General features: G+C 39.6%; 1 protein-coding gene and 1 non-coding gene across 7 annotated transcripts; both read right to left on the bottom strand.

Moving 5' to 3' along the window:
• Positions 1-19,087: 19,087 nt before the first annotated feature.
• PLS3 (plastin 3) lies at positions 19,088-118,800 on the bottom strand. 6 transcript variants are annotated; one of them, XM_074391908.1, is made up of 18 exons: positions 118,692-118,794; positions 65,688-65,771; positions 62,272-62,352; positions 47,505-47,668; positions 39,486-39,615; positions 38,527-38,659; positions 35,171-35,252; positions 34,210-34,375; positions 30,907-31,049; positions 28,363-28,389; positions 27,995-28,090; positions 25,352-25,547; positions 24,600-24,678; positions 23,548-23,662; positions 23,201-23,334; positions 22,395-22,518; positions 22,051-22,175; positions 19,088-20,322 (listed from the first exon to the last, which is right to left on the bottom strand). In XM_074391908.1, the coding sequence occupies exons 3-18, from the start codon at positions 62,342-62,344 to the stop codon at positions 20,190-20,192; spliced, it is 1,920 nt and encodes a 639-aa protein (XP_074248009.1). In that variant the 5' UTR covers positions 62,345-62,352; positions 65,688-65,771; positions 118,692-118,794; the 3' UTR covers positions 19,088-20,189. The 6 variants fall into 6 exon arrangements, with proteins under 6 accessions (XP_074248009.1, XP_074248007.1, XP_074248006.1 ...); XM_074391906.1 differs by lacking the exon at positions 65,688-65,771 and adding an exon at positions 118,034-118,275; XM_074391905.1 differs by lacking the exon at positions 65,688-65,771 and having other exon boundaries at positions 118,692-118,800.
• A 12,129-nt stretch (positions 118,801-130,929) lies between these two features.
• Positions 130,930-131,057, bottom strand: LOC120361946 (small nucleolar RNA SNORA64/SNORA10 family). Its single transcript, XR_005577972.1, has one exon. It is a non-coding gene; the product is annotated as a small nucleolar RNA SNORA64/SNORA10 family (small nucleolar RNA).
• Positions 131,058-144,179: the final 13,122 nt, after the last annotated feature.

Raw genomic sequence — 144,179 nt, forward strand, 5'->3', positions numbered from 1 at the left:
CCCCGTCTCTACTAAAAATACAAAAAACTAGCTGGGCGTGGTGGCGCGTGCCTGTAATCCCAGCTACTTAGGAGGCTGAGGCAGGAGAATTGCCTGAGCCCAGGAGGTGGAGGTTGCGGTGAGCCGAGATCGCGCCATTGCACTCCAGCCTGGGTAACAAGCGCAAGAGCCGGGCGCGGTGGCTCAAGCCTGTAATCCCAGCACTTTGGGAGGCCGAGGCGGGTGGATCACAAGGTCAAGAGATCGAGACCATCTTGGTCAACAAGGTGAAACCCCGTCTCTACTAAAAATACAAAAAATTAGCTGGGCATGGTGGGGCGTGCCTGTAATCCCAGCTACTCAGGAGGCTGAGACAGGAGAATTGCCTGAACCCAGGAGGCGGAGGTTGCGGTGAGCCGAGATCGCGCCATTGCACTCCAGCCTGGGTAACAAGAGTGAAACTCCGTCTCGAAACAAACAAACAAACAAAACAAGAGCGAAACTCCGTCTCACAAACAAACAAACAAAAAGAAAATAAGCTAGTAACACTAACTATACAATTTGGCCGCTAGATGGCAGGGCCTTTTCACCATGAGTATGACGTGAAGCTGACTCTGAAAACCCCCAAGTAGTAACACCAGCCAGCCAAACAAAGCAAAAACACCAACCAGCCAGACAAAGCAAAAGGAATTTACCAAGTTTGGTGAAAGGTCCTCTTCATGTATAAATTTTCTCAAATTTATCCTTATTTCGATAATCATGTTAGCAAATACGATTGTCTAACTTGTTTCCTTTTTTTTTTTTGAGATGGGGTGTCACCATGTTGGCCAGGCTGGTCATGAACTAACTTGTTTCCATGGTGTTGTCTGTCCTTGTTGTATCTTCTCTCCACTCTTAACTCTTCTAAAGAAAACCACTCGAATTAGGAAAGAAATCTGAGACTTTTTATGGAAATACAGGGAAAATACAGAGACTCCACTTTTATGGGAAAATGTTTTTCAAAGGAAGTCTCTAGGTATCCTCAGCAAGCTTCCTGAACACGGGTTATTTCAAACAGGAGTAATCCAAACTTCATCTAGGGCAATTACTCACAGATTGACCTTTACAATAATTAATTTCATGCTAAGTGCTTCGAACTCCTTCCAGGAGTGAAGTGGGTATACTGCAAAATTATTTTCCTCTTTTGAGAAGACAAAGTCAGAAGAGAAAAAGTAGAGAGGAGGAGACTAGTTCTGGGCATGTAAGTAGGGGCGAAAATTCGAGTGTATTTTCTCATTGCTATCCACGCAAACAATTTGGAGATGAAGTCAGTTGTTTCCAGAGTCAAACAATAAATCCCTGCAGTGAAACAAGCGGAATTTGTTGTTCACTGAAGGAACCACGGAGCACCTCCAGAAAAGGTTGTGAAAAAGGATTTATTTTAGGATTTGGGTTTGTATTAGGCAGTTTTAGAGAGGATCTAAGGAATTAGTGCTATGCTCTGAATTGGATGCTATGAGGGAGTGTAATTCTATTATTGGGAATCCTAATAAGTTTATCTAGGATGAGGCAAGAATATGGAGTGAGGATAACATTATAATTTGTTAAAAAAAAAAAAAAAGCAGCTGGGCATGGTGGCTCACACCTGTAGTCCCAGCACTTTGGGAGGCCAAGGCTGGAGGACTGCTTGAGGCCAGGAGTTTGACACCAACCTGGGCAACAGAGCAAGATCCTGTCTCTACAAAAAATAAAAATAAAGCCAGGCACCATTGCTTGCCCCTGTAATTCCAGCACTTTGGGAGCCCAAGGTGGGTGGATCACCTGAGGTCAGGAGTTCGAGACCAGCCTGGTCAACATGGCGAAACCCCATTTCTACTAAAAATACAAAGATTAGCCAGACGTGGTGGCCCATGCCTATAGTCCCAGCTACTTGGGAGGCTGAGGCGGGAGAATCACTTGAATCCAGAAGGCAGAGGTCGCAGTGAGCCGAAATCTCGCCATTGCACTCCAGCTTGGGCAACAGAGCAAGACTCCATCTCAAAAATCCATAAATAAATAAAAATAAAATAGACAGGCACGCTGGCACACACCTTTAGTCCCAGTTACTCTGGAGGCTGAGGCAGAAGGATTTCTTCAGCCTGAGAAATTGAGAATTGAGGCTGCAGTGAGCTATTATCACGCCATTGCACTCCAGCCTGGGTAGCAGAGTGAGACTGTCTCAAAAAAAAAAAAAAAAAAAAAAAAAAAAAGCAATAGTCACTCATATTAGCCAGTCTAGGGGAATACTGGTCATTTCTGTAGCTGAGACAATGTTCATGTTTAATTTAGTTTGTGTTAAAACATTACAGTTTGGTCTTGTTTTTGCCTTGAATGATCACTGTCACAGAGTAAACTTGTGTGATGTTGCTGTTCTGTGAGATTTCTCATGTTCAACAGCAGATCACCATGGCCCAGCTGTTAGTGCAAGGACAGCAACACTAAGGCTGATGCCTTACTCTCTTTTCCTTTTGGCCAAGGGCAGATGCAGTCAACCTGCAGAAACTTCATCCCTGATATCCAGTTTTTCATCATAGCCAAGACTTTGCTTTAGAAACTGTTTGTAGAGGGCCGAGCACAGTGGTTCATGCCTGTAATCCCAGCACTTTGGGAGGCCGAGGCGGGCGGATCACCTGAGGTCGGGAGTTCAAGACCAGCCTAACCAACATGGAGAAACCCTGTCTCTACTAAAAAATACAGAATTAGCCGGGTGTGGTGGTACATGCCTGTAATCCCAGCTACTCAGGAGGCTGAGGCAGGAGAATCGCTTGAACCCGGGAGGCAGAGGTTTCAGTGAGCCAAGATTATGCCATTGCACTCCAGCCTGGGCAACAAGAGCAAAACTCCATCTCAAAAAATAATAGTAAACAACAACAACAACAACAAAAACTTAAAGAAAAAAAGAAACTATTTGCAGAGAATGTAATCTAAATTTGGAATATCGATAGTTTCTCCTGCAGCTTTTGTTGCAGGGTAAATTGTTGAATCCTCTGATTTGATAATGGTCACAGAATATCATTTAAAATCAATAGGGGATAAGAATGATGGCTGAGGCCTGTAATCCTAGAGCTTTGGGAGGCCAAGGCAGGAGGATCGCTTGAGTCCAGGAGTTCAAGATCACCCTGAGCAACACAGTGACATACCGTCTCTACAGAATAAAAAAATTAGCCAGGCATGGTGGTGTGTACCTGTAGTCCCAGCTTTTCAGGAAGCTGAGGTGGAAGGATTGCTTGATCTTGGGTGGCTGAGGCTGCAATGAGCTGTGATCGAACTATTGCATTCTGGCCTGGGCGACAGAGTGAGACCTAGTCTCAAAAATAAAAATAGGGCCAGGCGCGGTTGCTCACACCTGTAATCCTAGCACTTTGGGAGGCTGAGTCGGATGGATCACTTGAGGTCAGTAGGTCCAGACCAGCCTGGTTAACATGGTAAGACCCTGTCTGCACTAAAAATACAAAAGTTAGTAGGGCGTGGCGGCACACACTTGTAATCCCAGCTACTGAGAAGGCTGAGGCAGGAGAACCTCTTGAACCTGGGAGGTGGAGGTTGCAGTGAGTTGAGATCGTGCCTCTGTACTCCAGAGCAACACTCCATCTCAAAAAAAAAAAAAAAAAAAATAGCCAAAACAAAGCAAAAAAACTGATGGAGTTCAAGACACGACATCTCATCCCCAAATATGAGTGTAGACTACTAGATTATGCCACTACATATTATGCCTGTTGGGCATAAGGATTATTTTGAGAAACAAGAGACAAAGGAGAAACTCTGAAAGCAAGAGTAGAAGCTGGCCGGGCATGGTGACTGATGCCTGTAATCTCAGTACTTTGGGAGGCTGAGATCACCTGAGGTCAGGAGTTGGAGACCAGCCTGGTTAACATGGTGAAGCCCCATCTCTACCAAAAATACAAAAATTAGCCGGGCATGGTGGCGGGCACCTCTAATTACAGCTACTCAGGAGGCTGAGGCAGGATAATTGCTTGAACCTGGGAGGCGGAGGTTGTAGTGAGCCGAGATCGCACCATTGCACTGGTTGCCTGGGCAACAAGAGCAAAAACTGAAAAAGAAAAGTTAGCCCCCCTTTTTTAGCCCCAAACCTTAGAAGACAGAAGTTACCCTTTTGTAGGAGAAATGTACATGCATATAAGAAATCTCCATTTGTAAGGGTTCTCCCACTCTGCATCAGAATAAGAATGGTGACTCTAAATTACTGGAGACTCTCATCAATGGAGAAGGCATGGACTTAAATCTGCACTTTTATTTTATTTTATTTTTGCTTTCTCATGATTCTATTTGTTTTGTAGTATATAGATGTAGCTAGGGGTGTTTAGTATTGCATAAATTTCCCCTTGGCTACTTAGGACGTAATCAATGACTCTGTGATTGCCCATAACATTCCTGGCTGATGAGTTTAAACTAGTTTGTCTTTCAGAGTGAAGTTGTGTTTGTTATGACTTTTGTTAGGGTATGAGGCAAGTTTTGGACCATGTTTGCCAGTGGGATTATCTTTAATGTGGGAATTGCAATTTACAAAGTATCCATGAAAAGGGAGTCAGTTATGTCTTTTGGGAGTTTGTTTGTTTAATTGTAAATAAGCTTTTGTGTTCTGCATTTTGGAGGTTTCCGGGTAGAATTTTTCCAACGAAACCTGATCCACTAGGGGGATGATACTTTTAAAGATCTGAAACTGTCTCACTATTATTCTAAATACACAAGATAAATTAGGATGTAGCAGACCAATGTAAACCCAATATCTGTATAAAGTGTAGCACCCTAATTAGGAGCTACACTGTTTTGAAAGTATAAATATCATGTATGACAATAGGAGTAAGCCAGTTTTGTGTCCTTTGAGGTAGACAGATTTTTGAGTGGGGTTAAACAGCTCAGCAAAGCAGGATGACATGGTTCTGGAGAATAAACTGAATATTGTGGTCAGGATGGGGTAAATAATATTGTCTGCTTCTGATTGGCTAGGTCTTGCCGATAGTATTAAAATAATCTTAGCAGAGATATTCTCATAATGTGAGGTCAGAGTCCGTTAATACAAGGCCGAAGGTCAGGATTTACATATTGTTACATGTAAATTTTCAGGGACGCAAAAGAAGTAGCACTTGAATATAAATTTCCTCAGCAAGGCAATTTACCTCTGGAATGGTGCCACTCATAGATGGAACAATGGCTAGTACACACCTGGAAAGGAGAGGAGGGAAGGGGTACTTACTCTTGATAGAGGCTAGCTCCTACTGTTGTGTCATTCCCCTGTTGTCTAGCATTAGACAGCACAGTCTAGGCTAATTCCGATTGGCTATTTTATTTTATTTTTTGAGATGAAGTCTTGCTCTTGTCCCCAGGCTGGAGTGCAATGGTATGATCTTGGCTCACTACAACCTCCACCTCCTGGGTTCAAGTGATTTTCCTGTCCCAGCCTCCCCAGTAGCTGGGATTACAGGTGCCTGCCACCATGCCCAACTAATTTTTGTATTTTTAGTAGAGATGGGGTTGGTCAGGCTGGTCTCGAACTCCTGACCTCAGGTGATCCGCCTGCCTTGGCCTCCCAAAGTGCTGAAATTACAGGCATGAGCCACTGCGCTCGGCCCCGATAGGCTATTTTAAAGAGAGCAGAGGTGCGAACTGGAGTAGGTAGTTTGGTGGGAAGGACGGTTACAGGGACAGGTCAGAGCAGGTAACCAGGGGTCAAAGCAGGTGACCGGAGCAGGTGACCAGAGCGGGTAACTAGAATGAATCAGGATGGAGCAGGGGACCAGGGAAACAGATATGAACTACTGATTAGAACTGGTGGAAAAGGTTGTTTACTGAAACTACAAGGAAGTTAAACTTTAAAATGGAGAATTAAAAAATAAGAGAGCTGAGCATACTGACATACTGATTCTTTGAAGAGAAACTTGGAGTTCATTATATCTAACAATATGAGGGAAGTTTAAATGCCAGAAGGGGCCTATAAAAAGGAATCTGCCTTCTTAAGTGTTTAAAGGATTGCTAGTAAATTATTGTCAGCAGGATGTGGTGGAAGATGTTCTATCCAGCAATCAGTTCAATTCACAGCGGTATCTAGGGCCCGTGAACAACGTGAGGTGATAGAAGACAGCCATGGGGATTCAAAATAATAGGATGAAGATAAGTGGGGCTAATATTAATATTCTAGAGGGTGTCATAGTGTAATATTAGATAATATTAGTAGAAGAACAAAGGATAGAAAAGAATGTTGAAGAATCAGAAAATTAATCTTGTTCTGTCTTAGGTGGAACTTCTGAAGTCAGCAGCTAGTTTTCTTTTCTTTTCTTTTTTTTTTTTTTTTTTTTTTTTTTTTTTTATGAGAGGGAGTTTCGCTCTTGTTACCCAGGCTGGAGTGCAATGGCGCGATCTCGGCTCACCGCAACCTCCGCCTCCTGGGTTCAGGCAATTCTCCTGCCTCAGCCTCCTGAGTAGCTGGGATTACAGGCACGCGCCACCATGCCCAGCTAATTTTTTGAATTTTTGGTAGAGACGGGGTTTCACCATGTTGACCAGGATGGTCTCGATCTCTTGACCTCGTGATCCACCCGCCTCGGCCTCCCAAAGTGCTGGGATTACAGGCTTGAGCCACCGCGCCCGGCCTTTTTTTTTTTTTTTTTTTTTTTAATAGAGGTGGGGTTTCACGGTGTTAGCCAAGATGGTCTTGATCTCCTGATCTCATAATCCGCCCACCTTGGCCTCCCAAAGTGCTGGGATTACAGGCACGAACCACAAAAGTTGTCTACTTCTGCAGTCAGTGTTAAGATTCCTAAGAATCCTCAGTTTTAGGTCTTTGGAAGAAATGGATATCCATTAGTGTAGGAAAAGGTGATGTGTATCTTTTAAGTTAAAGGTTTTGTATACTCTTAAAAATCTAAACATCAACACCTTGGAGTTTCACTGATATAACAACTTAACAGTCTTTTTTTTTTTTTTTTTTTTTTTTGAGATGGAGTTTTGCCCTTTGCCAAGGCAGGAATGCAGTGACACAATCTCAGCTCACCGCAACCTCTGCCCCCCAGGTTCAAGTGATTCTCCTGCCTCAGCCTCCTGAGTAGCTGGGATTACAGGTGTACGCCACCACGCCCAGCTAATTTTTGTAGGTTTTTTTTGTTTTGTTTTTGTTTTTTTTTTTAAGATGGAGTCTCACACTGTCCCTCGGGCTGGAGTGCAGTGGCACAATCTCGGCTCACTGCAATCTCTGCCTCCAGGTTCAAGTGATTCTCCTGCCTCAGCCTTCCAAGCAGCTGGGATTACAGGTGCCTGCCACCACATCCAGCTAATATTTTGTATTTTTTTAGTAGAGACGGGGTTTCACTATGTTGACCAGGATGGTCTCAAACTCCTGACCTCGTGATCAGCCTGCCTTGGCCACCCAATGTGCTGGGATTACAGGCGCGAGCCACTATGTCCAGCCAATTTTTGTAGTTTTAATAGAGACAGGGTTTCATCACGTTGGCCAGGCTAGTCTAAAACTCCTGACCTCAGGTGATCCACCCACCTCAGCCTCCCAAAGTTCTAGGATTACAGGCATGAGCCACCATGCCCTGCCAAGAAGGCATGTTTTTTTAACCAAAATTCAGCAAAATTGTATTTCTGTTGTCTATTTCAGAAGACCAGATCTTCAGGTTGCAGATCTTGCAGAGGATGTTTAGGTACATACTTTGAAAATACACTTTGTTGGTCATAATGCTGGAGGTATTATATGAATCTCTTGGAATATTCAGCCACATTAGCCTATAATTCAGTAGTATCTGGGATTAGAAATGAAATTCCCAAATGCATGAGGCAGGCTTTTATTAACTTAAGGTGATAATCTGTGGATCTTTGAGAGCTTTGATCTCATTGTCATGAGGGCTAATAACAGTTCTTTGGGCCTGGGAAGTCCAAGGATTTTTTTTTTTTTTTTTTGAGATGTAGTCTCACACTGTCCCCCAGGCTATAGTGCACAGTGGTCTCAGCTCACTGCAATCTCTGCCTCCTGGGTTCAAGCAATTCTCCTCCTTCAGCCTCCCAAGTAGCTGGGACTACAGGTGTGTGTCACCACGCCCAGCTAATTTTTTTGTGTTTTTAGTAGAGATGGGGTTTCAGCAAGTTGGCCAGGATGGTCTCAATCTTCTGACCTCATGATCCACCCACCTCGGCCTCACAAAGTGCTGGGATTACAGGCATGAGCCACTGCACCCGGCTGGATTTTTGAAAGCTTTGATAATTTTGATTAGAGAATTCTATTAATTGTCTCTATTTTTTATGAATTTGAGTATGGCAAGGATAGAGGAATTTCTGAGTAAAATGTAATATGTTAAGGAATTTAAAAATAATGATACCAGGCTGTGCGCAGTGGCTTACACCTGTAATCCTAGCACTTTGGGAGGCCGAGGTGGGTGGATTGCCTGAGATCAGGAGTTCGACACCCTGTCTTTTAAAAATATATATATATATATAAATAAAAAATAATGATACCAACAAAATGTGCATCCCTGTTACTAGGGAGATACCTCAAGATTTCCCACATCAGGAGCACAAAAGCAAGCAATTGAAAAAATCACTACATTCAGCTCTATAGGAAGGAGAGGCCTCAACCAACTCTAAGAATAGACCATGATAACCAGAACACACTCACATCCCATTTGGAGAGGTTTAAAAAGGGCCTGGCCGGGCGCGGTGGCTCAAGCTTGTAATCCCAGCACTTTCGGAGGCCGAGGCGGGTGGATCACAAGGTCGAGAGATCGAGACCATCCTGGTCAACTTGGTGAAACCCCATCTCTACTAAAAATACAAAAAATTAGCTGGGCATGGTGGCGTGTGCCTGTAATCCCAGCTACTCAGGAGGCTGAGGCAGGAGAATTGCCTGAACCCAGGAGGCGGAGGTTGCGGTGAGCCGAGATCGCGCCATTGCACTCCAGCCTGAGTAACAAGAGCGAAACTCCGTCTCAAAAAAAAAAAAAAAAAAAAAAAAAAAGGGCCTGAAGGCTGTAGTTCCTGCCAATTTCCTACCCTAATAGTTTTGCAGGACTGTGCAACTGTAGGTAGGACATTTCCTTGGAAACATCTTCGACAGGATCTCTCAAGATTCCCCCACCATTGCTGGTTCAATATGGTAGCCAGTCTGTCTCTGCTATTATGAGTGAAACAATGAAGTATTTTGGCTGAAATGTTTTTATTATGGTTATCTTCTTGGATAATGGCAAAACATCTCCAAGTTTTCAAATTTACCATTTCAGTTTTAAGGGTTCTTAGAGAGGTCAGAAAATCTCTTTGTTTCTAAACCATTGTGATGTTATGAACTACCCTAAACTCATAAGTTTGCTATAAATATAAAATTTTTATTTTACATTTTGTCAGTTGATAAGTCTGGGCCAAGGCAATCAATTTAGCCATCTGTTTTGCAAATTATTAGTTGTTTTTTAGAGACAAGGTCTATCTTTGTCACCTAGACTGCAGTGCATTGGCAAAATCATGGCTCACTGCAGCCTCAAACTCTTAGACTCATGTGATCCTCTTGCCTTGGCCTCCCAAGTAGCTGGGACTACAGATGCTTGCCACCAAGTCTGGCTTGTAATTCTTTTATGCGATGGTCCTTCAGGTGTGGCCACTAGAGGAGATGCCAGAGAGGCTCAGGAATAAAACAGTGTATTTACTCACAGGCTATACAGACAGGAGGCCAGGTACACCATGAAGGGCCACATGGGAAAGACACCAGGGTGGTCTGGAGGCAGAAGACAGGAGCAAGGGGAAGAAAAGCCATGACATTTACTGGGACGTCTATACAATAGACAATGCAGGGCAGGATGAACAGTTTATGACTGGCTAGTTTGAATAACTTCCTTGGGCTTTGGGCTACATAAGGGTGGTCTCTAGTTGCTTGATACCTGGCCCTAGTGTTAGAGGTATCCTAACCCGAGTGACTCCATCTTGAATAAAAGCCAAATAAAGCCAAACCTGCTGGGGTGCTGGGTTACATTCCCAGGGGATTGGGAACTCTTGGTCTCAAGATGTTTATGGCTGAGGGGACAAGTTAATGATGCTAACTACAAAAAACCCAGAACTTTAGGAAATGTCTTGATGTCCTGATATCTTAAGAACAAAATGCACTCTTAGTTTAAGAATGCATTTCACTTTTAAAACATTTTTATTTATTCATTTATTTTTTTGATGGAGTCTCACTCTGCTGCTCAGGCTGGAGTGCAATGGCATGATCTTGGCTCACTGCAATCTCTGCCTCCCGGGTTCAAGCGATTCTCCTGCCTCAGCTTCTGTGCCTGCCATCACGCCCAGCTTATTTTTGTATTTTTAGTAGACAGGGTTTTGCCATGTTGGCCAGGTTGGTCTTAAACTCCTGACCTCAAGTGATCCACCTGCCTCAGCCTCCCAAAGAGTTGGGGTTACAGGAGTGAGCCACCACGCCCAGCCAATTTCACTTTAAAGACAATAGTATACCAATGAATTCTTGCTGAAATCAATAGTTACACAAGAGAATAACAATACTAGGCCAGGTGCAGTGGCTCATGCCTGTAATCCCAGCACTTTGGGAGGCCAAGGTAGGTGGATCATCATGAGGTCAGGAGTTCAAGACCAGCCTGGCCAACATGGTGAAACCGTGTCTTTACTAAAAATACAAAAACATTAGCCAGGCGTGGTGGCAGGCACCTGTAATCCCAGCTACTTGGGAAGCTGAGGCAGGAGAATCGCTTGAATCTAGGAGGTGGAGGTTGCAGTGAGCTGAGATTGCGCCACTGCACCCCAGACTGGGCAAGAGAGCAAGAATCTGACTCAAAAAAAAAAAAAAAAAGAAAAGAAAAGAAAAAAGAGAATACTACTACTACTATCCTGTCACAAGCTGATCACAAGCCTTTATAATAAAGCACATAGAGGTCATTAGTCTTAGCTCTATCATCCTATATCAGCAAGCGTTGTATTTGATTTGATGTGGGTTTGGTCCTCCTCTTGCTTTCTAAGGACACTCTACTCTGTAATAGAATAGTCTGTAATAAACTACCTTTTTTTTTTTTTTTTTTTGAGACGGAGTTTCGCTCTTGTTACTCAGGCTGGAGTGCAATGGCGCGATCTTGGCTCACTGCAACCTCCGCCCTCCTGGGTTCAAGCAATTCTCCTGCCTCAGCCTCCAAAGTAGCTGGAACTACAGGCGTATGCCACCACGCCCAGCTAATTTTTGTATTTTAAGTAGAGACGTGGTTTCACCATGGTGACCAGGATGGTCTCGATCTCTTGACCTCGTGATCCACCCGCCTTGGCCTCCCAAAGTGCTGGGATTACAGGCGTGAGCCACCGCACCTGGCCTTGTAATAAACTATCTTAACTTCACCATGCTCTCCCACTTGCCCTGAATTTTTTCTTATGTGAGATCCAAGAACCGGCTCCTTGGGATCTGGGGCAAGACACTTTTCCCATTAACAGTAGGATGATCAAGAAGAGGAATGTGGCCTCCTGGGGTATCTGGGCCAAACAGAGGAGGTAGGGCTCTGGATTGGTTATTGTGCATAAGAAAGATGCTCCTGGCTGGGCCTTTGTTATTTTTAAGACTTGGCTAGCCCCAGGAGGGGCAGTCTCCCCCTAGCCAGAAAGATTTTTTAAAATGTCAAAACATGATAATACGCAGAAAATTTAAAAATATTTACGATACACAATGTGAACTGATTTAGTTTCTATGAGAAGCTTATATTTTAAGTACAAAGTTAAGTCTGTGATAGGTTATCCTGTTTAGCAATTTTTAGTTTTACTTTTTATGTTTGAACCATTAATAAATATGATTAAATTAGGGTTCTTTAAGAAAGTCTCTAGATGAAGCTTCTCCAATCTGCGGCCCTTGGGCTGCATGCAGCCTGGAACGGCTTTGAATGCAGCCCAATAGAAACTCGTACACTTTCTTAAAACGTTATGAGATTTTTTTTTCGCTGTTTTTTAAAGCTCATCAGCTATCATTAGTGTTTGTTAGTGCATTTTATGTGTGGGCAAGACAATTCTTAATTCTTCTTCCAAGGTGGCCCAGGAAATCCAAAAGATTGGACACCCCTGATCTAGATCTGTCCAGGGCTCAGATACTCAGATAATCTCCCAAAAGAGGTAAGTAAGCATGGAGTTTTACTTTTTCAGGTAAAGGAAAGAATATTTAATTATTATTATTATTATTATTATTATTATTTTGAGATGGGGTCTGCCTCTGTTGCCCAGGCTGGAGTGCAGTGGTGCGATCTCAGCTCACTACAACCTCCACCTCCTGGGCTCAAGTGATTCTCATGTCTCAGCCTCCCAAGTAGCTGGGACCGGAGGTCCATGCCACCTCGCCCGACTAAGTTTTTTGCATTTTTCATAGAGATAGGGTTTTGCCATGTTGCCCAGGCCGGTCTCGAACTCCTGAGTCCAGTTCAGGACTTAGGAGTTCACTTTAGCCTCCCAAAGTGCTGGGATTACAGGCCTGAGCCACTGCACCTGGCCATATTTTCTTTATGTATGATTAACTTAGGAAGTTAAACTTTTTTTTTTTTTTTTTTTTTTTGAGACGGAGTTTCACTCTTGTTACCCAGGCTGGAGTGCAATGGCGTGATCTCAGCTCACCGCAACCTCCTCCTCCTGGGTTCAGGCAATTCTCCTGCCTCAGCCTCCTGAGTAGCTGGGATTACAGGCACACGCCACCATGCCCAGCTAGTTTTTTTGTATTTTTAGTAGAGACGGGGTTTCACCACGTTGACCAGGATGGTCTCGATCTGTTGACCTCATGATCCACCCGTCTCGGCCTCCCAAAGTGCTGGGATTACAGGCGTGAGCCACCACGCCCGGCGGAAGTTAAACTCTTTAGATTTGTAAAGTTTATTATTATCATCACCATTATTACTAAGTTTAGCAGAGAAAAGCTCTCATAACAGTTTTTACTTAATAGGTGGAGAAATTTACTCTTAGTTTCTTTTCTAAGATTGAGTAATAAATCTTTGTGTTACTTAGTCAGAGCTGCTATAACAAAGTGTCATAGAGTGGTGGCTTATAAACAACAGAAATTTATGTCTCAGAGTCCTAGAAGCTGAAAGTCTGAGATCAGGGTACTGGGTTGGTTGGAAGACAGGGTCTTGCTTGGGCTGAAGTGCAGTATCAAGATCATGGCTCACTGCAGCCTCTACCTCCCAAGCCCAAGCAAGCCTCCCACCTCAGCCTCTCAAGTAGCTGGGACTACGGGTGTGTGTTACCACGTCTGGCTAATTTTTTTTTTTTTTTTTTTTTTGTAAAGATAGGGTCTCCCTATGTTTCCAGGGCTGGTATCCAACTCTTGCACTCAAGGGATCCTCCTGCCTCGACTTCCCAAAGTGCTGGGAGTATATGCATGAGCCACTGTAACCAGCAGGTATGGTTGGTTATTGTCAGGGCTCTCTTCCAGGTTGCTGCTGACTTCTTGTGTCACATGGCAGAAAGAGGGAGAGAGTGCTCTCTGGGAGTCCCTTTGATAAGTACACTAATCCCATTCATGAGGTCTCCACCATCATGGCCTTACTGCCTTCCAATGGCCGCACCTCCTAATACCATCATGTTGGGGGTTCAGATTTCAACATATGAATTTTGGGGAGACATAAGCATTCAGTTTATTGTTATTACCTGATGAACATTTTAGGAACCCAAAACATGGTTTAGGTATAAAAGACATCTTAATAGATTTATAATTTTGAATTTAGATCCTGAATTCAGGAAAGGCAAAATCAAGGATCATTATTAAAGGAGAAAAGGTGTAAGTCATACATATCTAAAAACAAGAAATATTTACAGTCAATAATATAAAACCATACTAGATTATACTAAAGCTAAAGCTGTAATTCACCCCCCACCCCATAATAAAAGTAAAAGCAGTAGCAATCCCTCATATCAGCCAGAAGAGGGGGATATTTGTTAATTTCTGTGGCTTGGACGTCTTTTGTCTGTGTTCAGACATGATTATGCAGTGGTCCTGCTTTTTGTCTCACTTCATTACCATCACAGAGGGACCTTGCCGGATGTTGGTGCTCTTTGAAATTATTTATGCTCACAGGAAAACAACAAAGTCTAGCTGTGAGTGCCACGGCACCTTCTACATGTCTGGGGTTATTTTTCCCTTTCTCATCACTGTGATAGAAAAAATTGGTGATGCTGTTTTGGTGATATGTGTTAACACACATTTAAATGATAAGCTGTCAAGCCTTACAAGGAGCCCGTTTTGTGAATTCTAATGAACATATCATGGTTTGTTTTTTTGGGAGGCAGGGTGGGGTGAATATGTGCTGTGCTGCCGAAGTGTGAGCACTAACATATCATGGTGTTGAAATAGGATTTTAAACCAGAGAGCAAACCCGAGTCAAATCTGGACAATAAGAAAAAAACCTACAGAATTTTGTTTTAATCTCTCTGGGCCTTATTAACTCCAGTCAAACTTGTAATAAACTGAAGTTAAAGTATCGCTTTCACTTTGAGGACTTTGCTGACCACCATCTACCCACCCACGCATATTCTACCACTATCAAAGTGTACCCTTTCTGACTTTGTGCTCCCACCTGCCATCAGCTTCCATCGAAACACTTTACTTCATGGTGTTTGTGTCCCTGTAGAGTCCTGCACTACTCTAGAGCTCAAAGAAAAGAACATGTCTCTTTCATCTTATTCAGGCCTTAGACAAAAGCCTGGAACAAGTAAGTGCTCAATATTATTTAACTGTTAATAAAACATGTTTTAACAGAAGACTTGACAGAAAATATGACTTTGAAAACTTCATCCACATGAAGTATGCTCCTTTTCTTTTTTGTTCAGGCAGGGTCTTGCTCTGTCACTCAGGCTGGACTGCAGTGGCATGATCATAGGTCAGTGCAGTCTTGAACTCCTAGGCTCAAGTGATCCTCCCTCCTCAGCCTCTCAAATAGCTGGGACTACAGTTGTGCTCCACCATGCCTGACTAATTTAAAATTATTTTTTAGACATGGGGGTCTCACCGAGTTCTCCAGGTTGGTCTTGAACTCCTGGACTCAAGTAATCCTTCCACCTCGGCCTGCCAAAGTCCTGAGATCATAGGTGTGTGCCACCATGCCCAGTCTACATGAAGAATGTTCAATAAAGTGACAAGAGAAGAAGAAGACTGAAGGTACAAGGTCTTCACTTAGGGATATTTTGCAAAAAGAATGATATCTGATAAATTCTTCATGAGTCTCTGCAAGCCTCTATACCTAGTTTTTAATGGTTTATTATAATTTTTTTTTTTTTTTTGAGACGGAGTTTCGCTCTTGTTACCCAGGCTGGAGTGCAATGGCGCAATCTCGACTCACCGCAACCTTCACCTCCTGGGTTCAGGCAATTCTCCTGCCTCAGTATCCCGGGTAGCTGGGATTACAGGCACGTGCCACCATGCCCAGCTAATTTTTTGTATTTTTAGTAGAGACGGGGTTTCACCATGTTGACCGGGATGGTCTCGATCTCTTGACCTCGTGATCCACCTGCTTCGGCCTCCCAAAGTGCTGGGATTACAGGCTTGAGCCACCGCGCCCGGCCAGGAATATTCTTAATTCCAACCCCATTCCCACCTCCTCCTCCAAAAAGAAAAAAGAAAAGAAAGGGAATGGCTAGGCTATATTAATAACACATAAAGTAGACTACAGAGCAAAAAAAATTACTAGGGACTAGGAGTGACATTATGTAATCAGAAAAGGATCTATTAACCAAAAAGACATGGTGACCCTAAATGTGTAAGCACCAAACAACACAGTCTCAAAATACATAAAAACTGATCAGGCTGATGCAGGGCATGGTGACTCATGCCTATAATCCCAGCAACTTTGGGTGGCTGAGGCAAGGAGCTTGAGACCAACCTGTAATCCCAGCTAATCAGGAGGCTGAGGCAGGAGAATTGCTTGAACTCAGGAGACCGAGGTTGCAGTGAGCCAAGATCGTGACATTGCACTTCAGCCTCGGGGAAACAGCAAGACTGTGTCTCAACAAACAAACAACTGATCTGGCTAAAAGGAGAAATAGATAATTTTTTATGGGTAGTTTCTTGAGGTTAGTAGTTTTTTATGGTTGTCTTGGGCAGATGCTATAAGCAAAAAGAGCAAAGCACATTCAAAGAAAGTAGAAAAATAGAAATCATAAAGATAAAACCATACATCAATAAAATAGAAAACCAAAAAACAAAGAAACAAAAAGCTAGTTATTAAAAAAATAGCAATGGGGTCCGTTGGGGGGAAATGGGGGAGGGGCGGGGGGGTGGGGAGGTGGGAAGAGATAGCATGGGGAGAAATGACAGATACAGGTGAGGGGATGGAAGGCAGCAAACCACACTGCCAAGTGTGTACCTATGCAACAATCTTGCATGTTCATCACATGTACCCCAAAACCTAAAATGCAATTAAAAAAAAAATAGCAATGAATTTGATAAACCTCTAGCAAGACTGACGAAGATTAAAAAGAGAGAAGACATAAATCACCACTATGAGGAATCAAACTGAAAGTATCATTACATATCTTGCAGCTATTAAAAAGATAATTAAGGAAATAGTACAAAAACTTTATGTTCACAAATTCAACAACATGGAAGAAGTGAACAAATTCCTCTAAATTCAGAAACCACCGAAAACGTAATCAAGATGAAATAGACGCCGGGTGCGGTGGCTCAAGCCTGTAATCCCAGCACTTTGGGAGGCCGAGGCGGGTGGATCACGAGGTCGAGAGTTCGAGACCATACTGGTCGACATGGTGAAACCCCGTCTCTACTAAAAATACAAAAAATTAGCTGGGCATGGTGGCGTGTGCCTGTAAGCCCAGCTACTCAGAAGGCTGAGGCAGGAGAATTGCCTGAACCCAGGAGGCGGAGGTTGCGGTGAGCCGAGATTGCGCCATTGCACTCCAGCCTGGGTAACAAGAGCAAAACTCCGTCTCAAAAAAAAAAAAAAAAAAAAAAAAAAAAAGATGAAATAGACACTCTGAATAGCACCATAACCATTAAAGAAACTGAATGTGTAGTTAGGAAATACTCCGCCAAGTATCTCCAGGCTTGAACAGTTTTATTGGAGACTTCCACCAAATATTTAAATAAAAATTAACATCAATTCTGAGCTTAGATGCAAAAATCCTCAATAAAATATTAGCAAATAAAATTCAACAATGTATAAGAAGAATTATATACTGTGACCAAGTGGGATGTATTCAGGCATACAAGGTTTGTTCAACCTTTGAAAACTAATCAATGTAATCCATCATATAAAAAGGATAAAGAAAATCTATAAATGGACACAGAAAAAGCATTTGATAAAATCTACCCACCCACTCATGATAAAAATTAAAAAATCAATCTCTCAGCATATTAGGATAGAGGGCAATAACATCTTTTTTTTTTTTAAGAGATGGAGTCTTGTAGCCCAGCTTAGGGCACAGTGGTTCAATCATAGTTCACAGCAGCCTTGATCAACTGGGCTAAGTGATCCTCCTGCCTCAGCTTCCCAAGTATCTGGGACCACAGGCATGCACCACAATACTCAGCTAATTTTTTTTTCCAAGATGGAGTTTCACTCTTTTGCCCAGGCTGGAGTGCAATGGCATGATCTCAGCTCACTTCAACCTCCGCCCCCTGGGTTCAAGTGATTCTTCTCCCTAAGCCTCCTGAGTAGCTGGGATTACAGGCGTGCACCACCAAGCCCAGCTAATTTTTGTATTTTTAGTAGACATGGGGTTTCCCTGTGTTGGTCAGGCTGGTCTCGAACTCCTGACCTCAAGCAATTCTCCCACTTCAGCCTCCCAAAGTGCTGAGGTTACAGTTGTGTGGGGAAGAGATTAGGATTCACCATGTTGCCCAGGCTGTTCTTGAGCTCAGGCAATCTATCCACCTCAGCCTCCCAAATTGCTGGGTATATAGTTATGAGCCACCTCGCCTGGCAGAATTCTAAATGTATTGCTAATTTTGGTTCATGTTGCTATTTGTTGTAATTAGTTTTTGGAGGTAAAAAACCATGTCTCGGGCCCACTGCTTTATACGAACACTTAACTATCCAATGGTATACTCCTACAGGCTGTGGGCCCTGTATAGTGAACCACCCAAGAAATCAGCTCCTTTTTGGAAGAAAGGACCATATGGAATGTATCTTTCCTATCTTGTTAGGGCTTATAGAAAAGAACCTTTGTACTTTGACAGAGACGAACATGAATAAGTATGGCAGATTCAAGGCATAAGATGTAATTGTCCTTACTTTAAGATGTAATTGTCCTTACTTCATCAGTTACCCTAGCATATGTTTACAGATTTGTCTTTTTTAACTCATAAATTCGATTTTTATATTAAAAGAATCTATAATCTGAGATTGAATTTTTTTAGTCATCTATATTTTGATCTTTTTTATTTTATATATATATGCAAAAGTAGAGTTGTCAAATGTATCCTTTTTTAATTTTATGTCTTTGGGATTGGGGTGATATTTAAAAAGGTCTTTCCATCTCTCAGATTATAAATGCAAAATATTATATAGTATCACTATGTAACCAAATCCTCAATAGATTGTACTTTATATTACTCATTCAAACAAAGGCTTAAAAGGGCACTGTAAACCACTGATTGTTAACAAGGGATGATTTTGTCACCCAGGAGCATTTGGCTATGCCTGGAAACAATTTTGGTCAACACGACTGGGGATGTGCTACTGACATCTAGTGGGTAGAAGCCAGTAATACTGCTAAACCTTCTACAATGCACAGGGTAGCCCCTTCCCCTACCTCAACAAAGAATGGTCCAGCCAAAAATGTCAATATGGATGAGGTTGAGAAGATCTGCCACGAACCATTTCTCCTCTGTGACTGTTCAGATCCCCACTGTTTCAGGATCTGTATATCATAGAACATTGAAAAGAGAGTTGGGAAAGAAAGAAAAAAGCAGGAACTGGATAAAGAAATTTTGCTAAATTGGAGAAAATCCTTTTATTTTATTTGTACTGTCCTTAATTCAGTACCTCTAATTCAGCTCCCAAAACTCAAATTTAACAAACACCATTTTAGAGAATACATCAGAAAAACGAAAAGAAAAAGTCCTGACAAACACTGGCATACTTCCTAAGGGACAAAAGCATGAAGAAGAGACTAATTATCATGTAAATGCCTTTATTTGAACTACTACATTGCTATCAGATTACATCACTTTTCAGAGTTAGAGTAACATAATACCTTGGAAACTATAGCAAACAGCTTGACAAAGCAAGAGTACATTAAGTCCTACATATATACTTTTATTTTTAGTGACCACATTTCTTTGTTTTAGGTGTAAAATTTAAAAATATATTGTACACTTAGCATACTTGGCCTACCAAATCCTAAATTCTGAGCATACTCTCTCCTCAAAAGTATCATATTCAACAGCATTTTAAATTTAAAGAGAGAGTTTGATGATACAGGTTTTAAAACAAATAAGCATGTATTGAACCAAGTGACAAAATATTTCAATTGTTTACAGCTTAGGTATGAGAGGGAAAGATGCAAATTTAAGGTACATTTTTCTTCTAGCTATAATGTATGTTTTACTTACTTGGAGACCCCTTAAAAAAAGTAGCAAAATCAGCAGTTTTGTTTAATGTAATCAAAATATTCTTAAATGTACAAAAAAGGATCGTGTAGAAAGAATACTGTAAAAAGATACTGATCTTAAAAATAAAAGAATAAGAAAAGCTTCTTCTATTACATTCTGCACAGCCAGTTACTTCGGCAAATTTTCAGTACTACAAAGATAAGCAAAGGATACTCATATCCAAATACCCTCTGACCATAGTTCTCAAATAAGAACTAGCATACTGGATGGAAAGCAAAATTACTGTCTAATAATATTCATATCACATCATCTAAGTGAGTCCCAAGAGAGGGACATTCTAAAAGGGCAAAAGATAACAGAGCGAGAAATAACATACGGCAATGGGAAATGTCAAGGGCAGCATTCTAGGAGAGAGTAAAATGTTTTGGCTATGAGCACATTTCAGGCATGCCTGAAAAATCCAACTCTGACTATGGGAAAGAGAAATTGTTTTTATTAAAACCCTTTCCCCTGAGGGCTCTCATGCTGAGCTAGTCTTGTTAATCAAAATGAAAAGTTCTTTGAATGGCCAAGAGTTCCTTAAGCCATAAGCACTTCACCTGGAAATAGCTGACCTGTGAATCATGCACCTGGGAGCAAGGCTGCTTTATTCAGACTGGTTATTTTACACTCTCTTCATTCCCCTGCCCATCAAACATGCAAAAACAGTCATGACCATCTTGGGCTTTACTTCCACAAGGTCTTCAGGAAGAGCGTACACTCTGGCTCCGATTCTTCTAGCCATTGACACTGCATACCTATTTTAGGGAGAAACAAAAATCAGGATGAAATTCTTGTCAGTTAAGGACATCACATAAGACATCTATTTCTTCTTATATGATTATTATGCTGTGATGCAAAAATTCCATATTGATAGTTCCAATTAGAACAGTTTTGCTTTTTGTTTTCTTTTGATTTTGGTTTTGATTTCATTTTGAAGTTACAGTAGGTTTTTAAGCTCTACTATTTGGAGCCAATAATATTTATTCTTTTTCTCCAATGTGAGGAGATAATTAAGCTGGAAGCATCGACTTTATATACATAATTACCTAGGCTGTCTATGCAATCAATGTTGGCATTCACATTGCACATATAATAACATACACTCATGTCATCTTAGAGATATGAGGTGAAAAATCATGCAAGATGCAAAACCCAAGTTGTTAGGCAGATACAATGAATACTTCCAAATATTCACGAGAGGGGAGACAGTCTACATGTGGTACATGGAGAGGGTGGCTGGACCAAAAACTAGAAAAGGTGGACAAAGGAAGGGACAGAAGAACTAAGATGTCCAGGTAGGGAAATTTTCAGGAACACATCTCAACTAATCCCTGAAGCATTTCTAGGTGTGTTGGAACCAGGATCTTTAAAGATGATTAAACCATCGAGTTTCTAGAAAAAGAGGTTTCAAGAGTTCTTTATACATTGTAAATATTAGACTTTTATTAAATCTGCTAGAAATATTTTTAAAGGAAAAATAAATAATGTGCCTAACGCCAAAGTTTTTCAAGAATGCTTCTTAGCTGTTCTATAATGCAGGGCTGTGGCTGGATTTTCAGTGTCTAATTAGTAAAGTTTTCATGTGTCACCCATGAAGCCAGGTCACACTCTAGGTGTCTGGTGAAGAAGAAAAGAGGCTGGTGGAAAAGACCTAAATATTGTTGAAATGCAAGAAACTTTCAAGGCACAGTCTTCTGTGGAGGCCTAGCAAGCATTCTGTTAATATAAGAACTGAGGAAGATAAATTCAACAAATGTACTAAGAATGATCTATGTATAGTAAAAGAGACATAAGTGGATAATGTTTTTTTTTTTTTTTTTTGAGATGGAGTTTCGCTCTTGTTACCCAGGCTGGAGTGCAATGGCGCGATCTCGGCTCACCGCAACCTCTGCCTCCTGGGTTCAGGCAATTCTCCTGCCTCAGCCTCCTGAGTAGCTGGGATTACAGGCACATGCCACCATGCCCAGCTAATTTTTTGTATTTTTAGTAGAGTCGGGGTTTCACCATGTTGACCAGGATGGTCTCGATCTCTTGACCTCGTGATCCACCCGCTTCGGCCTCCCAAAGTGCTGGGATTACAGGCTTGAGCCACCGCGCCCGGCCGGATAATGTATTTTTTAAAAAAGAATGAGATAGACAGATGAACACCCTAAGCTCATTTTTCCCTTGTTGTAAAGTTTTACTTAATTTGCATTCAAATATATGCTACATTATTTCTGTAATTCACCGAAGCAATATTTGACTAAGCACCTAGTAGGCCAAGCATATGGCTAGGCTCTTATAATTTTTTAAAAAATTTAATCTTTATAAAATCTCAAAGGTAAGTATTATTGCCCCCAGTTTACTGCTGAGGAATCTGAGGCTCCAAGAGGTTTCCACCATGGTGACGCAACTCTTAAATGGCAGCACCTGAATTAGATTTCAGATCCATCTAGCTGCAAAGCTGTGTTTTTTTTTTCATACTACTATGCAGTCTCCCTTACTTGGCATTATTGTGCTTGTCATCTTCTGTTAGATTGCCACTCTTCACAAGGTCATAATTTATACAGCCTGGCTGGATAGCATCAATTAAATCCACAACTGCCAAACTGGAGCTGATCGTCTTGTCCTAGTGTGAAAGGAGAACAAATCTGAGAATTTTGATACATACAGATTAACATGTGCTTACTTAAATCAAGTGCCAAAAACAAAGCCCAGTGAATTCATAAAGAATCATGCCATTAGCCCAACAATAATTCTCACTCACAGAGAAACCAAAGGTGGCCTTCCCAAATGATAGATATTATCCAGAAAACATAATATTTAATAGTCATATATGGATTCTGACCTTAAAACTCTGAATGGAAGTTGATTTTCCAGCTTCACTCAACGTTCTGTTCACCCAGTTCACAATGATGTCGTCATTGGCTTTCTGACCATCTCCAAGATCTTCCAGGACATTGAGGGTATATCTAAGAGAAGCAGCAGCAGAAAATATCACAATCTACTTTATGAGAAAAAATGCAAACATCAGAAAGATGCTTTATCTTTCATTTTTTATATTCCTTTGATTTCAAAGACTAAAGAGTTCATGGAAAGAGATTCATACTATGTGAAAAAAATATTTTAAGCAGTAGTGGCTTGCTACTGATCTACCCTTTGTAGTGGTGAGAGGAGAGCAGACTGACAGTGCTTTAATGAGCAGGTTCAACAGCCTACTGCAGGCACATTTTGTACTATTCCAATAGTGGTAATGGCATAAAATAAACTGTGCTTTGGCTGGTATCCAGTCATAATGAATGCATTTCAGCATTATGGTGATCTTCATCAGCATTACAGAGAGATCTTCATTTTCAAATGAGCATGAGGATGTTCATAATTTTGTTCTGACAATTTTTTTATTCACTGACACGTTAAACGAGGCCAAAAATCTACATGTCAGCCTTCCTATTTTTTTAAAAAAAGGACTAGCTAGAGTTCTACTGCCTAACTTGGAAGGAAGCATCCAAATATATATTAAACTCATTGCGGAGTATAAATACAACAGATTTCAAAAGCGTAATCACTGACATGTTCACTTATTAAACATAGTAAGGACTAAATCACAGACCTGTATGACAGTAAAGCTTAAACAGCTAAAATTGTATACTATACCTTCTCATCAGCTGCCAGACTAAAGCTAAAGTCAGGGTTTGGTTCCCGTCATTCAGGTCTTGCCCTCCAATGCCAACCAGAGAAAATTTAGCAGGATGCTTCCCTAATTCAACAGCATAGTTGCAGTTTTCTAGCTGCAAAGGCACAAGAGTAAATGGTTAAAGATTTCCATTTGTTTAATCTGCATACGTGTGTGTATGTCTTGTAAAGGCTAGGTTATCAGTACACAAAAACAAAGACGACACAGTTTTTGTCCTCAAGAAGCTCCGAGTCAAGAGTTTTAGTAACAAAAGAAACAAATCGACAATAAAAATACTCTTAACATACACAGCAACTTAATTATCTACCTTTTTCATGTTGGCTCCCAGTTTCGGGTATGGAGGCTTATTAACCTTACTCCAGTCAACAGGAACTTTAATTCGTTCATATAACTGTAAGATTACCAGAGCATCCTGGAGGTCACTAATGATTTAAAAATAATGTAATCAGTGTTTTCAGGAAGCTGGGATTTGACTTTCCTTAGAAACAGTAACACTACATTGTCAAACAAGATATATAAAACAATAAATAATACTCAAGACTCATATTTTCTATCAATCTCTGCTGAAAACAGAGCTAAGACCATCCACTTCATTTATAAGTATTTATTGAGAGCTTACTGTGAACAAGGCATTGTTCTAGAGGCTGGGCCCACAGGACAAAAATCCCTGTCCTTACATTAGAGTCAGAGAGCTAGACAATAAACAAGTACATGGATAAACAAACAATACGATTTTGGGGGTGCATGTAAGTGCTATGAAGAAAAAAAGAACTAGGGTTAGGTGTTAGAGAGTAGCAGGTGGTAATCAAGAAATCTTTGAATCAGTGACTGGAACACAGTAAGGGTATGAGCCATTATATGTGAGCAAACAACGTTCCAGCTGGAGAGAACAGTGAGCCAAAGTCCCTGAGTGTTGCAAATGATCTACTTAAAGGGCTCCCCAGTCTCTTTTTCTTTCTTTACCTTTCCTTTTTTTCCCCTTAGAAATAGGATCTTGCTTTGTTGCGTAGGGTGGAGTACAGTGGCACAACCATAGCTCACTGAAGCCTCAAACTCCTGGGCTCAAGCAACACTCCCACCTCAGCCTCCAGAATGGCTGTTTCAAAATATAAACTATTTTCTCCATAGGGTACTATAAAGACATTTATACATTCTATCACTTACAGTTAATGATCATATAAAGAAATAATTTCAGCTTTTGTGTGTTTGGAAAATGATGATGGAAATCACCACTTAACATTTTCCAATATAAATAACTGCTGCAAATTAGTATCTAGAATGTCTTCAGAGCTGTCATTACTTGTGTAACATCCACTCATGACATTCATAACCATTTACAATAGCAGTAGGAAGGCTTACGCGTAGAGATGGTTTACATGGGGATTGACACCAAGAGAGTTCATCCAGTTACGGAAAGTTCTTTCTTCACGAGTTTCTCCTGTTAAGAATATTCACACACTTTACGGATTTATTAAACACTTTATGTATGTGCGTATAGTGCCAATCCACATATTAGATTATTTTATCTCTCTATTCAGATCTAGAAGCTTTCAATAATACAAGTTTCTAAGCATTCTCTTAAGTACATACATTCTCTCTAGAAACAGGCTTATTTTGAAAATTTGAACTTTATTTATTTATTTATTTTTGAGATGGAGTCTCGATCTGTCACCCAGGCTGGAGTACAGTGGTACAATCTCGGCTCACTGCAACCTCTGCCTCTGGGATTCAAGAGATTCTTCTGCCTCACCCTCCTGAGCAGCTGGGATTACAGGCTCACACCACCACGCCCAGCTAATTTTTAAATTTTTAGTAGAGATGGGGTTTCACCACGTTGGCCAGGGTGGTCTCAAACTGCTGACCTCAGGTGATCCACCCATCTTGGCCTCCCAAAGTGCTGGGATTACAGGTGTGAGCCACCACACCCGGCCTCAACTACCTTACTTTAAAAGTTCACTTGCATTGTCCTTTTCTGCTAGTTTTTACTCAGCGCCTGCATCTACTTGTTGCAGATATAAAAAAAGTATTCAGTCAAAATTTAAATATCATTGTGGTCTCTGTATTTCTACTCTATAGTCCCACACATTCGAATTTGAGATGTTTTTGGTTACCTTCTAATAGAGTCCAGTCAATATCCTGGTTCTCTGGCTTAGTTAGTGCAGGGTATTTGTTAAACAGATTAGCCACAAAAGCTAAGTTGAGTTTGGGGTTTCCACTGACAACATCAGCAGGGGTAACAAACTGTCTGCAACCTAATTTATCTGCTTGTTGAAGCATACTCTCAGCTCTCTTCAAATCATCTGTTTCCTGTTGAAACAAAACAAGATTTCGTCAAAGGCCATACTAAAAATATAGGAAATTTCCCCACAATCATAGTCTGGGTGTACAGTTCTACTTTCTTTTAGCCAACATATGGTACTTATTATAAAATTGTTTTGAATGCAGAAAAAAAAAAAAAAAAAGTTGGCTCTGTTGGAGGTGCAGTACCTTTAATATATCCTAGATGGCACCAGATCACATAGCAAACTACTGAGTACATTTAACTAAATCAGATTAAGAAGTTTATGTAAAAGGTTGGGGGAAACTCCCAGATTTTGTTTGAAAATCTGTAGAGAAAAACATACATTCATCCTCTTTACTTTCTCTGGTTTCACTTTTTCTTTTTTCCCTCTCAATAGGAAAACAGCTTCAATTCTTATAAGCCATCTCACGTTAAATATTCAGATATTTTCAGTGGAATTACGTTAAACAGTAGTTTTTTTCAAATGTACGTATCTACAATGAATATCTACCAATTATTAAACGTGAAAGGGTATTAACTCTAGTGCTACTTAAGTCTCATTTAGAAAACGGTGTTCACTTTCTGTAAATTGTGGGTGCACTGTCTTCAGCCTGGCTGATTTTATTTTATTTTGCTGGTTTACTAATTTCTGCTTTGGAGTTTCTCCTTTTCTCTACTGGCTGTCAGCTGAACTTCGCTGAGGCTTCTGGGTACTGTGCATTAGGTCAATGAGCTTCATGACAGAGTCGACGCCTTGCAATCCTGGAACCTTTGGGGCTGTGTTGCGCAGCAGAAGGAACTAGAAAGGAGGGCGTTGCTGGAGCGAACTGGAGAGAGAGACTAAGTTGTGCTGAGCTGTGGAAGATGGCTCCCCTGGCTGAGGGAGAAGACAGATACCTTCATTCAGTGCATGCTCAAATCCCAAGGGAAATGCTTGTGAACTGTTGCTTGAATTGAAGAGAAGCAGAGAATCTATTTCCACTGATTTCTTTTTAACAGATCAAACCTACTTAGGGCAAGAACGTAGCAGGAACGGTGGAAGGCAAGACCAAGGATTAATCTCAGGGAACTGAAGGATTAAAAAAGTTAGGATGAAAGGAAGGGATTTTTTTTCCATTACAAAGAACAAAAGAAAAATGTTAAATTGAAATTAAAAAAAAAAAAAAGGTAAAACTGTTCAGAGTTAAAATTAGGCCTTGGCTTGACATGGTGGCTCATGCCTGTAATCCCAGCACTTTGGGAGGCCAAGGCAGGAGGACTGCTTGAGCTCAGCAGTTCAAAACCAGCCTGGCCAACGTGGCGAAACCTCGTCTCTTTAAAAAAAAAAAAAAAAAAAAAAAAAAAAAGCCCTAAAGAAGGTGTAAACCTGAAAAAGACGAACGACACTGAAAATCACGAGAACAGCATGAGCAAAGGCACATGGGTAGTGGTGGGAAGGGAGGTTGGGGTGAGGAATGCAGACTTTGGTGAAATAACACTGACTAGAAATGATAGAACAAGATTTGTAGGGTGAGTACTAAGCAGAATATGTTGGACTGAATTCTAGAGTCAGCAGAAGAATCCTTGTCGGATCTGAAGAGGGAAGAGACAAAGGAGTGTTTTAAGATCAATCAGAAAGGACTGACTAGAGAAGGGGTGTATCAGATCACACAGCTAGCCATCCCAGACAGCTCCCTTCTTGGACAAGATGGCCCCTCATTCCTACCAAGAGTGACCTGAGCTGAAGAGTTTTACATTTAACATATAGACAGAAATATAAGCACGCAAGTCAAGTACAAATTCAGTTATGGTAAGGGCAGTATAAAAATGGTTTAGCCAGTGTAATCCACTCCATCCTCTGGCATAATATGCTAGACATGTGGATTTTGTTCATTAGCAGCATGCATTCCATATCTAATGGGTACAAAAACTACAGAATCCTAGAAACTTGGGACTAAGTAGTCCAGTTTAACTCCTTACTTTATGGATGAACAAAGTGAAATGCAATTTTGAGAAGAAACTTGTCCAAGGTCACTAAACAAATAAATGACATAACCAGGGAACATGGTCTCTGAGAGTAATTCCCTAAATCAGATTTCATAGACTGGGAGTTTGTAAAACATATTAACATTACTCTCAACACAGAAAAATGAATACATGTATATATAAATATATAGTCACTAAATCTATTGCTGTGGTTATAATCCAAATACTTGGAAATGGTTAGCTTCTAGTTGCTTATTTCCCCATACTTGTTTTGAATATTTTATGCCATCCATATAAATCAATACCACAACAACTATGGAATTCACTAAAAATCAAAATAAATCTAAGCTAGTTTTCTGGCCTCTGAATTACATGTATAGTATTACATTTTAACATAATGCTTAAAATTACCAAATCCACTTCATACAATTGTAACAATTATTGTATTGATAAGAAATTGACAATAATTTTGCAAGATTGTAGAATTCAGAAGAGCAGCGATACTTACATTAAAACCTGACATGTTAATATCTATCCGTGGTTCACCTTCCTTTTGTCCTTTTGGTGCAATTTGATTGAGAAGATGGAAATAGGCTTTGGAATCCTACAAAGAATTGAATCTGTCAGTGAGATCGCGGTTACAAGGAATGAATGTATCCTATTGTCTCATGTTTGGAAGGCTATTTGCATTGGATTTTTTGAGAATATATGGCACAAATCTCTGCCTTCTAATTTAACAGGTGTCTTCCCCAGAAAAGTCCATCTATCTGGCCTTATATCTGTCTTGCATATAGATGAACTGGATTTTGACATGACTTCACAATTATTAAAGCCATCAATAAAATAATGCTAATAAACATGTAACCAGTTCTGTACCTTCACTGAATTACTGAAGTCAATAAGCTTGATAGACAAAACAAGCATTTAAAAAAGTAGGAGAGCAGAAATCCAGGAAGCATAGAAGAAAGAGAAAATAAACAAGTTATATCATTACAAAGCACAATGCATATACCACAACCTAGGAAGAAGAGATTAGCTATGTTACAGATGTATTTAATTGTAAATTTAAATGACAAAAGATTAAATGCTAAACATTTTAGTTGCTAAAATAACACTGAACCCCCTATGATCTGAACGTACTTAACGAAACAAATGTCTCTTTTCGTTTAAAACCCCTGGACTCTTTTATCACTTGAATGTTGTTTTCTTAGAATGCCAATACATAAAACAATGGGATTGGCTCACAGTCAATGTGAATTCAGGTTGTGTGGACAACACAAAACACAACTTGAAAACCACTGTACTCACACAAACACTTATTAAGAGCCTTCACACGTGTCAAGTAAATTCCTGCATCTTTGGAATTCTAGAGGACAGAAATTTGAGTCAAGATTTCTTAATCCTGCCATATGTGAAGACCACCTTCTGGCTATGATCTTAACAGTTTCCTGTTACTGGGCCTTGAAAGTCCAGACAGACTATGAAGGACTGTTTCTCATAGTCTATGTGCATACTAACCCCTGTGGAAGTTGCTCAATATGTCAATTACTGAATCCAATTCCCAAACTACCAAATCTAAATGTCTGGGAGCTGCCTAGAGAGGTGCCTTTTAAACCAGCTACCCAAGTGAGTTTGAAACTCGGTGCCATAAATGTTTCTAAGAATGGGGAAAACCAGGTGACTGAAAGCTATTTCAGAGCAATTCATAAAATGGCAACTCTGATCTTATTATTTGAGGGCATAACATTTACCTCCTAAGAAATAGTGTAGTACAACTGTGAAAGTGCTTTCATTTCCAATTTCTTGCTAAAGCTACATAAACAATTTATAATCTAAACCTACGCTCTCGAGAAAAACAAGCGAAGAGCAGACCCAGCAAACTCTGTATTTACTACCCTGAAAAGGGCTTTACAGGTGAAAATTTGAACTTGAATACAGATAATCTGGAAGTTAGTTTTCACATTACCAAACAATTCTTTGCTTTGTAAAAATATTCAAAGCCGGCTTCACTTAAAAAAAAAAAAAGATATTCTCTGTACATTTAAAATACATCCCAGTACATACAATCCATTTACAGTTGGCTTGCTGATTTTTAGGAACGCATCTAGTACATGAAGCAAAATATACCTGGCTGGCCAGGTGCTATGGCTCACGCCTATAATCCCAGCATTTTAGGAGGCTGAGGTGGGAGGATCACTTGAGCTCAGGAGTTAGAATCCAGCCTGAGCAACACAGTGAGACCCCATCTCTATAAATAATAAAAAAAATCAGCTGGACTTCGTGGTGTGCACCTGTAGTCCCAGCTACTTGGAAGGCTGAGGTGGGAAGATCGCTTGAGCCTGGGAGGTCAAGGCTTCAGTGGGCCATGATAGTGCCACTGCACTCCAGCCTGGGTGACAAAGTGAGACGCTATCTCAACAACAAAAACAACAACAACAACAACAACAACAACAAACCTGGCCAAACATATTGTATAATTCAAAGAGAGGGAAGTGTCAGTTGGTCTTATAATTTTGGGGCTATTCTTAATTTTCACAGATGAAATCAGCAGTATAGGCATCTCACTGCTTCCTCTCATCACTGAACAAAATCATATGATAGCACAGTATTGTTTTCACAGCCTTGACAGTCAGTGACATCTGATGAAGATTCCTAAGTTTGTTCCTTGTGTACCAGCATCTGGATGTCAGGCAGAGTTGAGGCAGCTAAGGAGAACTCCACACAATGTTTGCTATAGTAACGTTGGCCCTCTCTGCATGAGAAGCCAAAGGCGACATGTGATAAATGTCTTCCTCCATTGTTCGTTTTTCCTCACTGCTCATGATAAACAGCGAGTTAAAAAAAATCAATTCAAGGCAAGAAATACGAGGATCTTGTATGTGCCACATACTGTGTTATAGGTTGGCTTTAGTAGGAGGGCCCTGGAGCAGGGGCTGAGGTAGGAAGGATACACAGACATAAATAAGAGCTCATCACTATCCTGGAGGAACACACATCTGAAGGTGGGTTAAAACGACAAAAGAGAAGCCAAATAAAAAAGGGGAAGAGGAAATTGTGAGGCCCTTCCTCTCTCTTCTAGGTGTGTTTACTAACAGGTACACTGAGACCTGGGAAAGCCAGTTAAGAATAGAATAGTTATGTCCTATTCTTTTATACTCCATGTTTAAAAATAGGCAGAATATAACAAATTAGCATTATAATATAACAAAGTAGCATAATACTCTAACCTTTTTCCCCAAAATAAAACACAGGTGCTCATGCTCTTTATCTGGCTCTACTTCTCCTCTAAAATATACCCTCAGGGCCAAGAGGCAACAAGGCTTGGTAATACAGTATTAGAATTTTCCCTCTGATAAGCTGGGATGAAATCCTCCAGCTATTATATCCCCCACAAAATGTTGTGGTTCTTTGAATAATTACCTTGATGTCAGCACTAAAGTTGTTAATTTTTTGCCAACCCGAGTTTTCCAAATGAAAGTTTGCCCATCTAAGTAGAAGCTCTTCTGGAGACAATTTCATAAGTTCTTCCAAAGTCTCACCATCTCGGAGTAAAGCAGCCAAAGCTAGAAGAAAAAGCAAAAATTCCCACTATCATTATATGACATAATAATGGTCATGCCAAGTTGATTCACTCTTTTGACACTGTTGAGTAACAGAGGTGCAAAAACTACTATGACATACATCTGGTTTCTAGACACTCATAACCTACTCAAAAAGATAAATATATATAAGTAGATTTAATAATGTAATACTACAATTTATTATTTTCTCTGTTATTTTTCACATTCCAAGTAACAAATCAGGTTACGGCCTTTAAGCTTACATTTTTACATTATGTCGTATGTTTGTATAAACTGTTCTTATTTAACACTTCTAAAGTCAAGGATTTGGGGAAAGATGTTTAAAATTTGGGAACCTTTTACTTAACCTTTTGATTAAAGTCAAAGATTCTGGGAAAGATGTTTAAAATTTGGAAATCTTTTACTTAACTTTTTGATTAAAGTAATCTAGAAACACTGTGGTATTTGTACTTAAGTATCATTAATTAATTAACTATTGAAGTCTCAAGCCTATTTTAACAGGAATATAATTCAACCTTATTATTTTCTTTTTCCTTTATTTTTGAGACAGTCTCGCTCTATTGCCCAGGCTGGAGTGCAGTGGTGTGATTTCGTCTCACTGCAACTTCTTCCTCCTGGGTTCAAGTGATTCTCCTGTCTCAGCCTACCGACTAGTTGGGACTACAGGTGCATGCCAGTATGCCCAGCTAACTTTTCTATTTTTAGTAGAGACAGGTTCTGCCCTGTTGGCCCGGATGGCCTCTAACTCCTGGCCTCAAGTGATCCACCTGCTTCGGCCGCCCAAAGTCCTGGAATTACAGGCGTGAGCCACCATGCCGGTCTCAACCTTACATTGTCTATAGCACCCAACATGTAAAGTCTGCTCAATAATTTTTTGTTGTTGTTGAGAAGCCAAGCTTTTTTTGGTAAATATTTCCATAGGTCATAGGCAAAAGCTTGAGCGTTTACAGAGAACTGTCTAAATTTAAACGTTGTTTTAAAGAAGTTATACAGTCTTTATGCAGTAACTGCCTCCCATAAAATGAGATTAATATTGGACAAGAATGCTGAAACTGTCTGATTTCTGAAGAGGTCCAAGTAATACCTCCACCAGGCAAATTTCATCTTCAATGGACTCGGCTTGATGTTATGCCCCTTTGACACTTGGATGCTAACAGCAGAGGCAGCATGACCATTTGTATAGAGCCCACCTTCTGTTCCTTATCTCCACCCAATCAAAGGCTGGAAAAGATTAAACAGCCCAACATCTATGCACCTGAGACATTGTCAAAAATAAATCATATATTACACGAGCCAATGCCACATAATGGCATTGTTTTATTTTGTTTTTTCTCTTTCCTTCTTAAATGGACTTCAACCCCTTGAAACAAACCATGTACCACTGTGAAGAAGGCAGCAATTAGAACAATTTTATTCATTCAAAAGCAGGTACTTTTGAGTTCAAAATGTAAGTGTATGCTGGGCACGGTGGCTCACGCCTGTAATCCCAGCACTTTCAGAAGCCAGGGCGGGTGGATCACCTGAGGTCAGGAGTTCGAGACAAGCCTGGCCAACATGGTGAAACCTATCTCTACTGAAAATACAAAAATTAGCTGGGCATGGTGGCAGGCACTGTAATCTCAGGTACTCAGGAGGCTGAGGCAGGAGAATCGCTTGAACCCAGGAGGCGGACGTAGCAGTGAGCCGAGATCGCGCCACTGTACTCCAACCTTCATGAAAGAGCGCGACTCCCTCTCAAAAAATAAATAAATAAATAAATAAATAAGTATAATAAAGTCCTAAAAGTGCTAAAAAGACTTATAGTGGATAGATGTATAAAATAAGACCACTGGCAGACATGATAAGACTTGGACAATACTGAGAATCCCAAACATGTAATCTTCTCCCAAAGTAACTGAGGATTGAGATGGTGATGTTAGGGATTTCTGGAATGAAATCTGAGTATTTGGAGTGGTGTTCAGTATTTTAAACTTTTCAGAGGTTAATGTAATACTTTCTAGGACCTCAGGGGAACTGTATGGAATATGCTTAATACATTCTATAAATCCACAATGTGACATAAAAAAATCTATGCTGAAAAAATGATCCTTCTGTTGGTTCAGGAATGTGAGACCACTGAGGGTAGGTTGGAAGTTTTTGAAGGGGGTCTACATCTATAGAATATAAAAGTTGTTAAAACTAGGAGACAGGCTGGGCATGGTGGCTCACACCTGTAATCACAGCACTTTGGGAGGCTAAGGTGGGAGGACTGTTTGAGTCCAGGAGTTGGAGATCAGCCTGGGCAACATCATGAAACCCCATCTCTACAAAAATACAAAAATTAGCTGGGCGTGGTGACTTGCGCCTATAGTCTCAGCTACTCAGGAGGCTGAGGCAAGAGGATTGCTTGAGCCTGGGAGTTTGAGACTGCAGTGAGCTGTGATTGTGCCACTGCACTCCAGCCTGGGTGACAGAGTGACACCTTGTCTCCAAAAAAAGGAGATGGTGCAAAATGGTGGAGCTGAGGGTGGTAAAGAGGTAGGTTTTGTGTAGGTAGAGCAGAAAAAAATAGATAATCAGGCTGGGCGTGGTGGCTCATGCCTATAATCCCAGCACTTTGGGAGGCCCAGGTGGGTGGATCACCAGGTCAGGAGTTTGAGACCAGCCTGGCCAATATGGTGAAACCTCGTCTCTACTAAAAATACAAAAACAAGCCGGGTATGGTAGTGCATGCCTGTAGTCCCAGCTACTTGGAGGCTGAGGCAGGAGAATTGCTTGAACCCAGGAGGTGGAGGATATAGTGAGTCCAGATGGTGCCACTGCACTTCAGTCTGGGCAACAGAGTAAGACTTCATCTCCAAAAAAAAAAAAAAGAAAGAAAGAAAAAGGAAAAAAATACATAATCAAGTTTTAGGACTTTGGGAAAGCTCCTTAATCTCTCTGTGCTTTTGTGTCATTGTTGCAAAATTAATTGTAAAGTGCCTGACAAATGTGAATTACTAGTAGAGAGTCATGTAATTATGCTATTTTCCTGAATAACTCTATAGCATTACCTTATGTTCATTCTAGTTATCACTAATCACCTCCATTGAGAGCATGAATGTCTGCATGACTAGAAAAAAATAACCAATAAACAATTTCCAGAATGGTTGTGTTCCATTACCTTCATTCCTGCTTAACTCAATGTCAGCGAACAAACCGATCTTAATGATCTGCCAAAGCAGTCCCAAAACCAGATGAGGTTTCCCAGCCCTCAAATCTTCTGCACCAATGTTCACAACATGACACCCAATGGCAGAAGCAGAGTTCAGTGCCAAGTTCAAGTTTTCCTGTAAGACAGCCAAATTACACACTCGTTTCTCAATGTTTCCATTTTTTAGCAGTCTACTTTCTTCCTTTGCTGAAAATAACACTCAATGAGGAAATTAATACCTTGTATTAATTTTATCCATATATGTGTCATAGAAAACAAATTCCAGACGTTTGTGTTAAAAAGCCTAGCTAAGACAAATTTCAGCCTTATTGCTATTGCCTTTTGCAGAATCTCATGAGAGGTTAACATATTTTTATTTTGTCCCTTTTGAAGTATGCTGGCACAAAAGGAAAAGGCTGAGTAGCACAGTAAATTTATCCATGTGAGAGTAAAGTGCTATCATTCCAAAAATGCCTAAGGAGAGGGACCAACAGTATTGCATATGCCCAAAGGAGTTTTAGAAGTTATCAATGTCCACATCCCAAGAGCTGCTCTTCCCTGAGGGAATTTTGCTAATAATTTAATGTTCAATTGATAGACAAGAAAAATGTTCCATTCCTTAAGCACGCCAGTTAATTAAGAGCTTATATATTTTTGCTTATCTCTGTAGTGCTTGAGCACATTATCAAATGAAAAGAACATAGAACTTTGAAATTAGAATGGGATTTGAACCTCAGTTTCAACATTAATTTCCGGCAAGCTCAGAAACCTTTCTGAGTTCCAGTTCTGTCTGTATAATCTGGATAACAATCCCACACTCAATAGTTTTTACAAGTATCAATTGGGAACCTACAGAGTGCAGAGCCTGAAGTCTGTGAACAGGTCCTCAAACAGTAATTTCATGTTAAAGGGAGGGGAGAACAATGCATACCTGAATGATGAAGGGTGTAAGTTTCTTCTTGTTGATTGCTCTTTCGTCAATGGTATCAGGAACTGAAAGGTTAATCATTTTACTGAAACAAAAAATGAAAGAAAAAAAAGTTGATTTACTTTTATTAAGTGTTTGTAAATACTTACAAATATTTTAAAGCTTATTATAACAACCCTTTCACGTACTCTAAAAATGCAAATAGATGACTTTTATCATGTTGATCATAATAAACTATCCAAATGGAAAATAAAGATTAAAAAAAAAAAAGACCAGGCCTGATGTGATGGCTCATGCCTATAATCCCAGCACTTTGGGAAGCTGAGGCAGAAGGACTGCTTGAGGCCAGGAGTTCCAGACTAGCCTGGGCAATACAATGAGACCCTGTCACCACAAAAAAGATTAAAAAATTAGCTGGGCATGGTGGCATGTGCCTCTAGTACTAGTTACTCAGGAGGCTGAGGCAAGAGGATAGCTTGAGCCCAGGAGTTCAAGGTTACAGTAAGCTATGATGACACCATTACACTCCAGCCTGGGCAATAGAGTGAGACCCTGTCTCAAAAAACAAAACAAAACAAAACAAACAAAGAAACTCTGGCCAGCTATAGTGGCTCGTGCCTGTAATCTCAGCACTTTGGGAGGCCAAAGCAGGCAATCCCCTGAGGTCAGGAGTTGGAAAGCAGCCTGGCTAACATGGCAAAACCCTGTCTCTACTAAAAATACAAAAATTAGCACAGTGTGGTCTCGCGCGCCTGTAATCCCAGCTACTCAGGAGGCTGAGGCAGGAGAATCGCTTGAACCCAGGAGGTGGAGGTTGGAGTGAGTGGAGATCATGCCACTGTACAGTGGACAGTAATCCTGGACAGTACAGGATACAGCAAGACTCTGTCTCAAAAAACAAAAAACCAACCCCCCCCCCACAAAAAAACGAACCAAACAAACCCCCGCCCCCCCAAAAATAAAGACCAAAATATGTGTATAGTAGTGGGTATCTCTGAGCAGAGAATTAGAACAGGCTTTATCATTTAATTTTTTTTTTTTGTTTTTCTCATTCTTTTATGGAAATAACTTGGATATTGAAAACAAAACTTGGGCCAGGCACACTGTGGCTCATGCCTATAATCCTAGCACTTTGGGAGGCTACGGCAGGCAGATTGCTTGAGCTCAGAAGTTCAAGACTGGCCTTGTGGACAAGATGGTGAAACCCCAGACCCCATCTCTGCAAAAAATAAAAAAAATATAAAAAAATTAGATAGGCAAAGTGGTGGGTGCCTGTAGTCCTAGCTACTTCAAAGATGGAAGTGGGAGGATTAATTGAGCCCAAGAGGTTGAGGTGGCAGTGAGCCATGATTGAATCACTGCACTCCAGCCTGGGTGACAGAGCAAGACCCTGTATCAAAAAAAAAAAAAAAAAAGATGCAAAATTTAAATCTTAAATAGTTCCATGCAAAATTTAAATCTTAAATAATTCAATATGAGTGAGTATCTCTTATTATTTTTATAATACATATAGTTTTTGAGTTCTGCAGGGTGAGCAGAGAGAGAAACTGCCAGTCTTCTTTCTATATCAAAATGAATGGGTACGGGTGTGATAGCTCATGCCTGTAATCAGAGCACTTTGGGAGGTTGAGGCAGGTGGATCATGACGTCAGGAGTTCAAGACCAGCCTGGCCAAGATGGTGAAACCCTGTCTCTACTAAAAATACAAAAATTTGTCAGGTATGGTGGCAGGTGCCTATAACCCCAGCTACTCGGGAAACTGAAGCAGAGAATTGCTTGAACCCGGGAGGCGGAGGTTGTGGTTAGTCAAGATTGAGCCACTGAACTCCAGCTTGGGCGACAGAGTGGGAGTCCGGCTCCAAAAAAAAAAAAAAAAAAAAAATGCATGGGAGGCCAGGCAAGGTGGCTCACACGTGTTATCCCAACACTTTGGGAGGTCGACGTGGGCAGATCACTTGAGGCCAGGAGTTTGAGATCAGCCTGGCCAAAATGGTGAAACCCTGTCTCTACTAAAAATATAAAAATTAGCTGGGTGAGGTGGTGAGAGCCTGGAATCCCAGCTACTTGGGAGGTTGAGGCATAAGAATGCTTGAACCCAGGAGATGGGAGGCTGCAGTGAGCTGAGGTCATGCCACTGCACTCCAGCCTGGGCAACAGAGTGAGACTCTGTCTAAAAAAACAAAAACAAAACACACACATGGGAAATTATTTATTCACTGCCTATAAACAGAACACAAAGGAAGTGTGTGTGTGTGTGTGTGTGTGTGTGTGTGTGTGTGTGTAATTTATTTTTTAGATAGACAGGGTTACCCAGGCTGGAGTTCAGTGGTACAAAGCATAGCTCACTGCCAGCTTGTACTACTCCCGGGCTCAAGTGATCCACCCACCTCAGTCTCCCAAGTAGCTGGGACTACAGGCATGCAGCCCCATGCCCGGTTAATTTTTAATTTTTTTTGTAGAGACAGGGGTCTTGTTTATGTTGCCCAGGCTGGACCTGAACTCCTGGCCTCCAGCAATGTTGCTGCCTCGGCCTCCCAAAGGGCTGAGATTACAGCCATGAGCTACCATGCCCAGCCTATCTCACATTTCAAAAATCAGCTTTTCAAACAACCAAAATGACCCTATTGCAAAAAGAAGAATTTTATATCCTATAATATATACTGTCATGTGAAATATATCAATTGCACTACCTTAAGCACTCTGTATATAGTAATTTACTTAATGCTCACAACAGCCCTGTGAGGTAAGTATAACAATGTGGAGATCATAATAAATAGAAACTGAAATGCAAAGGGGTTGAGTGACATGATCACAGTTGTACCGCTTCAGAGTGGCAGGACTGAATATAAATTCAGTCAGACTGATTATGGCGCATGGTATTAACAACTGTGTGACACTGTCTCTATAAATTGGAACACCGACTGACAGTGTTGATAATCTCGTATTATGTCTGCCAAGATGCTGTTGGCTGTGGGGCGGCAGCAGTGACAAAAGCATTTTTTGGAAATAGGTCATTGGAGAGTGAGAACGGAAGAGTAGCCTCTTTTTTTCTTTTGGAAGCTGTGGTACTTTAGAATAAACAGACACTGACATACTTAAGTTCAATCGAGTCATAATGTTCTGCTGGCTCGGTGATGAGAAGAAAATGGAGGCTGAGAGCTTCTCTATAAAGAGGTTGTCGATCTATGACTGAATTTTAGATTCATGGACAGACCTAGAGATTAAGTGAAAAAGGCAGAACCTGGATAATTTTCTAATTATTTCCTGAGGTGAATCTGTCAAGCATGTAGAAGCAAATATATCAATTATATGGAAGGCTATTTTTGGATATCTGGATATAAAACAAGCTAGCATCTTACCAAAGCACAATTCCATCACCAACAGCTTTGAACAGGTCATCAGTGTTTGGGTTCATTGGTATAACGTGTCTACAATCAGGATCATTTTCCAAAGCTTTGTTTATCCAGTTAACAAAAGCATATTTTTCTTCCTCTAAAATTATGTTAAATAACAAGCAAGACATTAGTTCATACTCTTAAGTTAACAATTTGACTCCAAAGCCTAATAGTGCTGAAAGTTAATGTGTCAGAAACATGTGGTTATTCTGTGTGGAAACCCAGACACTTGGATGCAACACAGTGGTTATTAGGAATAACAAAATTAAGAAAAATAATAGAACACATTAACTGGTCCTCAGAGAAGTTACAAAATTCCTTAAAAATTTCACTTATCGGCCGGGCACGGTGGCTCAAGCCTGTAATCCCAGCACTTTGGGAGGCCGAGGCGGGTGGATCACGAGGTCAAGAGATCGAGATCACCCTGGTCAACATGGTGAAACCCCGTCTCTACTAAAAATACAAAAAATTAGCTGGGCATGGTGGCACGTGCCTGTAATCCCAGCTACTCAGGAGGCTGAGGCAGGAGAATTGCTTGAACCCAGAAGGCGGAGGTTGCGGTGAGCCAAGATCGCGCCATTGCACTCCAGCCTGGGTAACAAGAGTGAAACTCCGTCTCAAAAAAAAAAAAAAAAAAAAAAAAAAAAAAAAAAAAAAATTACACTTATCTTACTGTACAATTCACTATAGTAAAGCCTATCATTACATGGATTGTATCCTGTCTCTTGCAAGCTAATAAAGCCATACAATAAACACAATACCTTATGACAAGTATTAGTTTCAAGCCTAAATACATGTCATGAAGGACTTCTATTGTATTCTTAATTAGGAGGTAACGATTTTCTAGAGCCCTTCCTTGACATTACAGCATTCATCCCACCTAGTACATTGTATTAACCTAATAATGCCTATGAAATGATTACCTGAGTAAGAATGCTGTGTTCCTTCGCTGGACAACTCTGAAGTTCCACCCAGAGCACAAATACCTTCTTTCCTGTTGATGGCTTTGCGGAAGGTCTTGGCAATATCGCTACTTTTTACCTCTTGAAAAATCTATTAATTAAAGTAATTTTGTTGATTTACAATTAATTTCAAATTAGGCACAATAAGCATATTCATATTCTTTTATATCTTCATCACTTACATTTTTTCCATAGCTGATGTTAAAAGATATAAAAAATTCGGGCTGAGTTTTTGAAATGCTAAACAAGTACTACAAAACTACTGCTGAAAATGAAGCACCAGAATGTCAATTGCACACACTTGTCAAAAACATTAAGTGCTACATGCATTGAATCCACTTTAAGCCAAAAACTAATGTGATTCAAAGGCACAGGTAAATCTGTTAATTTTCTACAAATAAGGAAGGCTTTGTTCTTTTCCTGGAGACAAAACATTGAAGAATACTCCCTCTTAATCAAAATTCTAACACAAAGAAAGATAAAATTTTATAATTTAACCAAAAAACTATTTTACAGTATAATGAGGTAGCTCATTAAGAATTCATTAAATCAAAAGTTACAGAATAATATGGTTAAAAAATCCGTTAAGCTGGTAGTAATAGATGACTGTAAAGAATAAACACCAAAAAGAGGCTTTTCAGAGATTGTCTGATTGTGGCATTTATGAAGTTCAGCTTCGCTTCCCAGTAAGGAACATTCTAATTATACAAAGCAAGTTATAACAAAGGAACATTCTAACTGTACAAAGGCAAGTTATAACAAAGTAAGTTTCACATCCTAGTACTGTGTAACCATCTGATTGGACATTCTAAAGGTCTATATTTTTCTGAGGTATTGGAATTTACCTAATTCCAAATGTGTTCCTGATCCACCAATGTGCATGGCTAAATTAATCAAAGCCAGTAAAACAGGAACAAGATGTAGAAACTGTAAACTGTATACTACTTTCTTTAAATGGTGTTTAGAACCTCATTTAAATGAATTCATTGAACGAAAACTGAAGACTTCATGGAAAAGTTGCTGAACAAATGCAATGCAAAGACCTTTAACATTCTTGACAAATGTGTATTCACATACACATCTCAGGAAGATGCAGCCTATGTCTGTGGTTCATAGAACAGGGTCACAATATACTTAGCAGTTCAGGTTGTATGTGTCAGAGCAGGTTCAAGCAGAAGCAGAAATGCAGCCCAAGCTATACTAACCAAGCCTTGTGTCTTGTATAGGACTGCGTCAGGCTGAAAGGAGTGCCTTGTTACATTTCGTCTTTCCAGGAGGGCACCTCTGTGATTAATCCATCTAGAGAAAGCAACTTTTTGGAACTGGTAGAAAAGTTGTACGTGTTGTCAATGGCCCTATTACAAAGTCATCTTTCCTGTTACCTTTCTTAAATCCTTTCTTTGGACTTAAAAATACAATTTTGTCTGGGAGAGTAGTTAGTAAGCAGTTAAGTTTTACAAACTCATAGCTGCGATTCTGTGCTAGGTATATTGTAATTTTTGAGGTAGAATTTTAGAATAAATGTCTGTGTTTATGTTTGTATATATATGCAGACACACATACACACTGACTACTCTAAATACTACATACAACCAATGAAGTCACCCTTCCTGCTCTATGGCCATTATATTGACTCTCACTAAGTATTAACAGTGTAGAGCTGATGCACACACTCCAGGTAGTTTTCAAATCATTCAAATTATTTTTATTTACAATCTGAATTTTTAGTCCAACTGTGCCTTAACTGTGAAGCATTTTGATCCCATAGCTCTCCTTTTGATAACAATGCACCTGCTCAGTGAAAAGACAATAGTCACTAGTCTACCTCTTTCTGAACTCGACTTCATTTAGTGAAACATAGTCTAATAAGTTAAAATCTGAAAGGTGTGCATTTCTTAATGCCTAACATACCACAAGTCCCTGCAATGACAAAAATGTTACAGCTTCAGAATGAGATATGTAAAGTTATATTTCTTATTACAAGTGCTTATGCTTCAAGGATCATTTACTTCTAAGAATTAGGTTGTTTGAATGATCATGATTTCAGCTAAAAAATAAATCCAGGGCTGGGCGTGGTGGCTGACGCCTGTAATTCAAGCACTTTGGAGGCCAAGGCGGGTGGATCACCTGAGGTTGGGAGTTCAAGACCAGCCTGACCAACATGTTGAAACCCCGTCTTTAAAAAAATTAAAAAAAAAAAAAAGAAAAATGCAAATTTATCCTTTAAAATAAATAAATAAATCCAAATTTGTTTACGTCATAGGAAAGAGGATTAATTCATATTATAAAAAGAGAATGTCGGCCGCGTCTGGTGGCTCACACCTGTAATCCCAGCACTTTGGGAGGCCGAGGTGGGTGGATTATGAGATCAGGAGTTCAAGACCAGCCTGACCAATATGGTGAAACCCCACCTCTACTAAAAATACGAAAATTAGCAGGCGTGGTGGCACGCGTCTGTAATCCCAGCTATTCGGGTGGCTGAGGCAGGAGAATCGCTTGAACCTGGGAGGCGGCAGTTGCAGTGAGCCCAGATCACGCCACTGTACTCTAGCCTGGGCAACAGGGTGAGACTCTGTCTCAAAAAAAAAAAAAAAAAAAAGTTAAAAATGGGCCAGGCACGGTGGTTCATGCCTGTAATCCCAGCACACGGGGAGCCCGAGGTGGGCAAACCACCTGAGGTTGAGAGTTCGAGACCAGCCTGACCAACATGGAGAAACCCTGTCTCTATTAAAAATATAAAATTAGATGGGCTTGGTGGTGCATGCCTGTAATCCCTGCTACTGGGGAGGCTGAGGCAGGAGAATCCCTTGAATCTGGGAGGTGGAGGTTGTGGTGGGCTGAGCTCATGCCACTGTACCCCAGCCTGGGCAACAAGAGTAAAACTCTGTCTCAAAAAAAAAAAAAAAAAAAAGAGTAAAAATTATAAGAAAGAACTGAAGATTTGTTATGTCTATGATATTGATTCACTACACAAGAATTCGCATTTTACTTTCTACTTTCATAAAGAAATTGCTTAAGTCGATGATAAAACTGAGTACAAGCTTTGGCTTAACAAGGAATCTCTGAAATCAGAGATAGCACAGGACTGACTACTGTGCTGGAGTCTTCTCAATGAATCTTTTCAAAGCTGCCTGTTGTGATACTAATGAGCTCACTGTTTCGTGCTGTTTTCCCTCCACAAGGAAAGACTTGCTTTATCATCTGTGAGCTAATTCCTGCTGTACTTTTTTCAGGAAGCAATATCCCATTGTTGTTCTATCCACTGTTGTTCTATACATCTTTTTCAGTCTCCTTTACGAAATATATATATTTTCTATTCTTTTATTAAGTTTCACCGCCTTTCTCTCAAAGACTCTCAGCAACCAGCCAACTTCTTTTGACCCCAGAATTAGCTCAACACAGGACAAGTGGCCAAACCAAAACAATCCAGAGGCATATGACTTAAGAAAGAAATATTGCAGAAAGAATTGCAAAAAAAGAATTCACTGGCTTCCAGTGTTTGGGGCTTATTTCCAAATTGTTTCCAAAGAAGCAGGTTTGAATTTTTCCATTTTTTGGGAATGTCTTATAGGCCTAAACTTAGTAATATTTGAAAAACATCACTTTTTTTTTAAAGAAATATCTACCCCAACAACTAACACCTATATAGCATTTACTATATGTCCAGGACTGTTCTGGGCAGCTAACTGCTCTGCTGAAAGTGCCATACTATTCCTTAACAATCAAAGAAAAAAAGTCCTATTATCCTGTAAGCATAAAAATCTAGTATTTTAGCTCTCCTCTCACTGTCCAAAATGCTGAAAGGAAAGAAGGCCAAGGGGAAGAAGGTGGCTCCGGCCCCTGCTGTCGTGAAGAAGCAGGAGGCCAAGAAAGTGATGAATCTCCTGTTTGAGAAAAGGCTTAAGAATTTTGGCATTGGACCGGACATCCAGCCCAAAAGAGACCTCACTTGCTTTGCGAAGTGGCCCCGCTATGTCAGGTTGCAGTGGAAGAGAGCCATCCTCTATAAGCGGCTGAAAGTGCCTCCTGCAATTAACCAGTTCATCCAGGCCCTGGACCACCTAACAGCTACTTAGCTACTTAAGCTGGCCCACAAGTGCAGACCAGAGACAAAGCAAAAACAGAAGCAGAGGCTGTTGGCCCGGGCAGAGAAGAAAGCTGCTGGCAAAGGGGACGTCCCCACTAAGAGACCACGGGTCCTTCGAGCAGGAGTTAACACCGTCATCACCTTGGTGGAGAACAAGAAAGCTCAGCTGGTGGTGACTGCACACGACGTGGATCCCATGGAGCTGGCTGTATTCTTGCCTGCCCTTCGTCATAAAATAGGGGTCCTTTACTGCATTATGAAGTGGTTAGATAAGACTGGGACATCATCTAGTCCACAGGAAGACCTGCACCACTGTCGCCTTCACACAGGTTAACTTGGAAGACAAAGGCGCTTTGGCTAAGCTGGTAGAAGCTATCAGGACCAATTACAACGATAGATACAATGAGATCCACCGTCACTGGGGAGGCAATGTCCTGGGTCCCAAGTCTGGCTCGCATCGCCAAGCTTGAAAAGGCAAAGGCTAAAGAACTTGCCACTAAACTGGGTTAAATGTACACTGTTGAGTTTCCTGTACATAAAAATTATTAATACAAATTTTCTTTCAAAAAATTCCAGTATTTTAGTTTTGAAGTGTTTAGAATTTTAAAATGCAGGGTATTAAATTTAATTTTCACTTTTTTTTTTTGAGACGGAGTTTCACTCTTGTTGCCCAGACTGGAGTGCAATGGCACAATCTTGGCTCACCTCAACCTCTGCCTCTCGTGCTCAAACGATTCTCCTGCCTGAGCCTCCCGAGTAGGTGGGATTACAGGCACCCACGACCATACCTGGCTAACTTTGTATTTTTGGTAGAGACGTTGTTTCTCCATGTTGGTCATGTTGGTCTTGAATACCTGACCTCAGCCTCCCAAAGTGCTGGGATTACAGGCATGAGCCACTGCGCCCAGCCAATATTCACCTTTTAAGTTTACATACATACAATTCTGGGACTGTTTTTTTGCCATACACACAACACACACACACACACACACTCTCTCTCACTCTCTCTCTCTCTCTCTCTCTCTCTCTCTCTCTTCTCTGAAAGTAACATAAGCTGTTTTTGTTTGTGGCTTGGTTTGCAATTAACACCCCTCAAGCAACAGTTCAAAGAAAAAGCAAAAACACAACAAGCAAGAACATGTTTATTTCTATTTCCTTATGCTAATACCTGACAGGAATAAAATGCTCTCTCTTTCTCGGATAACTAAGCTTTACCCATATTTTACCTGACAATTTGTAAGATGTTTCATTGATGATAAGGCAGATGGGTGTGGTCAGACATTTGGTTAATACAGTCATAACAGTAGCATCTGAAACTTCAGGCAGGTTACTTCACTGTTGTTGATATTTCAAATTTCTTGAATAGCAGGAAGGTGCTTAGAAAAAGCCACTAGCCTCTGTGTAATGTTGGGCAAGTCACTTCCTTTTTCAGAAACACAAGTTTGTTTCTTTTCATTTGAAAAGTGTAGGAATGTAAACATAATGATTCTGTCTGATTCTAAAATGTATATTCTAATCTAAAATGTCCTCATGTATGTTGTTTTTCTAAAGCCCTAGTGTTGCCAAAATTATTGTCCACGGTCTTTACTTTTAAAGAATATACTAAGGTAATCACACCTCCTCCCTTAGAAGCCAAATAGCTGTGTAGAAACTACATTTCAAAATCTACAAAATTAACAATTTCCCCAAGATCATTTTCAAAGACACTTTCATAATTTTGTCCTTAATAATAATGACACACTGCAAATCCTAATGATTTAGGTCTGTTCTTTCTAGTTGATTAAAAAATTCTGAGCAACAAATTTTATCAAAAACAGCCAATCATAGTTAACTGCTGCTCTGAACTACTTTAAATTCACAATTAAACATGCAGTTAAAAGCGCAGCAAGTGATACATCAGAAAACATGCAAGTGCTCAAATTGCAAACAAACTGCAACTTACTATTGAACACAGAATTCAAAACAAAAGGCTTTGGCCATAACTGGAGACAAAAAAAAAAAAAAAAAAAAAAAAAAAATGGTGGGAGGAAATCAGTATTTCAAAAGAAAATGGCAAGAACTATATCATAATTATGATACAAGTATGCTTTTTTTCTTTTCTTTTTTTTTTAAGACGGAATCTTGCTCCATTGCCAGGCTGGAGTGCAGTGAGTGCTGTGATCTCGGCTCACTGCAATCTCTTCCTTCTGGGTTAAGTGATCCTCCTGCTTCAGCCTCCCAAGTAGCTGGGATTACAGGCATGCACCACCACCATGCCCAGCTAATTTTTGTATTTTTAGTAGAGACAGCGTTTCACCATGTTGGCCAGGATGGTCTTGATATCCTGACCTTGTGATCCGCCAACCTTGGCCTCCCAAAGTGCTGGGATTACAGGCGTGGGCCACTGCGCCCGGCCAAGATGTCTGCATTTTAAAAACAATCACAAAATGCTGTCAGCCCAGTAGGCATCATTACTTGGTCAATTTGCTTCTTGAACTACTGCAGTGTTCTAAAGGTGTTAATTCTAACTGGAGAGAACATTTCAAAATTTTACTTGCTATGGTGAGCCACAGTTACTGATGGGAGTGTATGTTACTGTCTCAGTTGTCTTGGGGTAAAATAAACCCTGAAGAAGGAGGACAGAAGTTCTAGGACATTTGTGATAAATAATACGCACTGATAACTAGGTTGTGATATACTGAAAGGAATTCCTAGTTAAGATCTAGTCAAACTCAGCCTTAAATTAATAATAAATACACCAATAAAATCTTAAAGGTATCTGTAATTAAGGGAAGAAGCAACAGCTATTCTTTTATTTTTTTAATTAATTAATTAGTTAATTTAGAGACAGGGTCTTGCTCTGTCACCCAGACTGGAGGGTAGTGGTGCTACCATAGCTCATTGCAGGCTCAAACTACTGGTTCAAGCAATCCTCCTGCCTCAGCCTTCTGAGTAGCTGGTACTATAGGCTCGAGCTACCATGCTAGGCTAATTTTAAAATTTTTTTGCATAGATGGGGTCTCCCTAAGTTTCCTAAGCTGACAAGGTCTCCCTGTCTTGCCCAAGTTGGTCTTGAAAGCCTGGCCTCAAGAGACCCTGCTGCCTCAGCCTACCAAAGCGCTGGGGTTACAGCCAGCTATTTTTAACACGTATCTCAAATACACTGTCAATAAATACAGACTGAAAATGGTGTAAGTCTGAAAAATCTAGACCTCACTTGCTAGCAGCCAATAGTGGTAGGCATTGGAGAACCATGTGCCAAGTATACATTTTCCAGGCACTGAGTACAGAACACCAGACTAAGTGCTGGGAGTAGCGGCGGGGGTGGGTGAAGGAATTAAAAACTCAGCCCCTAACATTGAAGAATATTTGATGAAGCTAGAGAAGAAAACAATTTTAAATGCCTCTTCGAATGGACTAAAAAGATATGCTTCAAACTTTTAATTATCAAAATTATCATCCTAGAGAAAATGATTTAGTTAAATACCCCTACCACAAGAGTAGAAAACAACTTTTTAATCAGAAAGTTCAGCTCAGGAAGCTTCCGAGACTGTGAGTCAGGGTGTATCATTAAAATTTTGGCACACACTGTTCACCATGGGAGAGAAAACACTTCAAAGATGTCACTTAGCACTTAGATAACTGCCCTTTAATGATGCCATGAAAGGAGACTGTTCACCTTATACAAGGAGCATCGTGTTAATTCTTTGTTTCTGCAGTGTTCTTTTTCTCGATTCATTTGTTAAGCTATTCTAGTGGCTAAAATAAGTAAATTTAGTGGGAAGGATGACAGAAATGTTATTAGTTATAATAGTACTAATATTTAGGAACTTATTAGTACTTAATACTATAACATCCCACTAGACAAAGGAAAATCTATTACATCTAATAATCATGAATTTTCACATACTTACATAAACAAATTCATCAAAACTTATTTTCCCATCTTTATTCCTGTCACCATCCAGCATGAGTTTCTGAATAATTTCTCTCACTTTATATCCTGGTAATGGCATATTAGCTTCCTTGAAAAGTTCATGAAGTTCATAGTCACAAATGAATCCATTGCTGTTGAGATCTTTGTAAAAAAGGAGAACAAGCAAAAGAGGAAAAAAAATTGAGAGACGCAAATTAATTTATTAAGAGTATTTCCCTTCATTTGAGGCTCAGTTCATAAGCTCACCTAAATGAAATATTTTCTTATTGTGTGGAAATAAGGTTGCTTGAAAGGGAAATGGACATTTTAATGGAAAAAGCAAGGTTTTACATCATGTATCCTGTGATTTCAGCAATGCGTAAGTAGATTTACTTGATAAGAGCATTCCTAAGTTCAAGAAAGCATAGTTGGTTAATACAATTATTATTAACCTGGAACTAATAGGATTTTTTAAAAAAGAATTAATAGATCGCAAACCTACAAAACACTTGTATGGTATAGAACAATTTCTACTGTAACTATAGGAGTTTTGTGTTTCTTTTTTTTTAAATTAATTAATTTATTTTTTATTTTTAAAGACGGGGTTTCATCATGTTGGTCAGGCTGGTCTGGAACTCCTGACCTCAGGTGATCCGCCCACCTTGGCCTCCAAAGTGCTTGGATTACAGGCGTGAGCCACCACGCCTGGCCCGGAGTTTTGTGTTTCTTATTCTTCCATTGCTCACAAAGAAGTTTTATGAATTTACTGCTGAATCTGTTTCAACGTACACCTGAAATTAAGGAATCACCTTCAGTGCCAATTATTTTAAGAGTTAATGTAAACAAACCTTAATATAAGACAAGCCTCGAGTTTATAAAAATAAATGTACTACTGAGGAAAGCAGATGTTTAATATGACTCTATAAAAACCTTTTAATTTTTGTACTACTGAAGTTTCTCAGAGTATTTCTCGAAGTGCTGATTAAATGAAGTTTATTCTGAAACTTTTAAAAATAGAAAAAACACCTGATCAATGACCAGAAGTTAATTGATTTGGAAAACGGCTAACGTCCTGAGGGTTGTAACCACTTGAGTATATTATTTTGTGGATAAAGTTTGATGTTCACAAGTAATTTCAAATATCTTCTGTTCATAATGCCTTTTATTCCTTGGGTCCCACTGATTTTCATATGTAAATTTAATTATACTAGAAGGAAACAACCTGAATAGAGAAATGTCTCAAGATGACCTTAGCACTGTTTAAGAAAATGTATTGTGGCCAGGCACTGTGGCTCATGCCTGTAATCCAAGCACTTTGGGAGGCCAAGGAGGGCGGATCACCTGAGGTCACCTCACCTGAGGTCACAAGACCAGTTTGGTTAACATGGTAAAACCCCGTTTCTAATAAAAATACAAAAAATTAGCTGGTGTGGTGGCAGGCACCTGTAATCTCAGCTACTTAGGAGGCTGAGGCAGGAGAATTGCTTGAACCTGGGAGTCAGAGGTTGCAGTGAGCCAAGATCACATCATTATACTCCAGCCTGTGTGACAAGAGTGAAACTCCATCCCAAAAAAAAAAAAAAAAAAAAAGAAAAGAAAAGAAAAAAAGAAAATGTACTGTGAATAATCTGTTTGACACATTACTTAAAAACTCTGTAGAAGATGTTGATCTTGATACTGGGAATATCACAGCCAACAAAAGAAAGTTTTTCTCTCAAGGAGCTCACATTCTAATGACATATAACATGAGGCATGACTATATAATGTAATATAATTTAACAATATAAGTGTTATTAAAAAAAATAAAGCAGGAGCCGGGCATGGTGGCTCACGCCTGTAATCCCAGCACTTTGGGAGGCTGAGGTAGGTGGATCATGAGGTCAAGAGATCGAGACCATCCTGGTCAATATGGTGAAACCCGGTCTCTACTAAAAATACAAAAAATTAGCTGGGCATGGTGGTACACGCCTGTAGTCCCAGCTACTCGGGAGGCTGAGGCAGGAGAATTGCCTGAACCCAGGAGGCAGAGGTTGCGGTGAGCGGAGATCACGCCATTGCACTCCAGCCTGGGTAACAAGAGCGAAACTCCGTCTCAAAATAAATAAATAAATAAATAAATAAATAAAGCAGGCTGGGCATGGTGGCTCACACCTATAATCCCAGCACTTTCGGTGGCTGAGGCAGGCGGATCACTTGAGGTCAGGAGTTTGAGACCAGCGTAGCCCACGTGGCGAAACCCGGTCGTTACTAAAAATACAAAAATTAACTGGGTGTGGTGGCAGGTGGTAGTCCCACCTACTCAAGAGGCTGTGGCAGGAGAATCACTTGAACCTGGGCCACGATTGCACCACTGCACTGCAGTCTGGGTGACAGAGAAAGACTCCATCTCAAAAAGAAAAAGAAAAAAGCATAAGAGGTTAGACTGGGGTTTTTTTGCCCCCAGGGACATTTTTGATTGCCATAATGGGAGAAGGGTGTTGGACTGGGAGAGGAAGCACCTGGCATACAGTGGGTAGAGGCTGGGGATTCTTCTAAATATCCTACAGTGGACATGACCCCTCCTCCGCATGTACAACACAGAGTTATGCAGCTCAAAATGTCAATTGTGCTGAAGTTGAGTAAACCTAGGTTATAGAGATATTAGGGGGCAGGGACGGTGGTGGTGCTACCGAAGGCCACTTTGGTGAGGTTATATTTGAATGAAGACTTGCCTGAGGTAAGGTAAGCAAATCATATGGCTATCTGGGGCAAGAGATTTCGGGTAGAGAATAGCAAATGCAAAGTCAGTGATGCTACAGTGTGTCTGGTGTGTTTTGGGAAAAGTAAAGATTCAGTATGACTTGGGTAGAGTGAACAAGGGGGAAAATGAGAGATTAGGTCAGGGAGCTAGCTGATCATATAAGTTCTGCTAGACCAATATATTTCATGGAATACATTGAAATTTCTTTCTAAGTGTGATCTAAGTATGATTCACATGAGCAAATTTTTGGTCAATTACTAAAATTGCAATTTTCAGGAATGCTCTGGGGGATTAAAAATTAAATTAAAATATTAAGTATACTGTATGGAACCATCTTGCCAACACCTTGAATGCTGATGAAATTCTATGTTTAGTTTTAATGCAGTCTATTTGAAGTATCAAATTTTCTTAAACATTGAATACTACATTTTAAATCTATGAATTAAAACATCTGTACTTTTATTTTTACTTTTATATTTTTTTGAGACAGGATCTCTGTTGTCCAGGCTGGAGTGGTACGAGCATGGCTCACTGCAGCCTCAACCTCCTGTGCTCAAGCAATTGTCCTGCCTCAGCTCCCCCGAATGGTTGAGACCAAAGGTGGGTACCATCATGTCTAGCTAATCAACATATCTGTACTTTTAAAACATCAATAACAAACCACTCAATACTTAGTGTGAAAATCACTTAGATTTCCTTTGAGGTAAAGCATTTAATTTCCCTAAGGCATATATTCACTTTCTTTCCATTGGATTTATAAAAGGTCATACATCAAACTCTATTTCTACATGTAAAGTGTTTCTACATAGAAATCAATTCATCAATAATGTCTGCAATGCTAAACGAACAAAGTAATCCCCATAGCACTATGGCAAAATTTTAGTGGCTCTTGTATGAAAGTATTGGGTTTAAATCTACCTGCTCCCATGCATATACCAACCTGCTTTTCCTATTTCCTTTCTAAAATTACAGTGGAGCTTAGTACAAGAGGATAAGTATGGCATAGTGAAAGAAACACAGCATACATGCTTGAAGAGCCACACAGTGGGAATAATGTGACACAGTGTCTTATCTCAACTTGGCTATTGATTAGCACATGTCACCTCTTCAGGCCTTAGTTTTCTCATCTGTAAAAGAAGTGCTTTGGACCAAATAATCTCTGAAGTTCCTTTTTGGCTCTATCACACTCTGATTCTAAATCAGAATACACAAGACTTCACAACCCTCCCCCCACACAAACACATTTAAAACCTGGAGATAGAACAGCAATGCCTGCCGGGCGCGGTGGCGCAAGCCTGTAATCCCAGCACTTTGGGAGGCCGAGGCGGGTGGATCATGAGGTCAAGAGATCGAGACCATCCCGGTCAACATAGTGAAACCCCGTCTCTACTAAAAATACAAAAAATTAGCTGGGCATGGTGGCACGTGCCTGTAATCCCAGCTACTCAGGAGGCTGAGGCAGGAGAATTGCCTGAACCCAGGAGGCGGAGGTTGCGGTGAGCCGAGATCGCGCCATTGCACTCCAGCCTGGCTAACAAGAGCGAAACTCTGTCTCAAAAAAAAAAAAAAAAAAAAAAAAAAAAAAGAACAGCAATGCATATTAAATCCAGATAGAGAGTAATAACATTCTCATCACTAATACACCTTATTATCGAAGTATAACATTCTTTCATTTTTATGATATCTTTGGCCAAAGAGATAGTTTATTCCTTTTAACTGTCAAAACTTTGTTCACTTTAGTGGGTTCTTTTTTCTTTTAAGCTATTTTATTTATTTAATTTGAGACAAAGTCTCATTCTGTCACCCAGGCTGGAGTGCAGTGGCGTGATCTTGGCTCACTACAACCTCAGCCTCCCAAGTTCAAGCAACGCTTCTGCCTCAGCCTCCTGAGTAGCTGGGATTACAAGAATGTACCACCATGCCTGGCCAATTTCTGTATTATTAGTAGAGATGGGGTTTTGTCATGTTGGCCAGGCTGGTCTTGAACTCCTGGGCTCAAGTGATCCTCCCACCTTGGCCTCTGAAAGTGCTGGGATTATAGGTGTGAGCCATCATGTCTGGCCCACTTTAGTTTTTTTTTTTTTTTTATAGAAAAATATTTAAAAATATATTATACTTTTCTCTGAATTCTGAAATGAGGCATATATTATATACGTGTAATTTAATCATTTGTTATTGACTCTAGCTTATTATTTATTTATTTTGGGGCATGGTCTCACTTTGTTGCCCAGGCTGGAGTGCAGTGGCCCAATTCTGGCTCACTGTAGCCTCAACCTCCCCAGGTTCAGGTGATCTTCCCAACTTAGCTTCCCAAGTAGCTAGCACATTACGGGTGTGTGCCACCATGCCCGGCTAACTTTTTCCATTTTTTGTAAAGACAGGGTTTCACCATGTTGCCCAGGCTAGTCTAGCATTCCTGGCCTTAAGCAATCTGCTTGCCTTGGCCTCCCAAAGTGGTAGAATTACAGGCATGAGTCACCAAGCCCAGCCAATTTATTTAAAAAAAAAAAATCTTTAGAGATGGGGTCTCATTCTGTTGCCCAGGCTGGAGTACAGTGGCACAATCATAGCTCACTGCAGCCCTGATATCCTGGCCTCAAGCAATTCTCCCACATCAGCCTCCTGAGTAGCTGAGACTACAGGCTCTCACCACTATGCCCAGCTAACATTTTGTTGAGACAGGGTCTCACTATATTAATCAGGCTAAACTCAAACTCCTGGTCTCAAATCCTGCCACCTTGGCCTCCCAAAGTGTTGGGATTACAGGTATGAGCCACTGTGCCTTGACTCTAGTTTAGACTGGAGTATATAATAGGCATATAACAGGTATTGTTCTTTTTGTATTCTCAGTGGTATAATAGAGGAAGGTAGAGATTATTTTTTTTTTTTTGAGACGGAGTTTCGCTCTTGTTACCCAGGCTGGAGTGCAATGGCGCAATCTCGGCTCACCGCAACCTCCGCCTCCTGGGTTCAGGCAATTCTCCTGCCTCAGCCTCCTGAGTAGCTGGAATTACAGGCACGTGCCACCATGCCCAGCTACTTTTTGGTATTTCTTTTTTTAGTAGAGACGGGGTTTCACCATGTTGACCAGGATGGTCTCGATCTCTCGACCTCGTGATCCACCCGCCTCGGCCTCCCAAAGTGCTGGGATTACAGGCTTGAGCCACCGCGCCCGGCCAGGTAGAGATGTTTTAAATTAGATATGGGAGAACTACAGTGGATTCAAAGCTATACGAAACTGACTAAGGCCCAGAAAGTCTATCTGGCTGCGTATTTGTATTAGATTAGCATATAAGTCTGGTGAGTGGGACTGGTGGCTCATGCCTGTAATCCCAGCACTTTGGGAGGCAGAGGCAGGAGGATCACTTGAGCCCAGGATTTCGAGGCTGTAGTGAGCTATGACAGCAACGTTGCACTCTAGCCTGGGCACCAGAGTGAGACACTGTCTCAGAAACAAAAAATAAATAAAGAACTCCAGAAATTTGGGTCACAGGCAGAATTGCTATTTGCATGAACCCTCCCTGAAATAACCTCTCTTGAGCATTAATTAGAAGATAGTTCACTGATGTGATTAAAAGATGCCGGAAGTAGCCACCCTAAAACATAAACATAAAATAACCACATTTGGAAATTCCATTTTGAAGTAAGGGTAGTAGTAATGGATGCTTTTAGAAAAGGACAGGAAAATTTTAAAGGAAATTGGAGGAATAAGAATTTGTTATTACAAGACTAACTTCCTTATTAGGCTGCAAATCTCACAATTAAGATTCTTTTAAATCTTTGTATCTCCCAGCCCAATACTTAGCACAATCTTTTGTATATAATAAGCAATGGAGGCCGGGCACAGTGGCTCACACCTGTAATCCCAGCACTTTGGGATTACAAAGCGGGAGGGCAGATCACAAGATCAGGGATTCGAGACCAGCCTGACCAACATGGTGAGACCCCATCTTTACTAAAATTACAAAAATTAGCCAGACGTGGTAGCACACACCTGTAATCCAGCTATTCAGGAGGCTGAGGCAGGAGAATTGCTTAAACCTGGGAGGCGGAGGTTGCAATGAGCTGAGATGGCACCACTGCACACCAGCCTGGGCGACAGAGCAAGACCCCCATCTCAAAAAAAAAAAAAAAAAAAGAAAAAGAAAAAAAAAAGGCCAGGCGCTGTGGCTCACGCCTGCAATCCTAGCAATTTGGGAGGCCGAGGCAGGTGGCTTGCCTGAAGTCAGGAGTTTGATACCAGCCTGGGCAACACAGTGAAACCCCATCTCTACTAAAAATACAAAAAATTAGCCGGGCGTGGCAGTATGCGCCTGTAGTCCCAGCTATTCGGGAGGCTGAGGCAGGAGAATTGCTTGAACCTGGGAAGCGGGGATTGCAGTGAGCCAAGATTGTGCCACTGCACTCCAGCCTGGGCAACAGAGAGAGACTCCACCTCCAAAAAAAAAAAAAATGGAAAAAATTATTTTTGCAGAATCACTGATTTTCAAGAATTGACCAAGGAGAGAATGCTCTAATCCTAGATGGGCATTTTAAAAACAAAACTAAACAACAATGACAAAAATACAGAAATAGCACTCAAAGACTGAATGGCAATTTATTGAGAAACCAAATCTTGACAGAAATATCTCTTCAATAACATTCAATCTCATTCCCTTTGTTCTAATCCTGTCTCTACCCAGCAGCCTTCAGATCTATAATTTGGTTTTCTAAGTGAACACACCCATCAGGGCGGGACCAAGTGGATAACCAGTGATGGCTCCCTGGTCAGGATCTCTTTTGTTCCAAATGTAGAAACCTGCTTTGGCTTCGTTGAGAAAGGGGATGCACACTTGTTTAAGTATGAGTCACCCTCCAGAGCAAACTGAGTACCTACCACATGAGTAGACACCCACTGGGCAGATCCCAAGTATACAGAAATGAATCAAATTGAACCCCTGGGTCTTACTTGAAACTGTGGCTACAAAATCCTTGTAAAAATTTTGAGTCACTTTTAATACCTATTCTTCCTCTTTATCTCTTTACTGGGATGAGAAGAATGTGTGTCCTCTTCTAAAAGTTTTACCTATTCTGCCATTTTCCCATATTTTAGCAGCCAGTGTTAGTCCAACTTACACTACCTCCTATGATCAAAGGCATTTTAGTGTTAGTATGAGTCAATTATATCAAGCCTTTCTTAGAGCTCTTAAATCATATATTTTGAAAAACACAATTTCAATTTAAACAAGAAGGCAGAGGGAGCCTAAAAAGACAGCTAGCAATTAATTTTACAAAACAACCCAGCTGGAAAAGTACTTGAAAGACAAAATAGCATGCAATTATTCTTAAAGTGTTTTATGCTAATTTTATTTCCAACCCCCAGTCAAAAAACCAAAAACACATCCTTAAACATTATCAAATATCTAATGGAAGGTCAGAAAAAGGGTAGCATAATGGAATTTTAGAAAGCTTCCATCTCATCAGGTGCTCATAACTTTTCGTGTATTAGGACTAACTGGTTGCATTTTTTTTTTTTTTTTTTTTTTTTGAGACAGAGTCTCGCTCGGTCACCCAGGCTGGGGTGCAATGGCACTATCTCGGCTCACAGCAACCTCTGCCTCGAAGGTTCAAACGATTCCTGTGCCTCAGCCTCCCGAGTAGCTAGGACTACAGGCGTGCACCACCACGCCCAGCTAATTTTTGTATTTTTATAGAGAGGGGATTTCACCATGTTGGCCAGGATGGTCTCGATCTCTTGATCTTGTGATCCACCCACCTCAGCCTCCCAAAGTGCTGGGATTACAGGCGTGAGCCACCATGCCTGGTAAACTCGTTGCAATTTAAAAAAATGAACACAAATGCTGATGACTATTCAATCTAATTTTCTACATTAGAGAAAAGTAGTTTCGTTTAAAACTGGCTAAATGAATAGTCTTTGAGTCATGTTATCCTCATGTGTAAAATAAAATAGCTGAAGTACATGAATGATTCTCAAATAACCCCAAATGAATTTTGGATAATTTTTTGTTATTCAAAAGCAAAATGAGAATAAGAATAATGAGGCAAGGTTTTTCAAAAAGACAATTTAATTTTTTTAAAAATCATAAAACTATGTCCTTATTCGTGGTTGAAATATGCATTTTAAAACAAAGCATTGGAATTAGAATGTTGCTGTTTAGTGCGTTTGATGGTAAACTTCTCCTCTTCCGAGTTTTGACATAAACATGAGAAGTTAATAATTAACTGACCCAAAATACACAGACCTAGATTGAAAGTCATTTTAACAACTGGAAACTAAAATCACAACCACCGGGCATGATGGCAGTCCTTTATATTCTCATTCATGCTGCCAATATTCTGCAACTCCTTTTTGGCTCACTTGCCATTTCCTCATTAACTATACATCGGCATAGAGTGGGAAGGACTCTGCGTTTTGAAGACTCTTCTGTTCCAGCATCATAGTTTCCAACAAGCTGATAAAGTAGACATAAATTACCATACTGCCTATATTATACAGAGCAGTTTCAATGCCAGCACGTCTCAACCTTTTGGTTCAGAAAATATGGTCAGTATGGGTGGACATTAAGGACAAGCTGGATAAAGGAAATTGTACCTTACCATTGCATACAATTCCGGCAGAAAGTAAGGGGCTCAATTTGAGTAAATTGACTAAGTGTTTGTTTTTTTTTTTAAAGAAGAAAATTATGATATTTAAAAAAAAAATCACTAAGCAGCTCCCAATGCTGCCCCAAACAGACCCATTTTTCATACTGACTACTGAATTCATCAGAAAAGAATCAACTGTTACAAGGAGTGTCCCCCACCCCCCGCTCTCTCTTTCTCTGTCTCTCTCCCCCACCCCACACACATGCAGGTTCAATCTGCATTTTGTATTAAATGAAACATTTTTCCCTTTTACCAAGTATTATTTTAAATACTAGTTAACTCCCGCACCACCCTTCCCTAAGTAACCTTAAAGTAAATAAACTTATTACACAGCCATGATCCTGCAGAAGTTTGAATCACACCAAGAATGCATATCCTTAAAAGGAAATGTTTTCCCTCCCCTTGCATCCTGTTATTTAAGCTATTTTAAGTACTTGTCTGGAGAAAGCTAAGCCAGAATCCAAGTGGTTTTGATTTTAGCTGCTGTTTTACACTGCCCATGTTCAGGTGGTACGTGCTGCAATCTGTAACTTCAAACGCGTCTTTTGGGGTACTACTTTGTCTTATAAATTTGACAGTAAGAAACACTGGGATTTTCTTTGACCCTCAGATTGTGTGTGTGTGTGTGTGTGTGTGTGTGTGTGTGTGTGTGTGTGTATGTGTGTGTGTGTTGCTTTAAACATCCTTGAATCTGTCTAAATCTGGTGTCTTTCTTTATGAGGAGGTCACACATTGTGTGCCCTCATCTGCAACACACATGTGACCTCTCTATTAGCCCACTCAGGACAGTGCTCATTAGGACTTAAAGAAGAAATATCCTTTTGGAAAAGCTAGATTTAAAAGTTCAATTTGGCTTGACCAACATAGTCTACAAATTTTCTGCACTAAAATAATGACAAAAGGAATCTATTTCTCTAACAATAATGGATTTATAAACATATACACACAATCCTGAATGCCCATGAAAGCTCGCAAAATACTGATTTATGACTCGGTCAAAAGACTTGGGCAGAAGAATTTAAACTATATTCCATCCTAAGATCTAAGCAGTAAAATCAAGTTTTCATTAGGCATTAAAACCTTAAAAAAGGCAGTTGCTAAACAACTCCAGATGCTTAGCTAAACATGGGGTTTGCCTCTCACAGCTTATACGTTTTGAGGTAGCTCACTCCAGCAAATATAAGAGGCAGTTTAATGAGTTCCAGCTAAGGGTAGACTGGAGGTTGTTGCATTAGAGTTCATCATACTAGTGGATTTCCAAAGATGGAGGTCAAGTTCAGCAGAAGGCTGGACAAGTTTAGAGGGTGAGACCAGGCAATCAAAAATGTTTATCAGTCCTTTTCTTACTCAACATTTCCAGCAGTTTGACCATCATTTTTTCCCCCTGCTGAAACTCTCGTTTTAAAAATACATGTGTGTTCTCACACACACATGTGCTCTTGCTTTTACCTATGCACCCACATATGTGTATTCCTAACTAGCTTCCACATCTTCAAAACATGGTTTTCTGACTATCGTCGTATCCGCTAACAGGTCAAAATGCAGATCTTTGCGAAGACCATGACCGGCAAGACCATCACCCTGGAAGTGGAGCCCAGTGACACCATCGAAAATGTGAAGGCCAAGATCCAGGATAAGGAAGGCATTCCCCCCTCTCCCCGATCAGCAGAGGCTCATCTTTGCAGGCAAGCAGCTGGAAGATGGCCGCACTCTTTCTGACTACAACATCCAGAAAGAGTCGACCCTGCACCTGGTCCTGCGTCTGAGGGGTGGCTGTTAATTCTTCAGTCTTGCATTCGCAGTGCCCAGTGATGGCAATACTCTGCACTATAGCCATTTGCCCCAACTTAAGTTTAGAAATTACAATTTTCAGTAATGGCTGAACCTGTTCAAAATGTTAATAAAGGTTTTGTTGCATGGTAAAACAAACAAACAAACAAAAACAAACTATCCCGAGACCTATACTTCTAATCCATAGATAATTAACTAGATGGCACAATGAAAGAGCAGTGACTAGTTTCATTTTTTTTAGATGGGCTATAGATTTTTTTTAAAGGCGTAATTAAACAAACATGCACTGGTGTCGTTTTATTGAATACTAAAAGTAAATTAACTAAAGCACCATGTTTGTTGGGTTTTTTTTTTTTGTGTATGTGTAGCATCATCCTGATGTGTTTTTTTATATACTAGAGAATATCAAGTAATTTGAAACAACTCAACTTCCTGGGATGAGACAAGTCTGGTATAACTACAATCAACACAACCAAAATTTTTTTGCTTAGTTTGGTGGGAAACCTCAAAGGAATACACCCACACTATTCCTAGTCATTTTAAGAAACCCCAATATTCTTTTATTTCCAAAGTGCTGAATTCATGTTTAATAAACCTCAGCAGTGAGTGCTCAGGAGGGAAAAAAGGCAAATTTAAAAGTAAGTGTTTGTAGTACTAAAGCGACTCTGCAAAGATTTACATTACATGAATTTGCCTTTATGACATGTAATCATCCAAATGACTACTAGCTTCCACAACAAGATTAAAGGCTTAGAACGTAAAAGACAGTTTCTAGATGGTAAAATATTAATACCTAAGTGTTTTGAAAGGTTTTACTTACTCTTCTTTAGAAAAAGTTATATATTACAGCATTTAAATGAAAACTGAAACATGAAGTACAAAAACTGGGAACTAAGGTTTCTGCTACTGGGAAGCACTGGAAACAATTGTTGAAAAAATTGAAATAATTACATGAGCTTGGAACTTAAAACTAAGCAGGTGCAGAAAGTGAGTGAAAAGAGAACTTTAAATTCTAATACTCAATTTATTGCTAGTAAAGAGAGTTTCAAAGCACTATTAATTGATTGAACAAAACCTATGATTAGCGATAATTACAGAGATTTTCTCCACACACTATGATTTTGCTGAATTTCTAAGGAGATAATCAAGGCTATTATTGTTAATAGATGGGGAAAATCATCTAATGATTTCCATATTTTGTTGCAATTGAACTGGGACAAAGTAGTCTTTCCTATTCTCTGCCAACCCACCCCCACAGAGAGGAAACAACTGTCCTTCACAGGATAATAAGTTATAGAGCTTGTTTTTGAAATAAAGTGTCAAAATTTCTGTAACGCCTTTGACAGTTGCCTGAGGGTTCTGTAACTAACAACAACTTAAAAGTACAGATTTTTAAAAGAAAATTGAAAGACTCAGCTGGGTCCTTAAATGAGTTTCTGAAAGATGTACACACAAGCTTTATTATGCTGAAAAATATATATATATAAATTGTATATGCTACAATTTAATGGCAAAAACCTTTCATAATAAATTCCACTGTAATGAAAATCTTCACAACAAAGGCCCTCTGAATGTATAGTTGATAATGACAGCCGGGCGCTGTGGCTCATGCCTGTAATCCCAGCTCTTAGGGAGGCAGAGGCGGACGGATAGCTTGAGCCCAGGAGTTCGAGACCTGCCTGGGCAATATAGTGAGACCCCATTCTCCACAAAAAGGAAAAAAACAAAAAGACAAAAAAAAAAAAAAGTGATAATGACAAAAATCCCAGTACATCAAAAGGCTATGTATATAGTTCCTTAGGTTTCAATCAGTAAAATATTTACTGAGAGCTAGATACTGAGTGGAGACTACAAAAGAATAATATTCAGAACAGGCAGATATTCTGGATTCTAGAATTCTTTATAGCATACATAGTAATAAGAGCCTGAGTATGTTAGGAACATATGCCTGGCAGGGGCTTTGGGAAGCTGTATACCTATCTTACACTCTACTTAAACAATAGCTCCACAATGACCTTTTCGTGCAGTCAAACTTCTCATTGATCCCTCAATACAATTTAACTGCTTCCTCTATAAAGATAATTGGTCAATCCTCTTTATGTCATTAAGCTTTTAAAGGAAAATGACGTTCTTTCACTGGTAAAATGTATTCCAAGTCTCATCAGGTAAACAATATCTGAATTAACTTTCATTTTTCAGGAATATAGCACACAGTTATTTCCAAGATGCTGTACATGAGGACAAGACCCATATTCAACATTTACTTGAGAAGATGAGGTTCTTAATAAGGCATGGTGCCTACTCCAAAATTCCATTCATAAAGAACAAATTAAGCTGCTCCTAATGCTGAAAGACGAATACAAATTTTAGAAAAGTTTCAAAAAATGTACTCTTAAAACAATTATAAGACTACTCTGACAGAATGAAAGACACTAAAAACAAACTCTTGCAGCCAGGAACTCACTTGCAGTTATATATTAAACTACATAGCAGTCTTCCTACAGTAAGTGGTATCCACAGCAAGTTAATTAACTGCTAGTTACACACACACACACACACACACACACACACACACACACACACAATCATGTTAGATTCAGAACTATTCAGTGTTTTCTAGTTAAAATTTTGATGGGATTATAAATGGTCACTCTGGCTGAGGTCATTATTCTTCCCAAGGTACACTGCTATTACTAAGTGCCTTCATAGAAAATGTTGACCATAAATATATGGGAATAGAAATGTGAATTTCCTCATTTTTCACTAGTGGAATTTTCAACACAGGTCTAAAGGCAAATTCTGATTTATATGAGAAATCATTATATAAGCTAATTCTACACCATTTATTCAAGGAGGTACCAAATAATAATAATCTACATCTCTAAGCACATGTTGATTCATGTATTTACATTAGTAGTCTGTTCTTACCCTGCTTTCTCATTCTTATCTAGAGACTTGACCCAAGCATGAAATTTGGAATGTAAATATTATATACTGCTTCCATAGCTGCTCAATTGTAAGGCATGTTATATGATGATAAAGGATAAACCAAATGGCATGCTATACCTTCTTATCTTATATTGAAGCTATACAGTAATTTAATGTGGCAAGGTAGAACAATCTGCATTATCCAAAGGCACAGAAAATCCATTAAAAAAAGGCAATAACACCAAACTAATTAGGGAAGGGTAAAACATCATCTAATGTTTTCGATCACAGATCCCTTTGAGAATATGGTGAAAGTTTCAAACCTTCTCTTCAGAAAGATATGATATACAAAATATAATAACTAAAATTTGGCATAAAAATTTCAGGAACCGTACATAGCTGTCACGAGTTAAGGATTGGAATTGTGGTCTAAAAAACTTGATTATATTAAATACTACATAAAATTGGAAATAATATCAGCTACCACTCTTGACCAAAAAAAAGTACAATTTTAAGTAAAGCTTCCAAAACTTTACCCCATCTATTTTAACTGCCTTGCCCTAATGTTTTCGATTAAGCATTCATGTGACATTTTTAGAGAAGTAACTTTGGGACCAAATAAATATTGCTTTCCTATGGTTATACTACAAAAAATACTCACCAACTTTTGCAAAGGCCTCTTTGAGTTCATCAAGCTCATCTTTGGAAATCTGAGTAGTAGCCATCTCATCCATTTAAAGATCTAAAGAAAAACCAAAAAGGTTTCAGACTTAAAAAAATTGTGATACATATAAACACTCTTGCTAAGTTCTCACCTTAGGGATAATTTAAACAGAATTTCAAACAACTAAAACAATCTGAATAGGTTACCATATTTCTATGTACAACTTTAACCAAGAAAACAAACAAATGAAAAGTCATCACGTATTACCAAAATTTATTGAGAAACAGTATTTCTGACTTTTCCTTCTAAGGACAAAATCTAAATTACATCAAAAAGTTTAAGGAAGGGCCAAAGTACCCAGTAGTGACAGGAAAAAGCTATGTAACAGACAGAAATTCTTGGTGATACAAGCCAAAGCTAAAGGTCAAAATTATGTGATCAATGAGTCACAGAAAATAGCATTTCCCATTAAGCCACTTTAGAATCATTCACTGCGAAAATACTGATTTTCAAATAGCATGCTGACACCTATCAATCACTACCATTAAAGGAGGAATGAAGAGGAAACAAAACAAATTATAGATGGTTTTGATATAGAAATGCACACGTGTGCTAATACACAAATTCTTAGGCGTATTAAAGGAAAATTTTTTTTTTTTTTTTTTTTTTGAGACGGAGTTTCACTCTTGTTACCCAGGCTGGAGTGCAATGGCGCGATCTCGGCTCACCGCAACCTCCGCCTCCTGGGATCAGGCAATTCTCCTGCCTCAGCCTCCTGAGTAGCTGGGATTACAGGCACGTGCCACCATGCCCAGCTAATTTTTTGTATTTTTAGTAGAGACGGGGTTTCACCATGTTGACCAGGATGGTCTCGATCTCTCGACCTCGTGATCCACCCGCCTCGGCCTCCCAAAGTGCTGGGATTACAAGCTTGAGCCACCGCGCCCGGCCTTAAAGGAAAATTTTTGCAGTCAATTTGGAAGATGGGGCACATTAACTTTGAACCAAATTAAGTGAAATGTTATCCCAGAAAAAAAAAGAATTCTGTTTTCTCATCAGAATTGTATTACTAAAACATTGTATTCCATTATTATATTTTGAATTTTGTCAATAAAAATTTGTAGGAATAATATATGATACCCTTGATATCAGTATCATAATATTCTTGATTTTACCTCTTGGCACATAGTATTTACGATCTGAACCTTTATGGAAACACCTTGTTAATCCCAGCAATAAAGACAGGAGGTCTGTATCACAGCAGATAATTTCCAAATACAAACCTATTATAACAATAATTTTGGACAAAGAAAAATGAAAATGATTACATATTACTTTTGCCCTTTTTGTTTTGGGTTTTCTTCTTTCTTCTGATTTTTTTTTTTCTGGTAGTCCTTATTTTTCTTTATTTCTTTTTCTTTTTCTGTAAAGACACGGTCTTGCCACCTTGCCCAGGCTGGTGTCTACCTCCTGGGCTCAAGGGATCCTCCTGCCTCGGTCTCCCAAAATGCTGGGATTACAGGTGTGAGCCCCGACGCCAGGCCAATACACGTTATTAGAGTATTGTTAGGTTCACAGCAAAATCAAGCAGAAGGTACAGAGAGTTCCCATATATAGCCATCTGTTGCTTAACGACAGAGATGGATTTTGAGAAATGCATTGTTAGATGATTCTGCCACTGTGCAAACATCACAGAGTGCACTTACACAAACCTAGGTGGTATAGCTTACTATGCACCTAGGCTAAATAGTATAGCCTATTGCTCGTAGGCTACAAGTGGCACAACAGGTTACTGTACATAACTCTGTAGGCAATTGTAACACAGTGATATCTGTGTATCCAAACACATCTAAACAGAGTAAAGGTACAGTAATAATATAGTATTATAATCTTACAGGACTACTATCATATATTCAATCAGTCGTTGACCAAAACATCCTGCACCCAAGTGGAACATTTGTTACAACTGATGAACTTAAATCACTACCACCCTGAGACTCCAGTGAACATTAGGGTTCACTCTTAGTGTTGTACAATCTGTGGGCTTGGACAGATGTATAATGACATGAATCCACCATTACAGTATTACATAGAGTAGTTCCACTGCCCTAAATATGGTGCCTTTCCAAAAAAGTATACTATGGTTTAAATTTCACAAACTATACAAAATACATTTTGAGATCTTATATTTATCCCTGTTAGACATTTTATTAAAAGGCAACAAATTACTCACCAACTCATTTTTTGGTGAAGAAGGGTAATACTCAGTAGTTGGGGCTGGAAGTGGTAAGGAGGGATTCCTAAGAGACCTGAGTTACATCTATCTTTTTCACAGCATTGTTGCCATTTCTAGAATTTATCACAGCCCCAGGCACATAGTAAGGCACTCAATAAAACAGAACTTTAATAAAATTAATTCCTTCAACAACTACGCACTAAGTATTAAAACATTATACAAATTCATTTGCATATTAATTTCCTGAACCATCACAATAGTCCTATGAGTTAAATATTCTAATCTCCTTTTTTTCTTACTAGAAGACTTGGGCTCTCAGGACTGAAATTTACACTCATGTTTCCCAAATTCTTGAGAAGTTTTAAAATGACCATATGATGCTATTAGCTAGTTTTTTTTGTTTGTTTGTTTGTTTTTGTTGTTTTTTTTTGTTTTGTTTTTTTTTTGTTTTTTTACCATAATGTAACAGACATATATAGTGACTGGTGTTTTAAAAATTAAATAAAACCATCGACCAGATGCAGTAGCTCATGTCTGTAATCCCATCACTTTGGGAGGCAGAGGCAGGTAGATTGCTTGAGGTCAGGATTTCAAGACCAGCCTCACCAACATGGTGAAACCCTGTATCTACTAAAAATAAAAAAAATTAGCCGGGCGTGGTGGTGGGCAAGTGTAATCCCAGCTATTTGGGAGGCTGACGTAGGAGAATTGCTTGAACCTGGGAAGCGGAGGTAGCAGTGAGCCAAGGTTGCACCACCACACTCCAGCCTGGGCGACAAAGCAAGACTATGTCTCAATCAATCAATCAATAAAACTAGACTCTTAAAAAAAGATATAGCCGGGCGCGGTGGCTCAAGCCTGTAATCTCAGCACTTTGGGAGGCCACGGCGGGTAGATCACGAGGTCAAGAGATTGAGACCACCCTGGTCAACATGATGAAACCCCATCTCTACTAAAAATACAAGAAAAATTAGCGGGGCATGGTGGTACGTGCCTGTAATCCCAGTTACTCAGGAGGCTGAGGCAGGAGAATTGCCTCAACCCAGGAGGTGGGCCCAGATCGCCGCCACTGCACTCCAGCCTGGGTAACAAGAGCGAAACTCCGACTCAAAAAAAAAAAAAAAAAAAAAAAAAAAAGATATAAAACAAAGCTCGCCTATTCATAAACTTTTCTTACCTATGATATCAAAATGCCACTAAAGATGGGTAACTTCTCAATACACTGGCTGGATAAAAATACCTTTCAGAGTAATCTCAGGATCTATGAGGGAAACAAAGTTCTTCAGTTAGTAATGAAGTTAGGCTTTGTGTTTGTTGTTGTTGTTTGTTTGTTGAGACAGGGTCTTACTCTATTGCCCAGGCTGGAGAGCAGTGGTGTGATCACGGCTTACTGTGGCCTTGACTTTCCAGGCTCAGGTGATCCTCCCTTCTCAACCTCCCAAGTAGCTCACACTACAGGTGTGGGCCATCATGCCTGGGTAATTTTTGTATTTTTTTGTAGAGACAGGGTTTCACCATTTTGCCCAGGCTGGTCTTGAATTCCTGGCCTCAAGCAATCCACCCACCTCAGCCTCCCAAAGTGCTGGTATTCCACATATGAGCCACCACGCCCCGGGCCTGAAGTTAGGCATTTTAAAGATCAAGAATAAAAAGAACTGTATATCCCAGCACTGGGGGAGGATTGCTTGAGACTAGCCTGGGAAACATAGTGAGATTTCGTCTCCAAAAAAATTTAAAAATTCATAAGTTAAATATAATTTAATAGTAGTAATTCTAAAAATATTCTGTTTCACTAATATGTTCAACACTCCCCATTACAAAACTACGACATAGGACTTATTCCAATTTTCTTTACATAGGTTTTTTTTTTTTGAGAGAGACGGAGTTTCGCTCTTGTTGCCCAGGCTGGAGTGCAATGGCGCGATCTCGGCTCACCGCAACCTCTGTCTCCTGGGTTCAGGCAATTCTCCTACCTCAGCCTCCTGAGTAGCTGGGACTACAGGCACGCGCCACCATGCCCAGCTCATTTTTTGCATTTTTAGTAGAGACGGGGTTTCACCATGTTGACCAGGTTGGTCTCCATCTCTTGACCTCGTGATCCACCCGCCTCGGCCTCCCAAAGTGCTGGGATTACAGGCTTGAGCCACCGTGCCCGGCCTTTTACATAGGTTTTAAGCAATCATGTTTTTAATAAAAAATTATTACCCATCTCCATGAATTATATCAGCCTGGGCAACATGGTGAAACTCTGTCTCTCCCAAAAGTACAAAAAATTATCTGGGCATGGTGGGTGGTGGCACATGCCTGTAGTCCTACCTACTTGGGAAACTGAGGTGGGAGGACCAATTGAGCCCGGGAGGTAGAGGATTCAGTGAGCCACGAGCACGTCACTGCATTCCAGAATGGGTGAGAGAGCAAGACCCTGTCTCAATTTAAAAAAATAAAAAATAAAAATAAATTAAGAAATGTTTAGATCTCACAGAAATGATTTTAGAGCATGAGTTTACTCCATCTCCATGAATTCTATCATAGAGAACAATAGCACAGAAAATTTAAAAGTAAGACTATCTCAGAAATCTAAAACATGTGACCTCTCTCCTTTATCTCTAAAGGTTTCCAGTTTGGGCAGATTGTGAGTCAGTAATAATTTAAAGTATGTGAGTAAAAAACAACTAAAACTAACCCATACAATTGAGCTTACTCTCACACTACCATATCACTTCTATGCAAAAGAAAATTAGGGTTGGGTGCAGTAGCTCATGCCTGTAATCCCAGCACTTTGGGAGGTCAAGCCGGGCAGATCAATTGAGCCCAGTAGTTTGGGATCAGCCTGGCAAACATGGTGAAAACCCATCTCTACCAAAAATATAAAAATTATCCAGCCATGGTGGTGCGTGTCTGTAATCCCAGCTACTCTGGAGGTTGAAGTGGGAGAATCACTTGAGCCCGAGAGGTCGAGGCTACAGTGAGCCATCAGTTTGTCACTCCCCGACTCCCCCAAAAAAGAAAGAAAGAAAGGAAATTAGAAAAGATGGTTCTGAATATAAACTACTCCTGCCCTCCCCTTCCTTATCCCTGATGACCAGTTGGGTTCTGATTAAATCGTAGAAATCTCTTCCTCCCCAACATGCCCGCCCCCTCAAACTGCTCAAACATTTTTACCAATATCTTAGGCATCTGCTATACACCTAGTTCTTGCCCTCAAGGAATTCACACTCTGCTGAAGCAAACATTAATAATTACAATGTGACACAAAGAGAACTAGTGACTGCAATAAAAGGTACAAATATCCATTTTTTTAGAAGAAAAAGTCTCTAGAGACTTTAAGGATTATTAATTTCTTCTCAGAATGACTAGAAAGGCAGTTATTTTTTTCTTCCTATAAAACTGGCAAATGTTGGCTCATGCCTTTAATCCCAGCAATTTGGGAGGTAGCTGCAGGCAGATTGCTTGAGCTGTGTTGGAGAGCAGCCTGGGCAACACGGTGAAACTTCGTCTCTCCCAGTAATACAAAAAAATTAGCAGGGCATGGTGGGTGGTGGCACACGCCTGTAGTCCTAGCTACTTGGGAAACTATGAGGTGGGAGGACCAATTGTGCCTGGGAGGTAGAGGCCGCAGTAAGCCATGAGCATGTCACTGCACTCCAGGAAGGGTGACAGAGTGAGACCCTGTCTCAATAAAAAAAGTAAAAAATAAAAATAAAGAAATGCTTAGATGTCACAGAAATGACTTTAGAGCACCAGTTTACTCCAATAAGTAATCCAGTGCATTAAATATATATATATATTTTAAAATTTTCAAGTTTCTTATTTCCAGTTACCTTTTAAAAAGCCTAAAGTGACTTTGCACATATAACTCAGATTTTCCATCTATTGGAGACATTAAAGAGACACACTTCAATAAGAACAAAAAGAAACTGGAACATGCACATATCCTCAAAACTGTATTTCCAGACAAGGTTGTTTTGGGATAACAGAATAGTTTAATGCAGGACTCTCCAATTTAAATAGACCCATATTCATTTATTGATAATTATTTAAAAGGAAATAAAGAAATGCTATTCTGAAGTACCTGGGTTAAGACTAAAATATATAAAGCCAAAGGTATAAAGCTCACAGTATATGCTCTAGTTGATAAGAATTACAGTTTTAAAACTTGCCATTTGAAGCTTTAAATAAAGTTGTTTAATGTAGATTTCTTTATGCCATTATGAATTAAAAAGTGGTCTGTCATTAAGATTACTCATAGGTACCTGATGGTGTCTTTAAGGAAATCAAGCAGTAAAGTACTATCTTGGGAGAAAACATCACATTAAGTAACTTGGAAATGACTAAATATATTAAAAAATTTAAATCTCACAAATTAAAATAACAGAAGCTCTATTCCTCTTCATGGGGCATTCATTGTACAATATGATTTTTTTGTCCTACAGCTACTAAACCATCCCAGATGGGTTCACAAAGCAAAACACAAGATTTAACATCAATACTGCCCTGTAAACACTTCATTTAATCTCAAGTACTAGTACAACAAGCTGTTGTACCAAGCCCAAGGAGGCAGTATGTTTAATAGAAAGATTGTTGGACATGGAATTAGAAGACATTGATTATTGCTCTGGTTCTGCCATTTCCTAGTAATGTGTCCATGAGCAAGTTTAATTAATCTCTCTCAGCCTCAGTTTCCTCATTTGAAAATAGTGATAATAATACCTACTTCCCCCAGGTCCTAATGAAGATTACAGATGATATATATGACAGCATATTGTGAACTATAAAGTATTACACAGCAACTTCAAATCCTTCATGAAAGAAAATGGAGAATAAATGAATGCCTTGGTTAATTGTGAAGAGCTGTATAAATAAATGTAAGACATTAGTTCTACTAACAGCCTTTTACATGGGATAAATGAAAAGTTATCTCATCTCCCTATAATTATTGACTATAGAATATAATAGGTCTCCCTCATATATAAAAATTACAAGCCTTTAGTCAAAGTAATTTAAGAAGGACGAGCCTAAAGGAAAACTTGTCAGCCACTTTTTATCCACGAGTCAATTTGGCTCCTTCATAAGGTCAGTTTCTAAACACAATTTAAAGAGCAGATAGGAGACATACAAACAAATAAACAACTATTTTCCTGTAAATATTTCAGGATCACTTTTCAAAATCGCTAATAGCTTGTCAATATGATTGTCACATTCCTCCTAATTTGCAAACTTTTTCATGAGTATTGAAAAACGGTGATTAGAAAGTATTACTTGCTGAATAGAAGTTTAAACCCAATTTCACAATATGTGATTAACAGGCAAAAGGAAAAAAAAAACTGATTGTCAAATATGTCCTCTTTCCCAGTCTGTCTTCCCACAAAAGTGGACTTTATTTTTTTAATTTTTTATTTAATTTTTTGAGACAGGGTTTCACTCTGTCACCCAGGCAGTGGTGCAGTCTCAGCTCAGTGCATCCTCAATCTCCTGGGCTCAAGCAATCCTGCCTCAGCCTCTTGAGTAGCTGAGACTACAGGTGTTCTCCACTACACAAAAGTGGACTTTATTTACATGATGAGAGAGAGGAAGAGAGAAAGAGAACTGATATTCAAAGAAATAGAAATTTATTGTTCCTCCATTTAAACTCTGCAATTTTAATACTTATCAAAAATTAAACCTTCCAGAGTCTTGACATTTTCCTGAATTCTCTCATCTGCAAAGGACTTTGATCTGTCCCAAATTCTGTTTCCTCCCTAGCTCCTATGCCTGCCATTTCTGTAAAGGAAAAGGGAAAGCTGTAGAAAAAAAGCCAGACCTCCTTTACTAAACATATAAGACACAGGAAAACAGATTTTCAAATAAGGGAATAAAACAAAAGCAAACAAAACCTTGTTTGTTTTTCTTTTTCATAAAAGGATATGGTGTACAACTGGGTATGAATTCAGGGCGTCACCCATGGAAGAATCTTATGCCTATGAAGTCATCCCTAATTACAGCGTTTGACTAACAATAGTGCAATTATGAAATCACTCCACCAGCTCATTTAACTATACATAAACCCTGAACACAGGTCTTTGCTGAGGAAGGTGTACCTACAACTACCTGAAACTATTACTCAAATTCTGAAAGGTATTTGAAGGGGGGCGGGGTGCCTACTTTATCTCCTAAAGCACTCACTCACTTTAGGAATGCAGTTGACTGAATAATCTACTTATTCATCTGTGTTGTTCAGTACCATGAGGCCCAGGAGAAAGGGAATGGGAAACTCATCTGGGGGTAACTAACTTTGATCATAAACTTGATTTTCTTTTTCTTGAAATTGAAAGGCAGCCAAAGTATAAAAACAGGTTATTCCCATAAACTTCATCCCAGCCACTAGTATGGTAAATAGAAATGGGAAAGAGAAGCTCATTACTTATATCAGAGATTGGGCAACACATACTTGAGCTCCTGAAATGAACAAGAAAGCAACAAAGGGGGAACAAAACATGGAAGAAATACATTATTTCACTATAAATGAAAATAAACAAGGTAGCCACCATTATGTGTAAACGACTCAAGAGTGATCAGAAAAGGAGTGTTGTCATCTTCCTCCATCCAAAACAGGCAGTGCTTTTGAACACCCACACTTCGCATACCTACCTGTACCAATAGAAACTGCCGCCCTGCCTCCTCCCTAGTTAGGTAAGTGAACAGCTCAGCACTAGTCTCTAGCTTAGATGGGCGTGCAACACTGTGGGCTAAAACTCACCTATTCATACTATGATTACTAAAGCTCCAGTCTCATGTTTCCATGAGAATGACTTTAGAAGATCCCAACCTGAATGTCTACTGCACTCACCTACTTATTCATTTATATTCATCAAGCATTAACTGAAGGCTTAGTATGTAGCAGGCACTGTGTTGGGTGTTCCAGATAGAGACAATTAGGACTCACATCCCCCTCTTTTTGGAAGAGCTTACTGTCTAGTGGGGGAAACAGATGGAAAAACAAAAATACAACATTAGTGCTATCGTACCATCATAGTCATATATACTGAGTGGTAGGTGTCAGAAAATGTTTTTCCTAGGTGATGTTTGAATTCTGTCTTTGAGCGCAAGTAAGATTTTTTTAGCTAGACATCCCCAGTAAGGGTATTCTCAGATAGACATCACTGGTAAGGGTATTGTGCCTAGAGTTAGTGACAGACACACTTGCAGCAGCAGAACAGGGTCCAATTTAGAAGTGGCCAAGGGAGAAGGAAAGTCAGTGACGAAGATTTAAGTTAGGAAAGTCCACGTCTCCAATCTAAATTACTGCCACATGATTTTCCCTGTTTTTTACTAACCCTCTCTCCTGCTAAATCAGGTCTCATTTTCAACTTCCCCACTTTCCTTGTCTGCAGACTGCAGTTTGACCATAAAAAAACAAAGGGAAGACCAGTCAATCTCCAAGCCCTCTGGATTCTTGCCTTGCTATCTCGGAGATTCTTCCATATCTGTTTATCACCTCATGTCTGGCCTTCTCCAAAAGGCTTTTATCAGATCTGCCAGCTGTTCTGTCTTCCTCCAGTGCAATCTTTACACTGCTAACTTCCTGAAGAGTAGATCTTATAAACATTCCATACAAAAGAAAGTCCCACCTTTTTAGTACAACTTTCAAGGCTCTACACTTTTCTGAACTGACTTCTAGCTTAACGTCTGCCCATCTTTCCAGTGTTAACGTCACATTATATGTACTACATTCTTAAACCCAACACTCTCAAGAGATCTTATTCCCATGTGTTTTCCCACTTCTTCCACTGAGTCGCTCCGGTGGAATGCTCTTCATCCATCCATCTAGACACTTCAAAAGCATATTTCAGGAAGTCTCCTCGGATTGTCCCCACCTGAGATAAAATTTCTCTTCCCAGTACCTCATAGAACTGTGTTTTTTCTATTATAGCCGGTCCTGGATTCTCCACTATCAGTACCTTTTGTTTTATCTTGGTCTCTTCTGCTTTTCCTCTCTCCCATTAAGAACTTCCTCTCTATCTGCTTCTCAGGCTTAGAATACCCTCGTCTATTTTTCCTCTCTATCCAAATTCTACCCACCCTTCAAGCAAGGTTCAGAAGCCTCCTCCTCTCCCAAAGCATGATTCCCAATAACTACCTCCCACTGATCTTTCTCTTCAACTCCCACAGAATTTAGAATCTTGCCACAAAATTTAGCAATTTAATTATAGACTTCCCCCTATAGTTACATAAGTGGACATGAGGACAGTCTAGCTGGGACTTCTAGTATCCTTCTTGGTTCAGTTTATCTGCCTTCTTTACACAGATTCTTATACCTGGTCAAGGACAACAATCTTCCTCAATAAAAGAGAACCATTCTTTCACCAGTCGCACACAGAAACTTGTCTAATTTTTTGTTCTGCAAGTCTCACTTCAAGATTGTTTCTCAAGAATAGCCTAAACTTCACCTTTTACTCTCATAACGCCTTGCTTGATGTTGGTTACATAGGCATGGGTTAAAAAATATGCCAACTGAGGCTGAGTGTGGTGGCTCATGCCTATAATCCCAGTGCTTTGGGAGGCAGAAGTGGGAGAATTGCTCGAGGCCAGGAGCTCAAGACCAACCTGTGCAACATAGCGAGATTCCTTCTCTAAAAAGAAAAAATCTTTTTAAAATCAGCCAGCATGGTTGCCTGCGCCTGTAGTCCTAGCTACTAGGAAGGCTGGGGGAGAAGGATCACTTGAGCCCAGGAGTTTGAAACTGCAGTGAGCTATGGTTGCCTGCCTCTAAAAAATAAAAAATAAAATACTCCAACAAATTGCAATGTTTAGAGGGTAGCAATAATTTCCAGTATTCCTAATATCCAGTGATCACAGCAATGAGAATTTGAAAGCTGAGAAATCTGCAGAATTTCATAACTTCATTCCCTAAATTATATTAGGGAATAAACAAGTGCTTGTGATAGTGGTGGACTTTGCCCAGGACACAAAGCTGTGAAGCAAAATTAAAAAGATGTGTTTCTCTAAGCATAGTTGAAAAAAATCCAAAAAACAAAAGAATGTGTTTGATGAAAGGTCATTAACAATTTTTTTTTGAGATAGTGTCTTGCTGAGTTTCCCAGGCCGCAGTGCAGTAGCATGATCACTGCAGCCTCCAACTCCTGGGCTCAAGTGATCCTCCTGCTTCAGCGCCTCCCACCCCCAGTAGCTAGGACCACCCTGCTAATTATTTTATTTTATTTTATTTTTTTGTAGAGACAGGATCTCACTATGTTGCTAAGCTGGTCTAAAACTCTAGGGCTCAACTGATCCTCCTGCCTCAGCCTCCCAAAGTGCTGGGATTACAGGCTTGAGCTGCAGTGCCCAGCCAATTAACTACTCTTTCCAGAAAAACAAAAACAAAAAGACTACACATTGCTTTGCAGAGAGATGGTTCATGCCCAGTATAGACTTTGGAAAATAACTTAGAAAGCTCTTAACAAATATGACCATGATATCCAGAAAAAAAAAAAAAAAACAACAAAACAGTTGCCAGAAAATGCAGTTAGTAACCCCTTCCAGCTAATACCAACTTGTTTTCATTACTTAAAAGGATAAGGGATTCACATAAGCCTTGAACGAAAATAACCACTACTTTAATTGTGTAAAACATACAGAATGTAGACAATGAGTTCAGTGAAGACGATACAGAGTTCTGAAAGTTCTTTCTTTAAAACATTGGTATTAAATTGGCACTGATCGGCTGGGCGCATTGGCTCACGCCTGTAATCCCAACACTTTGGGAGGCCAAGGTGGGCGGATCACGAGGTCAGGGGTTTGAGACCAGCCTGACCAACATGGTGAAATCCCGTCTCTACTAAAAATACAAAAAATTAGCTGGCCGTGGTGGCAGGCACCTGTAATCCCAGCTACTCAGAAGGCTGAGGCAGGAGAATCGCTTGAACCTGGGAGGCAGAGGTTGCATTGAGTTGAGATCGTGCCACTGCCCTCCAGCCTGGTGACAGAGTGAGACTCAGTCTTAAAAAAAAAAAAAAATTTAGCTGAGAGTGGTGGCACGTGCCTGTAGTCCCAGCTACTCAGGAGGCTGAGGCAGAAGAATCGCTTGAACCTGGGAGGTGAAGGCTGCAGTGAGCTGAGATTAGTGCCACTGCACTCTGGCCTGGGTGACAGAGTGAGGCTCTGTCTCAAAAAAAAAAAAAAAAAAAAAAAAAAAAAAAAAAAAAAAAAAATTGGCACTAATCATAAAACAGTCAATATTCTGAAAAAAAGCACAAAAATGTTTACTTTCTCCTATGACACATACATTCCTATATAAGACAGGCTTCTGCTTCTCTGTATTAATACTGCTTAATTTCAGCCTCTTGAATTCTAAGTATTGTGAACAACCATTTCCATTGTATCAGTGCTGATAACTTAGTCTTACTATAAAACACTCAAGTAAGTATCTATGTGATTTACTTTTCATTATAATATTTTTTCTCTTTCAAGATTTTTCTCAAGGAACAAGTGGCTTGGAATTTTGCTTGACTCATTTTAGAAAACTTTCACAAAATCTTAGTAAAGGAGTAATTGTAAACGCATAAGAGGCCATATGCATCATTTTTATTTAATAATTCGTTGCTCTGAAAGTCAAAATAAGGGAGTCAAAACCTAAATGCCCTCACATGTGTCATAGGTTCCTAGTCCTCAAAGTTTAGGAAAAGTATAAGCAGAAGGAAAAGTGAAGTGTTTTATTGTTCATTAATTCTAGCACATCAGCGTTATCAAAAATTACTTCTTTTTCCATTTTTGGAGACAGAATCTTGCTGTGTCGCCCAGTCTGGAGTACAGTGTCATGATCATTGAAGCCTCCAAGTCCTGGGCTCCAGAAATTTTCCCATCTCAGGACCCAGAATAGATGAGATTACAGGCACACACCACCACGCCCAGCTAATTTTTGTATTTTTTTGAGAGACAGGGTTTTGCCATCTTGCCCAGATTCGTCTTGAACTCCTGGGCTCAAGTGATTTGCCTGCTTTGTCTTCCAAAAGTGCTGAGATTACAGGCATGAGCCACCACATCCAGCCAAAGACTGCTTCTTATAGTCAGTGTGGTGAGCAAACATCTATCAAAGAAATATTCACCATGTATAGCAGAGTTTACTTCAGAAAGTTATTTTTCAGGTCTAGCTCTGTTGATTCTACTTAATATTTTAGCTGCAAATTGTAAAATTAAACAGAAGACATCATTAGATACCCCAAATAAAATGGACAGCATTTTCTCATGAGGCATTATTATATACACTGATTAGACTGTATAATATCAAGAATTACAGAATAACGTAACTGACTGATGGAACATAAAATCTGGATATATTTAGCAACTGTGCTTCTACAATTCACATAGAATAAAATGAAAATAATGTAAGATACCACAGAACAAAACCATATCATCAGATAATATAAGATTTCAGAGATATTCATAAAGTAACCTGAAAAACCTTACCACTATTTCCATGGCAAAATATACTTCAAATTCCAAATCAATTGAGAAATGAACTTTAGAAGGCTCTATCTATGACTGAAGGCTAACTCTACCCTTTATCTAACTCCAAGTAGCTGCCTACCTGTAACTATAATTTGGTCTTGGATACATCCAAAACCTTTAAGGAGGCTTAAACATCAGTTTACTCTTTAATGTGAAGAAGAGATTGTTCTGTTCTGCACATACACTGCTCCAATAACCCCTATGGATGCATGAGAAACATATAAAGGTTTATTAATGAGGGCGGGGAAGAGAGATGAGAGCAGAAGAGTTATTTGCAAAAGTCACACATGGGGTTAGACTAAGCCATTTTAGCCCTCTTCTACCACTGTAATACCCACAACCAATTAAACCATCTCCAACTTTCTGTTTGTAATATATATATATATATATAACTGTTCATTAATTGTAGCACATCAGCATAATCAAAAGTTGTTTCTTCTTCTTCTTTTTTTTTTTTTTGAGACAGAATCTTGATGTGTCACTCAGTCTGGAGTGCAGTGTCATGATCACTGAAGCCTTCATGTCCTGGGCTCCAGAAATTTTCCCACCTTAGCACCCAGAGTAGATGGGATTACAGGCACATACCACCACACTCAGTTAATTTTTGTATCTGTCAACCAGGCTGGAGTGCAATGGCAGGATCTCGGCTTACCACAACTTCTACCTCCCGGCTTCAAGCGATTCTACTGCCTCAGCCTCCCGAGTAGCTGGGATTACAGGTGTGCGTCACTACGCCTGGCTAATTCTTGTATTTTTACTAGAGACTGGGTTTCACCATGTTGAACAGGCTGGTCTTGAATTCCTGACCTCAGGTGATCCGCCTGCCTCGGCCTCCCAAAGTGCTATGATTACAGGCGTGAGCCACTGTGCCCAGCCTTATTTTATATTGTTATTATTATTATTTTGAGACAGAGAGAGTGTTGCTCTGTTGCCCAGGCTGGAGTGCAGTGGCTCTGTCTCAGCTCACTGCAACCTCCGCCTCCTGGGTTCAAGCAATTCTCCCACCTCAGCTTTCCCAGTAGCTGGCATTATAAGCATGCTCCACTACATCTGGCTAATTTTTGTACTTTGAGGAGAGACAGGGTTTCACCATGTGGACCAGGCTGGTCTCGAACTCCTGAACTCAAGTGATCTGCTCACCTAGGCCTCCCAAAGTGCTGGGATTATTGGTATGAGCCACCATACCCTGCCTTGTATTAGTTTAAAGGAGATGTGTCATAGGGTCATAGTTGCTAACCATTTCCTTCCCTTCCCCACATTCCTATAGCCCTTTCAGTTTTCAGGGTGATGACATCTATTTCTTTCTCTATCTCCTCCACGAGCCTGTGAGCTCGTTGAAAGTGCAGTTGGTACCTTATTTGACTTTGTATCTTGGCTCACAACAAGCACCTACCGAATGTTTGTTCAATAAATAGACTTTGATGGAGGTGAGTAGGGAAAGTGCACAGACCTACACATCATGCAGGCTATATAGTCTTCTATGTGGTTTTAAAAACACATACACTATTGGAGCAAGCTGTGAGCAAAATAGTCAAGATCAATAGCATTCTCACATTTTTCACATGTAATTGGCCTGTTATCATGCTTTAACTATCTACCCTTGTTCAATACTTCAATATATTACAGAACTGGTCAAGATGCTTGCGACCTGTCCTTTGAATTTAGCTGAAAGTCAAACAGAAAGAAATATTTTCAGAAGCAGTTTTTACTTGCAATCATTTTAGCATGCAAGCAGCACATTTTACCTTTACAGTCATACATATTGTGTGTACATGTTTTGACAGGCCTCCAATTTATAGATAAAAGTTAACATTTAGAAGTAATATAAATTGCTCCAAACTAAAGGTATATTAACATTTTTTACTGTTAATATTTTTAATATATACAAGAGAAAATGGCACAAAAAACACCCACAAACCCATCACAGATTCTACATTTATCCTGATTTCCTTACATTTGCTTGGTTCATCTATTCTCTCTTCCTGTCCTTTCTTCTCCCTCCCTCCTTCCTGTGTCTCTTCCCTGAATTATTTTAAAGCAAATCTCAGAAATCCTGTGATTTCACCCCTACATAGCTATTAAGAAATGAGTTCATTTTTCCGGAAATACCTCTATTCTGTGTTATAACTGATCATTACGTGGATTCTAATTGATCTTTTGTTTTGTTTTGTTTTCAGTACCCATTTGTATGAGTCATTTAAACCCCAAAGGGTGCCCAATCCTGTGTCATTTCCTGAAGGAACCTCAAATACGTCCAATTTAGGTAAAAGTTTCTTTTCCTCTTTTTGTACTTTATAAACAAAGATAAGATCTGAAAGCAATGGCTGTTTAAAAATAAATTAATATATAGCTTTTTCCAATAATAGAAATATGCAATTCCATTTGATTGGATTAAAAACACATTTAAATGTTTCTCAGGCAAGTATTTTGCAACTTTTTAATGCAAGTCTGAATTACGGTCTAAAAGCCTCTTTTCCTGTGATGAAAAATACTATTTCAAACCCAAAGACACAACAAAAATACACCTCTCCTTCCCCTATCTTCATAAAGCTAAGGTACATTAACTAACTTCTTAGACTGAAATAGCCCACTTTCCTTTTAAAAGGTCTAATGTCTTCCATATCTCCTAAGTAAACTTTTACCATCTACCCTCAAAAATCTGAATTTATGGGAAAATAAATCTGCTGCTAATCAAATGAATTTTCATACCTAAGAAGTATTTCCAGTTTCCTTTCTTATGAAAATTAACAAATATCTGAGTGAAGCCAAGGGCAACTTTCAGGGGTGTGTGAGGGGTGGGGTGAGGTGGTGTGTGTGTGTGTGTGTGTGTGTGTGTGTGTGTGTGAGAGAGAGAGAGAGAGAGAGAGAGATGCTAGGCAAGATCAGACTAGTTACCATGCTTCATTTCAATTCAAAATAAAAATGCCACAAAATACTGTGACCTTCAACTTAAATTACTACATACACTAAGCAGAAAGCTATCTGCAAGTCACTGAAAATGCCTCCTGCAGTGTTATATACCTTGCTTATATGTTAGCAAATACAGCACTTGCTAATTGAAAAAAACTGGTTCATTTTGTTTCATACTTCCCTTTTTACTTCACATGTGCATACTAAGTAAAACCAAGAGGGGACTCAACTCATAACCAAGAGGGGATTCAACTCAGAGTAAGGATTGACTATATAACTAGCTATACTTCCCTTGGCCAGAAATATGGGGAAATTAAACTTATATGACTACCATGTGATGGAAAACCCTGAGGTATCTGAGCACCAGAAATCACTATTGCTGTCAAGTACCAATAACACCATCAAAATTTAATCACCAGTGATTTTTATTATTTAATAAACATTAAGACAACTGCTTGATTTAACTCACTTCGGAAGAGTTGAATACCAATCTAATCATGACACGTACTATCATGACAGCCACTTCAATCTCTATTTTACAGAGTTTTGAAAAACCATTTAACTGAGATCAAAGGCATTTGAAATCCCAACCCCAACACAAATATAGACAATAATTTAGATTATTGTCTATATTAGAGTTTTAGATACCTAACTTGATTTCAAAACACATTTTTTAAAAGTGTAAACTTTCTAAGCAGTCTCTAAAGAAAAATACAGAGTACACACAGAACACATTAGATTCCAAACTTCAAAATTTTCTCTTAACACAAATTTGATTCTACTTCAGTAAATAATATTTTTAAGGTGACTCCAAATGTTTAACTAGCAAAAGAAATAACAGTAATTTCAAGCTTTTTAAAGTAAATTTCTACTTAATCATTTAGTATTTAAATTTAGATTTAGTAATCTGAAAGTTAGAACCTGTCAAAATAATATTATTATAGTTACCCGCTGAGAGCAAACTTGGTGCTTTCCTTCCTGGCAGCACTGACAGACAGAACCTTCTCCCACGCCCAGAAGAGCAATCTGGAAACCCAACATTCTTCTTACAATTGCAACTTTAGAGAGCAAGTCACAACACTTCCTGCTAGAAAAAGAGAACACCCTGACAAAAGAATGATACAATACTTACGAATCCCCTTCCTGTCAGCCTGGCAGTATTTGGCGAGGAATTTAATAAATTCTAACCTAAACGCAGCACTTAGAGAAAAATTTTCTTTTCTTTTTTTTCCCCAAAACCATACAAGGGCTCAAGGCAATTTAAAGTTAGTTCAGGTCAAATAGCTACAACCCATATACCTATTTAGAGTTTGAACAGTAGCCAAGTAACCTGCTTATTTTAGAACACATGGAACAGCTTCTCCCCAGTGCCCAAGTCACTCGTCCATAGTCAAGAACATTACTTGCAAAGGCAAATTAACTCTCAGACCACTCGCTTACAGTCTCTATTATTCATTTTGATCCATACACAACATTTACACCCCATATGCTAAGGCGCTATGGCATTGATTTCAAGTATATACATTTTGATTTACATAAAAAATGTAAGCTCTTCTGTGTAGGAACTATATTTTCTGCTAGAATAGCACACAGGAACTAAGCCAACATTTGCTGAACTGAATAATTTTCTAATTGAGAGGTGTAGTAAAGAGGTCTAAAGCCAGATTGGGTTCAAATCCTGGCTTCACAGTTTATTAACTGCAAATTGCTTAAAACTCTTCTGCCCTATTTTCTCACCCCAGGATGAAGATAAGAGCAACTCCATCATATCACAGTTTACTATTGGTTGTAAGGCTTAAATGATTTAATATGTGTCATAAATTTAGATCACAGCTTGGCACATGGTAAGTACTAGGTATGTGATAACTGCTCTCATTATTGAAATTTGCCTTTAACTGGCCTAGCAGTATAATCAGTGAATTGCTAAATTAGGCAACTGGTTAGTTGTGAATGCCTTTTATGAGACAGATCAATTGGAGCACTGGGCTAGGCTGAGAAGGCTGCTTCAGTACTGACATAGGGCAAGTTAATAATCTAAGAGGAAATGCAGCAGGGTCTTAGGAGTCTGACAGATTTGTAAGTCTATGTGACCCTGAACAAATTACTTAACTTCTCGGCACCCCTGTTTCATATCTATAACAATGGAGCTATTCCGCATATTTCCCAAATCCACACGATGACCCAATGGGAAGATATAAATACATAACAGTGTCTGGGTCCAGCAAGGTACGGCTCAGTAAGTGGCAGATATTATTATCATCTGTCCAGGATAAAGCATGCATAATGCCACCTGCTGCTCTAATCTACCTCATGAGAATGAAAGAGAGACAATAGATACTCTAGTCCTTCATAAATAATATACAACAAAGTGAAGCATTTTATGATAGCATACTGAACTCTCAGCATAAGAAGGTGACTTATGAAAGTGTGAAAAGGAGCCCTTACTGGATTGTCCCTATCATGAGGCAGACGGTGTTCTCCTGTCCTCATCACTAACCACCAACAGCAGACACTGGGTTACATTTTGCCTCCTTCATGGAAGTCCTTTAATCTATTTCACCAATCACAAAACCTTCGTGAAATATCAAAAGGCAACACAATCCAGAAGAAAAGGAATATTATGGCAGGAGTCAGAGGACATGTTTTTCCATGTGTCCTTGTTGCTGACTCACTATGTGAATGAAGCTTTTTCAACTTTTCTGTGTCTCAAATTCTCCATTTCTAAAACAAGCATAGAACTATCTGCCTGTGGCCTATCGGGGAATAGTAGGTAACTACCAAGAATTTTGAATTAATTGGAAGAATGTGTGTTATCCTGCATTTTTCAGACAGAGAAAACTGGGGCACAGGCAACTGCCTCAGGTAAGAAGACAGTATCAGTTTAGACCAGAAATGTTGGTTTCTCCCCAGCCTTACCTTTTCTTCAGCCACACCTGTTGCCTCAAACCACTGAGACGGGTCTGTCTCAAATGCTACATAACCACCCTTTTCAGATATGTAGCAGTATCATTGAGGAAATTAATGTTTTAAATACGTAATTCATTTTAGAAAACAGCTTTCTCTATAAGAAACAAGGTTTGCAGGTTGCTGTAACAGTGCTACTTAAAAACTGTTTCATTGACTTTTCCTTCCCTGGTCATCTGGAATATATATGCTCTCCAGCTTTCTAAACTCCAAGGTTAATCTTCGTTCAGTGTGATCTGTCAACACCAACTTGCTAATTCTAAAGTCTCTTCACCTTAACATAATAGCATTTATTTCTACTGTAAAACATTGTAGTTAAAGTTCTAGGAATAGATATGCCCTTCAAAAAGGCACGTCTTCTACTTAGTAAATGCTAGGTAGGACATTTCCTAAAAGATAGTTTTTCGTTTTTTGTTTTTAGATGGAGTCTCTGTCACCCAGGCTGGAGTGCAGTGGCTCAGTCTCAGCTCACTGCAACCTCTGCCTTCTGGGTTCTAGCTATTCTCCTGTCTCAGTCTCCCGAGTAGCTGGAATTACAGGCACCTACCACAATGCCTGACTAATTTTTGTATTTTTAGTAGAGACAGGGTTTCACCATGTTGGCAAGGCTCATCCAGATCTCCTGACCTCAGGTGATCCACCCACCTTGGCCTCCCTAAGTGATGGGATTACAGGCTTGAGCAACTGTGCCTGGCCTAAAAGACAGATCTACCACATCAGTAATTTAACCAGTTTTAGCATGTGGCCCATTTTGTAAACTTCTATCTCACTCACCATCTGAGGTGTGTATGGGTATGTGTGTAAAGAGGGCGGTGGGGAGCGTGTCTGTGTATGTGCATGTGTGTGAACAGGATCTCAGTTTTTACTATGGGTAATGAACACTGGTTTGGGAATGTAAGATAGTGGCAAGGGTTCTGTAATAAATTCTACATTTTCATCAGCAGGCCACAGAATGAAAACAGCTTTTACATTGCGTCCCAAATTCATCAAAATGAATGCTAAGGAAAGCCGATGGAAACCAAATTCTCACTCTCTCTAGATGTTACAAACAGAAACCAAAAAGTTAAGGGTTCAGGCCGGGCATTAAGAGTTCAGTCCGGGCCAGTCATGGTGGCTCACACCTGTAATCCCAGCACCTTGGGAGGCCGAGGAGGGTGGATCACCTGGGGTCAGCAGTTCGAGACCAGCCTGGGCAACATTATGAAACCCTGTCTCTACCAAAAATACAAAAAAGCCGGGTGTGGTGGTGTGTGCTTGTAGTCCCAGTTACTCGGGAGGCTGAGGCAAGAGATGGGCTTGAACTCCGGAGGTAGAGGTTGCAGTGAGCAGAGATTGTGCCACTGCACTCCAGCCTAGGTCACAGAGTGAGACTTCATCTCAAAAAACAAACATAAAGTTAAGAGTTCACCCACATGCACTTGTGGACACACTCCCACCGCAGGGTGGAAAGAAAAGTCACACCCTAAAAAGTTACAGAAGTTTCATGTAAGTATCAGTGGGATATGTAGCTGGAACACAAGAGCTAGGCATAGTATTTCTAAAGTCTCTTACAACTTTCATCCAGACATCATGCTCTCCACCACACCCAGCACTAGGTATACTTTCCGTGTGTTACATGTACGTTGGAGGCCTCTCCCACTGTGCTTAATAATACACCTCAACAACACTCATCTATTTTCCTTAGATGAAACAGGATTTTTTCCATCTTCATGACTTATAAAAACAAAGCAAACAGAAAGAAAAGAAGAAAAAAAAGGAAAAAAAAAGCAAGCAAACATAGTGAGTGAAGCATAGAAGCAAAGGGATCTAACACATAAAACAGGCAACAAGTTTACATTTAAGAAACTGCTACTGTAATTTTGGGACACTATTGGAAAATTTAGGAAATTCATGCCAGGCACAGCATTAGGTATATAAACTTGTTGCATGGATGTGTCAATTTTAATAAAGTCACTTATGTAATTAATTTTTTCATATTTGGGGAAAATAAGTCAGAATATATCTTAATTTCAATATTCTGGCTGGGCGTGGTAGCTGGTGCTTGTAATCCCAGAACCTTCAGAGGCAGAGGCAGAGGCAAGTGGATCACTTTAGCCCAGGAGTTTGAGAGCAGCCTGAGCAACATGGCAGAACAACAACAAAAAATTAGCTGGGCATGGTGGCTGTCGCCTGTAGTCCCTGCTACTTGGGAGGCTGAGGTAGGAGAATAGCTTGAGCCCAGGAGGTGAGCTGTGATTGCACCACTGCATTCCGGTCTGGGCGACAGAGTAAGACTGTATCAAAAGAAAATATAAAATTCAATATTCCAAGGGCGGTCTCCCCGAGAGTATTTATTAGCTCTTTATTTGTGTAACTAAGTAATCAAAATTTTAAGATAAAGAAAAGGTCAAAATACATTGAACTATAAATGGGGCAAGGAACGGATTTAAAAAGGCATACATGCTCTGTTCATAGCTAATAAAAACATATAAAGGAATAACTCACATGCTCTACAATTTTCTGCCCTGAGGGTCTCCAGCTCACCCAAACAAGAAAAGAAAAGAAAGGGGAATGGGAGAAGTGAAGGGGGAGGGCAAAGGGATAAGCAGGGAAACAACAAAAAACCCAACTCAGCAGTTCCTAAACTTTTTGGCCTCAGGATCTAAGAATCCCAATGAGCTTGGTAACACATGGGTTAGATCTATCAGTGTATTTGTCACATCAAAAATGGCAACTAGGAAACTTTTAAGATATTTACTTATTTAAAAATAATAAGCCCATTACAGGTTAACATAAGCTTTTAAGTGAAAAATAACTATATTTTGAAAGAAAGTGTGGTGAGAAGAGTGGCATTGTTTACATTGTTACAAATCGCTTTAATGTTTAACCTAGTACAAGAAAGCTGGGTTTTTATATCTGCTTTTGCATTCAACCTTTTGCAATACCAGTTTTGGTTCTAGTGTATGAAGAACATCTGGCCTCCTGTTATATATATACTCTTGTAAAATGAAAGAAATATTTTAAGACACTTTCCAGATACTTACAGATATTCTTCAATACCACATCAAAACTTGAGAAGTGGTAGTTTCTTAAAGGTTGGCTGCAATGTAGAGTCTGGTAAACTATCAATGATTTTTTCAAAATCTATTCATCTATCTTGCACTTAGAATGGGCCTTTTACCCATGCTTGATTTTGTAGCATCACACATTGGTCATTTGGAAAAATATTGTTTCACTATGTGGGTCTTCCAAATGCTAACACACTTTATTATACAAAATCTAACAAATCATTTTCATTAATTATACTGTCAACTTCATTAGAAAAGTCTAAGTATTGATCGGATACAATGGTGACCAATGAAAGTTCTCAAAAACTTGAATTTTGCTTGAAAGCTCTAATTTTAGCATTGGCAACAAATACTCTCAGTTGTTTCCCTCGCAGTGACAGGCACACTTGGTTCATTTTTAAATAAAGTATCTGTCAGATACTTGGGTCTGAATAATCAATCAGTTAATTCAACCTTTCAAAGTAAAAAAGGTTTTCTATTTTTAAAAAGGCAGCTAGTTTAGCTCACAACTCAAGCAGCTGCACAAGTACTTTCCCTTAAGACAATCATCACAATCATCATATATTTATATGCAGCAGAAATACTTTACAGGTACGTCTCATCTCATCAGACACAGTATTAAAAAGATGCATACCTAAGAATTGAGATTTAATACAATTATTTTTTCCTGCTTCATCAAGTACATTTGTAAATGCATGTTGTAAGATTTTGTTTCTAAAGGCGATGGTATGGTGCTGAGGAATACAATGGCTATTACTACAGTGTGGTGCCACAACTTTGATTCAGCAGTTTTGCCCACTATTGCTTTTGCATCATCAGTGCAAATGTTAACACAGTGAAAAAGCAAATAACAATTTGGTTTTATCATGAAAGTAGTTTTAACCCCCAAGAGCCCATGCACCACACTTTTTGAAAACTAGTGCTTTACTCAGTAATATTTATGAAGGAGCCATCTAACTTTAGAGACAACAAACCTATAAGGTACGTAGGTTTTAACAAGAATTTTGAAACTGAAAATAAAATTAACAAAATTGCTTATCTAGGTTTTAACCTGAGTTTTGTACTTTTGAACTGTGAAAAAGAAAAAACATCTCTTTAATATCAATTCAGGGAAGACAAATATCTACAGCTTATCTACTTCAAAGCACATTTTGCTGAATCAGGTTCATGTCCAAAAGGCACGGCTTTATCATGACAGTCATGACATAACATGTAGTTACATGACAGTGCTGTTTAGAAACTTTTAATAAAAATTTTTTTAAAAGACTAAAGAAGATATATGTTACAAAATGAGTTAACCTCCAGTTCATACACAACAAATTAGATTTTTCTTCTGATAAGCGGTCAAGAATTTCTGTCTCTTGCATAAATTAGCACAGAAAGGGTTTAAAAGTAAAACTCCATATGAAATGTAAACACTACTATCTTAAAATATTAAAAACTAAGTGTACTAGAGTATTTATGGGTAAAACAATATGTGGATTATTTTTTATTTTATTTTATTTTATTTTATTTTATTTTATTTTATTTTATTTTTATTTTAAAGCAAATCTCAAATAAGAAGGGGAGAGCGATGTTGGGAAGATGGCCGCCTAAGAACAGCTCAGGACTTCAGCTCCCAGTGAAAGTGCAGAGGGTGAGTGGACGCCGCATTTCCAGACGAACTCTTATTGCCCACAGACCAGGAGATACCCAGGCAGAGGGGTCGCCAGCGTCGCAGTCCCAGCCGGTGCGGCTGTTTTGGCCCCCGCGGGGCTGATTCCGCCCGCGCGGCTGCTGTGACCACTCCCTGTTGCTGCGGTTCTCCGTACAAAAGCCACTGGTCTGGGAGCCCTCTTAGCTGGCGAGCAGAGCCCTGAGACGGCAGAGTTGCCCATTCATCTGAAATAGCGAGTCAGGCCAGGAGATTCCTAGGTAAAATATCCGCCAGGAGGCGGCGCCGCGGTTTGAGCCGACTCCCTGTGTCACAGCACGGGAGATCCCGGCGCCTTTTCAACAAGCGACCAGAACGCGGGGTCGTTCAACTTAAAAGAAAAGACTGGAGTCAGGGAGCCAGGTGATCAGGCTCGGTTGGTCCCACCCCTCCACCCCCAACAACAACGAAAACAAAAACAGTAATTGGAAACCCTCTGGGTTGAGCCCTTCAAACCAAGCACAGCTGAACCGGGATGGTCCGGCTCCGTGGGGGAGGGGCTTCCACTATTACTGAGACTCTCCACCTCTACGGAGGCAGGCTGCCGTTGCCGAGGCAACCCGCCGTTGCTGAGGCAACCTGCCACAACAGAGAGAGTCCTCCATAACACAGGCGGGGCCACCATTGCCTAGACAGTTCTAACTACGCCCATATAAAAAGGACTACAGGGAAGAGCTCAGGGCAGCTGGGCGGAGCCCACAGCAGCTCAGCAAAGCCCCTGCGGGCAGGAAGTGGCTAGGCGTGCTGCTAGCTGGGCGGGTCAGACCTGAAAGAAAAATCAAAAAAGGCAGTAGTGCAACGGAAACTCATAAAGCTCCAACTCCCTGGGACAGAGACAGACAACAGGTGGATAAACCCACAAAAATGGGAAGAAACCAGCCCAAAAAGGATGAAAACTCCCGAAACCAGAACACCTCTCCTCCTAAAAGGGATCACAACTCCTCACCAGCAAGGGAACCAGACCAGATGGAGAAGGAGGGTGATGAAATGACAGAATCAGACTTCAGAAGGTAGGTAGTAAGAAACTACAGTGAGCTAAAAGAACATGTTCTAACCCAACGCAAAGAAAAGAGGAACCTTGAAAAAAGATTGGACGAACTGCTGACGAGAATGGACAGCATAGAGAGGAGTATAAGTGAATTGATGGAGCTGAAAAACGCAACACGAGAACTTCGTGAAGCATGTACAAGCTTCAACAGCCAAATTGACCAAGCAGAAGAAAGGATATCAGAGGTCGAAGATCAACTCAATGAAATAAAAAGAGAAGGCAAGAACAGAGAAAAAAGCGCAAAAAGGAATGAACAAAATCTTCAAGAACTGTGGGACTATGTGAAAAGACCTAATCTACGTCTGATTGGTGTACCTGAATGTGATGAAGAGAATGAATCCAAGCTGGAAAACACTCTTCAGGATATTATCCAGGAAAACTTCCCCAACCTAGCAAGGCAGACCAATATTCAAATCCAGGAAATACAGAGAACACCATAAAGATATTCCTCAAGAAGAGCAACCCCAAGGCACATAATCGTCAGATTCACCAGGGTTGAAATGAAAGAGAAAATGCTAAGGGCAGCCAGAGAGAAAGGTCGGGGTACCCACAAAGGGAAGCCCATTAGACTCACAGCAGATCTCTCAGCAGAAACCCTACAAGCCAGAAGAGATTGGGGGCCAATATTCAACATCCTTAAAGAAAAGAACTTTCAACCCAGAATCTCCTATCCAGCCAAACTAAGCTTCATAAGTGAAGGAAAAATAAAATCCTTTGTGAACAAGCAAGCACTCAGAGATTTCATCACCACCAAACCTGCTCTACAAGAACTCCTGAAAGAGGCTCTACACATAGAAAGGAACAACCAGTACCAGCCACTCCAAAAACACACCAAATGGTAAAAGAGCATCAACACAATCAAGAATCTGCATCAACTAACCAACAAAACAGCCAGGTAGCATCAAAATGACAGCATCAAATTCACACATAACAATACTATCCCTAAATGTCAATGGACTAAATGCCCCAATCAAAAGACACAGACTGGCAAACTGGATAAAAAGCCAAAACCCATCAGTGTGCTGTATCCAGGAAACCCATCTTACATGCAAGGATACACAAAGGCTCAAAATAAAGGGATGGAGGAAGATCTACCAAGCAAATGGAGAGCAAAAAAGGGCAGGAGTTGCAATTCTCATCTCTGATAAAATAGACTTTAAAGCAACAAAGATCAAAAGAGACAAAGAAGGACATTACACAATGGTAAAAGGATCACTGCAACAAGAAGAGCTAACGATCCTAAATATATACGCACCCAATACAGGAGCACCCAGATACATAAGGCAAGTTCTTAATGACTTACAAAGAGACTTAGACTCCCACACAATAATAGTGGGAGACTTTAACACCCCATTGTCAATATTAGACAGATCAACCAGACAGAAAATCAACAAGGATATCCAGGACCTGAATACAGACCTGGAACAAGCAAACCTAATAGACATTTACAGAACTCTCCACCCCAAATCCACAGAATATACATTCTTCTCAGTACCACATCACACCTACTCTAAAATTGACCACATAATTGGCAATAAATCACTCCTCAGCAAATGCAAAAGAACAGAAATCATAACAAACAGTCTCTCAGACCACAGTGCAATCGAGTTAGAACTCAGAATGCAGAAACTAACTCAGAACCGCACAGCTTCATGGAAACTGAACAACTTGCTCTTGAATGTTGACTGGATAAACAATGAAATGAAGGCAGAAATAAAGATGTTCTTCGAAACCAATGAGAACAAAGACACAACATACCAGAATCTCTGGGACACACTTAAAGCAGTCTCTAGAGGAAAATATATAGCAATGAGTGCCCACATGAGAAGAAAGGAGAAATCTAAAATTGACACCCTATCATCAAAATTGAAAGAGCTAGAGGAGCAAGATCAAAAAAACTCAAAACCTAGCAGAAGACAGGAAATAACTAAGATCAGAGCAGAACTGAAGGAAATAGAGACACAAAAAACTCTTCAAAAAATCAATAAATCCAGGAGCTGGTTTTTTGAAAAGATCAACAAAATAGACAGACCACTAGCCAGATTAATAAAAAAGAAAAGAGAGAATAACCAAATTGATGCAATAAAAAACGATAAAGGGGATATCACCACAGATTCCACAGAAATCCAAACCATCATCAGAGATTATTACAAACAACTCTATGCACATAAACTAGTAAACCTGGAAGAAATGGATAAATTCCTGGACACCTGCATCCTCCCAAGCCTAAACCCGGAAGAAGCCGAAACCCTGAATAGACCAATAACATGGTCTGAAGTCGAGGCAGCAATAAAGAGCCTACCACCCAAAAAAAACCCAGGTCCAGATGGGTTCACAGCTGAATTCTACCAGACATACAAAGAGGAGCTGATACCATTCCTTCTGAAACTATTCCAGACAATCCAAAAAGAGGGAATCCTTCCCAAATCATTTTACGAGACAAACATCATCCTGATACCAAAACCCGGCAGAGACTCAACAGGAAAAGAAAATTTCAGGCCAATATCCATGATGAACATAGATGCAAAAATCTTCAATAAAATACTGGCAAACTGATTGCAACAGCATATCAAAAAGCTCATCCACCATGTTCAAGTAGGATTCATCCTGGGGATGTAAGGCTGGTTCAACATACGCAAGTCCATAAACGTAATTCACCACATAAACAGAACCAAAGACAAAAACCACATGATTATCTCAATTGATGCAGAGAAGGCTTTCAACAAAATTCAACAACCATTTATGCTAAAAACCCTCAATAAACTAGGTATTGACGGAAAGTATCTCAAAACAATAAAAGCTATTTACGATAAACCAACTGCCAATATCATACTGAATGGGCAAAACCTGGAAGCATTCCCTTTAAAATCTGGCACTAGACAAGGATGCCCTCTCTCACCACTCCTATTCAATATAGTACTGGAAGTTCTAGCCAGAGCAATCAGGCAAGAAAAAGAAATAAAGTGTATCCAAATTGGAAAGGAGGAAATCAAATTGTCTCTATTTGCAGATGACATGATTGTATATCTGGAAGACCCCATCATCTCAGCCCAAAGTCTCCTGAAACTGATAAACAACTTCAGCAAAGTCTCAGGATACAAAATCAACGTGCAAAAATCACAAGCATTCCTATACACCAGTAATAGACTTCAAGAGAGCCAAATCAAGAACGAACTGCCATTCACAGTTGCTACAAAGAGAATAAAATACCTAGGAATACAACTAACAAGGAACGTAAAGGACCTCTTCAAGGAGAACTACAAGCCATTGCTCAACGAAATAAGAGAGGATACAAACAGATGGAGAAACATTCCATGTTCATGGTTAGGAAGAATCAACATCGTGAAAATGGCTATACTGCCCAAAGTAATTTACAGATTCAACGCTATTCCCATCAAGCTACCAAAGACCTTCTTCACAGAACTGGAAAAAAACACCTTAAACTTCATATGGAACCAAAAGAGAACCCGCATAGCCAAGTCAATTCTAAGCAAAAAGAACAAAGCAGGAGGCATCACACTACTGGACTTCAAACTATACTACAAGGCTACAGTAATCAAAACAGCATGGTACTGGTACCAAAACAGAGATATAGATCAATGGAACAGAACAGAGGCCTCAGAGGAAATACAACATACCCACAACCATCTGATCTTTGACAAACCTGACAAAAACAAGCAATGGGGAAAGGACTCCCTGTTTAATAAATGGTGTTGGGAAAACTGGCTAGCCATGTGCAGAAAGCAGAAACAGGACCCCTTCCTGACACCTTACACCAAAATTAACTCCAGATGGATTAAAGACTTAAACATCAGACCTAATACCATAAAAACCTTACAAGAAAATCTAGGCAAAACCATTCAGGACATAGGTGTAGGCAAGGACTTCATGACCAAAACGCCAAAAGCAATGGCAACAAAAGCCAAAATAGACAAATGGGACCTAATCAAACTCCACAGCTTCTGCATGGCAAAGGAAACAGTCAGTAGAGTGAATCGGCAACCAACAGAATGGGAAAAAATTTTTGCAGCCTACCCATCTGACAAGGGGCTGAAATCCAGAATTTACAAAGAACTAAAGCAGATCTACAAGAAAAAAACAAACAAGCCCATTCAAAAATGGGCGAAGGATATGAACAGATACTTTACAAAAGAAGACATACAGGAGGCCAACAAACATGTGAAAAAATGCTCATCATCACTGGTCATCAGAGAAATGCAAATCAAAACCACATTGAGATACCATCTCACACCAGTAAGAATGGCGATCATTAAAAAATCGGGAAACAACAGATGCTGGAGAGGATGTGGAGAAATGGGAACACTTTTACACTGTTGGTGGGAATGTAAATTAATTAATCCATTGTGGAAGACAGTGTGGCGATTCCTCAAGGACCTAAAAATAGAAATCCCATTTGACCCAGCAATCCCATTACTGGGTATATATCCAAAGGATTATAAATCATTCTACTACAAGGACACGTGCACACGAATGTTCATTGCAGCACTGTTTACAACAGCAAAAACCTGGAACCAACCCAAATGCCCAACGATGATAGACTGGATAGGGAAAATGTGGTACATATACACCATGGAATATTACGCAGCCATCAAAAACGATGAGTTCACGTCCTTTGTAGGGACATGGATGAACCTGGAAACCATCATTCTCAGCAAACTGACACAAGAGCAGAAAATCAAACACCGTATATCCTCACTCATAGGCGGGTGTTGAACAATGAGAACACATGGACACAGGGAGGGGAGCACTACACACTGGGGTCCGTTGGGGGGAAATGGGGGAGGGGCGGGGGGGTAGGAAGAGCTAGCATGGGGAGAAATGACAGATACAGGTGAGGGGACGGAAGGCAGCAAACCACACTGCCATGTGTGTACCTATGCAACAATCTTGCATGTTCATCATATGTACCCCAAAACCTAAAAGGCAATAAAAAAAAAAAAAAGAAAGAAGGGGAGAGCAAAGATGAAATAAGAACATAAAATACTGATAATTGTTAAAGCTTGGAGTTCCTAATGCTATTTTTCATAATATGTTTGAATAAGTCCATAAAAATAAATTTTTAGGCCTGGCATGGTGGCTCACGCCTGTAATCCTAGCACTTTGAGAGGCCAAGGAGGGCTGATAACGAAGCCAGGAGATTGAGACCATCCTGGCTAACACGGTGAAACCCCGTCTCTACTAAAAATACAAAAAATTAGCCTGGCATGGTGGCACGTGCCTGTAGTCCCAGCTACTCTGGAGGCTGAATTGGGAGAATCACTTGAACCTGGGAGGTGGAGGTTGCAGTGAGCTGAGATTGCACCACTGCACTCCAGCATGGGTGACGGTGTGAGACTCTATTTCCAAATAAATAAATAAATAAAATAAGTTTAAAAAAATTTCTGCTTTATAACGTCCTTGGGATTTTGTAGAGCAAAATTAAATTTTCTGGCACATATTTATTCAATAGATAAATACTGATTAAGCATCTATTCTATAAAAGGCACTACAGTAGTTGGCATCGGGAAATACGAGGATTTCTGCAACATGCTTTTCATATCCTCAAGGGGCTCAGAATGGCTGTGTCTGTCCCTAAAATGGGTATAATGCTTCCACTATGACTTTTCTAAGGGGTATTTATTTATGTAATTACAAAGTACAACTTGAGCCAATTGAATTGCGAGTCACTATAATGCAATTTTAAGAAAAAAAAAAAAAAAAAAAAAAAAGAAAGGGAAATGGTGTACGAAAGAAAATATAAAAAGGAAACAAAAAATAAGAAATGAGCCTTTGCCTGGTTTCCCTCTATAAAAGGAAACCAAAAAGAGATGTGAGCAAATATGGGCATGACCACATCATTTTTCCACCACAACCCACCATCTTATTTCACTTCAGGACAGGAACCATCATGTCATCTCCTTTGAGTCAGCTCTTGTGCTACTCACAGAGGCAAAAATAACTGAGCAATACATTCATTTTCCACAGGGAGCATTAAATACATTTAAGTATTCTATAATTTTTCAAATGACAGAAGTTACTTTTACAAATGCCATGACTTGACATTAATTTCCAGGGCTACTTGGTCCTTTCACCACCTCCGCTCAATACAAATTAAGCCCATTCTCAAGAATTAATCCACAAATTAAACTAGTAACATTCCTCAAGAGGTCTAAGTATAACACTGATAAATGAAAACTATAAATGATCATCACAGAAGAAAATATTTACTTTAGTTATCAGCTTCTAGCTTATTGCCCTAGATTCCAAATAAAATGTCATATTTTTCTCCATTCAAGCTGTAGATAAAATGTGCAAAAGTTCTCAAAATTCATTCAGTGAAGGTCTTTAAAAGCTGAGTGATAGCATTAAATAATTTAAAATTGCTCTACTGTTTTAATATTTAATAAGCTCTATGAGGGCTGTGAATTTTTTGTCTGTTTTGTTCAGTAATCTATTTTCAGCTTATAGAACACTGCCTGGCATCCAGTAGCCACTCAACAAATATTCATTAAATGGATGTATGTGGAAGACTTTGAATCCTACAGGAATTAACTCAGTGTCATATATTATAGTGGTTTATTTCATAATCAAGAATAAACTTTTAGCATTTGTCTTTTTAATGCAAAGCAAATAAATAAGGATAAAAGGCATCTACTCTTGCTCCATTGGCTAATCCTATAAAATACAATAATTCCTGAAAGCTAATCTGGCCAAACACATGATAAGTTATATCTTCTAATAGCACCAAATCCATGCTCATATTTGGCAACTGAAATGAATTTCTAAATTTTGCACCTTTAGAAAATAAAGACTTTTGAGAGAAAAGACGTGGAGTGGAAAGTATAAAGAACTCTCAATTTATCAAGTTTTTCCTCAAACTTGCCACACACCCTCCCCAAAAAAGAAAGAAAAATATCTCACTGTCAAGAGTCAAAACATCACTGCATTAGCTTTCCAAATTTTAAAACAACTACTTTTTGACCTCACAAGGAATAACAAAACCTTCAAAAGAAAGAGCCGCTTTAGCATTTCCTGCCAGCTTGCCCTAGTGTAAGATTAACCTTGTCAGTTCTTAGGAAGACATATAAAATCCCCTTTAAATGACTAATTCAGATGAAGTGGTAACATGAAGCCATAGCTTTTATGACTCTGGCTTCTACTTGTTACCAGATGTTGCCATCACTTCAAAGTGTTAAATACATCCATGAAGAATTTCAGATATATTTGCATGTGAAGTATTTTCTGATTTCTGCTATTATTGTGGAGTCACATTCACGGAGAAAAATTGTTGACTTGCTATTTAATAAAACGTCCTTAAGATTCTGAGGTTCACTTTGAGAGCCACTCTGTGTCAGTCTAATTCTTCCATGTAATTCTTGCAAGCACATATATACACGTTCAAAACACAACACAAATTAATTAATTCCATTACATTGGGAGTTTGCCTTGAATGACCCGCTTTATACTTCTTTTGAATTTGGGGTGGTGGGGGGAAACTTTCACAAAAAGTCAGCTGAAAAATCCGAATTTTTTGGTGTGTATGCTTTTGGAATTTCTTCTTCAGACAAGTAGATGGTCCTGAGCTTTACATAATATAGTTTAGAGTTCCTTTGGCAGGTGTTAATTCGACTATTCCACTATGCTTTCTGTTTCTAATCACTACTCTTCTCTGATTAATTTTTTGGCTATGTTGCCATCAAGGTTTCATTAGCCTTTTAAAAATTTTATTTATTTATTCTTTAGACAGGCTCTCCTTCCGTCACTCAGGCTGAGTACAGTGGTGCAATCACAGCTCACTGCAGCCTCAACCTCCCCCAGGTTCAGGTGATCCTATCACCTCCGCATCCTGAGTAGCTGGGACCACAGATGCATACACACCACGCCCAGCTAATCATTTTGTGTTTTTAGTAGAGATGGGCTTTCGCCGTATTGGCCAGGCTGTTCTCAAACTCCTGTCCTCAAGCAATCTGCCTGCCTCGCCTCTTAAAGTGTTGGGATTCAGGCGCGAGCCACTGCACTTGGCCTATTAGCTTAATTTTTAAAAAAATGTTTAAATCTCCAGAGACAGTTTAATTCAGCAACAATGGTTGCTATTTTCTACACATAATGGTCATTGTTAAGTCTGGCTCAACACAGAATTCTGAACACAATGTAGATTTAGCCTTAAGATTGGCTGCAAAAATAACACGGTCTCTTAAAGTATTAATAGCTATATGTTCTTACCATTCAAATGTATGGGAGATACCCTACAAAAATTTGTTTATTGGCCGGGCGCGGTGGCTCAAGCCTGTAATCCCAGCACTTTGGGAGGCCGAGGCGGGTGGATCACGAGGTCGAGAGATCGAGACCAACCTGGTCAACATGGTGAAACCCCGTCTCTACTAAAAATACAAAAAATTAGCTGGGCGTGGTGGCGCGTGCCTATAATCCCAGCTACTCAGGAGGCTGAGGCAGGAGAATTGCCTGAACCCAGGAAGCGGAGGTTGCGGTGAGCCGAGATCGTGCCATTGCACTCCAGCCTGGGTAACAAGAGCGAAACTCCGTCTCAAAAAAAAAAAAAAAAAAAAAAAAAAAAAAAAAAAAAAAATTTGTTTATTTTATTTCTACTGAGATGCCTCAATTGTATGACTTTGAGGAGGGAAGTGAATCCATAAACATAATACTACGCTGGCTCAGAGTACTAGAGACTGGATTGTAACTGACTAGTCTTACTTGTTTGGTGTTTTATTTGGCAATCTGTTACCTGGTACAGCTAAAGTGTCATCATAATGAATTCTGCCACATGTCAAAAAGCGTGGTCTTCACTTCCTAAAAATCATACTGTTAGCAAAAACTAACCTATGCATCAGTAACCACTCTTCCCTCTTCCAGCTAATTACCTTAGAAATAGGCTAAAGCAATTAGCAGAGTTCTTTTGATGAGGTAGACTGCCCTGACTCACTATCTGAGAATTCACTGCTCAAGAAAATGAGGTTTTAAAAGTCTCCCATACATAAAAACAAGCAATGGGGAAAGGACTCCATGTTTAATAAATGCTATTGGGAAAACTGGCTAGCAATGTGCAGAAAGCAGAAACTGGGCCCCTTCCTGTCACCTTACACTAAAATTAACTCCAGATGGATTAAAGATTTAAACATAAAACCTAACACCATAAAAACTCCAGAAGAAAACGTAGGCAAAACCATCCAGGACATAGGCATAGGCAAGGACTTCATGACTAGAACACCAAAAGCAATGACAACAAAAGCCAAGATAGATAAATGGGATCTAATTAAACTTCATAGCTTCTGTACAGCAAAAGAAACAATCATTACAGCAAACTGACAACCAACACAATGGGAAAAAAATTTTGCAATCTACTCATCTGACAAAGGGCTAATATTCAGAATCTACAAAGAACTAAAACAGATATACAAGAAAAAAAAACAAACAAATCCATTCAAACGTGAGCAAAGGATATGAACAGACACTTTTCAAACGAAGACATATATGAGGCCAACAAACATATGAAAAAATGTTCCTCATCACTGGTCATTAGAGAAATGCAAATCAAAACCACATCAAGGTATCATCTCACACCAGTGAGAATGACAATCATAAAAAAATCTGGAGAAAACAGATGCTGGAGAGGATGCAGAGACATAAGAACACTGTTAGACTGTTGGTGGGAGTGTAAACTAGTTCAACCATTGTGGGAGACAGTGTGGAGATTTCTCAAGGATCTAGAAATAGAAATTCCATTTGACCCAGCAATCCCATTACTGGGTATATACCCAAAGGACTATAAATCATTTTATTATAAAGACACATGGACACGTATGTTCATTGCAGCCCTGTGTACAATAGGAAAGACCTGGAAGCAACCCAAATGCTCATCAGTGATAGACTGACAAAGAAAATGTGGTGCATATATACCATGGAATACTACACAGCCATAAAAAACAATGAGTTCGTGTCCTTTGTAGGGACTTGGATGAATCTGGAATGGATCATTCTCGGCAAACGGACACAAGAAGAGAAAACCAAACACCACATGTTTTCACTCACAGGCAGGTGTTGAACAATGAGAACAAGTGGACTCAGGGAGAGGAACATCACACACTGCGGGCAGTGAGGGGGGCCTAGGGGAGGAACATTTGAGGGTGGGGAGGGATAACATGGGGAGAAATGCTGGATATAGCTGAAGGGGGAATGGAGGCAGCAAACCACCTGGTTATGTAGGCACCTGTGCAACAACCCTGCATGACCTCCACATGTACCCTAGAACCTAAAGTAAAAAATAAAAAAGTTTCTCATTATACCAAATAAATTTTAAAATGCAGATAAATTACATGGGAAGAAAGAAATCTGGATATATGTTTAGCATATGAGTACCATTATGCTGCATCTTCTTTAAATGACACTTCCTAAATTATAGTTTTACATTACGTAAGAGGGTTAGGAGTAAGTGAGAAGTAACATATCACTAATACAAGTGATGATAAACTTCACTGTAATGATAACGCTATGAGCCAGATGCTATAACTCGGGGAAGTTTTCACTATAGAAGTAATGCTGCTACTGTAGTTAGGGTAGTACATTTGGACTGTGATTTTCAAATTCCTGCTAAGTCTAACCACTTAATCCCACATTCACAATATTAATATATTTCATTAAAGAATAAAGAGCCAATTTAAATATAAACAAGATGGAAAATATAACCAGAACGTTTTGTTTTGTGCCTACCACCCTGAATCAGTAAGCAGACAGAAGAGTGGAAAAGCTTTATCTTGAGAAAGCAAGACAGAAATGAAAGCATGATCTCATTCAATTTTTCCTCACCCCAAACCAACAAGGTGACATTTTCTCTTCAGTTCTTCTTCAGTCCTAATCAGTTTGACAGCTTTCTTCTTTTTTAAAAACACCTGACAGTAAATTTCTGAGTGTTCTTTTAAATTAAGAAGTTTATCAGATGCTTTTTGTAATTTTTAAGATTTTATTTTGCAGAACCAATGATCAAAGCAGAGAATACGTAATTGTTTTCATTTAAAAACTTTTGAGTTACTATTCAGGAAAATAAACATATTCCAAACCCCAATATCCTAAATTTCAACTCTTTTTCCATTTTGCTATATGGGGAGATGAATTTGTTTGAGAGAACAGAAAAGGTAAACTATACTTTCCTTAACGCAAAACAGTAAGTTTAGGAATCTTATTAACAGCCTTATAAATCTAATGGGTGATCTTAAATATTCCAGAACTAAACCTTCAAAAAATTTTAAATTCAAAAACATATCAGTGATTTAGAACTTGACAGTTAAATACCTAAATCAAAATGTGTCATTACTTTGAAAAACTTCCATTTTGGCCATTAAAAAAGGTCATCCACGTTATGGCTAAAAAGAAACTGCTGCTGGCCAGGCACTGTGACTCACGCCTGTAATCCCAGCACTTTGGGAGGCCAAGGTGGGTGGATATCGAGGTCAGGGGTTTGAGACCAGCCTGGTCAACATAGCGAAACACCGTCTCTACTAAAGATACAAAAAATTAGCCAGGCATGGTGGCACGTGCCTGTAATCCCAGCTACTCAGGAGGCTGAGGCAAGAGAATCGCTTGAATCCAGGAGGCGGAGGTTGCAGTGAGCTGACATCGTGCCATTGCACTCCAGCCTGGGTGACACGGTGAGACTCTGCTGTCAAAAGAAAAAAAAAGAGAAGAGAGGGGAGAGGAGGGAAGAGAAGAGAGGAAAGAAAAGAAAGAAAGGAAAAAAAGAAAGAAAAAGAAACTGTTGGCCAGGTATGGTGGCTCACGCCTGTAATACCAGGATTTTGGGAGGCTGAGGCAGAAGGATTGCTTGAAACCAAGAGTTTGAGACCAGTCTGGGCAACATAGTGGGACCTAATCTCCACACAAAAAATTTAAAAAATAAAAAAGAAACTGCTAATATTCATTCAATAATTTCAAAATCAAAAATACACATTGCTTCAGAAAAGAGCTAGTGTTAAGACTTTGAAAGGTCTAACAAGCTTCTTCTAAAAATTAACATCAAAAGGAACAAGGCTTAGAACACCTAAAACTGCTGAAAAATAAGGTAGGTAGAATCTACCCGGCATTAGGTCAGACTATGTGGCTACAGTAATCAAGACAGCGTGATACTGACAAAGCAATGCATACTCAGAACAATGGAACAGAACAGAGAACTCAGAAATAGATCTACACAAATACGTTAAACTGATTCTTCACAATGGTGCAGAAAAGCTTGTTAGTGGAGGAGGACAAACATAGACCAAAACAAAAAATAAGGAACTTCAACCTGAACTTTACACCCTACACAAAAGTTAGCTTAAAACAAATCACAGACCTAATTGTAAAACATAATACTATAACACTTTAGCGGGAAAAACAGAAATTCTCCAGGAACTGATTTGATGAAGAGTTCTCGGACACGACACCAAAAATCAATCCATCAAAGGAAATATTGATAAATTGGGCCTCATCAAAATAAATTCTTTTGTTCTGTGAAAGACTGTATTTAGAAGATAGAAAGACATGCTCTACAAACCAGGAGAAAATATTTGTATGCCACATATCTGATAAAAAATTAAAATCTAGAATACATAAAGACTTCTTAAAACTCCATAATAGTAAAAACACAAATAATCCAGTTAGAAAACAGGCAAAAGTACTGGGCATGATGGCTTATGTCTGTAATCCCAGCACACTGGGGGGCCAAGGGGGTAGTATTGCTAGAAGCCAGGCATTTCAGACCAGCCAGGGCAATATAACAAAACCACAACTCTACAAAAAACAAAATTAGCTGGGCATGGTGGTACACATTTGTAGTCCCAGCTACTTGGGAGGCTTAGGCAGGAGAATTGTTTAAGCCCAAGATGCTGATGCTGCAGTGAGCCTTGATTGCACCACCACTGCACACCAGCCTGGGCAACAGAGCAAGACCCTATCTTAAAAAAGAAGGAAAATAAGCAAAATACATGAACAGACATTTCACTGAAGAGGGCATAAGATGGGAAGTAAGTGCATGAAAAAATGTCAAACATTGTTAGCTATTATGAAACTACAATGAGCTATCACTACACACCTATCAGAAAGGCTAAAATAAAAAAACAGTGACACCACCAAGGGCCGGCAAGGATGTGGAAAACTGGATTGCTCATACATTGCTGGTGGAGGCACAAAATGGTACAGTCACTCTGGGCAAATACTTTGGCAATTTCTTATAAAACCAAACATGCAACTCTGATATAACTCAGCAACTGCACTCTTCAGGCATTAATCCCAGAGAAATGAAAACTTAAGTTCACACTAACACCTGTACACAAATACTTGTGATAACTCAAAAACTGGAAATGGCCCAGATATCCTTCAATGGGTGAATGGTTAAATAAACTTTGGTACATACACACCACGGAATACTATCCAACAATGAAAAGGAACAAGGTATTGACATATTGACATACACAACAACTTAGATGAATCTCTACAGAATTATGCTCAGTGAAAAAAAGCTAATCTGCAATGGCTACATACTATATCATTCCATTTATACAATTTCTAAATGACAAAATTACAGACATGGAGAACAGATTAGTGCTTTCCTAGGGTCAAAAATGGAGGTCGGGGGGGAAGGAGGTGTGTGTTGTTATCAAAGGGCAATAAAAGAAAATCTAGTGGTAATGAAACTCATTTGCATCTTGTCTGTATCCATGTCAACATTGTGGTTTTGCTATTGTACTATGGTTTTGTAAGAGGTTACCATTGGAAGAAACTGGGTAAAGGTACACAGGATCTCTTTGTGCCATTTCTTCAAGGAGGCGTGAATTTACAATTATCTCAAAATAAAACATGTAATTAAAAAATCTAATTCAGAATTAAACACAAAATATAGTATAATTAAAATAGGGAAAATGAAGAACATTACTTGTATTAATTCCGTATCCTGCTTTAAACATTATTCCCACTTTATCTTTTCAAAACATTTTTTACCTAACTTCTGACACGAAATTCTTAGCATATGTAGTCAGTTCATTTCTCCACTAGAGTGTTTGATCTGGGTGAAAGTTATTTTTTTCTGTTAATACCAAAAAAAAAAAAAAAGGAGCTGTCATAAAGGAAAATTTCAGGGCTAAAACACATCAAATTGTGATGATTTAGGTATCTGCTATTAGAAATATTTTTTACTTGTTCAGGTGACACTTCTCCACAAATTATTTACATGGATAACTCTTTGATTTCCTTCATATATTGCCTGAAATATCTCCCTCTCAGTAGTGCCTTCTGTGACCACATATTTTGAAATGGCAATACCCTTCTTGCCACTTCCTATACCATTAATCTTACTTTTTCTCCATAACACATTAGCATCTAATATATAAAATCATTATTTATTTTCTATCTCTCCCCTAGTAGGATGTAAGCTTCACAAGGATGGTGATTTTTGTCTCTTTCATTGACGGCTGTAATTCCCAGTGCCTAGAAGAGAATCTGACATATATAAGGTACTCGAATAATACTTGAATAAGTGAAAAAATAAATAAATGAAATGAACTTTTTTCTAGTCAAGGAGTAATACAGAGAGGAAAGTGACTCTGAGAATGATAAAATCCAGTTCAGAAGAAATTAGGAGTGGGCAGGGCATGATGGTTCACTCCTGTAATCCCAGCACGTTGAGAGGCTGAGGCGGGAGGATCACTTTAGGTCAGAAGTTCGAGACCAACCTGGCCAACATGGTGAAACCCCATCTCTACAAAAAAACACAAGTATCATATAGGCGTGGTGGCATACACCTGTAATCCCAGCTACTCAGGGGCATGAGAACTGCTTGAACCTGGGAGGCAGAGGTTGCAGTGAGCTGAGATCACGTTACTGCTCTCCAGCCTGGACAACATAGCGAGATTTTGTCTCAATTAAAAAAAAAAAAGGAGTGATAAGCCCTATAATGTATATTCAACATTTCAATATACTGGAACTAGAGTTCTCAAAATATTTTGGATATACTACATATAATACAGGAAACTCTTTATGACCAGTGTTTAGGACTGAAGTTTTGTCAGCATATGAGCACTCTGGGTTTAATACGACCTAAACAAAGTTGACCATGGATGTGGAGATTAAATACATAGCGAGAATGATCGAGCAGTTCCATTAGTACAATCTGGGTCTCCAATGACGGCAACCTGATCCTCCACCATTGTCCTGGACCATTCTATGCTGAGGCAAGCCAAAATCAGACTTCGGTTGCCTCCTTTGTAAAAATCAGTAGGTGGATTAGACTCTTAGTGCTTCAAATGATGGTACATTGTTTTATTTATCTTAGTGTACCAGGCACATTGTTGATAATTAGCAAAAGTCTATTAAATATGTAGGAAGTTCTAAATGGGACTCCAGAAAGTTGTACTTTTGTTTTTTTGACTGAACTCCAGCCCACCTTTCTCAGGGAAGTCTATCCTTTCCTAAAGGATCTGCAAGGTTCTGCCTGCCCAAAAGAATAAGGAGACTAGATCCAAAAATTCATCTGTGGGTTGACTCCAGCAGATGATGACAGAGTAAAGTTTTATGGTCGTTAGCTATTTTGATCTGGTGAATCTTGGGTCAAGGGTGCTTTATGGAACAATCTGAAATTGAAGACAATGATTTTATTTATTTTGAGACAGGGTCTCTCTCACCCACGCTGAAGTACAGTGGCATGATCATGGACTCAAGAAACCCTCCCTCCTCAGCCTCCCAATTAGCTGGGACTACAGGCACACACCACCATGACTGGATAATTTGTTTTATTTTTAGTAGAGATGAGGTCTCGCTCTGTTGCCCATGCTGGAGTCCAACTCCTGAGCTCAAGCGATTCTCCTGCCTCGACCTCCTAAAGTGCTGGGATTACAGGCATGAGCCATCATTTCTAGCCTGGTGATTCTTTTAATCATCTTTTTATATTCGTTCATTCTGATATTCACCCCTAAAAGGTCGAAAGACAGACTCCCTCAAACTTAATGTCAAAATTCCTAAACATAACACACTGATGTCTTCTAAAACTGTCAAGTGTTACAGGCTAATTTATCATTATGGCCCTTTACGGGTTTTAAATTTTGTTCTATGTGGATGTATTTCATACTCCAATAGTAAATTTAAAAGTAAACATATGAGCTGTGCTCAGTAATGCTTTCAGCTGATTGAAACCATTGCATTTCAAAGCATTTATCATGTACTTCTGTACTCCTTAATACTGCTTGCCTTTGCTCCTTAGAATAGTGTTCAAAAAATGAGATTTAAAAAAATGTGCTAGGCCGGGTGTGGTGGCTCACGCCTGTAATCCCAGCACTTTGGGAGATCAAGGTGGGTGGATCATGAGAACAGGAGTTTCAGACCAGCCTGGCCAACATGATGAAACCCCATCTCTACCAAAAATACAAAAATTAGGCAGGCGTGGTGATGGGCACCTGTAATCCCAGCTACTCCAGAGGCTGAGGCATGGAACTGCTTGAACCTGGGAGGCAGAGGTTGCAGCCAGCCAAGACTGTGCCACCGCACTCCAGCCTGGGTGAGATAATGACACTCTGTCTCAAAAAATAATGTGCTAACTGTCCATTATACAGTACATTTTAGAAAAGATGATTATACAACTTTTATAGGCTTTCTATTATTCAAGTATATATACTACTAAGGAAAACATTATTGAGAACAAGTCAATGATAAGCCAATAAGTATCAGGAAACACGAAAAAAATAGCTGAATTTATATCGAAAAATCAGTAGTGCTCAATCAAAGCAAGGATTTATATTAAGAACAGAGTAGCAATAAATGAAATGTTATGTCAGCACCACCTCTAACTCGTTAGCTGACTCATGGTTAGACACTTAATGTTTGCGTGCTCCATTGTTTATGATAGCCAGAATGTAGAAACAACCCCAAATGTCCACTGATGGACAAATGGATAAACAAAATATGGTATACATATGCAATGAAATATTATTTAGCAATAAAAAGGAATGGAGTACTGATACTTGCTACAAGGTGTATGAGCCTTGAAAACGTTACGCTACGTAAAAGAAACTAGTCACAAATGCTGCCTATCATATGACTTCGTTTATATGCAATGTCTAGGATAGGGTACTCAATGGAGACAGGAAACCGTTTAGTGGTTGCTTAGGGTTGTGGGGTTAGAGCGCTGTGCTGTGGAAGGTGATAGCTAAAGTATAGGGGATTTCTTTCTGAGGTGATGAAAATTGTTTGAAAATTGACTGGTGAAGGTCACACGTATCTGTGAGTATCCTAAAATCTATTAAAATAAATGTGGTATATATACACCATGGAATATTACACAGCCATCAAAAACGATGAGTTCGCGTCCTTTGTAGGGACATGGATGAACCTGGAAACCATCATTCTCAGCAAACTGACACAAGAGCAGAAAATCAAACACTGCATGTTCTCACTCATAGGTGGGCGTTGAACAATGAGAACACATGGACACAGGGAGGGGAGCACTACACACAGGGGTCCGTTGGGGGGAAATGGGGGAGGGAGGGGGTTTGGGAGGTGGGAAGAGATAGCATGGGGAGAAATGACAGATACAGGTGAGGGGAAGGAAGGCAGCAAATCACACTGCCATGTGTGTACCTATGCAACAATCTTGCATGTTCATCACATGTACCCCCAAACCTAAAATGCAATAAAAAAATTAAAATAAATAAATAAAAAATCTTTTAAAATAGATGGTATATATCTTAATAAAGCTGCCATAAAATTGAAAATATTAATACATCCCAATTTTCTCTTTGACTCTACAGTTGAGAAGTTCTCACAGTGAAAACGCTATTGATAACATTCACTCATAATCCTTCATTGAAAATAACTAAAACCTGGTCGGGTGCAGTGGTTCACGCCTATAATCCCAGCACTTTGGCAGGCCGAGGCAGGTGGATCACAAGGTCAGGAGATCGAGGCCAGCCTGGCCAATATGGTAAAATCTCATCTCTACTAAAATACAATAATTAGCCAGGTGTGGTGGTGCAAACCTGTATTCCCAGCTACTCAGGAGGCTGAGGCAGGGGAATTGCTTGAACCCAGGAGGTGGAAATTGCAGTGAGCTGAGATTGCGCCACTGTACTCCAACCTGGTGACAGAGGGAGACTCCACCTCAAAAAAAAAAAAAAAAAAAAAAAAAGAAAGAAAGAAAGAAAGAAAGAAAGAAAATAACTAAAACCTAAAGAAAAATAAAAAACTAAGGAGTCCATTTGTTTAGTCTTCTTATAGGCTCACATCATTATTTTATGCAATGTAATTCATAAATCACTCATTTCCTGATTAGGTTTCCCCAATTCAATCGTTATCAGCAAGGAACATTTATGGCCATCCATGTTTCACTCTTTCAAATATAAATATCAAGACCCGTGGTGTGCCAGGTACACTGTGAAAGGAACTAGGAGAATGAGGCTTTTTCTCAGGGCTTATTTCGTTTCTCCCTAGAAATACAGCTTTTTCCCATGGTACATGGCAGAAATTTATTACTGCTCTTGAAGAAAACCATATACAGCAGACATAGTACATTGCTTTGATCCCTTCCCATCAAATGAAACAACTGTCAGATTTGAAATCCTAGGTATTCCTGCTCAAATTCTGTGACAATGGGTTAGGCAAAGTGGCTCACACCTATAATCCCAACACTTTGCGAGGTCAAGGTGGGCAGATCACTTGAGGCCAGGAGTTTGAGACCAGTCTGGCCAACATGTGACACCTCATCTCTACTAAAAAATACAAAAATTTGCCGGGTATGGTATGCACCTGTAATCCCAGCTACTAGGGAGGCTGAGGCAGGAGAATTGCTTGAACCTGGGATGTGGGGGTTATAGTGAGCCTTCATCATGCCACGCACTCCAGCCTGGGTGACAGAGTGAGACTCCATCTCAAAAAATAAAAAATTAAGGTCATTCAAGGCAGGAAATTAAGGTGTTGGCTATACCTGTAGTTACTTGTTATTATCCATGAGTCAAATAAAACTTAACAGAATACTGTACTACAGAAAGCATAAGAGCTGCATGTGCAAATAATGGTGAATAGATGTTTTTTGGGCTTCTGCATACATGAGTATTTCCACAGCTGCAGAATCAACTACTGAAGTACATGCTGTGCGCAACATCTACAATTTAGTAAAGCTGGAAAGAATTTTATTTTTGTAAAAACTAAATGGGGTGTGGCTCATTTTTTTGCCAAAGGGCTATTTTATTCCAAGACACTGGTGTCTGCTGACCTTCATTTGTAAGCTGAGCAATGTTCTATTTAAGTAACATTAACTCATGGTGGGCTCTTTTTTGGTATGCAATAATTATTGCAAAGAAGAAATAACAATGTTTAAATGCGATTTGTTCTTAGTTTAGATTTGATTATATTGGGTTATAAGCAATGTCTTTGTTCACACAAGGTTTATATTTAGAAATTATTTTATGCTGAGAAAAAAGGCCATATTTAAATTCATTTTTTTTTTTTTTTTGAGACGGAGTCTCACTCTTGTCACCCAGGCTGGAGTGCAATGGCATGATCTTGGCTCATTGAAACCTCCACCTCCCAAGTTCAAGCAATTCCCTCACCTCAGCCTCCCAAGTAGCTGGGATTATAGGCACCTGCCAGCATGCCCCGCTAATTTTTCTATTTTTAGTAGAGACAGGGTTTCACCATGTTCATCAGGCTGGTCTAGAACTCCAGGCCTCAGCTCAGCCTCCCAAAGTGCTGGGATTACAGGCATGAGCCACGGCGCACAGCCTAAATTCATTTTGTACATTTATGAATATTTTCAGGTTTCATGAGAACCAAGATTATTTTTGTGTCTTTCTGTTCTACTATACTGTATGAGTATCTTATCCATCTTTGCAGCCCTAGCACCTAACAGTCTGTATTAAACTTACGGTAGCTGAATGAATGATGAAACCAATCCAGAAATAGACTAATTAACTAATTGTCCATATTAGTATTTTTGGTTAACTATTATTCATCTGTAGTTTGTACCACCTTAATATATACTTAAGAATTTTGGGCACATTTATAAGTTTCCCTGAGTTTTACATCTATAAGCCTTCTTTAATATAACACTTACGGTTTCAAGATAATTATTAATCTTCCCTTCTTCCTACAAAAATTTGATTATTTTCCCCCTCTGCTAGCACCTAATAGATATATTGTAGTTTGCTTTTTAAAATTTATTTCTTATTTTTACTTTTTAAAGAAACAGGGTCTTGATACCTTACCCAGGTTGGTTCTGAACTCCTAGGCTCAAGCAATCCTCCCGCCTCAGCCTCCCAAAGTGCTGAGATTACAGGTGTGAGCCACCATGCCCAGCCACTGGTTTGCTTTTTATCTGAATGTTAACTAAAGCTGGAACACCTTGTTTGAGCATAAAATACTAAATGCATGAGTTGGCTTACATTTTCTTTCTTTTTTTTCTTTTTTATTGCATTTTAGGTTTTGGGGTACATGTGAAGAACATACAAGATTGTTGCATAGGTAGACACATGGCAGTGTGGTTTTCTGCCTTCCGTCCCCTCGCCTGTATCTGTCATTTCTCCCCATGCTATCTCTTCCCACCTCCCCACCCCCGTCCCTCCCCCATTTCCCCCCAATGGACCCCAGTGTGTAGTGCTCCCCTCCCTGTGTCCATGTGTTCTCATTGATCAACACCCGCCTATGAGTGAGAACATGCGGTGTTTGATTTTCTGCTCTTGTGTCAGTTTGCTGAGAATGATGGTTTCCAGTTTCATCCATGTCCCCTACAAAGGACGTGAACTCATCGTTTTTGATGGCTGTATAATATTCCATGGTGTCTATGTACCACATTTTCCCTATCCAGTCTATCATCGTTGGGCATTTGGGTTGGTTCCAGGTCTTTGCTATTGTAAACAGTGCTGCAATGAACATTCGTGTGCATGTGTCCTTGTAGTAGAATGATTTATAATCCTTTGGATATATACCCAGTAATGGGATTGCTGGGTCAAATGGGATTTCTATTTTTAGGTCCTTGAGGAATCGCCACACTGTCTTCCGCAATGGTTGAATTAATTTACATTCCCACCAACAGTGTAGAAGTGTTCCTATTTCTCCACATCCTCTCCAGCATCACTTTTCTGTTAGTTATACTTAATAATAATTTGGGTCTATTTGCTTTTTAATTACCACAGGACAAAATATAAAATTGTAATTATTCATACCCACTTGTAAAAATGCTTCAACTGCAGCTTTACAATGGAGACCCATGAACTGCTCCAAATATTTGCTGAATATGTCAACAGCCTTCATCATTTCCTGGTTTTTGCTTTTGAAAATTTCCATTAGATAAAATAATGGGCATCATAAATATGTTTTAGATTCACCCATTTTTAAAGGCTACATGTCGTCATGGAAACATACCGATTTACTTTATACCCCTCTGCGATCTTCAGCATTTTAAGTTTTCAGTAATGTATTTTCTCTTTGCCCCTACTTTTTTTCCTCCCCCACAAGTCAGGTGTCAACATTACCTATTACCTTTCATTCTGATTTAAGCTGTATTTGTTAGTGGCCTTGAGTTTATAACGGTGCCTGTAATTTATTGAGCCATATTTCCAATTTTTAAAGTTGAGTTCTTTTCTTTTCTTTCTTTCTATTTTTTTGTTTTGTTTTGTTTTTGTTCTGTGGCCCAGGCTGGAGTGAAGTGGTGTGGTCTTGGTTCACTGCAGCCTCTGCCTCCAGGGCTCAGGTGATCCTTGTGCCTCAGCCTCCCATATAGCTGGGACCATAGGCACAGGCCACCGTGCCTGGCTAAGTTTTATATTTTTAGTAGAGGCAGGGTTTTGCTATGTTGTCCAGGCTGGTTTCAAACTCCTGAGCTGAACTGATTTGCCTGTTTTAGCCTCTCCACGAGTTGGGACTACAGCCATGAGCCACTGTGCCCAGCCTTGTCTAGTTCTTTACATATCCTCACAAAAGAATTAAATTAAATTATAAAGAAGTTTCTGAGCTAAGCGAAGAAGTTTCTTCAACCTGAAACATGGCTACAATCTTTCACATTCACAGTGAAAAACAATAAAAAGCAGCATTTTTCCAACACCATTAAATAAAACACAAAAAAAAAACCCCACTAATATATAAAATCTTGCCAGCCTGGGAAACACGGGGAAATCCCATCTCTACTGAAAAACAAAACAAAAAAATTTAGCAGGAACTGTAGTACATGCCTGTAATCCCAGCTACTCAGTAGGCTGAGGCATAAGGATTGCTTGAACCCCAGAAATCAATGCTGCAGTGAGCCGACATCACAGTGTTGCACTCCAGCCTGAGCAACAGAGCAAGATTCCATCGCAAAAAAAAAAAAAAAAAAAAAAAAAAAGGCAAGTTGCTCAAATTAGAGAAAAAGAAGTAGATATAGATAGATACATTGCAAAAATCATCTAAGGCTACGTTAATCAGCCTGTAAATGAAAATACTTATTGAGCACCTACTATATATATGCTAATTGCTTTATAAGTGGTTTCATGTAATTATAAGAACAATGTTAAAAGTGAGTGGATTATTTTCATTTTATACACGGGGAAATTGAGGTCCAGAAGAGTTAAGAAACCTCCTCAATGCCACAGAAATATAAAATGGGAGAGCCATTGGAACCCATTGGAACCCATACTTTATGCTAAAATCCATTTTGACTAGGCAACATAGCATGTACATGATCCTCCTGAAAAAAAAAGAGCAAGGTAGTGAGAATGCGTTGTGTGTGTCAGAGGAACTGTCCAAGTCACTTCTGGGTCATAATGGAATTCCCAGACCAACAAAGTCCTTGGTGAGGCTAGTGAACTGGAGGAAAGAGAAAAACCCCAGGGAAGGGCCTGTAAAATGGCATGGGTTAAGTTTGAGGAGGGATATGTAATGTACAATTAGCCATCTAAATACACACAAAATTTTGAATTCAAGTGCCTGTAATTTAAGGAGTCGCCATATACTGAAACCAGGCACAAATTAAGTGTCAGCATCAGAATTTTTACTGCTATTGGACCTATGTTTAGTAATATTATTTAAGCAACCTGAATGAAATGTAAAGCTTTGAATTTTACTATAGTTTACTGAGTGATATCAAAGTACTTTAAGAAACCAATAGCGCCGGGTGTGGTGGCTCGAGCCTGTAATCCCAGCACTTTGGGAGCCTGAGGCGGGTGGATCACGAGGTCAATAGATCGAGACCATCCTGGTCAACATGGTGAAACCCTGTCTCTACTAAAAATACAAAAAACTAGCGGGGCATGGTAGCGCGTGCCTGTAATCCCAGCTACTCAGGAGGCTGAGGCAAGAGAATTGCCTGAACCCAGGAGGCGGAGGTTGCAGTGAGCCGAGATCGCGCCGTTGCACTCCAGCCTGGGTAAAAAGAGTGAAACTCCGTCTCAAAAAAAAAAAAAAAAAAAAAAAGGAAAGAAACCAATAGTCTGAGATAAAAGGGCATATCAGCAAATAGTTATTTAGTCAACATCAGGCTTAAACGTTTCTTTAGGATACTGAATGCTCATGGGCACAACTAAACTTTGTATGCTTGAACTGAGTTTTATAATAATATGAAATATAAAGGCTTCTTAAAAATAAACCTGTCTCCCTTCCCCCATTAACAGTTCCGTTTCAAAAAATAGAACTTCCTTTGATTGTACACGGCACAGGATCCTACCTCATCCTGCTTTGCACCTGCTAACTAGATCAGAGAAAACCAAAATACTTCCAAGACATATACTTTACCTAAACAAGTTCCAGTTTAGAGTCACATATGATACAGTACACTATATAAAGTATGGCTTTTTTTTTTTTTTTTTTTTGAAGACAGAGCCTTGCTTTGTTGCCCAGGATAAAGTGCAGTGGTACAATCTCAGCTCACTGCAACCTCTGCCACCTGGGTTCATGAATTCTTGCGCCTCAGCCTCCTGAGTAGCTGGAATTACAGGCATACGCCATTATGCTCAGCTAATTTTTTTTTTTTTGGTATTTTTAGTAGAGACGAAGTTTTGCCACGTTGGCCAGGCTGGTCTTAAACTCCTGACCTCAAGTGATCTGTCCGCCTTGGACTCCTAAAATATTGGGATTATAGGCGTGAGCCACCACACCCGGCCTTCTTTTTTTAAATGCCTCTGTCTGAAATCAAGACTATCTTTTTGTTTAAGCCAATGTTTAAATTTCAGAGACTGTCAAAGGAATTCATCTTTAAAACAATCTTGGTGATTCCTCTTCTAAGAAATAATGATAGAGTTGAAAATGATGTTGGAGCACAAATGCTTACTGAAGCATTATCTATAAGATATGGAAACAAATGTCCAATGACCTGGAATTACTGAAGTAAATTATGAAATACCTATTATATAAAATACAGTGCAGTGATTTTAAACATTTAAAAAATATTTGATTACTTGGAAACATGTTTATAATGTAATAAATGAAAAGAATGGAATATAGTGTTATTCTAATTTTTAAAATGTCTCTTTTCCTACAGATAAAGTAAACATAAAATGAGCATTTTAAATTAGTTACCTTGAATTTTTCTAATCCAAAGCAAAGTGACTGAAAACATCTTTAAAGTACACGCTACATAAGACACTTTCCCAGTAGATTAACTAATTCATACATATTGAATATTATAGCAATAGGGTATGCCCTAGGGACAATTTCATATCATTTTTGGCTCTGAGCAAACTCTTTGCACCATATAATGGTAATTTTCCCTGATGTGAAACACAAGCCCCAAAATGTTAAAATGAACAATAAGAAATGGCAAAAATGGGAACATTCAAGTAAGTTAAGAAATATAGGATAAAAGCTTGAAAATTACATGCATTTCTGAATGACAGTGTTATTTTCAGTGTCAATAGCAGAATGTCAATGTGAGTGCAACACTATGTAATTAGAGCTTATAATGTGGAACACAATTATATGAATATTCAAAACTATCAAATGGCCCTTAACAAATGTTATTTTACAGAAAGCAAAAACTTTATATTCATGTATCACACAAGCCTTTATATAATATACATATGCACACATAAGTATATATGTACTCGTGGGTGTATGAATATCACAGCTTAATGGAAGCAGACTTAGATTTTCAATGAACTGGACAGAACATGAATAGGCAACAGAGCGAGATCCTGACTGGAAAATAAAAGAAAATCCAAGTTGATAGCTTCGAGGGTGCTTATTTTTCAACTTAACGTCCCACATTTTCTGTTTTTTTTTTTTTTTTTTTTTTTTTTTTTTTTTTTAAGATAGGGTGTCACTCGTTTGTCCAGGCTTCGAGTACGGTGGCACAATCTCGGCTCACTGCAGCCTCTGCCTCCCGGGCTGAAGCAATTCTCTCACCTCAGCCTCTTGAGTAACTAGGACTATAAGCCTGCACTACCATGCTCAGCTAATTTTCTGTATTTCAGTAGAGACAGGTTCTCACCATGTTGGCTAGGTTAGTCTCCTAGCCTCAAGTGATCTGCCCACCTTGGCCTGTCAAAGTGTTGAGATGACAGATGTGAGCCACCGTGCCTGGCCATTTTCTGTGTTATTGATAGCATGCTACTTAAATGTATAGATTATCTCTTCCACTATGCAGTTTCCCATACCTGCATGTTGTCATCCTTTAGACTGCAATTATGAGGAGGAAAAACTTGACTTTTCATAATTTTTTTTTTTTTTACATGAAACCTCCCATTATGGGCAATCACAGAACTAAAAATGAGGTGGTAAGCCAATGGACTCTGTAACAATTACCACTGAAAACCAAAATTCTACTCAGTAGTTAGTTAAAAAGGGGAAAAATCATCACCCAATTAATGGCTTTAATGGGCTACTTTGCACAATATTTGAGGTAAGAGATAGAAGAAAGTATCACATGTAGGCTTTCATTCTATTGTTATCAACCAATTCTTTTATTTTTCATTATAATATGTCTGGCTTCATTTTTCCTTTGCTTGTAAAAGTTGGATGGCTAGAGAACTTTTACAGACAAGGAAAAATGTAGTAAGACTTACGTGATTAGAACCCTGCCATCTCTGTAAACTCTTGTTAAAGCTTTAGTGTTTCTATGATATACTACTACAGTACTTTGAATTTATATAGCACCTGTCTGCATAAACGCCAAGGCTTCACGTTTCTCACTTATCCTTTCACCATGCTTGTGAAATATGTAGATTGGAAACACATGGCTTAAAAATAAGGTGAAACCCAGATATGACCACAGGAAATTTCAATGATTTACTTAAGATGATCTATCTTTCCAGACTGCTGAGGACTAAAAGACCCTAAATCAGGCGTCCCCAAACTACAGCCACGGGCCACATGCAGCCCCCTGAGGCCATTTATCCGGCCCCCCCACCGCACTTCAGGAAGGGGCACCTCTTTCATTGGTGGTCAGTGAGAGGAGCACAGTATGTAGCAGCCCTCCAACGGTCTGAGGGACAGTGAACTGGCCCCCCGTGTAAAAAGTTTGGGGACGCCTGCCCTAAATTCTGTGCTCAGTGGTTTTCCAATAAACGACACTAACTTGTTATTAAAAAACTTCTAAACTTTTATGAAAATGTAAGGTTTCTCATATTATAGAATCAGTAGGCTTCATGCAGCAAAAATCCCTGTTAAGAAATTATATAAATGGTACCTCTTTATTTTAAAGAACTAACATTAGTCAACCCACCGGCGACCACTTTCCTGAACAGTCATCAATTTGCCGACAAAGTATTTAGCTTGTTTCAATACAATTGCATCAAAGTTTGAAAAGTCAACTGATAACTGAAATAAGTCAGATTATGAATATTTGAAAAAAGGAATCTCGGCAAACCAAAAAGCTTGAGCTATCTTATCTTTTTATAAACGAAGGCATGCATGGTACCTGGCACATATATCTACTCAATTAGTTATCAATATAATAATTGTAAATGACTTTCTGAAGGTCAAATTACGAGTCAATGGCAGAGCCCTTTCTAGAATCTAGTTCCTCTGAGGCCAGCTTCAACATAATCAGCATTTTCATTTTCATATACCAACAATGCTTCTTCATCCTTAAAAGTTTATACTCACTGACATTTATCTTCCAAGTGTCAAGAATAAGGCAGAATTTTATATTAATAAATTTATCCTGAATCTTTTGAAACTGCATCACCTCCATAACGAAAATAAATTGCCCCAAGTACGATCAGATCTTCTCCTAAGACTGACATTTCATGATTAGACTGATTCCATAACTTTAACCAAACCTTTCTCATAACTAAAATCAGCTATTCATGACCACTGGTATATAAAAGAGCTTCCAACACTGTAATCTATCCAAAAAGCCTTGAAACCTCCAACACACTGCATATACATTATGTGGTATATCACTCTCTAGAATAAGACATACTCAAAACATGACCCATCTGATTTCTTCTAAATGACTTTTATTATTTTCACAGCTCAAAAATTTTGCCTTCTGGATCATTCTTCACCAAAAGGAAAATTGTCATATGAGCAAAGACGACATGATTCTAAAAACAGTAACCCCATGTTGTCATGTATTGAGAGATAGTCATTTTCAAACGTTATTTTATACCAGCTACTTTCGGAATGTGTACCAAACAGCAAAAGAGAAAGAGTTCAGCTTATACATTCCACATGGATTATATTAGATCAAACACAGTAGCAAACTCATGAATTTATCATATGTGCTAAGAACACTGTCGGTAAATTTCATGAAAATCCAAGTAGAAATAATGCCTAAAACAATATGAGATAATGGCAAGTGGACTTTCTTCTAGTGCCCTCTTAGCATCACCAAAAATAATCGCTTTGGTGCTCAAGCACCATGGCCAAGCTGCCCTTTTCTTTTCAGTAACAGGATTCTGTTCACCTGGGAGAAAAATCTCATTGAGTTTCTGACAGTGCCTTGGATACTGACATTCTGCCATTATAAACAGTCACAGTCAAAGTCTAATGTGCATGTAACCATTTATAGAAGAGGCTTAACCTCACCCAAATTATTACTCACTAGTTTTAATTAATCCTTCTACCCAAAATGCCATAAGCCTAGCCATTTTTATCAATTGAATCTAAATGGTTACATCAGACTAGAGACTTTAGACTTCAACACTGAATCGTCTGTATTAAGGCAAAGCGCAATTTATTTATTAATAGCTCCTCACCCCAGGTAAAGCAAGGGGTTGCTATCGGCTAGATGTAACAGAAATTAAGAATTTGACTCCCAGTCCCCTAATTTTAATAAAAATTTGGGCTCATAATATCATACCACCAAAAAAGGATTGGGGGTGGTGTTCAAAGAGTAGGCATCACAAAAGAATGAAATGCTGTGGACTGGAAGCCTAGCGATGATTCTGCTTGTTAGCAATGATTCCCATTGAACACCACTTAAAAAAGAACTTACCCCCTTACCACTTTAACCTAGTTGAGTGGTAATAACTCCCCTTTTCTGAGGTTAAACATTTGTTATTTTAATCTAAAATTATATTGTCACCTCACTTCCACTAGAGGGGCCTATCTACCAGTGTAGTTAACTCTAGTAACTCAGGTGCACCTTAAATTCATTTCCAGCTAATCTGTGGTACAAGGCTAGCCTTGGGGTCAGAACTGTGGGCTTTAAGGTTGTTCTAGTTTTCAGGCTCAGAAACAAGAAAAGAAACAGCAAGAAAATGGAGTGCTCCAGTCATTCAGAGGCTGCTGCAGGAGACAAAGGGTTTTTGGGTAAAGAATACAAAGTCAAAATCTCTTAAATATTTTCTGCCCTAGTTGTTTTCAAGGCTGAATATGCATCAACCAAGTCCTTTTTTTTTTTTTTTCCAGATAAGCAAAGCTTTTAAACTCCAGACCTCAGAGGCTCCTCTCCCTCTTCTATACTCTGTAATCTATAATCTGAATAGCCAAATTGCCACGTTTTCCCAGCAGCAACCTTAACTTGGGCCACGTGGGCGGGTACAGGTCAATATGGGAAAGTTGTTTCAGTGTCCTCTCATTATTCTACCACACCACTGACAGGCAAAAACTCAACCAACTCCATGTATCAAATTTACTATCCACTGTTCTTGGGCATGATTTCTAATCCAATTAATTCATAACCACAAATAACTGATGGTTAATTGTAGTAAAGAGGCTATCTACTACCTTTAGGTAGATGCCTAAAATAGAGAACAGTTAAATTAAAATATAGGCCAGACCAAGGAATATGAACAGAGCCTTACTTTTTAACACTATCTTGTGGGATTTAGCTTCAAAGCTAGCATTCCGTGACAAAATGGGGCATGACTAAAAGGATGACTTCCCTAGAAAGTTAGTAAGGTGCTTTTTCAGTTTAGAAAAACCATGAGATTGAAGAACAGAGGAGATATATGTCTCAACTCATATATTTCAAGCCCTTATTTTAAAAACAGCTCCTGTTTTTATTTCGGATAAAAGCCGAGCACCCAATTCCCTTTCTGGTCCTCTCATCCAAATCCTAGGAAACTTCCTTGATTAGAAGCTAGTTCACACTCCTCCCCACCTTTTTTCAAACGTAGAGGTAGTTTTTGGAACATGGGCCTCAGCCATTACATTCCAGCTTTAAAGTCAAAAGCCGTCATGTGACCATCACATCAGAGACTTGGGACACGTGATTCCAATTGGTATGTGTGGGGCTGCAGCCACTTAGCTGGAATTCACCATAAACTGCATCTCCAGGATCAAGTTTAGGCTCCCCAATCCATTGTGACATCCAACAAAGTGGAGTAAGTGCTTGCCCCTCAATAGTTTTTTACTTTCCCCTACATTTTCTACCTACTGTTAGCCAGGCTCCCTTCCCTCCTCTCCATCCCTCTTAACAGGCCGGGCACCCGCAACAACCGGTCTGAAGGATGCTAATAGGCGAGGTTCTTCAACCCACTTAGTTCCAAGCTCAACCCTCCGCACCATTGGGGATATCTCGCAGCTCAGGTGAGAGGCAAGGAGCATTGCGTAAGCCAAGAGTCAAATGCCATTAAACCCATTCCACCTCCCGGGCAGGGATTATCTCGCGTCCCGCAGCCCGGTGGTCAGAACCGCCAGCACACTGAAGCAGCGACGGCGGCGGTAGCAACTTTGGGACTGGCGAGAAGCCAGGGCGGGGGTGGTCAGCTTCCCGGGGCCTCTCATTAGAGCGCTTAAGTACTGCGGGTGGAGAAAAGTAAACACAAGCAAGTGCAGCTGTGAGGGGAAAGGCTACCTCCCTCCCGTCGACCCTCTGGTTGAGAGTCGGGAGAGGTCCGGGGTTGCCGCACGCAGCCGGGACCGCGCGCAAGGGGGCCGAAGAGCCAAAGGAGCTGAGAAAAGGACAGAGAGTGCGGGACAGGGGAGAATGGAAAGGTACTGCCCTACTAGCCCAGAGATGTTCTGCTACTGAAAGAAAAAAAAGTGCTTACTCATAGGGAGACGAGGTGCGCTCGCGACGTTCTCGCTAAGGACAAGGGAGGGAAGCAGGCGGAAGGCTGGCAACCCAAGCGTCGTTCCTTCCCTCGGCCGCAGTCCCCGCTCTCCAGAGCCCCAGGGTCGGCTTAAGCCCGCCAGGTCAGCCGACGCAGGTTTGCGGGGGCTGGAGTAGTGGCAGGCTTCTGGCTCCGGGATTTCCTGTGCTCGGGCGGGAGGAGAGGGGGGATGGCAGTAGCTGGAGAAGGACGACAGAGGGAAGTTATGCGCTCCGTTTCCACTTCGGGGCCTCAGCCTCGGAGGGGGATCAGGGAAAGGGTTGGCGTCTAGGACTCGAGCCCAAGATTGGCAACAAGTTAAGAGCAACTAGTAAGAAAGCACCACTTAATACAGTGAACAGGAGAAAATGTGTTTGCGGCGGGTTCTTGTAGGGGAACTCCCCGTCACTCACACCCATTTCGGTAGCGAACGTTCGCCGGGGCGCCCAAGGACTCCAGCTGAAATTTCTCCGACCTTCCTCTCCCCCCATCCCCGCCCCGCGGGCGAGACACGTTCCTGCTGAGCTTAACGGAGATGCTCTCCCCGGGACCCACTCCTGCCCACGCGCAGGAAACCCGCTCCCCTAGTGCACGCCGTTGCCTACAAAACACTTACGTAAAGTCACAGAGTCCAGGGTCTGTCCCGACTGCCGCCGACCAACGCACTCCGACAACTTCTACCCCTCGGAATCTTTGCGGCTGTGGTTCTAAAGCCAGCGCTCCCTCCCCTCCTGCCAGCCGCCTCCGCCCCTCGGCCGCCGCTATTGGCTCGGCTGGTGCTAGCAGTCGGCCTGGGAACCGGGAAGGGGATTGGGCCACGAGCCTGTCACATCAACTGGGTGGGGATCCGGGAAAATAGGCACGAGGAAGGGCACTCAGAAGGGATAGGGACTGTAACTCTGCAGCAAGGAGAGGAGAATGGTCCGTAGCGCCGGAGTCTTCCCTTCCTACTTGGGCTAAGAAGAGGTTTGAAGTTTAAAGTGCCTGGCTCGGAGTACATATTCACAAAATCTTGTGGGAGTAATAAAAAGATGAAAAAGTTGGGAAGGAGAATTTGAATGCCACCTATATAAAGTCTATGGGGAGGGGTACGGATTCTCTCAGAATCGTGAGAAGAATCACGGCATGTTGGGGGACATTCCTAGTTACAGCTGCAACAATCAGTCCAGGTGCCAACAGGCGCAGAGGAAAACGTCAGCAATCATTCCTTCCCTTAAGAAGTCAAGGGAGACTAATACGGGCAGGGCAGGACCATTAACCCTTTGGCCTCATGCCAAGCAAATTGTTAGCCCACATCACCTGTCTGGTATGTTTGTCCATGCGGAGAGAAGTGAGAGGAGGTGGTTGGAAGTACCCTGGTTCCACTCTTTTGACCTGAAATGGGTATCAATTCTCATCAGTCTCCTTTGACCAGAGAAAACTTATAGACGTGTTACTGTTCCCCAGAGTGCCATTTCTTCTCCTCCTCGGCCCAGGAGATGGCTTCCACGTCTTAGCTGACCTCTTTCATTAATACACGTGGAGGTTATCTACATTCCAAACCTATGGCTCATTGTAGATCCAAAATCAACTCCCAGAGCCACAGTTTGAGGGATTCTGCAGGATCAGGTCAAGAGACTGACTTGTGGGATCGCTGTAGAAGAAAAAGTCTAAGCCCTTTTCTGTTCCAGTCATAACCATTTTGTTCAGGAAATATGTGCTTGGAAAGTTCTGTCAACATTTAAAATTAGTTCAATTAAGGTGCATTTTACATATACCAGGAAAAAATGCTACGAGAGGCTTTAAATTTGAATGTTATTCGCTGGGCGCGGTGGCTCACACCTGTAATCCCAGCACTTTGGGAGGCTGAGGAGGGTGGATCACGAGGTCAGGAGATCGAGACCATCCCGGTCAACACTGTGAAACCCCGTCTCTACTAAAAATACAAAAAATTAGCTGGGCATGGTGGCACGTGCCTGTAATCCCAGCTACTCAGGAGGCTGAGGCAGGAGAATTGCCTGAATCCAAGAGGCGGAGGTTGCGATGAACTGAGATCGCGCCATTGCACTCTAGCCTGGGTAACAACAGCGAAATTCCGTCTCTAAATAAATAAATAAATAAATAAAATTGAATGTTATTGAAAAGGAACCCCTATTTCATCTGCCATTATAAATTTCCTTAGAGAAATTAATCTGTAGTGAGTGCCAAGACTTCTTAAAAGGGAAGGACTTGGGGAGTTCATATATTGCCTAAAGGCTAGACTAGCAAAAGACTTGGCATTAGGAAAAAGCCTTGTTAAATATTAATTAATGATAACCAACTGGAAGAACTTATGAAAGGCACAGGAAGGTGAAAAAGGAATGAGAGGGCAATCATGCTTTCACAAACATTGAATTTGTGTTATGGGAGATTTTCTGCTGGTTCAGGTTTGAGTCAGCACAAAAATAGTGATTTCAATATGTCGGCGTTGGATTGAACATGGAGTCAGTGCGTTGCTACACACATTTACAGTAAGCTCCCAAATGAGATTTCTAGCATTCAATGATTTGCCCAAGGTTTGGTATGACTTCTGGAATTCTTTACAAAAATTTTTGAGATACAGGAAATAGGCTCCTTCAATTTTCTACCTTTTATGGTGTCTGTCAGTCACCACTGAAGAGCTTCCACCTGCTCTTAAACTGAAAATTACAGACTGAGCAATAGCATGAAGGGACTGTTTAAGCTAAATTTTCCAGTGCAGATATATTTGCCTCCATTACATTGTATTCAATTTTAGTTTATTTTTCAAAATCTAGAATTTTAAAGTAAAAACATTAAGAATCCTATGTATATGCTATTTACAGTTCCAGTTTTTTATTCAAAAAAGCTTACATGGGGCTGGATGAGGTGACTCATGCCTGTAATTCCAGCACTTTGGGAGGCTGTGCAGTGGGAGGATTGTATGAGGCCAGGAGTTCAAGACTAGCCTGGACAACATAGCAAGACCTCATCTCTACAAAAAAAAATAAATAATAAAATCTGTAAAAAGCTCAATAGAAACTATACTTTAATAAAAGTCTCCACCACTAACATTCAGAATGTCAGAATTCATTCAAGAAATGTCATTTTAATTGAAATGCAATAGTCGGTAGTTTCAAAGCAGCAGAGTACCTAGCTCATGGCATTATTTCTCATTGTCTCAGTAACTTTCCAATAGATAAAACACACCCTAAACGCAGAAGCACCTATTGGGATGCTAGTTGAGATTCCTGTTTAACAAGCTCCACTATATAATCCACTATATACAAGTACAAATGAAAACCATTTTCATTCCTGGGAAGTGTTAAAAGAAAAACTTGAGACAAATTTAACATAGTTTAATTGCGCCATGAACAATGGGGCAGCCACCCAGAACCAGACTAGTGCAGAGAGACTCTGGTTCTGCCACATGGTCAGGGAGAATTTATGAACAGAAAAAGGTGACATACAGAAAATGGAAGTGAGGTACAGAAACAGCTGGATTGGTTAAAGCTTGGCATTTGCCTTATTTGAATTTGTTTTGAACAGTTGGCTGCCTTTCATTGGCCAAAATTCAGTAATTTGTACAAGAGAGGGTTACAGTGTTTTTACACATCTGTTTAGGTTACAGTTCACTATGTATGGAAATATCTTTAGGCTGAACTTATGTAAGCAGCTTAGGCTTAGGCTAAACTCTTTTTTTTTTTTTTTTTTTTTTTGAGGCAGGGTCTCGCTCTTTCACCCAGGCTGGAGTGCAGTGACATGATCACGGCTCACTGAAGCCTCAATTTCCGAGGCTCAGGTGTCTCCCACTTCGGTCTCCCAAGTAGCTGGGACTACAGGCTCATGCCACCACACCAATTTTTTATTTTTATTTATTTATTTTTTGTAGTAGATATGGGGTTTTGGCATGTTGGCCAGGCTGGTCTCAAACTTCTGACCTCAAGTGATCCACCCATCTCCCAAAGTGCTGGGATTATACGCATGAGCCACCACGCCTGGCCAGGTTACAGTAATTTTGACAGTTACTTTAGTTAGAGCCGTAATAATCCCTCCCTCAATGAGATTTACATAATTAATTGGCACATATCACATTTTGCTTTTAAGGAAGTGTTATTAATAACATGCCTGTAACTTACAGAAAATTTAAGGTAGTTGAGTACACTAGCTCGGGTATACAACTTGACATTATCATTTTGTGTGTCTGGGATATAAAGCATTCTTTTTGGTGAAATATTCAACCTCAACCTTCATCAGAATATAATTTGAAATACTGGAGGCTTCCTATAAGAAAAGTCTTTTAAACATATACCAATGACCCTTCAGAATCAATTGTAGTGCACATTTCAAAATTTATAAGGGTTACCCATAATTCTCCACAGTACTGGCCAGGCTTCTAAAGAAACAGTCATGTCCAGTCTATTGTGTTTAATTGATTCCTGAATATGTGAGGCCAGATTTTGGTGAATTTAAGAGTGTCTACTTGCAGTGTGTGTGTGTGTGTGTGTGTGTGTGAGAGAGAGAGAGAGAGAGAGAGAGAGAAAGAGAGTGTGTGAGAGAAAAAGTGAATATAATCAGATTTTTAAATGCTATAATTATTCTTCCAAGAATGCTTATAGTTAAATATTTGGGTCCGTGTCTAGTAAGTATGCAAAATATGACTTTAAAAAGGAATTGATAGTGTGACACCATGGATGAACCTTGAAAACATTATGCTAAGTGAAACAGGCCAGTAACAAAAGACCACAGATTGTATGATTCCATTTATATAAAATGTACCAAAAGGGAAAATATGGTCCGTAGATTAGTGGTTGCCTAGGATTGGGGGATGGGCAGCTGGAGGGAAATGAGAAGTGACTGCTAATGAGGTCCCTTTTGGGGGTAATGAAAATATTCTAAAATAGGTTGTAGTGATGGCTGCATAACGATATGAATAAATTTAAAACTACTGAATTGTACAGTTTTAATTGGTGAACTATATGGTATGTGAATTAGGACTGTTAAAAGAAATACTTTAGGCAAGTTAAAATTAGCAGAATTTAACTGAGCAAGCAAAAAAAAAGTTTTAAGAACTAGGCAGCCCCCAGAATCAGAACAGATTCAGAGATTCTGGGGCTGCCCCATGGTTGGAGAAGATTTATGGACAGAAACAGGAAAATGACATACAGAAAACAGAAGTGAGTACAGAAACAGCTGGGCCTTTGCCTTATTTGAGCAGGGTTTGAATAGCTGGTTGCCTGTGAGTGTGGTTGTTGAAGTATGGCCACTGTGATTGGCTGAGACTCAGCTATTGTTATAGAAGCCTACTCCTAAATTAGGTTTTCAGTTTGTTTACCTACCAAGTTAGGTTGCAGTTTATACCTAAGAATTTGAGTATACAAGTACAAAGGCTTTCTCTGGCCAAATTTTAGTTTGATTTAACAGATCTCTGTATAGCTGCTATTCAAAAAGAGGAGATTGACAGAATTAGGCTATTAAGCACAAGGAAAACCATACTAATGAGATGACATGAAAGGATCAGTAATTGCAAGGAAGAAACTAAACTCATAGCAATCAAAAGTACCTTGGGAGATAAAGTCATCCACTTCTTGGTTACCATGATCCCTTTTTTGTCACTGTTACAGAAAGAAGAACATAGTGCTTTAATTTACCACAAAAGAGATGTAAATTAAACATTACCAAAAAAAAAAAAAAAAATTAAATCAAGCCAGAAACAGAACCTGAACAGTAAAAGGTGATATGGTGCTTTTCTGATACTTTTAAAAAGATTTGAATGACTGTATGACTAAATTGGTCGAGGTATTTAAATTATGCCACAGTTTTCATAAATACTTGCAGTTATAAAGATAATTGGACATTTGGTCTAAGTAACCAAGAAGTGCCTTAGGAAGTGTCACAGAAGGTTTGAGGATAAGAAGTTTCAGTCTGAATCAACACATATCTCTTTGCTAATTCAGAACCAATAATGTGTTCACTGGTTTGTTTCTTTTTTCTTTTTTTTTTTTTTTTGAGACGGAGTTTTGCTCTTGTTACCCAGGCTGGAGTGCAATGGCGCGATCTCGGCTCACCGCAACCTCCGCCTCCTGGGTTCAGGCACTTCTCCTGCCTCAGCCTCCGGAGTAGCTGGGATTACAGGCATGCACCACCATGCCCAGCTAATTTTTTTGCACCTTTAGTAGAGACGGGGTTTCACCATGTTGACCAGGATGGTCTCGATCTCTCGACCTCGTGATCCACCCGCCTCGGCCTCCCAAAGTGCTGGGATTACAGGCTTGAGCCACCACGCCCGGCCTTGGTTTGTTTCTTTATCAATCCCATAGTGTCACCTGAACAAGGGTAAAAATAGAATGTAAAGTTATTCATTCAGGGGAGTGCTCCCTTTCATACACTAAGCAAGATTATCATAGCATAAATCCCATTTGGTGGTTGGAATAGAGTAGGCCTATCACTATGTTTAATTAATTAAGGCTTTATAAAAAGTTGTAAATATTTGGGAGTCCTCTGGAAAGGACACCATGTGAAATGAGATCATATGCCTAACATTATCCTAAGTCAGAAGTTACCAAAGTTTGCTTGTAAAGGGCCAGATAATAAATATTTTTGCATACGAGCCATACAGTGCCTGTTGCAACTGCTCAACTCTGCTGTTGTACTACGGAAGCAACCATAAAAAAATAAATAAACAGGCTGGGTGCGGAGGTTCAGGCTTGTAATCCCAGCACTGTGGGAGGCCAAGGTGAATGGATCACCTGAAGTCAGGCATTTGAGACCAGCCTGGCCAACATGGTAAAACCCCATCTCTACTAAAAATACAAAAATTAGCAGGGCATGGTGGTGCATGCCTGCAATCTCAGCTACTCAGGAGGCTGAGGCAGGAGAATCACTTGAACCTGGAGGTGGATGTTGCAGTGAGCCGAGATCATGCCATTGTACTCCAGTCTGGGCAACAGAGCAAGATTCAGTCTCAAATAAACAAACAGCTGGGTGCGGTGGTTCATGCCTATAATCCCAGCACTTTGAGTGGCAGAGGCAGGCAGATCATTTGAGGCCAAGAGTTTGAGATCAGCCTGGGTAACATCATGAAACCCCGTCTTTACTACAAATACAAAAAATTAGCTGGGCCTAGTGGCTTGTACCTGGCATCTCAGCTATTCAGGAGGCTGTGGCATGAGAATAGCTTGAACCCAGGAAGCAGAGGTTGCAGTGAGCCAAGATCGCACAACTGAACTCCAGCCTGGGCGACAGAGCAAGACTCTGCCTCAAAAATAAATAAATATAAAATAAAAATAAAATAATTAGCTAGGCATGGTGGCACATGCCTGTAGTTCCAGTTACTTGGAAGGCTGAGGCATGAGAATCACTTGAACCCAGAACGTGGAGGTTGCAGTGAGCACCAGCCTGGGTGATAGAGCCAGACTCCGTCTCAAATAAATTAAAAAATAAATAAACAAATGGACATGGTGGTGTGTCAATAAAACTTACAAGAACAGACAACAACAGTTTGGGTCGTCAGGCTGTAGTTTTTTGACCCCTGTATAGATTACTGTGCTTGCTCCAATGTGATCTTGGCATCTGGATGAAGCTGTATTCTAAGAGGTATTTTACTAGGAGTTAATTTATGACTGATGATATGAAACAGATTGAATTAGATATTAGCACTCTTTTATTACAATCTTAGGTTTTCACAATCTTTAATACCAAGCAACCGATGAGATGACCGTCTACTCCCTTTTAATTTTCACCTTTCAAATTTGAATGTAATCACAATAGCCAAATTCAAGAGTGGGAGGGAGTGAGGAATAATAAAATGGCCACTTCCATAGCTACTGCTTATTGAGCTCCTTATCTGTGGTAGGCCTTGTACTGAGAACTTTATATACATGATCTCATTTAATGCTAATAACTATCTCCTTCACAAAAACATTATTTTTCCCATTTTAAGATTAGAAAACTAAGATTTAAGGAATAAGTAACTTTTGCCCAAGATTGTTTTGCTAATAATGCACGACCTGGGATGTGTGAGTGTACGGGATGATTCCATCTCTTGTCTGACTCTACAGTTTGTGATGAGAACAAAAGCACTTTACTGGAAGCATTCACTGTACTTCTATCTGAAAAAATAAGGCAAAGGAACACTATTAATGATTGTACCTTTCTTCTTACTTCCTTGAAAAAATGGTTAGCTCGCTGGTGATAAATCTCTTAGATAAGCAGCTATGTTTTATTACATGCTATGGTCTGAATGTTTATGTCTCCCCAAAATTCACATGCTGAAACCTAATTACCTAGATGATGGCATTAGAACATATTGTATTAGAAGATATGGTATGAGAAAATATTAGAAGATAGGATTTGAAGGCAGGCATATTGTATCCAATTTTTGCTTTTTTTTTTTTTTAGACAGAGTTTTGCTCTGTTGCCCAGGCTGGAGTGGAGGGACACATCTCAGCTCACTGTAACTTCCACCTCCTGGTTACAAGCAATTCTCCTGCTTCAGCCTCCTGAGTAGCTGGGATTATAGGCATGCACTACCATGTCTGGCTAATTTTTGTTTTTTTGGTAGAGATGGGGTTTCACCATGTTGTCCAGGCTGGTCTTGAAATCTTGACCTCAGGTGATCCACCGCCTTGGCCTCCCAAAGTGCTAGGATTACAGGCATGAGCTACCGCACCTGGGCTAATTTTTTTTTTTTTTTTGTATTTTTAGTAGAAACAAGGTTTTGCCATGTCACCAAGCTGGTCTTGAACTCCTGACCTCAAGTGATCCACCTGCCTCAGCCTCCCAAAGTGCTAGGATTACAGATATGAGCCACCGTGACTGGCCAATTTATCCAGTTTTTAAAGAAAATACATGATTATGCCCAACTTATTCTACCTGATAAACTCTGAATTATGGGTCACATAAACTATTTTAGAGGGGTAATTTTAAGCAAATTAGATTTATTCTAAATTTAATGTGTTATAAAAAGAAAAACAACCAAAGGATATGGCTGACATTTCATTCAGTTTTACTTAATATAGGGTCTTTTGAAGCATTGAATTTTAAAAGTAAAATAATTTGATAATTAAAACCATGGGACGGTTTTATTAGAAGGAACATTATAGACTACTCCCCTCACAGTACAGATGAGTAAAACTGAGGCCTTCAGCAGCAAAATGGCTTGCCCTAATCTTTTTGTTTTTCAAGTCCTTTTTTAAAGTTACTTTAACAAGTGGCATTTTGAGGATTATAATTTTCTTTTTATATATTTCTGTTTTAAGTGTGGCTTTGCAAATATGCTATATAATGATGCACTTCAGAGACGTTTCCATAACTGACACCATGTAGTAGGGTGGAGTCCCTTTCAGCTGTCGGTTTTCTACAGAAGTGAAGTCGGCAATAGGGTACTGGCTTAGGTCAAATAGCAGGTAGGATATAAGTGTCTTTCCAAAGTCTTGCACCTATGCAGAAGTATAGGGCCAGCACTGGACTGACCAAGGTCAGGAACCTTGTTAACCAAAGGAAATGAAAAAAGCAAGCTTTAAGGATCTAGTCTAAGATAAGGGGTTGATAAGGAAGCAAGGTAAGGCAAAGAAAATCTGAATAGTACCTCGGTGGAGAGATGATTTGTTAGTTTTGAGACAGTGTCCCAGACAGATCACAGAATACAAAGATTCTTTATTTGAGTTGCTCCTTGAATCTGCTCTCTAATTAATAACTCTGATTCTGAGAGCCATGAAAATCACTTTATTATTCTTTGGGAGGCTGGAGTAAATTATGCACATCATTAGGGATAATTCAGTGTCTGCAAAAAGGTCCCTTGTCAGGTCATTCTGCTACACAATGGAAAGACTTCATTTGCTTTGCTTCCTTAAGTCTTTTTTCTCCCTTACCTGATCTTTGAGTATACAGGATTCTTCTTCTTCTTTTTTTTTTTTTTTTCTGTTAAAGGAACAGATCCTTTATTTTCTCTTCATCAAATCTGATAAATAAATTGCAGCATTTTTTTAACCCTTTCCAATTTCTTATTTACCTTAATCGAAGCAAGTACTGCTCATTAAAATGGCATAATCACTCTGGATTTGTGTGAATTTCAGCTTTTACAGAACAGAAATCCCACAAAGAAGAGAAGCATAGGTAACAGATTGCAAAGGGCTGGCAATACTTCCTTTTAATCTGAATATAAATATCAGCCTCTCCTAGCTCCCGGCAACATATGCTTATGTATTGGAGCTACCCAGATGCACAGAATGGATGTGCAAGATGAGAAACAGTTGTTAAGGATTCTTTCTTCTTTTGAATTTGTCTTGCAATATTTAAAATAGTAATATGTATGTATCATTCTTTTCACCAGAAATGATTCAAAACATAAAGGTCTTTCCTATGGCTTGTTTTCCATTTTGAACTAAATACATTCTTTTTCAATCAATACCTTCATTAACATTTATGTCTACCCATTGTTTTTGTGTGTGTGGAGGAAGGAAAATGCTCTGAAGATTTGGAACAGCTTAGCCTCCAAAGTGCAGGTCAGAAAATTGGGCTACTTGAATGTTATCAGTAGTAGTGTAATTTTTTCTAAATGCCTTATAGCATTTTATAAATAATTAGAAATGCAAATTTCATTTCTAAAAGGGAAACTGATAAATAATTTATAGCAACGTGTATGAAAGCATAAAGTATTATATAAATTCAAGAAATAGTTTAAAAAAATTGTTCGAAAATTGTATAAAATGAAAGTGCTATGCTCATAGCTAATTTCTATATTTTCACTTATTCCTATTATAAACCATTAAATTAATTGTAATCTTTTGTACTCCCTAGAAACTATTTGCTTAAGCATTAACATCTACAAACTTAAAACCAACATCTTAAATCTCAGTGCAAGGTACAATTCTTTTCCAGGATCCCTAAAATAGGTCATTTCAATTACTACCCTGAAGGCTTTATAGAAATACCAGGAGGCCAGTAGGTGGCTCACACCTATAATCCCAGCACTTTGGGAGGTGAAGTGGGAAGATCACTTGAAGCAGTCTGGAGTTCAAAACCAGCCTGGGCAGGAAAGTGAAACCTGTCTCTACAAAATATTAAGAAAAAATAGCAGGGCATGGTGGTGCACACCTGTAGTCCTAGTTACTCAGGAGGCTGAGGCAGGAGGATCCCTCAAGCCTAGAAGTTGCAGGCTGCAGTGAGCTGTCATTGAGCCACTGCACTCCAACCTGGGTGACAGAGGAAAATTCCCTTCCTCCCTTCCTCCCTTCCTCCCTTCCTCCCTTCCTCCCTTCCTCCCTTCCTCCCTTCCTCCCTTCCTCCCTTCCTCCTTTCCTCCCTTCCTCCCTTCCTCCCTTCCTCCCTTCCTCCCTTGCTCCCTTCTTCCCTTCTTTCCTCCCTGCTTCCCTCGCTTCCCCTCCCCTCCCCTTCCTTCCTTTTTTGAGACAGAGTCTCACTCTGTAGCTCAGGCTGGAGTGCAGTGGTGCGATCTTGGCTCACTGCCACTTCTGCTTCCTGGCTTTAAGCGATTCTTGTGCCTCAACTTCCCAGTAGCCGGGATTATAGTCTTGTGCCACCATGGCAGGCTAATTTTTTGTATTTTTAGTAGAGATGCGGTTTCACCATGTTGGCCAGGCTGGTCTCAAACTCCTGGCTCCAGTGATCTACCCACCTTAGTCTTCCAAAATGTTAGGATTACAGGCGTGAGTTGCCGTGCCCAGCCTGAGATTCATTCTTAAAAAAAAAAGAATACCATGAAACGACTGTTGGTTTGTACTGCTCAACAATTCAATCTTAATTGCAAAACACTTCTTTTTATTTTGTAACACTACTCAACACATTTATAGATCATTTAACGAGATTTAATTTTATAAGTAATGAGTTTTCAAGGTAAATGCAGATTTTGGCAATGTTTTCTGGAATAAGAAAACATGAAACTCTCCAAACACAATATAATTATGATTCAACATGAAAGCTGTCGTTTTTATTTGATAGTCTTCTGCATATTTGCCTCAGACAGCTGTTCTCTTATCATTGGTTGGGTCCTGGTATATTGTCTGGAAAGCGAGGTGATAAATATTCATGACTCATGATGTTTTAACGTAATTGCAAGTAAAAAATGATTGCGTTGAGAATCAATTTTAAGTCATTTTTATTTTGTTTTTCCTCCTCCATATTATGGGGTCATAAGTTTTTAAAAACTTAAGTTATTACTGTACCTATTCCAGGATCTTCTCAGAAAGGTACAAAAAAAGGGAATGATTTCTTTTTCTAAAATCAAATGCAAATGATCAGATATTAAAACATTAACATGCAAATTAGTGAAACATTCCATAGATTTTCTGCAGCCGCTCCTCACCCCCTCCATCAACTCCCACATTCCCTTATATATTCTAGCCACACCAGATATTTCATCATTTCCCAAATTTCCCTGTATACCTATATAATCCAGCTTGGGGGAGTGGAATTGAAAACATGTGTGTTTAGGAGAGAGTCAGAATTTGGTTTAAATCTGTCTCTGTCTCTTATTATCTGTGTGGCTTTGGAAAAATCACTTCATCTCTGTGTGACTTGGTATCCTCATGGGAAAATTCAGACAACTGGCACCTCAACATAGTGCCAGGTATATAGTACATGCTCAATAAATTGTTATTGAGTGAAGGATCAAATATAACATATAAACCACCTAATACAGTGCCTGGCACATATTGGTATACAGTAACACAGTAATTATCTCTGTTCTTCTCTGAGGCTTGTTCTCACATTCCTTTTTAATCTAGCAAATACCTAAGTATCCTTCAAGTTCCATATCAACTGGCATATCTTTGGAGATGATTTCTCTAATCCTTCCAGCCAGAGCTAATGTTTCTTGGTCTTCATTCTCATAATATCTTTTACTCCCCCCATCCGGGACCTATGGTGCCCCTGAAGGAAAGAGAGGCCACCATAATGCCAATCTGAGTTCCCAAGGAGATCTCTCTCTCCCCATTAAGAAATCACACAGATGAGGCCAAGCATAACTATGGAGAGCTAAGAGTCTCATGACATTTTTTTTTAAGAGACAGGCTAGGCCAGGTTGGAGTGCAGTGACACAATCGCAGCTGTCTATGGTCTTGACCTCCTGGGCTTAAGCCATCCTCTCTCCTTGGCCTCACAAAGTGGTGGCTTAAGCCACTGAGCTCAGTCTCATAACATCTTATACCTAGCTTTTATAACATTTTGTTGCCATTGCCATTGTTGATATGCCAACTAGACTATAATAACCTCCTTAAGGGCAGTGACCCTATCATACTGGTCTTTGTATCTGTAGTTTCTAAGTCCCAGGTATACGGTAGAGCAAATAAATATTTGATGAAAGATGAAGAGACTGAGTTGTCTGTCAGAGTTTTTACCAGTATGTAGGAGGTGACTATACTACGTAATTCATGTATCTATCTTGCCCATTAGACCATGACAGCTTTTTCCATTTTTCTTTGGTTTTTAGACAAGGTATCGCTCTGTCACCCAGGCTGGAGTGTATTGGTTCAATCACAGCTCACTGTAGCCTTGACCTCCTAAGCTCAAGTGATCCTCCTACCTCAGCCTCCTGAGTAGCTGGGATTATGGGTGTATACCACCACAATGACTAATTTTTTTTTTTTTTTTTTTTTTTTTTTTTGAGAGACAAGGTCTCACTATATTGACCAGGCTGGTCTCCAACTCTTGAGCTCAAGTGATCCTTATACCTCTGCCTCCCAAAGTGCTGGGATTACAGTCACTGTGCCCTGTTAGACCATGAAATGTTTAAGGAAAGGCTCTCTTTCCATGTATTTGCAGCACTGACATAATTCCTGGCTCAATAAATGTCTATGGAATTGATATAGGCCAAAATCTATCTTTAGAGCTCTTTCAGCCATTTTCTTCTGTTTTCTGAATAACTCTCATCCCCACACTTCACAAGATCCTTACAATATCTGCCATTCCATGTGTGCTCTTAGTCTCTCCTTTCTTTTGCTCGCTTCCAAAGGATCAGTTTAAATAAAATAGACTCATCTTTGCTAAAGTGTTCTTAGCTAACTCCTTGCTAGTTCTTTCATTCAGTGCCTTAATCCAGCTACAATGTATGTTGTATACAGTGGCTACCCAGTTGTCAGCTGGCAGAGATTTGATAAGTTAGATATAGTGCATCAACCTATGAAATCTCTCAGTTTTGAACCATCCTTTTAATATGGAGAATGAAACTCACCAAATCTAATTTCCCCCTTTCAGTTTAGGAATGCTCAAGTCATGACCTCCTATGGACCTGGGAGAAAACTTTGGCTCTGCCTTCCTCCCAGATTCCCTGAAGCGACCTCCAGTTTGTTTTTGTTTGCCCAGCAACCAAGAAGGGGCCATTTGCCATACTGATTTTAATATGAAGACATTTAGGTTGTAGTTGGGTATTCAGCTAGAACATAGTGTACTAGAATTATCTATGTCCCATGATCTCTCTATCAAGCATTACCAATATAAAATTAATATGGAGACCTGACTAAGATTCTTTAGTATTTTCTTATATGAAGTTGGTCTTTGGCAGGGTGAGTGAAGTAATCCAGCATATATCATATTCCTTTTCAGTCTTTTGATTATCAAAATTAACCTCTATCCAACCATCCAAACTTTACGGAAGAAATTACATTGCTCATATGATAGCAATTTTAAAATCATGCAGGAAAGCCTTTCCTGTTTTGTTTTGTTTTGTTTTTAAAAAAAGCTTATAAATATTAATGGTGTTAGTTATGTTAATCAATTGGTATACCAGTTTTTACAAGGAGAAATGTTTTGGGCTAAGAGTTCTAAATTGGGGTATAGTTAGGATTGTTAGAAAAATTTTTCTTTTACTTTATCCTGATACTTATCTTCCTTCAGACATCTGTTCCTAGAGACTGTTGTCTTTTCGCCATATCCCCCTCTTCCAATTAGAGAGACAGATAAGCAGTTGTCTTGAGAATATAAGGTCACTGGCATTCCATAAATGGATTCCAGTGCCTGCTACAGAAATAAGTGGTGAGCGTTCTCTGTTACTTGCAAACTATAAATTAATTAGGTTGACAACTTTTCCTTCTTTATGTTTTCAGAGGGACTTTTGAAATATCTTTTATTGCATTTTCTGATTATAAAAGTAACATATGGTCATTGTAGAGAACTGATAGCACAGAAAATCACTAAAAGAATAATAAAAATCTCAACACCCAGAGATAACATCTGTTAGCATTTTGATTTATTTATTTACAGTTTTTATATGCATATAAAATGTTTTTTAAAAAATTGAGATTGTATTATATTACAAATGCCATATCTTGGTTTTTCAAAGCATCCTTGTATCTGAAACATTTTAAGCATCATTAAGTGCTTGAAAACACCATTTTAAATTGCTATATAACATTGTAATATGGATATAGTATGGATTGTTTTTTTAAACATTCTTTTATCATCTTTAGATTGATTCCAATTTTTCCATCTTAAAAATAATTCTGAGCCAGGCACGGTGGCTCATGCCCATAATCCTGACACTTTGGGAGGTCAAGGTGGGTGTATCACCTGAGATCAGGAGTTCAAGAGCAGCCTGGCCAACATTGTGAAACCCTGTCTCTACTGAAAATACAAAAAAATCAGTTGGGTGTGGTGGCGGACACTTGTAATCCCAGCTGCTTGGGAGGCTGAGGCAACAGAATTGCTAGAACCCAGGAGGCAGAGGTTGCAGTGAGCTGAGATGGCACCATTGCACTCCAGGCTGGGCAACAGAGTGAGCTTCAGTCTCAAAATAATAATAATAATAATAGTCCTGTTCTTAATCCTTTTTCTAAATTTCCAATTAGACTAGAATCTTAGAAAAAAAATTTACTGAAACTGTGTGATTTTTTTTTTCAAAAAACATTCATAATAAGAATTTTTAAATTGTTTTAAAGAAAGTTTGAGGCTAGGCTTACTGGCTTATTCCTGTAATGCTAGCACTGGGTGATTGAGGTGGGGAGGGTCACTTGACTCCAGGAGTTTGAGACCAGGCTGGGCAAAAAAGTGAGTCCTCCAGCTCTAAAAAAAAAAAAAAAAAAATTAGCTGGACATGGAAGCCTGCGCTTGTAGTCCCAGATACTCAGGAGGGTGAGTTGGGAGAATTCCTTGAGCCTGGGAGGTTGAGGCTGCAGTGAACTGTGATCCTGCCACTGCACTCCAGCTTGGGCCACAGAGTAAGACCCTGTTTCAAAAAAAAAAAAAAAACAAACCCCAAAAAACTTTACACCAATATGCCCATCTATTATACTCACAGTGTTTGTGAGTGCCTATCCATCTCACAGAACTCTCTGCCAATTAATTCCTTAAAAGTTCTTAATATGACTGACAAAAATGATATATATCACTGGTGTTTTAGAATGCTGAATGTTAAAAAATATATATACCACTACGTTCTTAAACTTGTCCCATATGTATTTATCTCTGTTCTTGATCTTTATCCATTTTCCCTTTTGACTTTTGTGATTTTTTTTATATTTCAAATCTATCAACCCTTCTTAATGTTTGTTGCAAATATTTTCCCAGTTTGTGGCTATTGTTTTAGGTTTTCTTGTTTAGTAATGGCTTTTTAGCTTCAACTTTTTCCATTTTTGTGTTGTCCAAATCTATTGATTTTCCACATGTGATTTGTTCCATTGCTTATGCACTTCAAAATTCCATTGTTTTTCAGTAGAGTTATTAGTTAGTTTTACTTAGCCAGACTTATAATTTTCAAGGCAGTGGATTTGTTCTACACAACTGTAAATATGGCTATAATTGTACTTGGTTCATTTTAAATATTTTATAGACAGATTTGGATGTGCTAGTTATAAAAGTAGGAGCAGCTGTAATTCCTTTTAAACAGGACCGTGTGTGGAAAGAGCGACTCTTAAAAAGTCTTTTGAAAAAAAGACTTGAAATGTTGACATTTTATTGCAGTGAACAACTGTGTTGATTGAATGTTCCATATTATTCATTTCATATTGTGTAAGAGCGCTATAACTCAAGGCAACACAACACTCAAACTGGATAATACCCCGGCATTTTCACTTTGAGAATTATTTGACTGGAGCCTTATTTCAAAATAGCTAAAATAGCATTTCTCAAAGGGTAGTCTTTGGACTCCCTGCATCAGAATCACGTGGATACTTGTTAAAATGGAGATTCCTGAGTCTCCTCCAAAATACTAAATCAGATCCCTCAGGGTTGAGGCCCCTGAATCCACATTTTAACAAGCGTCCCAGGTGATTTTGGTAACCCCTGAAATTTGAGAATTTCTGGGTGAAGGAGAAACACCCATGGAGGCAAAGGACAAAACACAAACTTGTGAGGACTTGAGTTCAAAGATAGATCTGGGCCAGGTGCTTTGGCTCACACCTGTAATCCCAGCAATTTGGAAGGTTGAGGTAGGAGCCTGGGAAGTCGAGGCTTTGATCTGTGATCTCATCACTGCACTCCAGCCTGGACAACAGAGTGAGACCCTGTCTCAGAAAAGAACCGCCCCCCCCCAAAACAAAACAAAACAAAACAAAACAAAAAAACAGTGTATCAATCAACAGGAAAAGGAATAGTCAGAATACAACAGAGCTTAAGTCTAAGAGTACTGGTCTATCAATCAGAAAATGGAGCTCTGCTAACCTTGCATCTGAGAATGACTCACAACCCTTCAAGTTCCTTATCCTTAAAATGAGGATGTACCAGTGGCTCTCATTTGTAATTATGGTAGCTCTCACCCGTAGTCACAGCACTTTGGGAGGCTGAGGTGGGCGGATCACTTGAGCCTGGGAGTTGGAGACTAGTCTGGGCAACACAGGGAGACCCCATCTCTACCAAAAATTTAAAAAAATTAGCCAGGTGTAGTGGTGTGCCTAGGAACTGTGGTCCCAACTACTAAGGAGGCTGAGATGGGAGAATCACTTGAGCCCTGGAGGTTGAATGATGGTCACTGCACTCCAACCTGGGTGACAGAGTGAGACCCTGTCTCGAAAAAAGAGAAGAAAAGGAAAAAAGAAAATGCATGTATCATAAGTTTCATTTTGTAATGTCTAATTCGATACCAAGCAATCATATAATGTTTTTCTTAATTTGAGTAAAGAATCTTCTGTAATCAGCCATTTATGTGGACCTCAATGCTCTATATTGCAAATTAAGACTTTCTAGAGTTCAGATTTTATTTGTAGACTTTGATCATTAACTTTTTCTTTTACATATCGGATTAGGCTTAATGAGTTGGCTAAGTTCATGATGTGTAAGGTTCCAACAACATTTTTTGAAAAGATATACATGTACCCAAGTATATATGATTATAAGGTCTAGGCAAAAGAACAGATTTAACAGTGCTTCATCAGTTTTATTATTGTTAATAACAGAATTGGAGGAAGTGCTACTGGTGGTCAGCATCTGGAAGGTGTGGCACCAGGAACCAGTGAGTCAGTGTTGACAAGTGTATAGTTTAGGGTCAAGTAGCACAGCCCCTGAAAGGATTTGAAGTAGCGGGATGGAGAACGGAGGGAGGAAGAAGGAAATCAATTGAAGAGCTATTAAAGTCAGAAGGAGCACAAGTTATTGACAGGATCTACATCAAATGTGGAACAAAGCTGAGAAGCTCTTTCGGTGGTCTCAGTCTGAGTGATGTGATGTGAACTGAGTGATGTGAATAGCCACCAAGTTGCTTTGCCTTTCCCCTCCCCCCATTTAGAATCTGGATTGGGTTGGCGCATGAGGTGAGGGCATACCTGTAAAAGGTGACTGCATAAAACTAGTTCCTAAAATTAGGGGATTGAGAGATACTGGGTTTGAGACGTGGTGGAGGGGGGCCAAGTATGTATTTTTCTGTTGCCACACCTTCAGGAAAGGGGTAATATTTTCCGAGAAATGTAATTTCCCTTCTGTCCTCCATTCTCTTTGGGATTTCTGTTGCTTTTTTTTACCAAATTACTATATTCCAGTGTCATCAAATCTCAGAGGGTAACAAAGAGACTATATAGCAGTAAATATAGTATATATAGCAGTAAATATAGTATATATAGATTTGCATAGTTACTTGAACCTTTCTGAGGCAAGCTCCATTCATTAAGTGTAGTGGAAAGGACATGGGATTTGAGTCTGTCAGGACCCCCTTAAATTATTCCTGAGTTGAAATTATTTCTGTATTTCTTACTATCTGTGTGATCTTGAATATGATGTATATGAGCCACATTTTTTGAAATCTGGAAAATGGAGATAAACTTTTTGTTTGTTTGTTTGTTTGTTTTGAGATGGAATTTCACTCTTATTGCCCAGGCTAGTGTGTAATGGCGCAATCTCGGCTCACTGAAACCTCCACCTCCTGGGTTCAAGCAATTCTCCTGCCTCAGCCTTCCAAGTAGCTGGGATTACAGGCATGTGCCACCATGCCTGACTAATTTTTTGTATTTTTAGCAGACACAGGGTTTCTCTATGTTAGTCAGGCTGGTCTTGAACTCCCCACCTCAGGTGATCCACCTGCCTTGGCCTCCCAAAGTGCTAGGACTACAGGTGTGAGCCAACATGCCCTGTCTGGAGATAAACAATTTTATTTGAACAGGTATTTGAACATTATATAAGATATAATAGAAAAAAAACCTGGCACAATGACTGGTACATAGTAAGAATCAGTATCCTTTTTAAATTGATTAGTTAATTTAAATGTCTTATCTGATTTTCTAGTATAGTGCCTAAACCTATTACTTTAGCCTTATCCTGTGGGATCCTCAATTCTTCTCCACTAGTTTTAGCATTTTTTTTTTTTGCTTGATCTCACCATCTATCTTTTCATTCTCTTTCTCTTTCATATTTTTTTCCTTCCCTCCCACCTTTATTTTAAAGGAAGAGCATTTCCGAAACCTAGGACCACTTGTCTCTGGATTCAAAATTATGTCCTTAGACTCTTGAACATTGAATATATTCTCCTGGTCTTCTACTCAGAGGAATCTCTAAACTAGCCTCCAACTTTTTTCATGTGGACTCTTTCTCGTTTTTCTTACTATGCATCGTTCTTCCCATGGTTGTATCCCAGGTTTTTTTCAAATCTCTGTTCCCCATTCCAGAGTAATATTTCTAGCCCTCCAGTGTTTGTCATCCTCTCTCTGGCCACATTCAAGTCATTCTACAGATATGCAAAAATGCACTGATCTAAAATCCAACTAATGATGGATGGATGGAGGTCTAGTTTAAGACTCTGTAATATACTGCACAGAAGTTAACACTTCTTACCACCATTACTTAGTTTTATTTAATATAATTAAACCTCTATTTGTTTAATATAATTAAACCCACAGGGGCCCAAGAAGTTTAGATTTTGTCTCTGGGGAAAATGCCAAAATGTTTCTCCTCTTTCTCTCTGCATCCAAGTAGCCCTGGATAACAGAACTTTAAAGCCTTTTATTTCAAGTTAATTAAAGGGAAGAGGTTCTTTTTGGAGATATTTGCTTGGAAGCCCCACATATCTGGGTATGCCTCTGATCATTGTACAACAACAACAAAAAAATGTTCACACATTCATTCATTCATTCAACAAATCTATCTATTTATCTACCTATCGATTTATTTATCCATTTCTGAGACAGGGCCACACTCTGCTGTTCAGTCTGGAGTGCAGTGGCAGCAATCATGGCTCACTGCAGCCTTGAACTCCTGAACTCAAACCATCCTCTCACCTCAGCCACCCAAGTAGCTGGGACTACAGATGCAGGCTACCATGCCCAGCTGTTTTTTTTTAATGTGTGTATGTGTGGAGACAGAGTCTCACTCTGTTGCCCAGGCTGGTCTCAAATTCCCAACTTGGCCTCCCAAAATGCCGGTGTTACAGCCATCAGCCACTGCACCCAGGCCTATTCAACAAATATTTATCAAGAACCTATGGTATTTCCCCTGCAAAAAACAAAACAAAGCAAAACAAAACAAAAACTATGATGTAATGTGACCAGGCATGGTGTCTCACACCTGTAATCCCAGCACTTTGGAAGGTCAAGGCGGCAGGATTGCTTGAGCCCAGGAGTTTGAGACCAGACAGCAACAGAGGGAGACTGTGTATTAAAAACAAACAAAAAACTAAACTAAAAGAAACTATAGTGTATAATATAAAGTTCTGGATGAGCAGATTAAGATGAGCAAACTATATAGTCGAATAGGGGAGATGAACCAAGTACACAACTGTAATAAACAAAAATAAAATAGAATATATCTTTACAGAAGAGAGAGATTCCTCCAGGCTGAAACCTTAAGTAGTTAATTTCCTTCAGTGACTGACCAAATAATATGTCAGTTTCACGAAGCAAGCCTTAGCCACTGGATATTAAAATATTCCAATGCTACAACAGCAGCTAGACAACATTAAAAAAAATTAAACTCAATATAAGGAAGAAATGAAATTCAATTGTTTCAATAATGAGCATAGTGTTATTAGATGAGGACTGCCTGTAGGCATCAAAAGGCCCTGACAGTTGCACTGATTCATTTGTAAAGCCTTCTTTCTTTTCCTCAGGTTGTGGAAATAAAACAGTCCTCAAGAGTAAAGTGGAGAATTTCCAATTTTGTCCTTTAATAAACGGGTTGTTGGCATTGAATAGAATGAAAATAATGATACGTCTTTTGCCACCAAAGCATAATGACCCTTGTGGCCTTTCTCTCCACTCTGTACCCTGTACTTTAGATGGTAAGCAGCAATTTGAGTGGCAACATTGAAAAAGATGTTAACTCTCTGTTGCTCAGCAAGTACGAAGCAGATACAGAGCCTACATTGTGCTCACTGCACCAGGACTAATAGCAAAGTGGTGTTCCTGAATTTTTCCCCTTCCCCCAAGCTCACTGAAACACGAACTCTGGCATTAATAAATACAGCACTCTGATTGAGAAGGTAGTGCATCCACAGATAACTAGGAAACTTAAAATCCTCAAACTGTGTCTTACATTGATGTTGACATTGTATAGGAACTGAGAATCAAATTTCTGTAAATAAATTTTGCAAAACCTTTACAAAAATCATGGAACAGTTATGTTTCAATTTTTTTTTTTTTTACACTCGAGAAAGAAACAGTTTTTTTCTCCCTACACACAGCAGTGTAAAAATGCTTTGTTTTTTAAAGGATGTTAAATTATAAAATCCAACTCTGAATTTTAAATGCCACAGATATGAGGGTACAACATCTTATTAGGGTTGCCAGATTTAGCAAATAAAATTACAGTATGCCCAGCTGAATCTGAATTTGAGATAAACAACAAATAATTTTTTTAGTATAAGTATGCCTCATGCCATATCTAGCGACCTTAACTTCAGGGATCATTGCTTGATTATGTAATATTCCATCTGGTGGTTAATTTTTATGGGCAGGTTTGCTTTTTACTCTCTGGGTTTTCATCTTTTCCCATTCCTGCATGTCTCTTTAGCATACGAGATTTCTTTGAATAAATGGAAAGATCTTCTGTGAAGAAGACCATTCAGTTATTTTAAAGCCCTGCACCCCTCTGCAAAATAAAAAAAGAACAAAAAGCCCCTTTTTGGTCCTCTTTTTGTGCTGTCCCAATTGCTCTTCACTTGTTGATCTGGGTTGAATCATTCAGATAAGTGCTTCAACATTAAGTGCCTCAACTTTCTGCTGTTCTGAATATGAAGGCTCAGTATAAATGGGTGGGGGAGGGAGGGATTCTATGGCACTGAGTCACATCAATTTGAAAAATAAACATGTAGACCTCATGTAGACTTTTCCCATTTCCCATAATTAAAGACTCTTACTTCCCCAAATATACATATCAGGTGCTTTACCTGTTCTGATCATTTCAATGAACATTCAATTCACGTGCCCATCAGAAGGGTCACAAAAGCATGAAAAGTTCATAATTCAGGCCAGGCACCATGACTTATGGTGTAATCCTAGCACTTTGGGAGGCTGTAGTAGGAGGTTCACTTGAGGCCAGGAATTCAAGACTGGCCTGGGCAACAGAGTGAGACTTATTCTCAACAAAAAATAAATATATATTTACATTTTATTTTCCCAGACATGGTCTTTCTCTGTTGTCAAGGCTGGAGTACCTTGGCATGATCATAGCTTACTACAACCTCAAACTCCTGGGCTCAAGTGTTCCTCCCACCTCAGCCTTCAGCATAGCTGAGACTACAGGTACATGCCACCACACCCAGCTATGCAAACAAAACTTGAAAGAAATATTACTGATTTTTAGTATTTGCTTTATCGTGTCATAAGAAAACCTCTCTACAAAACTTGGACACCTTCTTTTTAAGGTTATAATTCCATTATGGCAGATATATGTGATGTTGAAATAACTTTTAAAATCATTATTATATTTTAAAAATTATTGCTTTTGAAACATTTATCATTTCTTCAATTTTTAATTAAAAGTATGGTTTTTACACCCTCTTCTGTTGAATTCATTTGCAGAAGGACGTGCAACAGTAAGTCCCTGAGCTGTCTCTAGAAATGAGTAAGAACTCTGTTTAGGCTGGGTATGGTAGCTCATGCCTATAATCCCAGCAGTTTTTGAGGCTGAAGTGGGAGGATTGCTTGAGGCCAGGAGTTCAAGACCAGCCTAGGCAACATAGGAAGACTTTGTCTCTACAAAAATCAAATAAAATAAAAGGCATGCTGGCGTATGCCTGTGGTCCCAGCTACTTGGGAGGCAAGGTGGGAGACTAAGATGGGAGGATCACTTAAATCCAGGAAATCAAGGTTGCGGTGAGCAGTGATTGTGCCGTTGCCCTCCACTTTGGGCAAAAGAGCAAGACCTGTCTCATAGAAAGAACTCTGTTTAAACACTTTCACATATAACAGCTCCCCTCTCAGGAATCTTTTTAATGGAAAAATATCAATGTCATTCTGTTTATGATGATTATTACATCTTTTGTTTAACCTTCAGAAACCTACAAAAGTTTGAAAAGATGTCATGTCTAGTATCTCAGGATACTAAAAATTGAAATAAACTTTCTCAATTTGACCAAAGTTATTTATAAAAACTTTGTAGCCTATATCACATTAATGGTTTAAAAAAGTGAATGCTTTTCGATAGAAAAGAGGACATGAATGTTACCAAAGCATAGAAATGATAAATACTCAAGATGATGGATATCTCATATGACCTGACTTGATCATTACACATTTTATGCATGTAAGAAGCACTCACAAGTTCCCCATAAATATATCAAATATTATGTATCAAAGGGGGAAAAAGTGCAACTTTTGTGTGTGTGTGTGTTTTTTTTTTTTTTTAAGTAGCCTCACTGTGAATAAGCTCCTGTATGGTTGACATGCACAGAGATGTACTGTCTGCTTAAGTTATTATTATTTTTTGAGATAGAGTTTTGCTGTTTTTGCCCAGGCTAGAGTGCAATGGCACAATCTTGGCTCACTGCAACTTCCACCTCCTGGGTTCAGGTGATTTTCCTGCCTCAGCCTCCCGTGTAGCTGGGATTACTGACATACACCACCACACGTGGCTATTTTTGCATTTTTAGTAGAGATGTGGTTTTACCATGTTGGCCAGACTGGTCTGGAACTCCTGACCTCAGATGATCTGCCCCCCCTTGGCTTCCCAAAGTGCTGGGATTATAGGTGTGAACCACTGCGCCCAGCCTTGCTTAACTTATTTTATACTTTTGGCAACAACCAATGAAAACTTGTGAAACTTGTAGTGGTCTCTTATTTTTTCTTTCTTCCATTTTTTTTTTTTTTTTTTTTTTTTTTTGTAAAGCCAGGGTGTTGCCACATTGCCCAGGCCAGTCTCAAATTCCTGGACTCAAGTGATTCTCCTACATTGGCCTTCCAAGTGCTGGGATACAGGCATGAGCCACCACACCTGGCCTGAGTCAGTCTCTTGAAGTCAGAAGTACACTATACCATAAAACTGGAGACCTAGTTGTCTCCAGCTGTGCCAACATTTAGTTTCATGATATTGGGCAAGCCATTTCATCTCTCTGGGCTTGAGTTTCCTCATTTAGGAAAGTAGGTGGTTAACAGAAGATCACCCCTGTTCCACTTCTCAGACTTATTATTTAGGACATATAGAGAGTTTAACATCAGCTTTGTTATCACTTGAGACACCACTTCAGTGCTGCAACTTGGGCATTGAAGAACAGAGCAGAATGCTTCTAAATGCAGGTAAGAGTGGATATTTGGGTCTGACTTATTCAGATAATTGCCTTAGTTATAAATTGGCATTGTAGATCTATCTACAATGTATGTTGATAATATAAAAAAAATAATAAAATCCCCAGATTTTTCTGCTTTTTCAAATAAGCTCATTAGGTTTAAAGAAACAACTCGTTTTTAAGATCTGATTTAGACATTCAAAGCATGGACAGGGCAGATTCCAGATTGATAACCACAAGGGTCTTTAAAGTGGCATTTTTAGGCAGGGCACAGTGGCTCATGCCTATAATCCCAGCATGTTGGGAGGCCACAGCGGGTGAATTTCCTAAACTCAAGAGTTTGAGAGACCAGCCTGGGCAATATGGAGAAACCCTGCTTCTTTCTTTCTTTCCCCTTCCCCTGCCCCTTCCCCTTCCCTTTTCGTTTGTTTGATTGTTTTGAGACAGAGTGTCACTCTATCTCCAGGCTGGAGTTCAGTGGTGAGATTTCGGCTCACTACAACCTGCAACTCCCTGGTTCAAGCAATTCTCCTGCCTCAGTCTCCCAAGTAGCTAGGGTTACAGGCATGCACCACAACACCCAGCTAATTTTTTATTTTTAGTAGAGACAGGGTTTCACCATATTGGCCAGGATGTTCTCAATCTCCTGACCTCATGATCCGCCAACCTCAGCTTCCCAAAGCGTTGGGATTATAGGCGTGAGCCACAGCATCCGGCCGAAACCCATTTCTACCAAAAATACATTATTGGTATATCATAATAATAATTGTAATAATACAATTATTATTATTATTATTAGCTGGGCATGGTCATGGCTGTGGTCCCAGCTACTTGAGAGGCTGAGATTGGAGGATTGCTTGAGCCCAGGAGGCAGAGGTTACAGTGAGTTGAGATTGCACCACTGCACTCCAGCCTGGGCGACAGAGTGAGATTCCATCTCAATAAACAAACAAATAAAGTAGCATTTTAAAAAAGTATCTGCAGTTTTCTTCTGATGCTAACCATCTGGGCCCTGTGGTTTTGAAGGCACGTACA

Source organism: Saimiri boliviensis, chromosome X (assembly GCF_048565385.1).
Source record: "Saimiri boliviensis isolate mSaiBol1 chromosome X, mSaiBol1.pri, whole genome shotgun sequence".
NCBI lineage: Eukaryota > Metazoa > Chordata > Mammalia > Primates > Cebidae > Saimiri > Saimiri boliviensis.

What these genes read in the sequence shown, in the direction of transcription:
- PLS3 (XM_074391905.1), bottom strand. Translation starts at nt 62,344, where the DNA reads ATGGATGAGATGGCTACTACTCAGATTTCCAAAGATGAGCTTGATGAA. An exon ending in ACTTCAGTAATTCAGTGAAG is followed by an intron (nt 28,091 to 28,362) that starts GTACAGAACTGG and finishes AATTCTTTGTAG; the next exon opens with GATTCCAAAGCCTATTTCCA. An exon ending in GTCTGGCAGCTGATGAGAAG is followed by an intron (nt 22,519 to 23,200) that starts GTATAGTATACA and finishes TGCTTCTCTTAG; the next exon opens with ATATACCCTCAATGTCCTGG.